General features: G+C 43.3%; 2 protein-coding genes across 3 annotated transcripts; both read right to left on the bottom strand.

Moving 5' to 3' along the window:
- Positions 1–35152: 35152 nt before the first annotated feature.
- Positions 35153–138829, bottom strand: LOC112252309 (zinc finger protein ZFPM1). 2 transcript variants are annotated; one of them, XM_024423428.2, is made up of 9 exons: positions 138383–138829; positions 89114–89260; positions 85423–85551; positions 68576–68709; positions 43341–43446; positions 42774–42998; positions 41666–41896; positions 41239–41481; positions 35153–40148 (listed from the first exon to the last, which is right to left on the bottom strand). In XM_024423428.2, the coding sequence occupies exons 1-9, from the start codon at positions 138420–138422 to the stop codon at positions 37690–37692; spliced, it is 3714 nt and encodes a 1237-aa protein (XP_024279196.1). In that variant the 5' UTR covers positions 138423–138829; the 3' UTR covers positions 35153–37689. The 2 variants fall into 2 exon arrangements, with proteins under 2 accessions (XP_024279196.1, XP_024279197.1); XM_024423429.2 differs by having other exon boundaries at positions 43341–43443; positions 138383–138828.
- Positions 138830–140211: 1382 nt separating this feature from the next.
- On the bottom strand, positions 140212–142314 carry LOC112253342 (beta-1,3-galactosyltransferase 2-like). The gene is made up of 2 exons (XM_024425334.1): positions 142219–142314; positions 140212–141993 (listed from the first exon to the last, which is right to left on the bottom strand). Exons 1-2 carry the CDS (start codon positions 142260–142262, stop codon positions 140943–140945), a joined length of 1095 nt encoding a protein of 364 aa, XP_024281102.1. The 5' UTR covers positions 142263–142314; the 3' UTR covers positions 140212–140942.
- Between the last annotated feature and the right edge of the window lie 1865 nt (positions 142315–144179).

Here is a 144179-nt window from a genome sequence, read left to right as displayed (position 1 = left end):
ATTTTCAAGCATGGTGGAGATTTCATCATGGTATCGGTAAAAATGGTGTAATTTATCACTGGGAGTCAAGAAGCAACTGCCGGTGGAAGTTAAATATAGCAAATAACATGGAACGGTACAACGTAGGAGTAGCGTCTAGACATGAACAGAAACAATACAGCCTTGGGAAGGCACCTAAGGGAGTCCCAGATAAATGGGGGGTTATGGAGTCCAGATGTGCTTAATGATGAAGCGCAGATGCTCACGTGATGCTTCCCAGGACCGGTGATTAGTAAACTGGCGACATCGAACACTGGAGGGGAGGAGCGGGAGTAGACGTAACAGTACCCGACTCACAGCTCCAGCCACAGGAACGACCCGAGGAGTGGGCCGGTCAGCAAAGATGAAAATCACAGATGATGTTGGGATCCAGAATGTCCTCCACCGGAACACATGGCTCCTCTGGGCCATACCCCTGCCAGTCCACCAGGTACTGGAGCCGACCCCATGACTTTGGGAGATCTGACGGCATAGGCGGGAGCTCCCTCGAGGTCCAGGGGGGGGACAGCATCAGCCAAGGGACCAGACACCACCGGCCTGAGAAGGGAGACATGAAAAGGTGAACTACGGTAGTCACTGGGAAGCTGTAACCTATGCCACATTTCTGCGCACCTGAACCACTCAACAACCGCAGGAGCGTCTGTCTAGCCCAGGGTCCACGAAGCCAGAGCTGCATGAAAACACAGAACACACTGGTAGGCAGTCAGCCCGGTGGAGGAGTGATGTAACACATTGGGCCCACTCTCCCTGCCAGTCCTGACAGTGACTCCTCAGGAACCTCCCCAGCTCCTGGTTCATCCTCTCCACCGGCCCGTTGGACTGAGGCCTATACGCGGAAGTGAGGCGGACCGTGACGCCGAGCTTCTCCATAAAGGCTCTCCATACCCGTGATGTGAATTGGGGCCCCAGGTTGGAGATGTCCTCCGCCATAATTCCAGAAGACCTGCTGGAATAGTGCCTCAGCAACCTGTAGAGCAGTAGGGAGACCAGAGAGGAATGAAACTGTCAGAGGGGAGATCAGTGACAAAGTCAATGGATAAGATGAGACCAGGGATACTGAGGCATGGGAAGGGGCATCGGTTTCCCTGCTGGCGCGTGCTGGGTGAGGTCCACTACCTGATGGACTCCACGGTGAGGGTGAGTGGTTTTGTGATGCGTGTGATGGTCTCTGAACCTAATGGCCGATTTATCCAGTGCGTCAACCGGGAGAAGAAAGCGGGTATGAGGACTGTTGAAAGTGGCGGCAAGGGTCTGGTCAATAAAGTTCCCCGCAGCACCGGAATCCACTAATGCTGTAGAAGCAGTACATGGACAGTCAACTAGTGCGAGCGACACCAAAAAGGGTTTGGCAGAAAGTGATGAAGATGGAATACTCACACCTGCCCCAGGAGGTGGAAGCTCACGTGACTGTCCCTCTGCTCTAGTGGATCCAGAGTTGGGACGTACCAGACATCACTGGAGCCGTCCTTGACCACAATAGAGACAGAGCTGTCTGCGTCGCAGGGAGGCGCGTGACCCCTAATGCCATGGGTTCAGGCTCAGAGCCAGTGTTCACAGAGGGAGAGAAGCAATGAGACTACCGACGCGCCCGAAGGTTATCCAGACAGATGACCAATGCGATGAGTGCGATGAGAGGTTGTCTCAACAGGCCAGTTCCATCTGAACCTCCTCACACAGTCCTCTTCTGAATAGAGTACGAAGCGCCGGCTCATTCCAGCCACTGGATGCTGCGACTGTCCGGAAGGTGAGCGCGTACTCAGCAGCCGCCTGGTCCTCCTGCCATAGCTGGAGTAGGCACTCACCCCTGGTGGATTTCTTAAATTCATCTAAACTTCAACTAGGTAAGTGAGTTAAGAACAAATTCTTATTTACAATGACGGCCAACCGGGGAACAGTTGGTTTACTGCCTTGTTCAGGGGCAGAACGACAGATTTTTACCTTGTCAGCTTGGGGATTCGAGCCAGCAACCTTTCGGTTACTGGCCCAACACTCTCTAGCCACCAGGCAACTAATGGGCAAATATTACACAATAGAGAAGTGCAAAGCTCTTGTGAAACTTACCCAATAAAACACACTTGTAATTGCTCCCAAAGGTGTTTCTAACATATTTTGACTCAGGAGTGAATGCTTATCTAAACAAGATATATTAGTGTTTATTTTTCATTAATCTTAAAAAAGACTTGTAACACATTAAAATGTGATGAAATACAAAGGGGTGAATACTTACGATAGGTATTGCACTCCCTAGAGTGCTTTTACAATACACAACCACTTACACACACACCACCAACAACAGCTTTTACCCTCGTAGAAGCACACGTGACACTATGTGTGTCCTGAGTCATCCCTTCTCCCATTGGTCTGGGGTTGATATATTTCAGTCTGCAATTCTGTTTCATTATGCGTGTACACTGAGTGTACTGTGACGACCCTCCCACTCTGTCTGCCGTATTCTCTCTCTGTTATTTCCTTATTAGGATGCCGGTGGGCGGAGTTGGGAGGGTCGTCAGCTACATGGGAAACACCTGGGCCCGGTGTCTCCCAGGATAAATACACCACTTCCCCATTCATGGAGGAGACTCTCTCCATGCAGACACCTTTATGGATTTTGTTGTGTTTCTTGGTGGTTTTTGGGTTGTTTGCGACAACATCTTTCAACACCCTGCATTATCACATTCATGCATGCAAAACACTCACTTACACTACTGATTACTGATTACACACACCATTGTATATTTTCCTTAGTTGCTTTAGTTAATAAATATATATTTTGTTTATGCCTTATCTCCACGTTGTCTCCCTTTTGTTACGGGCTTTGAGCCGGTTCGTGACAGTACAAAACATTAAGAACACCTGTTCTTTCCATGACATAGACTGACCAGGTTAATCTAGGTGAAAGCTATGATTCCTTATTGATGTCACTTGATAAAACCACTTCGATCAGTGTAGATGAAGGGGAAGAGACAGGTTAAAGAACGTTTTTTAAGCCTTGGCACAATTGAGACATGGATTGTGTATGTGTGCCATTCAGATGGTGAATGGGAAAGGAAAATATTTAAGTGCCTTTGAACGGGGTATGGTAGTAGGTGCCACACTGCTTTGTGACAAGAACTGCAACGCTGCTGGGTTTTTCAGGCTCAACAGTTTCCCATGTGTGTCAAGAATGGCCCACCACTCAAAGGACATCTAGCCAACTTAAATCAACAGTGGGATGCATTGGAGTCAACATCCCTGTGAAACGCTTTCAACACCTTGTTGAGTCTATTCCCAGTGAATTGAACTCAATACGAAGGTGTTCCTAATGTTTGCTATACTCAGTGTATGTTCCCTCAACATTCTTTCAGCTCTCTTTCATTTCATGTGTGAGTAGAGAACTTCTCAAATACTATGGTACTGTATCATTCATTAGGACTATGTCACGGGCCAAGAGGGCCATAGCAAATGTCCATACATGCCTCTCCTCTCTGTCTGCGTGGAGAGAGTGTCAAAGGTCAGTGAACACAGGTAGCAGGGAACATTCATTTGGCAGGAGACCCTCATCATCTCTCTCTCTCTCTCGCTAGCTCTAATGACTCTGTTCATTGCCAAAACCAAAGTATGACGATGCACAGGGCTCCACAAACAAAGAAGACTATGAATCACAGATGCACACACATGCGTCTGGACCACCTCCATCTGTACAAAGTATTTATATATATATATATATATATATATATATCTTCCTCCTCCTGTCCTTGGTGAATAATGAAGATGTCTAACACTGTTGAGGCAGAGAAATGATTCAAACCATAAATGCGTCAACTCAGGTTACTCAGACATGGGGGCGATGAGGTCTGTGAAGGTTACAGATATATGTGAATGCGCACTGGGCACACCACATCATTTCAACATGGATAATTGGGTAATATTTGGTTGAGATGTTGATCAATGAGATTACAACCTACTGTATATTCACCCTCTCAAAATGAGTTAGTTGAATTTCCAATGTCTTATCATTATGCTTTCAACCATTAAAAGCACAGACATTTTGTTTATTTTTTTCTTTCATTTTTCTTTCACCTTTATTTAACCAGGTAGGCTAGTTGAGAACAAGTTCTCATTTACAACTGCGACCTGGCCAAGATAAAGCAAAGCAGTGAGACACAAACAACAACACAGAGTTACACATGGAATAAACAAACATACAGTCAAATTACAATAGAAAAAATGATATATACAGTGTGTGCAAATGAGGTAGGATAAGGGAGGTAAGGCAATAAATAGGCCATAGTGGTGAAATAATTACAATAATTACAAAATCTATTCAACAGATGAATGTGTTATCACTGTGTGTCATCTAATAGCAGAACCAAATGGCCTGGATTGCAGTTTAGATTACATTAAAAAGACATGGTGCAAGTCAACAACCTAAAAATGTGGCCATGGGATTGTATAATAATTTTAAGGTTGAATGTTACATTGGTTCAGCATTCACTTTAGGCTATTTACTGTATGACAAAAGTAATATTGAATTGTGTTAGTGTAACAGTATAACTTTAGACAATCCCTTTGCCCATACCCGGGTGCGAACCAGGGACCCTCTGCACACATCAACAACAGTCACTCACGAAGCATCGTTACCCATCCCTCCACAAAAGCCCCGGCCCTTGCAGGGCAAGGGGAACCACTACTTCAAGGTCTCAGAGCAAGTGACTTCACCGATTGAAACGCTATTTAGCGCACACCACCGTTAACTAGCTAGCCGTTTCACATCCGTTACATTAGGTTGACAACACAACCAAATACCAACATTTAAAGGATCTTCTATAGTTCCATCTGAGCCACTGGCTGAAATCCCATTCTTTAACTTTTATTTTTGGTTGAGTTGGAGACGTGAATCCAACATATTATTTGTTAACTTATCGACAATTTAATAGGCTAAATGTATTATATTTCAAAAGGGATATTGAATTGTGTTTGGTTGTCAACGCAACCCAATATCAACATTTGAAGGAGATGTATCTTCTGCTTGGCTAAATATATCTGTGCCACTGATTTAGGGCTTTATTCAATCAGGTCCACTTTAGCCTAAATCTGCATAGTGGTTGTTTTGACAGTGTCAGAGTTGGAACTGTGTAAGAACTGTCAAGTCCACAAGCGGCTTGCCACTGCCTTCATGGAGTCGAATTAAGAGAATATCATGCAGCCTTGATTACAAATTCAAACACTGGAATGTAGACGACACATCAGTAGTAGGCCTGATTACCAACAATGAAGAAAGAGACAGCCTATAGGGAGGAGGTGAGGGCCCTTGGGAGGGGTGCCAGGAAAATAACCTCTCCCTCAACGTCAACAAAACTAAGGAGCTGATTTGATTTCATGTGAGATTTAATCTACACCTGGTTTAGACTGATGAAAATCTTCGTTATTCGTTTAATGATTTTCAGTTTGAGCATCACTATTTTTATATAGCCTACACTTTCTCGTTCTGAATTTATAACGCTAGTGGGATGGGTGTGGCTTTGAGACAATTATCATAGCATCTGCTCACCGATTTGACAGCTCCAACGCAGTTACACCTCCAACACCACCAAAACATCAGCTATGATGCGGGTTTCAGCTATCGACAGATTTAATCTGGGCCTTAGTCTGGCTTTAATTCCAGTTAATCTACAAATTAATAATCGATATGTTGGATTCACATCTCCATCTCAACCAAAAATAAAAATAAATGAATATGACTAAATCAAATCAAACTTTAAATGAACTTTAAAGATCAATTTGATTTAGTCCTATTCTTTTTAACTTAGATTTTTGGTTGAAATGGACATGTGAATCCAACAGATCAATTATTAATTTGTAGACAAACTGGAATTAAAGCCAGACTAAGTCAGTGGCACAGGTGGAACTAACCAAACAGAAGACACATTTCTTGTCTGTCCATCACGTACATAAACACAATTCAGTGTCACAAAATATAATTACATTTGAAACCTTAGGCCTATTTCTATTGTATATCTTTAGATGAATCCTGGGTTGAATTGAAACAATATACACTGACTGTACAAAACATTAAGAACGCCTTTCATAATATTGAGTTGCACCCCTCAGAGCAGCCTCAATTCGTCGGGGCATGGACTCTACAAGGTGCCGAAAGCTTTCCACAGGGATGCTGGCCCATGTTGACTTCAATGCTTCCCACAGTTGTGTCAGGTTGGCTGGATGTCCTTTGGGTGGTGGACTATTCTTGATACACAGGGGAAACTGTTGAGCGTGAAAACCCAGCAGCGTTCCTGTTCTTGACACAAACCGGTGCACCTGACACCTCCTACCATACCCTGTTCAAAGGCTCCTACTACCACACCCTGTTCAAAGGCACTTAAATATTTTATTTCCCATTCACCCTCTGAATGGCACACATACACAATCTATGTCTCAAGACCTTTTTTAACCTGTCTCCCTCCCCTACACTGATTGAATTGGATTTAACAAGTGACATCAATAAGGGATCGTAGCTTTCACCTCGATTCACTTGGTCAGTCTATGTCATGGAAAGTGCAGGTGTTCTTAATGTTTTGTACATAGCAACATTACATCTATTATAGTGGATATACCATTAAAGATGTGACTGTTTTAAAGGTACAAACTCAACATATTTTATACAAGGTTGGTCTATGTTGAAATGTGGTTACCATGCATAATCATGTGGTCGAAATTTCACTCTCAAAAAACAGATTACGTTGATGACAATTATTTTTTTTGGCAAATGATTTTGAAACAACATTGATTCAACCAGTTTGTGCCCAGTTGGTATGTTCTCTGTGCATTTCAGGAACAGAAACTGAACCGGGAACAAAAGTGATCCATACTCTTCTGGAACAGAACCATTATTTTAAAAGCATGGGAACCAGTTAATAATGTTATTTTATATTCCAGGCATTTTTCTAGCCCTACCAAAAAACTCAACAAAGCGCCTATGCAAAGCCCTCACTCTGTCACTCAGAAACTTATTCCAGTGTCGGCTTGCAAGCTGAAAATCTTTGCCAGTATGCGTGCGTTCCTGTTTAGACTACTACCCCTCCCCCCTCCAAAGCATAGTCTACTGTACTGACGTTACAAGCATAATTCAGACGATAGGGTCTGCAGTCCAAACACTTAAAAGACACACCCTATCCCCTCAGCCCTCAATTTAAGTGGACACTTCGGATGACGTATCATGACGTCTGACAAGTATACACCTGCAGGGCAAGGGGCAAGGGAGGAAGGAATGATTTTTAAATGGATCGTCCTTGACCGGAAATTTGTCATTCGTTCATCCCGCGATGCATGTCTACTAACATTAACTGTATAATTATTAATATAGGCCTACTGAATGATAGCTAGCAAATTAATTAACTAATGTTAGCCTGCCTAGCTGGAACTTCTGAAGAAGGAAAATACTTTATTTCTACAATTTCCAAAAGATAACCAAACAAAAACATATTTACTTTTTACGAGATGTGTTTATGCCATCATGTGCATTATTAGCACATTTTCTAACTTATTTGCATTCGTTTTCGCTTACACTTGAATGTTGACTTCTCCATTAATGTTGTTTTTAAGTTTTGGCTGACTTTTCGTAGCGGATGTACAATCATTGCGAATTGAATTATGGGGAGTTTCAGGCCATGGAGTGAACATATTTGTACATTCGCAAACTCTACTAAAAACAAGGGCTGAGGGGCTTACGTTGCAAACTTCCCTTTCTTGGCTAAACATTTGGACCACCTTCCAAGATGAGCCTCCTTCTATATCCTCTCTCGGGTCATGGCTAGAAGGGATCCTGCTTTTGTCAAATAAACATCAAAAGTTGGCATTTTAGCTAACCCTAACCCTTTTCCTAAAATTAAGTTAATTCTCCTAATATGCTACGTTAATTCTCCTAACCTGCTGTGTAAGTTCTCCTAACCTGCTACAAAAAGTCTGTCCATCATGTACGTAAACAACTAGCTTGTCTGCTCTATCCGCACTGATTGGTTTAGTAATTTAATGAGATAAATGTAAAAAATAAATAAATAAATAAAAAAGGGAACAGAAAGAAAGAAACAATATGAGCCATTACTTTTTGGAGGTTTGAACCAGTTTAGAACTTTATTTTGCTGGTTGGAACAGTGTAACAGAACAACAAAAAATAGTAGTTCTGTTGCAAAATAATTTATGTTCCAACCCCTGGTGTGTATGTCTCTTCACAGTCCGTGTTGTTCCATAAGGTGTCCAGACGGATTACCAGGACATGTACTCAAAGCATACGCGGACCAACTGGTAAGTGTCTTCACTGACATTTTCAACCTCTCCCTGACCGAGTCTGAAATACCTGCATGTTTCAACCAAACCACCATATTCTCTGTGTCCAAGAAAGCTAAGGTAACCTGCCAAAATTATTACCACACCGTAGCACTCACGTTGGTGTTTGAAAGGCTGATCATGGCTCACATCAACACCATGATGCCTGAAAGCCTAGACCCATTCCAATTTGTATATAGCCCCAACAGATCCACAATCACACTCCACACTGCCCTTTCCCACCTGGAGAAAAGGAATACCTATGTGAGAATGCTGTTCATTGACTATAGCTCAGCGTTCAACACCATAGTGCCCACAAAGCTCATCACTAAGCTAAGGACTCTGGGACTAAACACCTCCCTCTGCATCTGGATCCTGGACTTCCTGACGGGCTGCCCCCAGGTGGTAAGGGTAGGCAAAAACACATCTACCACGCTAATCCTTAACACTGGGGCCCCTCAGGGGTGCATGCTTTGTCCCCTCCTGTACTCCCTATTCACTCATGACTGCGTGACCAAGCACGACTCCAACACCATCATTAGGTTTGCTGACAACACAACAGTGGTAGCCCTGATCACTGACAATGACGAGACAGCCTATAGGGAGGTCGGAGACCTGGCAGTGTGGTGCCAGGACAACAACCTCTCCCTCAATGTGATCAAGACAAAGGAGCTGATCGTGGACTATAGGAAAAGGAGGGCTGAACAGGCTCCCATTAGCATTGATGGGGCTGAGGTGGAGCGGGTCAAGAGTTTCAAGTTCCTTGGTATCCACATCACCGGAGTGCTAAGTCTAGGACCAAAAGGCTTCAACATGTCAATACCTCTCACAAAAACAAGTATTGATGCAGTCAATCTCTCCTCTACTTTGAGCCAGGAGAGATTGACATGCATGTCATTGATGCCCTCCGTGTACATTGACGGGCCAGCCATGCTGCTCTGTTCTGGGCCAACTGTAATTTGCCTATGTACCTCTTTGTGGCACTTGACCATGTGACTGGGCAGTAGTCCAGTTATGATAAAACTAGGGCCTGTAGGACTTATTTTGTTGATAGCAAAGTCAAGAAAGCAGAGCAGACCTCTTCCCTTCTTAGTTACCATTTCATCAATATGTTTTGACCAAGACGGGTTATAATCCAGGGTTACACCAAACAGTTTAGGCTCCTAAACTTGCTCAATTTCCACATTTGTTTATAACAAGTGTTTAGTCTCAAACTGAACACAAACTGCTATATATAGGTTAGTCTGCACACAACATGGTCCAGGCTTAATCAACAATTATTTTCGGAAGAAGCTTTTGACTCTCCTCCTGAACTGCCACCTTAGGCCTACACAGCACAGCCATTGGTTACGCAGCATACAAAAGGGTACCTTTTTCAGTCACGTAAAACGCTCTGCAGGTGTGGCTACCTTGCGCGGTATGAATACATTTCATTCAACCACTGAAAACCCACCCATTTGCTGGCCAACAGATACAAATGTATGTGGACACCCCTTCAAATGAGTGGATTCGGCTATTTCAGCCACACCCGTTGCTGAGAGGTTTATAAAATCGAGCACACCGCCATGCAATCTCCATAGACAAACATTGGCAGTAAAATGGCCTTACTGAAAAGCTCAGTGACTTTCAATTTGGCACAGTCATAGGATGCCATCTTCCCATCAAGTCAGTTCAACAAATTTCTGCCCTGCTAGAGCTGCCCTGGTCAACAGTAAGTGCTGTTATTGTGAAGTGGAAACATCTAGGAGCAACAACGGCTCAGCCGCAAAGTGGTAGGCCACACAAGCTTGGTTGCAACACTCACCACCGAGTTCCAAACTGCCTCTGGAAGCAACTTCAGCGCAATAACAGTTCGCCAGGAGCTTCATGAAATGGGTTTCCATGGCCGAGCAGCCGAGCAGCCACACACAAGCCTAAGATCACCATACGCAATGCCAAGCGCCGGCTGGCGTGGTGTCCAGCTCGCCGCCATTGGACTCTGGAGCAGTCAAAACGCGTTCTCTGGAGTGATGAATCACACTTCACCATCTGGCAGTTTGATGGACGAATCTGGGTTTGGTGGACACCAGGAGAATGCTATCTGCCCGAATGCATAGTGCCAACTGTTAAGTTTGCTGGAGGAGGAATAATGGTCTGTGGCTGTTTTTCATGGTTTGGGCTAGGCCCCTTAGTTCCAGTGAAGGGAAATCTTAGCGCTACAGCGAACAATGACATTCTAGACGATTCTGTGCTTCCAACTTTGTGGCAACAGTTTGGGGAAGGCCCTTTCCTGTTTCAGCATGACAATACCCCTGTGCACAAAGCGAGGTCCATACAGAAATGGGTTGTCGAGATCGGTGTGGAAGAACTTGACTGGAGTGCACAGAGTCCTGACCTCAACCCCAACAAAAACCTTGGGATGAATTGGACCGCCGACTGTGAGCCAGGCCTAATCCCCCAACAACAGTGCCCTAATGTTGTTGTGGCTGAATGGAAGCAAGTCCCCGCAGTAATGTTCCAACATCTACTGGAAAGCCTTCCCAGAAGGGTGGAGGCTGTTATAGCAGCTAAGGGGGGACAAACTCCATATTAATACCCATGATTTTGGAATGAGATGTTTGGCCTGCAGGTGTCCACATTCATTTGGTCATGTAGTGTATCTTAAGCCATACATTTAAATACGGTGTACATTTTGTCGACAGACTCAACAGAATACACTGAGAGAACGTGGTCAGAACATAGGGATCAATGAAAGAAAGCCATCTATGCAAATTTATCTCAGTTTCTGCACCAACTGGTACTCTTATGTTGGATTATTTAGGCACATTTTAGGGTTAAGAAAGTATGAATGAATAATAAAAAACACCTGCTTGGAGAGACTTTACACACAAAATATATTGAATAAAATGTGGCACTTGACCATGTGACTGGGCAGGTGGTTTGATTCATATACGTAACTGTATGACAATGGTCCAGTTGTCGTGAACCCTGCACCAGACTCCAGGTTTAACCTGCAACATGTGGTCTGAGTTCCGCAATGATTCAAATAGGCAACGTGTCCCAAATTATTGCACAACGTTAGCCTAATATGATCCACTAACGCTAACGGCCCTCAGGAACAACGTACAAGGATGTGTCAGGAGAAAAAGGTAAAAGGAGTGGAATTTAATGATTCAAAAATATATGTACGTGAGTATTAGTAATGTTTAACATGATACAAATTGTAAAATAAAACAGAGAAAAGCCCTGGCATATAATAAAAACATTCTAAAGCACATAGGCTACATAAACCTGCAGGTTTAGTCCTACAGAAGCCAACAGCTTGTCTCACCAAATTTCATCCTCGAAAGATATGCAGGCACACAATTAAAATTCTGAGTAATGGCACAACTATTTACAGTCGATCCTATTTTACTGTGGAATATGATTTTCAATTTACCTCCATATGGTTGGTTTCACATTCGTCTCCAGGGGTCATAAGGAAAAATCATCTAAAACAATTGTGAATTTACAATCCCCTTCTCCAAACAGATTGCTCGTTTACCTAGCTATTATTGATGCTTCTTATCAATTTATAGATTACAGTGCATGGAGAATATTGGAAAAAATTAAGTAGATGCTTTTTCCACTTGGAACCAGCAGGTTCGCTCGACCTTATTCATGGTTTCCTCACCCATAAAGGTGGGGAATTATGGCATATCTGTAGAGGCACCTCTGCCACACCTACATTTATTCGAACTCCACCTCAAATGAATAGTGGGTGAATAGCAAGCTATTTTCATGCTTAAATTCAAGGTCAGAATAAGCATAGTGAGAAAAGCAATTATATTCCCGCTTGACTCGGGTCGGGAATCGGGGGCCTGTTCCAAGAGCATAGCAGGCCGGGCCTCAGGGTTGGAATATCCATTGCAGTGTGTAATGCAGCGTAGTTCTATTTACACCATCCCAGCAGCTATCTTAGAATTATGACTTTACTCTGTGCTTCTCAGAGCATGCACTTCGTAGCCTTTAGGGTATGAATCATTTGATTGAGACCACAATAAATAGCCTACAGGCACACTTGAAATTGCGGGCCCAGTGGAGAATCAGAGATGAGGGGCGGCATCCGGCACACGTCAATAAATAGCCTTATAAGCAACTCTTTAAAAAAAATTTTTACAGAGAAATATTTAAATTTCATCTATTATAAATGACATGACCTTCCCCTGGACTAGATTTAAAAAAAATAAAAATACTAAACCCTCCCCTGGAATGAAATTTCCTCCAGGTACCCATTATGTAAATTTCGATCCATCCCTAATTGTAATAAGCAATTTCATAAATGCGTCAAGTGGTTGCTCCTCACTACACATCACAGACCAGCAAATATTCTTCACATCTTCAACATAGGAATTAGTATAAAACCTCTTGTACAATATGATATCTTATAAAATGAGCAATATTAGGCCCAGCCTTTGGAACTTTGGTTTTCCCAGAAATGGCTTCTATATTATGATCACTACATTTGATGGATGTGGATACTGCTTTAGGGCAGATTTCTGCAGCATTAGATATGATCAATACATGTGGATGATTTCATTCCTGTGCTGTTTGTAAATACATTTCCGGTCACAACTTGCAGACTTGTTTACGTGTTGCTGTGTGTTTTGTTGCCACCTTACTTTGCTACCTGACAACTTTACGGTTTTTACTTTTAAATTACCGTTTATATTTTTTGTTTTTCCCTCACTCAACTTTTTTTTTCATTCAACTTTTTCACTCCGGACGCTTTATCTGGACATGGTTCGTCAGGACCTCCAACAGCCGAAGCTAAGTAGTACCATTAACATGATGCCTTCTAATTGCAGTCGCTGTACTCATAATATACAGGAGAACGATCGCCTTACGGCGAGGATAGCTGTGCTGCAAGGCCAGCTTCAGACGCAATCATTAGGCAAGGGTCATTTCAGTGTAGGAAAGGACGAAACAGTGTCTGTGCCACCAGTAAGTACAGATAGTAACGTTAGTACGAGTCCCCTCGCAAGGTCCCCGCAGCCGGACAACTTTCTCATGGCTTCTGGAAGGAAATGCTGTAGGAATGCTATAGGAATGCTGTAGGAATGCTGTAGGAATGCTCAACCGGTGTCGCTCATTCAGCCGAAATAAACTTTCAACCGGTTTTCCCCATTAAGTAGCAAGTCGGAGTCTGAGGCCGAGCCTTCTCTTGTCTCTACTCCTCCCATTACGGGGTCTGAGATGCCGAAGCCTCCCACCATTAGCCCTGACAAATTGAAAACCCTAGTCATTGGCGACTCCATTACCCGCAGTATTAGACTTCAAACGAATCATCCAGCGATCATACATTGTTTACCAGGGGGCAGGGCTACCGACGTTAAGGTTAATCTGAAGATGGTGCTGGCTAAAGCTAAAACTCGCGAGTGTAGAGAGTATAGAGATATTGTTATCGACGTCGACACAAACGATGTTAGGATGAAACAATCAGAGGTCACCAAGCGCAACATAGCATCAGCGTGTTAATCAGCTAGAAAGATGTGTCGGCATCGAGTAATTGTCTCTGGCCCCCTCCCAGTTAGGGGGAGTGATGAGCTCTACAGCAGAGTCTCACAACTCAATCGCTGGTTGAAAACTGTTTTCTGTCCCTCCCAAAAGATAGAATTTGTAGATAATTGGCCCTCTTTCTGGGACTCACCCACAAACAGGACAAAGCCTGGCCTGCTGAGGAGTGACGGACTCCATCATAGCTGGAGGGGTGCTCTCATCTTATCTACCAACATAGACAGGGCTCTAACTCCTCTAGCTTCACAATGAAATAGGGTGCAGGCCAGGCAGCAGGCTGTTAGCCAGCCTGCCAGTTTAGTGGAGTCTGCCACTAGCACAGTAAGTGCAGTCAGCTCAGCTATCCCCATTGAGACCGTGTCTGTGCCTCGAGCTAGGTTGGGCAAAACTAACATGGCGGTGTTCGCCTTAGCAATCTTACTAGAATAAAGACCTCCTCCATTCCTGCCATTATTGAAAGAGATCGTGATACTTCACATCGCAAAGTAGGGCTACTTAATGTTAGATCCCTTACTTCAAAGGCAGTTATAGTCAATGAACTAATCACTGATCATAATCTTGATGTGATTGGCCTGACTGAAACATGGCTTAAGCCTGATGAATTTACTGTGTTAAATGAGGCCTCACCTCCTGGTTACACTAGTGATCATATCCCCCGTGCATCCCGCAAAGGCGGAGGTGTTGCTAACATTTACGATAGAAAAAAATCAATTTACAAAAAAAAGAATGATGTTTTCATCCTTTGAGCTTCTAGTAATGAAATCTATGCAGCCTACTCAATCACTTTTTATAGCTACTGTTTACAGGCCTCCTGGGCCATATACAGCGTTCCTCACGGAGTTCCCTGAATTCCTATCGGACCTTGTAGTCATAGCAGATAATATTATAATTTTTGGTGATTTTAATATAAACATGGAAAAGTCCACAGACCCACTCCAAAAGGCTTTCGGAGCCATCATCAACTCAGTGGGTTTTGGCCAACATGTCTCTGGACCTACTCACTGTCACAGTCATACTCTGGACCTACAGTAGTTGTGTCCCATGGAATAAATGAAGTGGATCCTAATGTTTTTCCTCATAATCCTGGACTATCAGACCACCATTTTATTACGTTTGCAATCACAACAAATAATCTGCTCAGACTCCAACCAAGGAGCATCAAAAGTTGTGCTATAAACAATCCAAAGATTCCTTGATGCTCTTCCAGACTCCCTCTGCCTACCCAAGGACGTCAGAGGACAAAAATCAGTTAACCACCTAACTGAGGAACTCAATTTAACCTTGCGCAATACCCTAGATGCAGTTGCACACCTAAAAACAAAACACATTTGTCATAAGAAACTAGCTCCCTGGTATACAGAAAATACCCGAACTCTGAAGCAGGCTTCCAGAAAATTGGAACGGAAATGGCGCCACACCAAACTGGAAGTCTTCCGACTAGCTTGGAAAGACAGTACCGTGCAATATCGAAGAGCCCTTACTGCTGCTCGATCATCTTATTTTTCCAACTTAATTGAGGAAAATAAGAACAATCCAAAATTTATTTTTGATACTGCCACAAAGCTAACTAAAAAGCAGCATTCCCCAAGAGAAGATGGCTTTCACTTTAGCAGTAATAAATTCATGAACTTCTTTGAGGAAAAGATCATGATCATTAGAAAGCAAATTACGAACTCCTCTTTAAATCTGCGTATTCCTCCAAAACTCAGTTGTTCTGAGTCTGCACAACTCTGCCAGGACCTAGGATCAAGAGAGACACTCAAGTGTTTTAGTACTATATCTCTTGAATCAATGATGAAAATAATCATGGCCTCTAAAACTTAAAGCTGCATACTGGACCCTATTCCAACTAAACTACTGAAAGAGCTGCTTCCTGTGCTTGGCACTTCTTTGTTGAATATAATAAACGTCTCTCTATCCACTGGATGTGTACCAAACTCACTAAAAGTGGCAGTAATAAAGCCTCTCTTGAAAAAGCCAACCTTGACCCAGAAAATATTTAAAAATATCAGCCTATATCGAATCTTCCATTCCTCTCAAAAATTATAGAAAAGGCTGTTGCGCAGCAACTGACTGCCTTCCTGAAGACAAACAATGTATACGAAATGCTTCAGTCTGGTTTTAGACCCCATCATAGCACTGAGACTGCACATGTGAAGGTGGTAAATGGCATCAGACCGAGTGTCACACCATGACCATAGTTTGCTTTGTATGTTTCCATGTTTTGGTTGGTCAGGGTGTGATCTGAGTGGGCATTCTATGTTGGATGTCTTGTTTGTCTATTTCTATGTCTGGCCTGATATGGTTCTCAATCAGAGGCAGGTGTTAGTCATTGTCTCTGATTGGGAACCATATTTAGGTAGCCTGGGTTTCACTGTGTGTTTGTGGGTGATTGTTCCTGTCTCTGTGTTTTGCACCAGACAGGGCTGTTTTTTGGTTTTCCATGTTTATTGTTTTGTAGTGTTCGTGTTTATCTTTGTTTATTAAACATGAATCAATATAATCATGCTGCGTTTTGGTCCGCCTCTACTTCACCTAAAGAAAACCGTTACAGAATCAACAGAATCAGGGCAACAGCAGCGAAAAGAGGAATGGACATGGGAGGACGGTTTGGACGGCAAGAATATGGACTATACTACTTGGGAGGAAATAGACAGGTGGGCGGTCGACCCAGAGAGAGTGCTGGAGCCCGCCTGGGATTCGATGGAGCAGTGCGCGGAAGTTTACAGGAGAATGAGGTTGGCGAAGCAAGCACAGCGGCGCGGACGGAAGCCCGAGAGTCAGCCCCAAAAATGTATTGGGGGGGGGCACAGGGGGAGTGTGGCAGAGTCAGGAGTCAGACCTGAGCCAACTCCCCCCGTTTATCGTGAGGAGCCAAGGAGGAGCTCAGAACCAGAGCTGGTGTTGGAGGTGAGCGAAGCAGAGACTGTGAAGGAGTTAATGGGGAAATTGGAGGAGAGAGATATGAGGGAGTTGCTGGTTTGGTGCATGAGGCACGACATTCGCCCGACGGAGCATGTCAGGGATTTAATGGCACCTGGGTCAGCTCTCCATACTCATCCTGAGGTGCGTGCTAGGGGTCTGGTGAAGACTGTGCCAGCCTCACGCACCAGGCCTCCTGTGCATCTCCCTAGCCTTGCACGTCCTGTGCCATCTCAGCACTACAGTGCTCCTAGCAGTGCTAACCGTGGCGGGCGTGGTGCTGGTCAGGCACCGTGTTATGCGGTGGTTCGCACGGTGTCCCCAGTACACGTGCTTAGCCCGGTGCGCTACATCCCAGCTTCCCACATCTGCCGGGCTAGGGTGAAGATCCAGCCAGGGCGGTTGGTGCCAGCCCTGCTCTCAAGATCTCCAGTACGCCTTCACGGTCCGGTCCATTCAGTGCCACCTCCACACACCAGCCCTCCGGTGGCAGCTCCCCGCACCAGGCTTCCTGTGCGTGTCCTCGGCCCAGTACCACCAGTGCCAGCACCACGCATCAGGCCTACAGTGCGTCCCGCCTGTCCAGCGCTGCCGGGGCCTTCCTCCTCTCCAGCGCTGCCGGAGTCTCCCGCCTCTCCGGCGCTGCCAGAGCCTTCCTCCTCTACAGCGCTGCCAGAGCCTTCCTCCTCTCCAGCGCAGCCGGAGTCTCCCGCCTGTTCGGCGCTACCAGAGCTCCCGCCCCTCAGTCCAGAGGCGCCAGAGCTACTCAGTCCAGCGCTGCCAGAGCCTTCCTCTCCAGCGTTGTCGGAGATTCCTGTCTGCCCAGTGCTGCCAGTCAGCCAGGGGCCGCCAGTGCCGCCAGTCAGCCAGGGGCCGCCAGTGCCGCCAGTCAGCAAGGGGCCAACCAGTGCCGCCAGTCAGCCAGGGGCCGCCAGTGCCGCCAGTCAGCCAGGGGCCGCCAGTGCCGCCAGTCAGCCAGGGGCCGCCAGTCAGCCAGGGGCCGCCAGTGCCGCCAGTCAGCCAGGGGCCGCCAGTGCCGCCAGTCAGCCAGGGGCCGCCAGTGCCGCCAGTCAGCCAGGGGCCGCCAGTGCCGCCAGTCAGCCAGGGGCCGCCAGAGCCCCTCAGCCCAGAGCCGCCAGAGCCCCTCAGCCCAGAGCCGCCAGAGCCCCTCAGCCCAGAGCCGCCAGAGCCCCTCAGCCCAGAGCCGCCAGAGCCCCTCTGCCAAGAGCTGCCGCCCCTCTGTCCCGAGCTGCCGCCCCTCTGTCCCGAGCTGCCGCCCCTCTGTCCCGAGCTGCCGCCCCTCTGTCCCGAGCTGCCGCCCCTCTGTCCCGAGCTGCCCCTCAGTCCAGTGGGGTCATTAAGTAGGGTCGCCGTGGCTAGGAGGCCACGGAAGCGGACAAGGTGGGGGACTAAGACTACGGTGAAGTGGGGGCCACGTCCAGCACCAGAGCCGCCACCGCGGACAGATGCCCACCCAGACCCTCCCCAATAGGTTCAGGTTTTGCGGCCGGAGTCCGCACCTTGGGGGGGAGGTACTGTCACACCCTGACCATAGTTTGCTTTGTATGTTTCTATGTTTTGGTTGGTCAGGGTGTGATCTGAGTGGGCATTCTATGTTGGATGTCTTGTTTGTCTATTTCTATGTCTGGCCTGATATGGTTCTCAATCAGAGGCAGGTGTTAGTCATTGTCTCTGATTGGGAACCATATTTAGGTAGCCTGGGTTTCACTGTGTGTTTGTGGGTGATTGTTCCTGTCTCTGTGTTTTGCACCAGACAGGGCTGTTTTTTGGTTTTCCACGTTTATTGTTTTGTAGTGTTCGTGTTTATCTTTGTTTATTAAACATGAATCAATATAATCACGTTGCGTTTTGGTCCGCCTCTACTTCACCTAAAGAAAACCGTTACACCGAGGCTCTGCATCTGTCCTCGTGCTCCTAGACCTTAGTGCTGCTTTGATATCATCGATCACAACATTCTTTTGGAGAGATTGGAAATCCAAATTGGTCTACACGGACAAGTTCTGGCCTGGTTTAGATCTTATCTGTCAGAAAGATATCAGTTTGTCTCTGTGGATGGTTTGTCCTCTGACAAATCAACTGTAAATGACGGTGTTCCTGAAGGTTCCGTTTTAGGACCACTATTGTTTTCACTATATATTTTACCTCTTGGGGTAGTCATTCGAAAACATAATGTTAACTTTCACTGCTATGTGGATGACACACAGCTGTACATTTCAATTAAACATGGCGAAGCCCCAAAATTGCCCTCGCTAGAAGCCTGTGTTTCAGACATAAGGAAGTGGATGGCTGCAAATGTTCTACTTTTAAACTCGGACAAACAGAGATGCTTGTTCTAGGTCCCAAGAAACAAAGATATCTTCTGTTGAATCTGACAATAAATATTGATGGTTGTACAGTCATCTCAAATAAAAATGTGAAGGACCTCGGCCACAGGGTTCAATTCTCGGGCAGACTCTTTTCTCTGTATAAATCAATGATGTTGCTCTTGCTGCGGGCGATTCCCTGATCCACCTCTACGCAGACGACACCATTCTGTATACTTCCGACCCTTCCTTGGACACTGTGCCATCTAACCTCCAAACGAGCTTCAATGCCATACAACACTCCTTCCGTGGCCTCCAACTGCTCTTAAACGCTAGTAAAACCAAATGCATGCTTTTCAACCGTTCACTGCCTGCACCCGCACGCCCGACTAGCATCACAACCCTGGATGGTTCCGACCTAGAATATGTGGACATATATAAGTACCTAGGTGTCTGGCTAGACTATAAACTCTCCTTCCAGACTCGTATCAAACATCTCCAATCTAAAATCAAATCTAGAGACTGCTTTCTTTCCGCAACAAAGCCTCCTTCACTCACGCCGCCAAACTTACCCTAGTAAAACTGACTATCTTACCGATCCTCGACTTCGGCGATGTCATCTACAAAATAGCTTCCAATACTCTACTCAGCAAACTGGATGCAGTTTATCACAGTGCCATCCGTTTTGTTACTAAAGCACCTTATACCACCCACCACTGCGACCTGTATGCTCTAGTCGGCTGGCCCTTGCTACATATTCGTCACCAGACCCACTGGCTCCAGGTCATCTACAAGTCCATGGTAGGTAAAGCTCCGCCTTATCTCAGTTCACTGGTCACGATGGCAACACCCACCCGTAGCACACGCTCCAGCAGGTGTATCTCACTGATCATCCCTAAAGCCAACACCTAATTTGGCCGCCTTTCGTTCCAGTTCTCTGCTGCCTGTGACTGGAACGAATTGCAAAAATCGCTGAAGTTGGAGACTTTTATCTCCCTCACCAACTTCAAACATCTGCTATCTGAGCCGCTACCCGATCGCTGCAGCTGTACATAGTCTATCGGTAAATAGCCCACCCAATTTTACCTACCTCATCCCCATACTGTTTATATTTATTTACTTTTCTGCTATTTTGCACACCAGTATCTCTACCTGTACATGACCATCTGATCATTTATCACTCCAGTGTTAATCTGCAAAATTGTAATTATTCGCCTACCTCCTCATGCCTTTTGCACACAATGTATATAGACTCTCTTTTTTTCTACTGTGTTATTGACTTTGTAAACTCCAGTTTACTCCATGTGTAACTCTGTGTTGTCTGTTCACACTGCTATGCTTTATCTTGGCCAGGTCGCAGTTGTAAATGAGAACTTCTTCTCAACTAGCCTACCTGGTTAAATAAAGGTGAAATACTCTGGACCCTAATCTCTCTTTTGACGAACATATCAAGACTGTTTCAAGGACAGCTTTTTTTTCCCATCTACGTAACATTGCAAAAATCAGAAACTTTCTGCCCAAAAATGATGAAAATAAAAATAAAACATTATTTTGTTACATCAAGGTTAGACTACTGCAATGCTCTACTTTCCGGCTACCCGGATGACGCAATAAATAAACTTCAGTTAGTGCTAAATACGGCTTCTAGAATTATGACTAGAACCCAAAAATGTGATCATATTACTCCAGTGCTAGCCTCCCTACACTGGCTTCCTGTTAAGGCAAGGGCTGATTTCAAGGTTTTACTGCTAACCTACAAAGCATTACATGGGCTTGCTCCTGCCTATCTTTCTGATTTGGTCCTGCCGTACATATCTACACGTACGCTACGGTCACAAGACGCAGGCCTCCTAATTGTCCCTATAATTTCTAAGCAAACAGCTGGAGGCAGGGCTTTCTCCTATAGAGCTCCATTTTTATGGAATGGTCTGCCTATCCATGTGAGAGATGCAGACTCTGTCTCAACCTTTAAGTCTTTACTGAAGACTCATCTCTTCAATAGGTCATATGATTGAGTGTAGTCTGGCCCAGGAGTGTGAAGGTGAACGGAAAGGCTCTGGAGCAACAAACCGCCCTTGCTGTCTCTGCCTGGCCTCTAACCCTATTACAGGGGCTGAGTCCCTGGCTTACTGGTGCTCTTCCATGCTGTCCCTATGAGGGGTGCGTCACTTGAGTGGATTGAGTCACTGACGTGATCTTCCTGTCTGGGTTGGCGCCACCCCTTGGGTTGTGCCGTGGTGGAGATCTTTGTGGGCTATACTCGGCCTTGTCGCAGGATGGTAAGTTGGTGGTTGAAGATATCCCTCTAGTGGTGTGGGCGCTGTGCTTTGGCAAAGTGTGTGAGGTTATATCCTACCTGTTTGGTCCTGGGGTATCATCGGATGGTGCCACAGTGTCTCCTGACCGCTCCTGTCTCAGCCTCCAGTATTTATGCTGCAGTAGTTGCTGCAGTATTTATGCTGCAGGGGGCTAGGGTCAGCCTGTTATATCTGGAGTACTTCTCCTGTCTTATCCTGTGTCCTGTGTGATTTTAAGTATGCTCTCTCTAATTCTCTCTTTCTTTCTCTCTCTCTCTCGGAGGACCTGAGCCCTAGGGTCATGCCTCAGGATTACCTGGCATAATGACTCCTTGCTCTCCCCAGTCCACCTGGCCGTGCTGCTGCTCCAGTTTCAACTGTTCTGCCTGCGGCTATTGAACCCTGACCTGTTCAGCGGACGTGCTACCTGTCCCAGACCTGCTGTTTTCAACTCTCTAGAGACAGCAGGAGCGGTAGAGATACTCTTAATGATCGGCTATGAAAAGCCAACTGACATTTACTCCTGAGGTGCTGACTTGTTGCACCCTCAACAACTTCTGTGATCATTATTGTTTGACCATGCTGGTCATTTATAAACATTTGAACATCTTGGCCATGCATTGTTATAATCTCCACCCGGCACAGCCAGAAGAGGACTGGCCACCCCTCATAGCCTGGTTTCTCTCTAGGTTTCTTCTTAGGTTTTGACCTTTCTAGGGAGTTTTTCCTAGCCACCATGCTTTTACACATGGATTGCTTGCTGTTTGGGGTTTTAGGCTGGGTTTCTGTACAGCACTTTGAGATATCAGCTGATGTAACAAGCGCTATATAAATGAATTTGATTTGATAACCTGATAACCAGGTTGCAGGCACTGGTTACAATTTGAAGCTTTTTCTTGAGAGGACAGCCTGCTGAAAGCAAGTCAATATTTCAGTCAAGAATATGATTATGATTATAAACAGCAACACCTCCCCAATGACATTCCTGTCTCTTCTGTAGATGTTAGAACCATAGACAGTTGAAGTCGGAAGTTTACATACACTTAGGTTGGAGTCATTAAAACTCGTTTTTCAACCACTCCACAGATTTCTTGTTAACAAACTATAATTTTGGCAAGTCGGTTAGAACATCTACTTTGTGCATGACACAAGTTGTTGTTGTCCAACAATTGTTTACAGACAGATTATTTCACTTGTAATTTCACTGTATCACAATTCCAGTGGGTCAGACGTTTACATACCATAAGTTGACTGTGCCTTTAAACAGCTTGGAAAATTCCAGAAAATGTCATGGCTTAGAAGCTTCAGATAGGCTAATTGACATCATTTGAGACAATTGGAGGTGTACCTGTGGATGTATTTCAAGGCCTACCTTCAAACTCAGTGCCTCTTTGCTTGACATCTTGGGAAAATCAAAATAAATCAGCCAAGACCAGAAGGATAGCTAAATATTTTCCAGGACAAATTCTTCAGCAAATAACACAAGCATTAATTGAGAGCCAGGTGAACTACTGTTCTGTGGTCTGGGGAAATGCATCATCAAGTGAAGTTAGGATGCTGCAGAATGCATAGAACAAAGCAGCAAGGATTCTTTTAAGGTGGAGATGTGGTTCTTCTGTTGCAGTCATGCGCAATGTTCTTGGTTGGTCATCAATCGATAAGATAATTGAAAGGAACATGCTTATTTTATTTCATAATATACATAATTTAAAATGGCCAAGTTCTATTCACAACGGTATTCAGTTGGTAAGAGACAGACATTCCGTAAATAATAGGAATAGATTTCCACCATCTATGCGTTGTCCAGACAGAAAATATAAATAGGCAAAATAACATTTAGATTTAGAGCAATAAAGAAATAGAATAAATTAGTGAGCAATGAGCAAACCAGAAACCTTTCAATATATGAATTTAAACATTATTTTAACCCGATTTAAATATAATACATAGACATGTTGTGGGACTATAGTAGATGAAGAATCAATATTTTTTTAGATTGAGTATTTATTGGGTCATTATGTTAGTATATTATGTATGTTTGTAATAGTGTGTTATATGTGGAAATGTGTTCGTATTATAAATTGTATTTTAATGTTTAAGGACTCTTGGAAGATTAGTCCAAATGGGGACTAAAAGAGATCCAAATAAAATCAAACTCAATCAAATCAAGACCTCAGAAAACAATTGTAGACCTCCACAAGTCTGGTTCATCCTTGGGTGCAATTTCCAAATGCCTGAAAGTACTACGTTCATCTGTACAAACAATAGTATGCAAGTATAAACACCATGGGACCCCTCAGACATCATACCGCACAGGAAGGAGACACCTTCTGTCTCCTAGAGATTAACGTACTTTGGTGAAAAAAGTGCAAATCAATCCCAGAACAACAGCAGAGGACCTCGTGAAGATGCTGGAGGAAACCGGTACATAAGCATCAATATTCACAGTCAAATTAGTCCTATATCGACGTAACCTGAAAGACCTCTCAGCAAGGAAGAAGCCACTGTTCCAAGACCGCCATAAAAAAGCCAGACTACGGTTTGCAACTGCACATGGGGACAAAGATCGGACTTTTTGGAGAAATATCCTCTGGTCTGATGAAACAAATATAGAACTGTTTGGCCATAATGACCATCGTTATGTTTGGAGGGAAAAGGGAGAGGCTTGCAAGCCGAAGGACACCATCCCAACCATGAAGTACAGGGGTGGCAGCATCATGTTGTGGGGGTGCTTTGTTGCAGGAGGGACTGGTGCACTTCACAAAATAGATGGCTTCATGAGGTAGGACAATGATGTGGATATATTGAAGCAACATCTCAAGACATCAGTCAGGAAGTTAAAGCTTGGTCCCAAATGGATCTTCCAAATGGACAATGACCACAAGCATCCTTCCAAAGTTGTGGCAAAATGGCTTAAGGACAACACAGTCAAGGTATTGGAGTGGACATCACAAAGCCCTGACCTCAGTCCTATAGAAAATGTGTGGGCAGAACTGAAAAGCGTGTGTGAGCAAGGAGACCTACAAACCTGACTCAGTTACACCAGCTCTGTCAGGAGGAATGGGCCAAAATTCACCCAACTTATTGTGGGAAGCTTGTGGAAGGCTATCCGAAACATTTGATCCAAGTTAAACAATTTAAAGGCAATGCTACCAAATACTAATTCTCTCTACTTTTATTCAGACATTTCACATTCTTAAAATAAAATGGTGATCCTAACTGACCTAAGACAGGGAATTTTTACTAGGATTACATGTCAGGAATTGTGAAAAACTGAATTTAAATGTATTTGGCTCAGGTTTATGTAAACTTCCGACTTCAACTGTATTCCTACCACTGTATCATCAAATGAATTATCTAAGTGGTTTTCAGAGATAGTCAGTATATGAATGCTTTCTGTTTCTAGCAAGCTATCGATTTCTTGAACCCTATTTCTTACGCTACATATGTTAATGTGGGCTATTTTTGCACTTTTCTTGGTTCCTTAATAGTTTTTATTGCTTTATTGGGAGGTTTATCAGAGGTAGACATGACAGTGATATTTATACTTGAGTTAATAGTGCAGAGATGAACTGCTCAGTGGGCTTCCTAGTAGGGCAAACCGTCTCAGTGCTAACAGTATAATTCATGTTCAGAGGAACACTGCTGACAGTAGCTGTCGGATTGACAGAGGAACATAAATTGGGTTACTTACATTGACTGACAACCCCCCTGGGAAAATATACATTTGCAGCAGCACTACAACAGCTCAGCGGCACAATGGTATGGATTATCTGAGCAGGGCTTGGGTCACAGGTAAGTCATTGTCTCAATGCGGCCTTGAAATGCGAGGACAGGGTCCAGGCACCAAGATGATTTGGATGGACTATTATTCCTGTTGAGCATCTTCTGTTTCCAAAAGTTCTCAAAGTTAACTACAAAAGCTATGCCAACAGAACTACAGTAGTCTTTTAGCCAGATGCTTAATGCCAGTGACTGGGGAAACTGAATGACCCCAGTTACTCTTCACTTCAGCTCTAAGACAGCTTAAGATATCTCACTCAGCGGGAGCACTGACTGGAGCACCAGAGCATCATCATTAAAAATAACAATTCGAGGAGAAGGCATATTGATTGATGTTAACGTTTCAAACCCCTCAGCCCCCACCCTTCTTTCATCCTCATCCGCACCTCTTCACCTAACAGCAGAATCTTGGTGTGATTTGAACTTATTAAAGCTTTCTTCAGTGACCCTTATGACTCCAAATGTGAATCAAATGATCTATCCATGGCTTTTTTTTTTGTAACATTCCACTTCTCTCATGTCTCTCCATTTCTGCTCATCTTCCCTCCTCCAGCCAGTGGAGAGGAACATGCTGTTGTCTGGTCATTACTGATGATGTTCAGAGGTGACATCAGAGATGTGGGTACTTTTACTTTCACCCAGATTGAATTGCAAGATGGCAGAGTTATATAATGAGTTGTTCAATGGCCTCCTTTACAACTTGACCTCAGAAATGGTTTTCTTTTACATCTTGACTTCTGAGATATATACACAGCACATTGTGTCCACTGCCCACTCTCTGTCACACGGGAGATGGCTAGTATCCAAACATAGCAATGAGAGAATGAAGGATAGGTAACAATGCAGTACTGAATTGAGTCAATGTGAAACACCTTCAATCAGACACAGGTTCATTATCAACCTTTGGAGATCTGCCTTTCCATTGGACTTTGATTCTCCATCTATCACCCCAGATTCTCTGTGATTGAAAGCACAGTGGGAACATCCTTAGGAAATGATAGAGACACTGGCGCATTGAACACCCCCGCAGCCCCTGCAAGGCAGGGGGCCCACAAGCTCTGGGGGCCATTAGTCCATCATCAATGTCTATTTTTTTTTTTTAAATGTAATAAATCAGGTTGACAGTAACCCACCAAAAAGTAAGTACTTGGCAGCCTGGTGTTTGTTTCTTGGGTTTTATTGAATGTGACTGAAAAAGTGCCCCAAGTCTTGAAAAATAACAAATTAAACTGATTGAAAGTTTAAGGGGGATATCGGCAAACAAATGCCGTGGTCAAGGCTATGACGGCGCCAGTGCAATGAGTGGAGATTACTCAGGTATTCAAAAGGTTGTATCAGACCGAGAGCCTAATGCTTCTTACGTAGTTCTTTATGAAAACGATGTCTCCACAGAAGCGACAGTTACAGGGATGGTAAAAACAACTTGATTGCCGTAGCAACACCACGGAAACTGGGCAGAAGGGAGGAGTGCTTAAAATACAATAGTTCTACAACATCAACATCATTCTCCTTAATTGCCAGCTTCAACATGTTAAGGAAAGCGATTAACTCAGCAGGAAGTTCTGTGTAAAGGTCGTTTGGATACTGGACAGACAATATATTGGCAGATGAAAACAGATTTAGCAGTTCTTTAGGGCTTGAACAAAATGTTTGTTTTTTAAATATTTTTTTATTTAACTAGGCAAGTCAGATAAGAACAAATTCTTATTTACAATGACAGCCTACACCAGCCAAACCTATGGGACTCCCAATCACGGCCGGTTGTGATACAGCCTGGATTCGAACCAGGTTGTCTGTAGTGACGCCTCAAGCACTGAGATGCAGTGCCTTAGACCGCTGCGCCACTCGGGAGCTCAAATAAACAAAAAAAAGCGGTTAGTGATTTTTTTGTTCAAATCAAACTTTATTTGTCACATGCGCCAAATACAAGTGTAGACCTTACCATGTAATGCTTACTTACAAGCCCTTAACCAACAGAGCAGTTCAAGAATAGTTAAGAAAATATTTACCAAGTAGACTAAAATAAAAAAGTAAAAATAAAAAGTACACAATAAGAATAACAATAATGATGCTATATAGAGGGGGCACCGGTACCAAGTCAGTGTGCGGGGGTACAGGTTAGTTGAAGTAATCTGTACATGTAGGTGAGGGCCAGCATGAGGGCCTACAAGTGAATGTGCATAGATAACAAACAGCGAGTAGCAGCAGTGTACAAAAGGGAAGGGGTTCAATGTAAATTATCCGGTGGTGATTTTATTAATTGTTCAGCAGTCTTATGGATTGGGGGTAGAAGCTATCAAGGAACCTACATGGTACAACCCTAAATCCGTAACCATGGGCACCCTCTTAGATATAATTCAGATCAACTTTCCCTCTAAATACACCTCTGCTGAGCAATCACTGCCTTATTGCCTGCGTGCGTCCGCGGTCAAACGACCACTCGTCATCACTGTCAAACGCTCTCTAAAACACTTCACCGAGCAGGCCTTTCTAATCGACCTGGCCCAGGTATCCTGGAAGGTTATTGACCTCATCCTGTCAGTAGAGGATACCTGGTTGCTCTTCAAAAGTGCTTTCCTCTCCATCTTAAATAAGCATGCCCCCGCGATATGCATCTTTTCAGGGAAGTCAGAAACAAATTTACTCAGTCAGTTAGGAAAGCTAAGGCTAGAAATTTGCTTCCTGTAGCACTAATTACAAAATGTTTTGGGACACTGTAAAGTCCACAGAGAATAAGAGCACCTCCTCCCTGCTGCTCACTGCACTGAGGATAGGAAACACTGTCACCACCAATAAATCTACGATAATCGATAATCTCAATAAGCATTTCCACCTGGCTACCCCTACCCCGGTCAAAATCTCAGCACCTCTACGCAGACGACACCATTCTGTATACATCTGGCCCTTCTTTGGACACTGTGCTAACAAACCTCCAAACGAGCTTCAACGCCATACAACACTCCTTCAGTGGCCTCCAACTGCTTTTAAATGCTAGTAAAACTAAGTGCATGCTCTTCAACCGATTGCTGCCCGCACCCTCCCGCCCGACTAGCATCACTACTGTGGAAGGTTCTGACTTAGAATATGTGGACAACTTCATATACTTAGGTGTCTGGTTAGACTGTACACTCTCTTTCCAGACTCACATTAAGCATCTCCAATCCAAAATGAAATCTAGTATTGGCTTCCTATTTCGCAAACAAAGCCTCCTTCACTCATGCTGCCAAACATACCCTCGTAAAACTGACTATCGCACCGAACCTTGACATTGGCGATGTCATTTACAAAATAGCCCCCAACACTCTACACAGCAAACTGGATGTAGTATATCACAGTGCCATCCATTTTGTCACCAAAGCCACCGATACTACCCACCACTCTATTCTTGACATAGCTAATTCTAATAGTTCTACTACTAAAAAATTACATTTAAAAAAAAAAAAGTTATTTATTTTCTGGATTCTTGACATAGCTTACAGTGCATTTGGAAAGTATTCAGACCCCTTCCCTTTCGCCACATTTTGATATGTTACAGCCAGACTTATTCTAAAATGGATTAAATAATTTATTTTCTCATCAATCTACACACAATACCCCCTAATGACATTTTTTTTTATGTTTGCAAATGTATTAAACATAAACAGAAAGACCTTTACATAAGTATTCAGACCCTTTGCTATGAGACTTGAAATTGAGCTCAGGTGCATCCTGTTTCCATTGATCATCCTTGAGATGTTTCTACAACTTGATTGGAGTCCACCTGTGGTAAAACCCAATTGATTGGACATGATTTGGAAAGGCACACACCTGTCTATATAAGGTCCTACAGCTGACAGTGCATGTCTGAGCTAAAATCAAGCCATGAAGTCAAAGGAACTGTCCGTAGAGCTCAGAGACAAGATTGTGTCGAGGCACAGATCTGTGGAAGGGTACCAAAACATCTCTGCAGCATTGGAGGTCCCCAAGAACACAGTGGCCTTTATCATTCTTAAATGGAATAAGTTTGGAACCACCAATACTCTTGTTAGAGATGGCCGCCCAGCCAAACTGAGCTTTCGGGGGAGAAGGGCCTTGGTCAGGGCGGTAACCAAGAACCCAATTGTCATTCTGACATAGCTCCAGAGTTCCTCTGTGGAGAAGGGAGAACCTTCCAGAAGGACAACTATCTCTGCAGCACTCCACCAATCAGACATATCAGGCCTTTATGGTAGAGTGGCCAGATGGAAGCCTTCTCCTCAGTAAAAAGGCACATGACAACCCGCTTGGAGTTTGCCAAAAGGCATCAAAGGACCCTGCTCATGAGAAACACGATTCTCTGGTCTGATGAAACCAAGATTTAACTCTTTGGCCTGAATGCCAAGTGTCATGTCTGGAGGAAACCAGGCACCTTCCCTACTGTGAAACATGGTGGTGGTGGCAGCATCATGATGTGGGGATGTTTTTCAGCGGCAGGGACTGGGAGACTAGTCAGGATCGAGGGAAAGACGAACTAAGCAAAGCACAGAGAGATCCTTGATGAAAACCTGCTCCAGAGAGCTCAGGACCTCAGACTGGGGTGAAGGTTCACATTCCAACAGGACGACTCTAAGCACACAGCCAAGATAACGCAGGAGTGGCTTCGGAACAAGTCTCTGAATGTCCTTGAGTGGCGCAGCCAGAGCCCGGACTTAAATCCGATCAAACATCTCTGGAGAGACCTGGCAATAGATGTGCAGCAACGCTCCCCATCCAAACTGACAGAGCTTGAGAAGATCTGCAGAGAAGAATGGGAGAAACTCCCCAAATGCAGGCGTGCCAAGCTTGTAGCGTGATACCTAAGAAGACTCATTGCTGTAATCGCTGCCAAAGGTGCTTCAACAAAGTACTGAGTAAATGGTCTGAATACTTATGTAAATGTGATATTTAAGTTTTTCATTTTTAATACATTTGCAAAACATTTCTAAAAACCTGTTTTGTTTTGTCATTATGTGGTATTGTGTGTAGGTTGATGAGAAAATAATATGAATACATTTTAGAATAAGGCTGTAACAAAATTTGGAAAAAGTCAAGGTGTCTGAATACTTTCTGAATGCACTGTACATTTACAAATAAATAAATAAAACATATACTGCTGTACATATCATTTTTAATATATCTTGTGAACTGTAAATGAATCCAGTTGGTATAAGTATAGATGGCATTTGGATTACTGTTACAGTGCTATTTGGGTTGTTAATTGTTTGCATTCTGACATTTTTTTTTTTTTTTTGGGGGTGAGTCATTTGTGTACTTGTTTGACATTTTACTGCATTGTTAGGAGCTAGTAACATAAGCATTTCGCTGCACCCGCTATAACACCTACTAAACTGTGTACACAACCAATCAACTTTGATTTGAGCCAGAAGCAGAGGTAGCTACATTCCTCACAAGTCATAACAACATTTCTCCACAATACTACATCACTGAAATGTACAACATATTTAGCTTGCGGAGTCTATCAAACACGCAAAAGCAGATATTGACTAAATCATTTCCCCTGGATTCCACTTCGACGTCTACATAACTTTGTCCCAAGGCTACCTCTTATAGACAGAGAGAGAGAGGTTTGACAAAGAGAGGGAACGAGATTAACGTCTCCGTCACTTTACATCCACAGAAAAATCCACAATGGGTCTGTCTAATATCTGTCCTCTATCACAAGTGCCCAGAAGGGGGCAGTATAGAATTTGAGTCACATACCAGTCCCTTTCTTTTCAATGTTTTGTGAAAAAACAGTTTTAGTTTTATCCTGCCTGTCTTGACGTGGAGCTAGTCAGACAGCGATGTGAGGTGAGGATGTGGGCCAGGGCTGGAGGGGAGGCGACCTGTAAGCAAAAGGCTGAAACACTGGCTGAGGGGCGCTGAGGTGTGGACTGTGGGGTGTTAAAAGGACTTTGCGAAATAAAGGTCAGTAACCCTACCACCAAACCACTCAATCAGGATGAGACAAGCCAAGGGGAAGGAGTAGTGGGTCACTTTCCTCCACTGATGCTGCATTTCGACTAAGGACACCAGTGGGTCACCAGTGTTTTATGTTAATGTTAGCTCTAGTGCAATTGTGTTTCCATCAGGAGTGTGAAACTACAGACTTGGAGCGAGCAGAATCCACAAACTCTCCATCATCAAGAATGCTGCTTCTTGAGAAGATTTTAAAGTTCGTAGTTATCCATTTGTTATGTACATGCCAGTTGAAAAATAACAGTGTCCTCCCAGATGTCAATTCAATGCCTATTCCACATAGGTTCAACTTATTTGGAAACAACATTGATTCAACCAGTGTGCCTCGTGGGCTGGCTTTCGTCCCAAGTTAGACTTCAATACAAAATCTAGGAGGCTCATTCATGGTTCTCAACCCCTTCTATAGACTTAAACAGTAATTATAATGACTTCCGGAGGACATCCTCCAACCTAACAGAGCTCTTGCAGCATGAATTGACATGTAGTCCATCCAATCAAAGGATCAGACAATTCATCTAGTTGTCACACCCTGATCTGTTTCGCCTGTCTTTGTGCTTGTCTCCACCCCCCTTCAGGTGTCACCCATCTTCCCCAGTATATTTATACCTGTGCTCTCTGTTTGTCTGTTGCCAGTTCGTTTTGTTTGTCAAGCCTATAGAACCAGCAATTTTCCCCTTGCTCCTGTTGGTTTCTAGTTCCTGGTTTCCCGGTTTTGACCATTCTGCCTGCCCTGAGCCTACCTGCCGTTCTGTACCTATTGGACTCTGATCTGGATTACTGACCTCTGCCTGCCCTTGACCTGTCATTTTGCCTGCCCCCTGTTCTAGTAATAACCATTTGTTACTTTGACACCGTCTGCATCTGGGTCTTCCCTAAAACGTGATACTTGTATTGAAAGCATAAGCTACAGCTAACTAACATTGCAGTGCATAAAGTGTGGTGAGTAGTTGACTCAAAGAGAGAGAAAAACAATAGTTGAACAGTTTAACATATTCATTTCTTCAGAAATTAAGGAGAAGTAGCAGAGAGCGAGAGAGAACTAGGTATATATTTTTTATTCTTCTTAGTTTACCTTTCACTTACTTCAGCTAGCTAGCTAATTTAGCCTACTCAACAACCTGACTCAACAGGGAGGAATTAGATTTATGTTAGCTAGCTGGATAAGGCTATCCAACACGGCAACTGGGAAGGTTCGGTTTTATAAATGTATTACCACCAGGGCCCGCTGGTGTAACTGCTAAACTGTTTGCTGTGCACTCTACTGTGTGATTGTACACATGGATTGAATTGTGGGTTTACTAACACGATAATTCTAGAAGTTAGCTATGTTGACTAGCTATGATGTTAGCTAATATGGTGACGACGAACAATGTAGTGGTTAGCGGTTATGGTATGAAGGTTTGGCTTGGAGATTTTTTTTCCGCCTGGTCACAGACAGCTGTTGTGTTTTGAGGTGAGAGGAGGAGAGCACGTAGATGCAAGAAGGAATTATACAACGAGCAAAGTGACAATGCTGTATGCGGTTGCCATGAAAGTAAACTCTGTGTGCAGGTAATAAGGGAGTTTTCATTCCACCAATTGTTGCAAAACGTTTCTTAAACAGAAGCAATCAGCACTAAATGTGAATGGACCTACCTGCATTTGTTTTAGTTGCAAAACGGAATATTTTGCACCAGTTGGGACTAATGATTGTGCCCCAGATCAGCTACTGTAGATGCAGGCAAGAGTGTGCAAGGCGGTATTAAATGTATCACTGTCTGTCACCTTGATTACTCCAATTTGTCTCTCGACCTGTGCACCTACGTTATAAACGTTAATTTGTAGACTAGGTTGTAGCAACCTCATGATGGGTATCGGGAAAATTTTAGTATCATATAGTAGACTAAACCTCTCGGTGTTACATTGAGCTGGCTGACTGGAATATGAATAAAAGCAATCCAATATGCTGTAATAGAAATAAGGTCTTGCACATAAAAAAATAACATCCTCCCTAATCTTAAATGGCACCGACCGCCACTGACACACACACAAAATCACGTTCCACAAACACACTAACATGCACCCACAGAGTCATAGACTGGTGTCCACAGAAACACATGTGTATGCACGCACAAAAGAATGTGCTTCATAATGAATACTGTCATTTATATCATAACCATGCAAACAAAAATAGAACAAGTAGTCCAAATACAGAAATTACCATGGCAATAGTCCAGCCTGGTCTCATAGACTAGACGTAACATAGTCAATGTAAATCTGGGATGCTCAAATTAGTATGATATGTTACTGATATGATGATATGGTATGGTTACATAAGACAGAACAAAAGTAGACTGGTTGGTCAGGGTGGACGTTTTGGTTTTTGCTCTAGCACTACAAACCTTATTCAAATAGTCAACTAATCATCAAACTTTGAAAATTTGAATCAGCTGTGTAGTGTTAGGGCAAAAACCAAAACGTGCAGCACTTGGGCTCCTGAGGAGAGTTTGGGAAATGTTGCTTTAACCTAACTCCTAAACTTAACCCTAATCTTAACCCTTACCCGTAGCCTAGCTAATGTTAACCACCTAGCTAGAATTTGTAACATATCAAATTCGTAATATATTGTACATTTTTGCTAATTCTGAATATATTGTACGTTTTGAAAATTCGTAACATATATATATATATATATATATATATATATATATATTATCTTTATTTAACTAGCCAAGTCCATTAAGAACAAATTCTTATTTTCAATGACGGCCTAGGAACAGGGGCAGAACGACAGATTTTTACCATGTCAGCTCGGGGATTCGATCTTGCAACCTTTCGGTTACATATCAAACAAATTGTAATTCGTAACATATAATACGAAAAGGGTGATCGACATCCATAAATTAATACGTACCAAATGAAATGTGGCATATCATACTAAATTGAGATTCCCTGATTTACGTACAGAATAATACTTAATGCTGTGAGACCAGGTTGAATAGTCATGACAGTGTGTTAAGAACTTTCAAAGCAGTGAGCACAGGTGTAAACATTCAGTCTAAGAGCTTGATTATAGACCAATTCAGAGATACAGAACGACTTGGTCTGATTGCTTAGAATCAGTCAACAATATGAAGCAATCACTCTAAAGACTGTGTGTACTGTGATAAGTGGTCATTGCTCCACTCCATGGTATTGGGAACTGTCAAACAAGAGTTTTTACCCAGAAAAAATAACATAATAATACAGGCTCTGAGTGTGGCATTTGGCTTTAAAAGGTCAATAAGACAGAATTAGATTCACACAAGAGTGCCGCTCACCTAATAACACTGGTGATTCATGCTACTAACAATTGACTTGCACAATCTATCCATCTGATGTGACAATGTTTAGCAAATAGCCCATCTTGTTGCTTATAGGAGCTTTTTGCTGATTGGCCATCAATACTGACTGTAGTCAATACTGACCCCAGGAATCGACAAGCTTTCTGAAAAATTATATGGATGCTGCTCTGGATATTAATGTTCTTTTTCCATAATTTAGAGTAAACATTTGTCGTGGTGAAAATGTTCAATTTCAACACATTTCAAACTCACTGCGGGAAATGGATAAGTAGAGAGACAAATTCAATGAAAGATTTCAGTATGTCCACAACCTACGTTCTGTTAGTTATAAAAGAAGAATAGTAGAGCCTGAATGCATCGTTAGTACTAAATAGGCATAGCCTTGAGACTTTGGGGATAATACATTTCTTCAACAGGAAATATAATTAAATCATTCCATGAGAAAAAGCATGTCGGCACTGTGGAGATGATTCATCGAGTCCTGAGGCTCACATATTCACAGAAATGCACACAATAATTTATATAAAAAGATAAATGATTTGTGTGACCTGAAATCTATTGTGGAAAGCATTATAAAAGCCAAGAGAGATAAAAGGAGAAGAGGTAAATTGTGGGTGGACCAGGTCAATGTGAAAGACGATAGAAGTTTGAAACGGTTTAATGTCTCTCAGGACGTTTATTTCCCATGCATAGTTTGGACAAGTGTGTAGTGGAACTGACAAAAGAAAGAAGAAAAGTCTGACATTCATTATTACTTTCCATTATTGACATTTGTAATCATTCACAAAATGTTTTAATTCATTTTAGTTCATGTGAAAAGGTTGAAATTGATCAGCAAGTCCTTCAAGGGATTAGTTTAGAAGAGGAAAAGTGCTGTAAAAACATAAATACCTTACAAAAAAGCCTCTAAAACGAAAACATTCAGCACATTTGAACAACACAGTGCAATATAAATGGGATTCAAAATGGTTTTCAGCATTGATTTCCTCGATTTGTGACTTGTTGAAAATGCTAATCTCTTTGAGAAAAGAGGAAGCAATGCAATTGTAAACACTCTTGGGTAAGATATGACTGATACAGCACTGTTCAAAACCACAACAGAGCAAAAATACTCAACTTTCAATTTCACCACCATTTTGTTTTCCAGTTTTTAGAGCAGAGAAACATCTGCCTGTGTAACACAGGGAAGGAAAGGGGACATCACAAGTAACATACAGATCCATTCAAATCATCATTAGAGGTGAGGATAGTGGAGCACAGAACAAACTAACTCAGTCCTACGGTAAGGCTGTGCCAGTATAGCAAGTTCTGACAGAGGAAGGATTGCATTTCGCAGGTCTATTCAACACCACTTTGTAAACCAAGGATGCATGTGTGTTTGTGTTTTAAACATGACAGTTTTAGGAGCCATCTACTGTGTACGTCTCTCAACAATCTGTGAAATACGTCTGCTGTCCTTGTCTATCTCTCTCTTACACCTCCCGTTTTTAACTTTTTTAAAACTTCATTACTGGAAAAACAAAACAGAACGAGCACACACTCCAAGACAGTGTTATTCAGACTTTTTCAACAAGGTCCCAAATCTTTCTGCCAGAATTCTTGCGACCCCACCCCAAATCTAATGACACAGCCTTAAAATCTGGAAAATTGTATCTTTACATCAACAAACAACAACCTTCAATTCATTGCAATTTCATCTCTTATCAAAATGAAAAGGAACCAATAAAATACATTTAATCAACAGTTTTATTTTCCTAATTGTCGTTCTCAAAAATATTTGTATATTGTCCCATACAATACTCTTAATTCTTTGCCCCCCCAAAAAAGCCCAAAAAGCCAATTCCCCGACTTTGAATACCACTGCTCTAAGAGGTGTCAATAAATCCACGTTGATTTAAACTGATCCCATGTCTAATTCAAGCATCACATAAGCCAGATGGTGGTAAAGCAGCAGCTGCAGAGTAGGGATATAATGATACAGTAGGGGGTTGGTGGGTTAAGGGTCAGGTCTGATGGGAGAGGGGGCATAGAGGAAGAGGAAGTGCAGTGTCTTCATCCTGGTACTCAGGTCCAATCACCTTCCTTCTACCCAATAATAATACCAGTTTAAAACTTACATCAAATCATTTATCTGGAAAAATAGGCTTCTACCTAATGACCAAATACTGGAGGAAAACAGAAAAGTTTGAACCTTTCACGATGAATAAAGAGCAGAAGAAAGAAATGCTGACAATAAGGAAAATAAGGTTCAGTGTCATCCCAGTTATTACTGTGAAAGATATTACATATCTACACTTACAAAAACACCTTTACACGCCGAGATTGAAACAGTTCCTTTGAACAGTATGAAAAATATACAAATAAAAAATACAAATATTTTCAGACGCTAGGTAGATTTCCGTTGACATTAAATCAGTGAGGACTCAAAGATAAATAGTTCACATGTTTTCCTTCCATTAAGAGAATGTAATTGTGGGGTAATAAAACCAAATCTATCCATTTGCAAATATTTCCTCTGTAATTGGTAGGCTAACCATGTGATACTCATTTCTGTAATTCAGCTAAAATGCTTTAGCTTTCTAGTTAGCAAAACAGCCAGTGTTTAAACAAAAGCATAAAGAATTATTTTAAAACATCATACACTATGCACAGGTAAGTAGAAGTGGAGATAGTCAGCTCCACTAGAGGGCCCTGGGGGACAATAGTTGTCCCCACTCACTGACTGATCTAGAGCATCAACAGCTCAGGAAAAGCGAGTTTCATCATCAGCAAGAAATGCTCCAAACAATCATAATCAAATAAAGATGACTGTAATACAAACAATTCAATTAAACTTGCTCAGGAGACTAAATGTTGACTCTAAAGTCACATTTTCAACATTCTGTGGACCCTGGAGGTGAGAAAGAGGGCTGGGTTTCAGTTATTGAGGTGGGTGGGAAGGGATACGTGGGCACAACTGTGTGTGCAGGTAGCGCATCTCAGCTCTTAGTGTAATAGAAACTTTGACCCATAAGGAGAAATATGTTAACATAGTAACAATACCGGGAGCGAGAAGCGACCCAGTGCCTGGCGAGTAACAGTCACACTTTCAAACACATACAGTCCAGAGATGGTGCCATGCCTTGGTGGCACTGACAAGAATGGATAGCTGGGTTTGGGGCTTGGAGGGGACACAGACTGGGGCTCCATTCACTTGACGTGCTCAGCGCTGTGGGAGGAACAGTAGTACTTTTTGTGGGCTATGAACGTGGACAGGCTGCTGAACTTGATATTGCACAGCCGGCAGAAGCGGGTGTTACCGTTCTGCACAGGGGGGATCAGGAGGGTCTTGGGTGTAGGAGGGGCCGGAACAGGGAGTGGGAGACCCAGTGTAAGGGACGCCTTGTCTGGGAGCAGGGTGACAGCAACCTGGTGATTCAGAACCCCCACCTCTCTCAGCACCTCAGGCACAGGGGACACAGTCAGGGGGAGGGACCTGGTGGGAGACACAGCTGGAGGGGCTGCCTTAGGGGAGCTGCCACCCCCGGCATGGTGTCCCAGGGGGCTACCGTTCACCAGGGGAGAGGATGGGGAGACAGTGTCCCTTCTGATCCGGCCATTGATGCTGTCCCTGCAGGCTCGGAGGACCAGCTTGGGCGGGGTGGCAGGGGTCCCATCCCTAGGGCTCAGGCTGGGGCTGATGACGGCTGGCTGGCCCTCCAGGCTCAGGACCAGGCCATGCATGGATCTGAAGTGCTCCACCAGGTCACAGGTCACCGCCCTATTGGGAGGACAGTAGGGGCAGACCACAGAGGGAGAGCCTGGGCCTTTGGCTGCAGGGACACTGTAAGGTGATGTAGCCTCAGAGCCAGAGCCAGGTAAGGCAGAGAGGTGAGGGCTGAGCGAGGCCCCCCGAGGAGCTTTCTCTGTGAGCAGCCCTTTGGCCTCAGAGTGGACGTCTGATCGCTCCAGGGCCCTGCTCTTGGGGGAGATGGATGCTGGTCTCTTCAGCCTGTGGAGCGTCTCCAGAGTGTGGGGCTGCAGGGTGGTGGCTGGGCAGTAGTAGGTCTTGTGGGCCAGGTAGTTCTCAATGCTGTTGAAGCTAATGCTGCAGGCGGTACACTTGTGGTAGTCAGTGAGGGGCAGAGAAGGGATGCTGCTGCCCCGCGGGGCCTCCCTTAGACGGGGCCTCTTGCTCAGGTCAATGGGGCCGTCTCTGTCAGGGCTGGTACTACGGGAGGTGGCTGGACGCAGGCCCAGAGCTAGGGCTGGGACTGGGGACTCCAGGACCCTCTCCACTGAGGCAGCAGCCTCCTGCTTCACAGCCAGGCTCAGGCCAGGGGCAGAGAGAGAGGCAGCAGCAGCGTTGGCCAGGGCCTCAGTCCGAGCCATGTGGATCTCATACATCTTCTTCCTCTTGCGTGTTCGGATGGGCTGAGGCAGGAAGGTAGCTTTGCCGGCGGTTGACCGCTGGTTGGACGGATCGTGGCGTGATGCGCAGTAGAAGCGTTTGTGGACTGTGTAGTTCTCATGGCGACTAAAGTGGATGTTGCAGGCCTGACAGAAGGTTCTGGTGGGGTCGTCCTCCTGGTCCTCTGCTGAGCCGCTGGGACTCTGGCTGCACTCGCTGGCCCGGCCTCCTCCTCCTCCACCCTCCCCCTCAGAGGAAGAGGAGGACACAGCCTCCTTCACCCCAGGGTTCTCACTCTTTACCTCCACCAGCTTGCCCTGCGTGGCGGTGCTGCCTGGAACAGGATCTGAGTCACTGGGGGAGGCTGAGGCTGCCCGACTACCTGATCCAGCCTGAGGGGATGAACCGTGTCCAACTGAGGGGACTGTGGCCCCCGACGCCCCCTCCTTCACTGGGCCAGCCACATCTCCCTGCTGGTGCCTGCTGGAGCAGTACAGCCTCTTGTGAACATAGAAGTTGTTGATGTTGTTGAAGTTGATGTCACATTCGAAGCAGGTGGCCCCCTTCTGGACAGTGGTTGTAGTGCCAGCGGGGTAGAAGGCTGGCGCTGCCCCAGGGGGGATCTGGCCCTGCTTCAGCCGGCTGTGGACCATCTCAGACATCTTAGCCAGTATCTCTGAGGCCTGGGGTAGGATGGCTGGTTCCTGGCTGAACATGTACTGGGGTAGGAACACGTCTTCTCCAGGGAGCACTGAGCCAGCTCCTCCCAGGTGGGCAGGGCTGGAGCCAGGGGTCGGGCTGGTTGGCTCTGCCTTCACAGCCACAGCAGAGGGACTCATAGGGGAGGTGGAGGTCTGAGAGGAGCCTGTACCTCTGTGTCCACGGCTCTTCTCCACCCGCTCCTCCTCCATCTCCTCCTCCTGCCCCTCATTCTCAGAGTCCGAATGCGGCTCCTCTTTAATCCTGATGTCTGTGGGGAGCTGGTCAGGTGGGCTGCAGCCTCGCGGGGTGGCTGAGCTCCCATTGGCCCCGGGGCTGGAGGAGTCAGGGTGGGGTACGCAGGCGGGGGGCTCCCTGTCAAGGTGCTCAGGGTGGTCGGCCGAGGAGGGGGTGGTCTGGCGGGGTGTGGGGCTCCTCTCGGCCGGGACCCTCACCTCCAGGTGTGTGCGAACGTGCTGCTGGAGCTGAGCAGGCGAGTCTGTGATGTGGCCACATACCTGACATTTCAACACAACACCGGAGTCTCCAGGACTTAGACCTGCCACAGAGAGTGACAGAGACATATTATTAGAAATGTGTTTCCTACTATTAAACATGACATGAAATCACTGGTGGTTATACACTATAGCCTATAGGACCAAATCTTCATACACTCCCAAATGTATTTATTTGGACAGTGAAGCTACAACTTTTAATTTGGCTCTATACTCCAGCATTTTGAATTTGAGATCAAATCTTTTATAAGGTGACTGGTACAGAAAGTCACTTTTTATATGAGGGTATTTTCACATCTGTTTTACTTTTAGAAATGAATGCACTTTATGTATCTAGTCCCCCCATCTGAAGGTGTTATAAGTATTTGGACAAATTCACTTATAGCGTATTACATTTAGTTAAAAGTGTAGTATTTGGTCCCATATTCCTAGCACTCAGTGACAACATCTAGTGTGTGAGTCTACAAATGTGTTGGATGTAATAGAATAATAATGATATATGCCATTTAACAGACGCTTTTATCCAAAACGACTTAGTAATGTGTGCATACATCTTACAAATGGGTGCCCTCGGGAATCAAACCCACAACCCTGGGGGTGTAATCACCATGCTCTACCAAATGAATATATAGGCTATATAGAAGGCTATAGAAGGCTATATATATATATATATGATCCTACCATGAGTACAGAAAAAGAAAGTTACAGATTCACAAATATCATAACCCCAACACATGCTAACATCCCACCGTTACCAATAACAGGGGTGGTTAGCATTTTTTGGGGGGGGTATGAGCTTTGTGCATCTGTAACTTTCTCAATCATGATTTTTCACAATTAATTTTTGATTATCTGCAATCAAAGTGGGCACCCACATGTTCAGAAACTTATTCTATTTTTATTTACAATTAAAGTGACTCCAAACAGGCACAATACATTATTTACCATTCATTTCTATTGGGCACAAAATAATCTGAAACACAACTAAAACAACCTGCAAACGCATCCAACAAGCTTGTAGAGTCACAAGCTTGATGTAGTCCTCTATGTAGTTTCTGTTCTGAAGTAAAGGCAGGGCTATTATCCTCCCACTGGGATAGTAAACAACATGATCCAGTCTGTCTGTGTGTTTACCTGTGGACAGAGGCAGTTTGGGCAGGCCGGGGCCGGGGGAGTACACTTCACTGCATGAGCCGGGCTGACACACCATGTGACTGGTGACCAGGTGGCTGTAGAGAATGTCCCTCGTGGTGGAGACGAAGCCACAGCCGTGACAGACTCCGTTCTGCGTGTCCGTGTGTACCTTCAGGTGACGCTCACAGTTGGCTTTAGTGGTGAAGGCTGACAGGCAGATCAGACACACGAAAGGACGCTCACCTACAGGCACAGGACATATATATCTTTAATATTTTAACTAAATTGACTGTCTTCCCCTTATAACAGCAGAAGAAAGAGGTCTGTTACAAGCTATTATTAAAAGAGGAATATTCACGCATATTCTCACTCGATCCATGGTCTGCTATGAGAAAGAGCTAAAGGAATGTATTGTGACAGGTCTCACCACTGTGTGTCCGCATGTGGATCTCCAGGGAGCTGGCGCTCGGGCAGCTCTTGTTGCATTGTGGGAAGGGACAGACACGTTCGTTGGGGTAGGACTCCTTGGCTTTGTCCAGTGGGGGGGAGGAGGAGGCCTGCTGCTTCTGCCGGCTGGCACAGTAGTACATGAGGTGGGCCTGGAGGTTCCTCTCACTGCGGTACCAGATACCACAGTCCTTGCACGGGAAGATGTCCTCTGGACCAATCAAACATAAACACAACTGTAAACTCTATCCCTACAACAACCAATCATTTATCAAATCTGTCATACATAATTAAAAACAATGCAAGAAAGAGAGCAGCGTATGTTCATTCTTTTAAAAAATTGCATGTTTAACGTTTCACTGCTTACGCGTTAAAATGTTACATTCAGTACATACACTTTCATGTACACATGATGTTCATCCATGTGTATACACACATCACCACACACACCTGTTTCACACCAGTCACATGATCGATTCAGTGGCGGAACGAGCAAGCACTCGATATTGCTCCGGGGTCTCCAAGGCAACGAGAGCACAGAGGTTGTGGGAGCGAGCGCCCACCCGTTCGGGGTAATCATACTGATCTGGTGTCAGGGCTGGTGTTACAGGGCTATTTTTGATAACATCCATAATTACCAACAGTCCTCAGGAGAGTTCTCCTACAGCAGGAAGCGGGGATACGGATGATCATGTTTTACCCTTTAGCTTGATATGGTGATTAATCATGCACTCATCACAGAATGTCCATGCCTGCTCCTTCTGCCGACAACACTACACTGCCAATAAGGGACTTAATGAAGGAGCGTGAACGCAATTACCATGTAGTCTACCTCTGAGACAAGGCAGTGCAGAGGAGTTACACTGCCACCTTCTGGTGTACTGGGTGAATGAGGAAATGTGGCATGGTGAACTGTTGGTCTTCAGTGTCTGTTGTTTACATGGAAAGTGTATAACTGTACACGTGTAGGGTTTGTCTACGCATCTAATGACTAAACGGCACGAAGAACACAAATACATGCATACACATTCGCATGCAGTGCGCACACACATACACACCCACATTATTCTTGGCAAGCTGACACTCACTGTTGACAACTGCCGTGGCCAAGATGGCTGCCATCCCAGCCTGCTGGGGGAGGAGCTGTATCTCAGAGTGGAGAGAAGCTGGGTAGACACCTGTAGGCTCCTCCTTCACCACCACATCCTGGGTCTGAGATGAGGACAGCTGCTTCGCGGAGGAGAGAGACAGTGTGGCCAACAGACTGTCACCTGTGGAGATGTCCTGGGTCACCTTACAATACAGCTCCTCACCTGGAGAAAAGAGAGAGAGAGAGAGCCACACAACACAAATTAAACCTGGGGCCTGTACAAGAACTACACACATCACACCTGGGGCGTGTACTAGAACTACACACATGGTATCGCACAGTATGATATCTATGGAATGTATGTATACTAATCTATAGTAGGTGAAAAAGATCTCTGTAATGGTGTCTTTATGGGGTCACTGATAAGAGATCTCTGATTGTAAGTTGCTTCGTTTAAGAGTGTCTGCTAAATGACTAGAATGTAACAGTGTAAATGGTCCATTATATGTATGTGGGCTGTGTTGATTGTTTGGCATTTCTGGGATCAGGTCTGTTGGTTAACTACCTTGACTGTAGATGGTACAGTTGGCAGCTGTGGCATCGGATGTTAGCGGGACTCTACTGAGCCAGCCGTTATCGTCTTCACACACCAGCGTCAGCCTGGAGATCTGCTGACATACAAATAAACATACAGAGGCTGTCAGACTTGTTCTGGAAACACAGGGTCAAATGACAATTATCATCTAACATCACATATCTTCTGATTCTCACATACATTGCCAAGTCTATTCAGACAAACCTTTTATATATAGAAATATACTCCTCTTTACATTTGATGGCAAAGACCTACTGTACTGAAGAGTGAGGTTTAACAATGAATTAATCCTGACAACGACCTCTGAATTTAGTGTTTTAAAGCACATTGACCATAGCGTGCAATAAAAGGATATTTTTCAGTGGGAAGGGGAAGCCCCTTAACACGGGCAATCAGAAGCATAGAGGGACAGGAAGGGGCACAGGCTGAACAAAGACTCACAGAAAAGAGCTATAAATAGCAGCAGTGAGAAAGAGGGAAGGAACAGAGAGACCCCAGGAGAAAGGAGAAGAAAAGGTAAGGAAGGAGATCCGATGAGGTCGTAGTGCTCCTATTCACCCGGACGCCCTCTCAGGAACTTCTCTCAATACATGATGGGACAAAAGGATTGTGAATAGAGGGAGGTCATCATCTCGCGGTGTGTGTGTGTATGAGCGTGTGTGCTGAAGAATGTGTGTCAGTGGTTGCACATGTGTAAGTGAGGCTATAGCCAGAGTAGGGCAGACCAGAGAGAAACACACACCTGTGCCATCCTCTGCACAATCTTGTCTTTGTTCAGCTGAAGTTCACAGAGCATTCCACCTGACAATCACTCCCACAGACATCGTGTGTCTACATGAGACACTTACCCACACGCATCTACTTACTTCTGTGTGTTATGGCACAGATAAGCATTGTGCATTCATAACCAAATAACTTACAGCAGTCCCAGAAAAATGTAGTCTTTGTGAGGTTCTATAATACATGTATGAGAGTATGGAATAAAACACAGTAGCATTAGGTTGAGCTTCACAACTTCAGTATAGTTGCACAAGGCCTATAGGTGCTACCACTGCATGGAGGCCTGAGGACATACAGAACACTCTGGCTCCACTAGGTGGAAGCAGTCATGCATCAGCAGCAGCAGCCCTGACAGACTGCTTCAGGAGAACTACGGCCAGTTAGTCAGTCAGTCAATCTGCTTGCTACAGGGGTACACATATTCCAACATGGTACCACATTGACTGGAACATTTAGAGAGAATATGAGGGGAACGTTTTTGTGTAAAGGAAATGTTTTTGTGTAAAGGAGTGTATACTGTATGGGGCAAGTTGGGAGGCGAGGGAGGAAAGTGTAGATTATTTCTGAATCAGTCTGTTCTAGCCTAAAGACGCTGCGTATTGTATTTCATGGAGAACTTGCGCTGATGTAGAGATACGGCTTCTTTTGTTTTAATTTGGAACCCAATGCTGGAGCCGTCTGAGCTATAAGTGCTGCTAATTTGTTTCAGACTAATTTATCACAAATCTATCTATCATGATGCTTTGGTATTCACTGAAGAAAAGGCCAGTGTGGTCCGACTTTGAAGGAAAGTGTATGAGACAGAAAAATAGAGCCATACAACAGTTTGAAGAGGGTCTTTGGACAGTATGAACAAATGCACAAAAATAATAATAATAATATCTATCCAAGCATCTTTATCTACCTCTATCTCTCTCTGAGATATTCTCAGAGACGACCAGAGCGAAGATGAGGTGGAGATGATGATTTAGCTGACTCTGATCAGGCTTTGGGCCCTGGCTGCACTGGGACTTTAAATGCTGTCTGGAACCAACACAGATAATGAAAACTAAAAGGCATGCGGCAAGATTACAGTTTGATTAGGATGTGTAATTAACAAAGCCAACAGAGGCCATGGCCGCTAAAGATGGTTGAGTTAAGAGGAGCAGAGAAGCCTCTAGTATCACATTTCTCTGGCCTGGAGGACATTTTCAACAAGCACAGTATCAAATTAAACATCATCAAATGGCAAGTTCTTACCTCTGAACACAACACATCCACCTAGTAGGCAGCCCACTCCACCACTAATGCCGTAAATATCCCACAATTCATAGTGGCCAGCCCCACTGATTGAAACACATTTCCCAAGGAGCAGGGAGAGAGCGAGGGAGGGGTATTAGGAGGAGAACTAAAAGACTAAGAGGAGAAGTTAATGTTGCTCAGCACTGCCTGTGTTCACCCTGGCGGTCTCCCTAGGACCCAGGCACTTTGAGAGCGCTTTAAGCCCCTCAGTGAGGGAGTCTTTGAGGCGCAGTCTAAGCCCCCTCGTCCGGACCCTCGTCCCTCATGAATATTAATCAGCCCAGCCGGGCTTTAATCTGCCTGATCCCCGCACTGCTGCCGCCGAGACGATAGCGAATCTAATTATTTGGTCTGATATTAACCCACCCCCACACACACCCTCCAGCCTCCCCATATCCACCTTCAACACATACACACAAAGCCTACGTGCACATGCACCTCACCCCCCACCCCCAACGCAGTCTGCGACGCCCTCTCCTTATCACTCCCAAAAACGCCCTCCTCTCACGCCGATAAAACTTGAATGCAAATGATGCTCGACTGATTTCATTTCTCTATTCGTTCATTCCGTAGCCTGGTCATTGCTGAGTATAAAATGAAAATAGAATTTTCTCTCTCCCCAAACGCTCTCCTCTGGAGGTGGAAATGAAGGGAGAAACCTTTCCATGCACTAACCCCAAGTCTAACCCCGACTCAGATCAATTCAGCTTTATATACGGTTCAATTAAAGCAGAGGAAATAATAAAATGCCTACCCATCCTCCAGTAGATTTAGCCTTCATCCCACTATCAAACAGTGTGTGTACTACGTAGATTTTTACGGTTTACATACATACATACATACATACATACATACATACAAACATACATACAGTGGGGCTAAAAAGTATTTAGTCAGCCACCAATTGTGCAAGTTCTCCCACTTAAAAAGATGAGAGAGGCCTGTAATTTTCATCATAGGTACACTTCAACTATGACATACAAAATTAGAAATAAAAATCCAGAAAATCACATTGTAGGATTTTTTATGAATTTATTTGCAAATTATGGTGGAAAATAAGTATTTGGTCACCTACAAACTACAAAAGACTTCTGGCTCTCACAGACCTGTAACTTCTTCTTTACGAGGCTCCTCTGTCCTCCACTCGTTACCTGTATTAATGGCACCTGTTTGAACTTGTTATCAGTATAAAAGACACCTGTCCACAACCTCAAACAGTCACACTCCAAACTCCACTATGGCCAAGACCAAAGAGTTGTCAAAGGACACCAGAAACAAAATTGTAGATTTTGCACCAGGCTGGGAAGACTGAATCTGCAATAGGTAAGCAGCTTGGTTTGAAGAAATCAACTGTGGGAGCAATTATTAGGAAATGGAAGACATACAAGACCACTGATAATCTCCCTCGATCTGGGGCTCCATGCAAGATCTCACCCCGTGGGGTCAAAATGATCACAAGAACGGTGAGCAAAAATCCCAGAACCACACGAATGACCTGCAGAGAGCTGGGACCAAAGTAACAAAGCCTACCATCAGTAACATACTACGCCGCCAGGGACTCAAATCCTGCAGTGCCAGACGTGTCCCCCTGCTTAAGCCAGTACATGTCCAGGCCCGTCTGAAGTTTGCTAGAGAGCATTTGGATGATCCAGAAGAAGATTGGGAGAATGTCATATGGTCAGATGAAACCAAAATAGAACTTTTTGGTAAAAACTCAACTCGTCGTGTTTGGTGGACAAAGAATGCTGAGTTGCATCCAAACACCATGCCTACTGTGAAGCATGGGGGTGGAAACATCATGCTTTGGGGCTGTTTTTCTGCAAAGGGACCAGGACGACTGATCCGTGTAAAGGAAAGCCTGAACGGGGCCATGTATCGTGAGATTTTGAGTGAAAACCTCCTTCCATCAGCAAGGGCATTGAAGATGAAATGTGGCTGGGTCTTTCAGCATGACAATGATCCCAAACACACCGCCCGGGCAAAGAAGGAGTGGCTTTGTAAGAAGCATTTCAAGGTCCTGGAGTGGCCTAGCCAGTCTCCAGATCTCAACCCCATAGAAAATCTTTGGAGGGAGTTGAAAGTCTGTGTTGCCCAGCAACAGCCCCAAAACATCACTGCTGTAGAGGAGATCTGCATGGAGGAATGGGCCAAAATACCAGCAACAGTGAGTGAAAACCTTGTGAAGACTTACAGAAAACGTTTGACCTCTGTCATTGCCAACAAAGGCTATGTGACAAAGTATTGAGATAAACTTTTGTTATTGACCAAATACTTATTTTCCACCATAATTTGCAAATAAATTCATTAAAAATCCTACAATGTGATTTTCTGGATTTTTCTCATTTTGTCTGTCATAGTTGAAGTGTACCTATGATGAAAATTACAGGCCTCTCTCTTCTTTTTAAGTGGGAGAACTTGCACAATTGGTGGCTGACTAAATACTTTTTTGCCCCACTGTACATACATAAATATACATAGAAAAATACATACATACATACATACATACATACATACATACATCTTTGCTACCATAATTTGATTAATATTCCCTGTTGATTAAAGCAACTTTAGAATACTGTTCTCTGAGGAACCATGAGAAACTGAGAAAACCAATGGATTGATTGGTCAATCTTCAATTTCAATATGTGCATCCTGGATAATGATGTCATCCAAGGGTTTTTGAATGTACTGTATGAAGCAGAAACAGCTGGACAGACTGAGAAGAAAAGAACAGGAAGGTAGAATAGTGTCTCTTCTTTCCTGGCCTGTTCAATTGACTTCCACTGAGTTCCATCATAGGCCTTTTGACCATTGCGGTTGGCTTGGTCTTCATTCATACTCTTTCTTCCTCTCGCTCTCTTTCACCTCCTCCCATTTACCTCTTAATCTTCCCATCCTTCCCTCTCTACAGTACTGTATGGCTAATCAAGCTCTCTCTCATCCCTCTCTCTTTCTCATTCCTACCCCTCTGTCTGCCCTTCTCTGTCAATCTCTCCCTTACAGGAAATGTTTTCTTTCCCAAAAGGGGGGAATGGAGGGGGTACTCACTGTCCCAAACAAAGAGGTCACTGTGAATCCTCCAAAAATACAGAGAAGAAAAGGAAGAAAGATAAACATCAGAAACCTACTCTCATCCGCCTCTCACACACACTCTCTCTCAACACACACACGCACACTAATTAACACACACACGGGTACGAACACACACGCACCATACACTAGATTTCTCTACACAAATACACATGTGTATTAATACATGAGCTTAGTGTACTAAAAACATGTATCATATACAACAAGCTAACATAGAAAAACACACCGCTCACACAGCCACACATATCTGCAGACACCTCTAAGAAAAGGTTGATGAGCAGCATGCAAATGACATGTAAAAATATAAAACTTGCGATACTTAAAACGGGTGAGATAAGAGATTTGAAAATGAGGCACTCTTGGAAAGCGGGCTCCTGAACTGCCGGAGATAAGCCTCAGAGATAGAGGAAGGTTTTCCCTCTCTCCTCTCTCCTCTACTCTCCACCCCGCAGAAGCCAACGCAGATGACAGCGAGATGCAGATACCATCCCAGTCACAGGGACTGAGTGATGAGAATGAGCACCCCTCCCCATCACCTCCATCTCTCCATTCCCACCTCTTTCCATTCCCTCTCTCTTCCACTCTGGCACTGCCTTCTTTCTTTTGCTGGCTTTTTCCAATGCTCATTCCTATCCTTTCTCTTTCTCCCCTTTGCCTCTCCATTTGCCTCTATTCAGTCTATTTCTTTGGTCACCTGGTTCCTACCTCTCACTATTGCACAACTTCTCAGAGAATGTCAGAGGCAGGAAGACATAGGAACAGACATTTAGATTGGCGAGAAAGTGTCTGATGATGGGTTTAGTATCAAGTTTCCCTGGTCCTCCTGTGAGCTCTATGTGAACTCTCAGGCCTGTAGCACAACCTTAGGGCCTTGTTGAAATTTAAATCAAACATGGAAATGCTCTCAACAAGTCTGCCATCAAGAATCAAGATAGTTCAGTGCACTTTATTATCAGAGACATTCAGGAGCGATCAACAGGGCGACAAGTGCTAAATTACAGATTTTGGGTCTTCTGGAGCGATCGTTTTAATTCAGATCTAATTTGAGGGGGTGGAGTGCAGTAGGGTGCTGTAGACGGTCCTCTGTTGATCATTTCAGATCAACTGGAGAGATTTACCAAGAGGTAAACAAACACTGTTAGAGAGGGAGAAAGAGAGCGATTGAGAGGGTGGTCACCTTCACTTGTCCTTCCTATGGAATGACAGAGCAGTGAGGGGGAGATAGAGACTCCCCAAAAGTGTGTTTGAAAGCTGTGGGTGGCGCGCCTTATCGCTGGAGTTCTCCTGGAGAGATTATTGGGGGATTAGTGCGAACGCTTGTTTCTAAAACATGATGAAAAGACGTTCCACGCGTGATAACGCTTTGAACTCTACACTCCTTCTAGGATCCTGCCTCTAGGCTTCCTTTCCGCAAAAGACAGGAGGGGGAAGAGAGGGGAACGAAAGCAATATGTAAGTTAAGTTGCTCTTGCGGCAGCTGGTTTGGATGAGTATCAATCAAACTGAGGTTGAACTAAACTCTTTCCCTTGTTTAAGCATTGTTATTCTGAAGTTATTGTAACTTGTTTGCTACCAACAAATCATCACTACATAACGGGGGGCTTGTTATGCGTCTCATGATGTATCTTTTGCCTTCAGTCAGAATAAAAAAACGTCCTAATGTGATCGATTTGTGATCCAATCATAAGAAACTTATTATTATCAGATCTGTGTGTGATCCAATCAGGAGGGAGGTGACACATTTGACCTCAGTTGCCATGAGATGAGGACATGTTCACTGAACTAAAAACTCCCAGGAATCTAAAGCAACCTGATTAGATTCAGATCAACTTTATTATCCCATCAGGGGGAAATTAATTTGGTCATGTGCTTAAAAAAGGAAAACACAGAAACTACACAAAATAATTCAAAGTGCTATAGCTACACATTTAAAGTGAAAGTGCGATATGCTGTATACTCATGGGATCAACAGACTATCTTTTATACAGTCTAATGGCTGTTGGAATAAAAGAGTCCCCATATCGATCTGTTTGAATTTTATTTTGAAGAGATCTCTTTCCCCTTGTCTGGGTGCTGCTGTAACTGAATTTTGAGTGAAGTGGGTGAGTACTGTCCTCTAAAATGCTTTCAAGTTTTAGGAGGATGAGTTTTGTGTACAAGTTGGTGGCTGATTCTTGGTTTATACCAATTTTCCTTCCCGCCGTCTTGATAAAGTGCAGAAGATTGACTTGGTCCTGCACTCGCATGTTTCCAAAGGACAGCACACTCTACTGGACAGATTTATAGAACATTTGTAAGATATGGCGTTCAACATTAAAATGGTTCAGCTTGTGTAAAAAAACATTCTCTGTTGCAATTTCTTTATCTTTGCAAAGGCACAGTCATTGAATATCTGTTTATTGTCTCTTTCGATTCCCAGGTGCTTTTATGTGGTCACTCTATCGACTGATTCCCCATTGATCTTCGTAGGGTGTAGTGGAGTTTTGTTCCTTCTGAAATCAATTTCCATCTCTTTAGTTTTCTTAACATTTATTTCAAGAAAGTTATCTGCACACCACTGGCTAAATTCTGCAGTTTCTCTGTCAAAACCTTGAAGAGAGACTTGGTCTGGGTGGAGGAAACCCACAACAGCGGTGTCATCTGCATATTTAAAGAATTTGTGGGCTGAGTCAGAGGCTTGACAATCGTTTGTGTACAGTGTGTACAGTATCGGTGAAAGTACGCAACCTTGAGGGGCTCCTGTATTCACCATTCTAGATGTAGAGATGGCGGAGTTAAACTTCACTTGTTGAGTACGGTTCACAAGGAAACTATTTATTCACCTGATCAGTAGAGAGTTGACACCCAAATTCACCAGCTTATCCAACAGTAGGATCAGTAGAGAGTTGACAGCCAAATTCACCAGCTTATCCAACAGTAGGTGGGGTTGGATTGTGTTAAACGCGCTACTGAAGTCAATGAATACAATTTCCACTACGCTATTTTCTAAATGTTCGTCATCAACACCCCTGGAGGCACGGTAGGTGAACTGGTTTGAGTCTAATTGGGATGAGAGACCAGAGAGAATTTGTTTTTGAATATTTTTTTCTAAGCATTTCATAAATCAAATCAAATCAAATTTTATTTGTCACATACACATGGTTAGCAGATGTTAATGCGAGTGTAGCGAAATGCTTGTGCTTCTAGTTCCGACAATGCAGTAATAACGAGCAAGTAATCTAACTAACAATTCCAAAAAAAAACTACTGTCTTATACACAGTGTAAGGGGATAAAGAATATGTACATAAGGATATATGAATGAGTGATGGTACAGAGCAGCATAGGCAAGATACAGTAGATGATATCGAGTACAGTATATACATATGAGATAAGTATGTAAACCAAGTGGCATAGTTAAAGTGGCTAGTGATACATGTATTACATAAGGATGCAGTCGATGATATAGAGTACAGTATCAACGTATGCATATGAGATGAACAATGTAGGGTAAGTAACATTATATAAGGTAGCATTGTTTAAAGTGGCTAGTGATATATTTACATCATTTCCCATCAATTCCCATGATTAAAGTGGCTGGAGTAGAGTCAGTGTCATTGACAGTGTGTTGGTAGTAGCCACTCAATGTTAGTGGTGGCTGTTTAACAGTCTGATGGCCTTGAGATAGAAGCTGTTTTTCAGTCTCTCGGTCCCAGCTTTGATGCACCTGTACTGACCTCGCCTTCTGGATGACAGCGGGGTGAACAGGCAGTGGCTCGGGTGGTTGATGTCCTTGATGATCTTTATGGCCTTCCTGTAGCATCGGGTGGTGTAGGTGTCCTGGAGGGCAGGTAGTTTGCCCCGGTGATGCGTTGTGCAGACCTCACTACCCTCTGGAGAGCCTTACGGTTGAGGGCGGTGCAGTTGCCATACCAGGCGGTGATACAGCCCGCCAGGATGCTCTCGATTGTGCATCTGTAGAAGTTTGTGAGTGCTTTTGGTGACAAGCCGAATTTCTTCAGCCTCCTGAGGTTGAAGAGGCGCTGCTGCGCCTTCCTCACGATGCTGTCTGTGTGAGTGGACCAATTCAGTTTGTCTGTGATGTGTATGCCGAGGAACTTAAAACTTGCTACCCTCTCCACTACTGTTCCATCGATGTGGATGGGGGTGTTCCCTCTGCTGTTTCCTGAAGTCCACAATCATCTCCTTAGTTTTGTTGACGTTGAGTGTGAGGTTATTTTCCTGACACCACACTCCGAGGGCCCTCACCTCCTCCCTGTAGGCCGTCTCGTCGTTGTTGGTAATCAAGCCTACCACTGTTGTGTCGTCCGCAAACTTGATGATTGAGTTGGAGGCGTGCTTGGCCACGCAGTCGTGGGTGAACAGGGAGTACAGGAGAGGGCTCAGAACGCACCCTTGTGGGGCCCCAGTGTTGAGGATCAGCGGGGAGGAGATGTTGTTGCCTACCCTCACCACCTGGGGGCGGCCCGTCAGGAAGTCCAGTACCCAGTTGCACAGGGCGGGGTCGAGACCCATAGGTACAGATGTCATGGCTACAGGGCGTAAATCGTCAGTAAACATTATTATGCACCATACAAAAGTCAAACATCCATATCAGGCATGTTTTATGCCTCTTTCTCAAGAGTTGAAAAAAAAAGACTACATCAAGCATGAAATCTATATCGGATCAAAAAAGAACAGGCCTAATATTAGCTAGGATCTATGTTTGTTGTGTGAGAGTGCACTAGTGTTGCTTTGTGTGTTGGTGTTCAAAGTGAACACTTGTCTCCATGTGTTAAAGGGTATGCCCCGTATTAAACTGATAGCTTATCTGGCCAGACCAAATAAGAAGCAAATTTACTCAGAGAAGGCAGAGCAGAGCAGGCAGGTTTGGCATGGATCTGAAGGCCTGCAAGGACAGGCGAGGCCAAGCGGGTGGTGCCAAATCACCCTGTGATGTGATGAGAGGCAGAGCCCCAGGGCTCCAGACACACCACGGCCACCACCATGGCCGCCGCCGGCTGCATGACACCACCACTGGGACACGTCTGAGGTGGGAGGGGACAGGGAGGAGGTGACACTTTGAAATTGGTAACCCTTTGTTTAATTCCTTACACACAATGTTTCATACTATGGCTAACCAAGCAGATTGGTTGGTAACACATCTATTTCAATGACAGCAAAGGAAACCAAACGTTAGCTGTGTAAATTGGGTATTTTGAATTTTGTTCAGGTTGTCAATGTTGAATCTTCACACAGTAGATGGCAACAATCAGGCACAGACAGATTAATTGTGCCTCTACTACACATATAGAGGGAGAGAAGAGAACTCAGCAGAAAACAATCGTGGACGAGCAGATATAGAGATGAAAGGCTGCGTGGCGGTGGATCTACTGTACTGAGGGTAACCCTCACCCCTACTGAATCCTGAGTTGGCGGCCTGTCGGGGAACTGTGGGAGGAGGAGAGTGAAGTGACAGTGGGAGACACAGGAGGAATGTGAGATTAAACCCACTATCTCCTCCCGATACTGAGGGTCTGTCTCCTCACTCCTTAAACTCACAGATAGCAGGGGTGAGGAAGGTGAGACAGAGGGTGAGAACTCAAAAGAGATGGTCAAAGCCGAGAATCATCGAAAAACTCCATTGAGATGTAGTCTTCTTGAACATAATAGAATAGAGAAAATGAGAAAGAGATGAGCAGGGCAAGGGAGGAAGTGACAGATATATGTGATGGGTGTGTTTGGACTCAGCAATTCAGATAATAAACTAAATCTTAGAAATGAGAGCCTATCAACCAGAAATCAATCATTGGCGTTTGTTGTCCAGGAGGATGGCGCCATGCAGAGATAAAAGACAAGCGGACGTCTAGGGAGAAGAAAGGACAGGGGCTGGCTGGCTGGCTGGGCTGCAGCTGGGAGAGGAAAGGAGAAGCTGCAGGACCAATGCGTCAGTCAGGCTCATGGATACATGAGGATGAGACAAGGCAGGAGAGGAGAAGTCCCTCAGAGAATCATGAATGGTAATTCAGGTATAACAACATAGCAATAGTGATAGTAATGTCTTCCTATATTTATTAACCCTTTGAGGAGTACATACAGGACTGTGGATAGGTCTCCAACCACCAGTCCGTTTGTATGATAGTCACAAGCGATATCTCAGACAGCACTGGCCCGATTTTGTCGAAACTTGAGTGATTGATTGAATGTCATAGAGATCCGTCATTTACAAAATTACAATGATTGGTCCAAGGCGGGAGCTATAGTAATTAACTGAAAGCTGTGCGTCACATCAGAGAGGAAGAGGCAAATAAGAGGGATAACTGTCTTCTACAGCAGGTGGCGGTTTTTTCCCCTCACCAAGAGAGGAGATTTTATATGGAGGTCAATGAGTGTCGAATTTGGTTAACAAAATATTGAATGGCTTATTTGCTACGTGTGGCTTATTTGATCAATTATCATTTTCATAGCACGTTGGTTGTTACGAGTGTACTGATATGTAGGACACGTGATATCCTGCCAACTTTAAGAAAAAACACTTTATATCGGAGTTGTGCCTATTGTTCACACACAATACTGCCCTCTCATTGGCTAGAATGGTCCCACCTGATCTTGCTTCCTCCCGACTGCCATATAACGTGTAAATATTTGTATGAACATAACAAGATTCAACAACTAAGACATAAACTTAACAAGTTCCACAGACATGTGATTAACAGAAATGGAATAATGTTGTCCCTGAACAAAGGGGGGGGGATCAAAATCTAAAGTAACAGTCAGTATCTGGTGTGGCCACCAGCTGCATTAAGTACTACAGTGCATCTCCTCCTCATGGACTGAACCAGATTTGCCAGTTCTTGCTGTGAGATGTTACTGCACTCTCCACCAAGGCACCTGCAAGTTCCCAGACATTTCTGGGGGGAATGGCCCTAGCCCTCACCGTTCGATCCAACAGGTCCCAGACGTACTCAATGGGATTGAGATCCGGGCTCTTCGCTGGCCATGGCAGAACACTGCCATTCCTGTCTTGCAGGAAATCACGCACAGAACGAGCAGTATGGCTGGTGGCATTGTCATGCTGGAGGGTAATGTCAGTATGAGCCTGCAGGAAAGGTACCACATGAGGGAGGAGGATGTCTTCCCTGTAACGCAAAGCATTGAGATGGCCTCCAATGACAACAAGCTCAGTCCAATGATGCTGTGACACACTGCCCTAGACCATGATGGACCCTCTACCTCCAAAACGATCCCACTCCAGAGTACAGGCCTTGGCGTAAAGCTCATTCATTCGACGATAAATGCGAATCCGACCATCACCCCTGGTGAGACAAATCCAAAACTGGTCAGTGAAGAGCACTTTTTGCCAGTCCTGTCTGGTCCAGCGACAGTGGGTTTGTGCCCATAGGCGATGTTATTGCCGGTGATGTCTGGTGAAGACCCGTGGACCTGCCTTACAATTGGCTTACAAGCCCTCAGTCCAGCCTCCCTTAGCCTATTGTGGACAGTCTGAGCACTCATGGAGGGATTGTGCATTCCTGGTGTAACTCGGGCAGTTGTTGTTGCCATCCTGTGCCTGTCCCGCAGGTGTCAGTCCTGTCTCCCTGTAGCGCTGTCTTAGGCTTCTCGCAGTACGGACATTGCAATTTATTGCATCTGCAGTCCTCATGCCTCCTTGCAACATGCCTACGGCACGTTGACGCAGGCATCTTTTTTTGCTGTTTTTCAGAGTCAGTAGAAAGGCCTCTTTAGTGTTCTAAGTTTTCATAACTGTGACCTTAATTGCCTACCGTCGGTAAGCTATTAGTGTCTTAACGACCATTCCACAGATGCATGTTCATTAATTGTTTATGGTTCATTGAACATGCATGGGAAACAGTGTTTAAACCCTTTACAATTAAGATCTATGAAGTTATTTGGATTTTTATGAATTATCTTTGAAAGACAGTGTCCTGAAAAAGGGCTGTTTCTTTTTTTGCTGAGTTTATGTCTAAGTACCAGTCTCTTTAGCTAACATTCCACTCCTTGTCAGTGCCAGAGTGACTGGTTGTCACTAGTTACCACAGCCACAAAAGTGAGAAGGCCCGTCTACTCGACTAATCAGATGAGGGAGTGTGATGACGCGTATGCCGGCTCAGAAAGCCCGCCTACCCGACCAATCAGATGAGGGTGTGCCAACGCATATGCCGTCTTAACGTATATTTCGAGTTCAAGTTTGAGGACCAATGCCACGCCACGTTCAAAACAACTGGGAACTCGGAAATCTCAGACTTTCAAACGGTCAAGACAGCTGGAAAATCGGGAAAAACCAAGCTCCGACGAGGAAAAATAATTTTGAACAGTCATCCAACTCGAAATGCCAAGTCGGAAACTCTGGCATCTTTCTAGAACTCCGACTTTCCGACCTGAAGATCAGTTTAGTTTTTTGGAGTTTCCAGTTGTCTTGAAAGCACCAAAAATAACTAAATACATCCGGGAACAAGAATTGGCAACATCACTAAAGTTCATAACATTGAGAAAGGACAAAAGTCTTGGGCAAAAGTGTAAGTTGTCTTTTCTTTTTTAGGTAACTTGTACAGTAGCTAACTGTTGCTACTCTCATCTAAATTGAGCTAGCAAATTAGCATAACGAATTCCATTCCAAGCACAGAGGAGTTATTCTATTTGATAGAGCAACGTTGTTAGTTTCCCTAAAAGCCTTTCATCCTAATAGTAATATATCATATTATTGACCTTCAACAGATGCACAACCTTTGGCAGTAAAAACAACTCATCTGGGAGATTAAAAGTCCTTCATTCAAAAGTCCTTCATTCAATCCCTTTCAAATTGTGGGGACAGAGACATATCAATGACACCAGGGGAAAGACAGACAAACAAAAGCCAAATAGAAATGTGTTGCTGAAATGAACAAGAAGGTAGTAAGTTCAAAGATAGATAACTGTAATTTATACCATACACTTTTGCAACAATTTCATTTGAATAATGTTGAAGTACTAACTAACAATGGAATGTTCTTCAATAAAAATTTAAGAAGATGTGACTTTAAACAGGTGTCCCAACTCTGTGGTCACTAAAGATCCCATGGCATTTATTGCAAGAGTATGTAAGTGGGGTTATTGTGGTGAGTTTCCTCTTATACTGTAAAGAGCTTTGAGTGTCTAGAAAAATGCCATATAAGTCCAATCAATTATTATTATTATTTAAAAGATTGCCATCATCCATATTTGAAAACCATGCCTTCTTAAAGAGATGTAAACTGGTACAAAATACCAAAAAGGTGGACTGCAAGGCTATAATAAACATCACCTACGTTATCTGCTTTCCTGATTTTAAGTTAAACATGAAAAAGTATATCAATCTATCCTGTTGGTCAAAGTCTAAGGCTGTGTTTACTCAGGCAGCCCAATTCCAATTAAAATGTTTTCTCATCTCAATATTTTAAGTTAAATAAATAAATGACTATAGTAAGTGCCAAATAAACAAGTGAGACATGCAGTGAGAAGAGAAGTGTTCAGAAGTGTTCTTCTAAAATCAGCCAAAAATCTGCAAATTTAAAAAATAACAAAAATAATATCACAGAAAAATAATTTATGTGAACATTTCTGTGAAACTGTGCATTTTAAATCTAGATGTGTCCATTTGTTTGTCTGCATGCCATTTTAAAAACAATGCAGCTTTGGAGTAAACATATTTTGGGCTAAGACAAACTAGCCTAACTATGAGTAAGGGCAAATATCATACTAAGCTTGAAAGCTGAGTTTGAATAAGATATCTGATTATCATATTGCATTTAGAACAGTTGGTTTTATTATAGCTAATAATTAACCAAATCATTGATGGATCAATAGGCTAGATAAAATAAATGAATGTCTCTCGTCTGCCCCTGCAAGCCGGTCATTACGCTCCCACACATCTGATTGGTTGTTGCCTGCGAACTCTAAGCTGGCATACGTGTCATGACACTCCCTCATCTGATAGCTCGAGTAGCAGCCCTTCTGATTTTGTCACTTTGGTAACTAGTGACGACCAAAGAGACTGGCCTGTCGGCAATCTCAAAATGTAATATGCGCTGGATTTACAACGGAGATGCTAATTGGTTGTTGGAAATAACATAAATATTTAAAAAACAAGCATTTAGCTGTTTGCTAAGCAAGTTGTTGTATTTTTAGGAATAAAATAAAAAGTAACATGCTGATAATGGCAGCACTGGCCAACTGAAGAACCCCAGGGAGAGAGAGTTAAATCATCAGGGTGGCATGTCGCTTTTCTCCATTAAGTTGGGGGGGAAGAAGACAAAGATGAAAGAAAAACAGAAACACAGAAAAATACACACTATTGGTCTCAGAAACATTTTATTCTTCGACCACAGTGCATTAGTTTGGTGACAACATTCATGGACATTTAGCTAGCTAGCCTGCTGTTGCTAGCTAATTTGTCCTGGGATATAAATATTGGGTCGTTATTTTACCTGAAATGCACAAGGTCGTTCAGGATATTGGTAAAATGTTGACCCCTTTTGAGTCACACAAAATCGTGTGTTCTCTACTCCGAAAATGTATCCACAGATAAAAGAGGAAACCTAGTTAGTTTGTAGTAATCTGGGGCGAAAGGTAGCCTAGTGGTTAGAGCGTTGGACGCGTAACCTGAAAAGTTGCAAGATCGAATCCCCAAGCTGACAAGGTAACAATCTGTAATTTCCACCCTGAACAAGGCAGTTAACCCACTGTTGCTAGGCTGTCATTGAAAATAAGAATTTGTTCTGAACCTTCTTGCCTACTTAAATAAAGGAAAAATAAATAAAAACATCTCTCTGTCTTCTTCTGTGGACTTTATATGGTGGTTGGCAACCAACTTTAAGGTGCATTACCACCACCAACTGAACTGGAATGTGGATCTCAGTTCATCTTTCAATCACCCACGTGGGCATATACTCCTAAAAACCAATGAGGAGATGGAAGAGGCGGGACTTGCAGCACGTCAAGCATAAAAAAAATGAAACACCGTTTTATTTTCTCGTTGACGCGTGCAAGCAGTTTGGATGAAATGACTGAATAACATGTACAGTGTCTTCGGAAAGACCCCTTGACTTTTCCCACATTTGGTTACGTTACAGCCTTATTCTAAAATGAATACAAAGAAATACTCAGGAATCTACACACGATACCCCATAACGACAAAACAAAACGTTTTTTTTATACATTTTTGCTAATTTAAAAACAGAAATATAGTATTTACAAACTATTCAGACCCTTTGCTATGTGACTCGAAATTGATCTCAGGTGCATCCTGTTTCTATTGATCATCCTTGAGATGTTTCTACAACTTGATTGGAGTCCACCTGTGGTAAATTCAATTGATTGGACATGATTTAGAAAGGCACAAACCTGTCTATATAAGTTCTCACAGCTGACAGTGCATGTCAGAGTAAAAACCAAGGCATGAGTTCGAAGGAATTGTCCGTAGAGCTCCGAGACAGCATTGTGTTGAGGCACAGATCTGGAGAAAGGTACCAGCATTTCTGCAGCATTGAAGGTCCCAAAGAACACAGCGCCTCCATCATACTTAAATGGAAGAAGTTTGGAACCACCAAGACTCTTCCTATAGAGCTGGTCACCCGGCCAAACTGAGCAATCGGGGGAGAAGGGCCTTGGTCAGGGAGATGACCAAGAACCCGATAGTCACTCTGACAGAGCTCCAGAGTTCCTCTGTGGAGATGGGAGAACATTTCAGAAGGACAACCATCCCTGCAGCACTCCACAAATCAGGCCTTTATGGTAGAGTGGACATAGGGAAGCCACTTCTTCGTAAACGCACGACAACCCTTTTGGAGTCTGCCAAAAGGCACCTAAAGACTCTCAGACCATAAGAAACAAGATTCTCTACGGTCTGATGAAACCAATATTGGCCTGAATGCCAAGCGTCACATCTGGAGGAAACCTGGCACCATTCCTACGGTGAAGCATGGTGGTGGCAGCATCATGATGTGGGGATGTTTTTCAGCCGCAGGGACTGGGAGACAGGATCGAGGCAGGACAGAGGCAAAGATCAGAACAGAGCAAAGTACAGAGAGATCCTTAATGAAAACCTGCTCCAGAGCACTCAGGACCTCAGACTGGGGCGAAGATTCACCTTCCAACAGGACAACGACCCTAGGCACACACTGCCAAGACAATGCAGGAGTGGCTTTGGGACAAGTCTCTGAATGTCCTTGAGTGGCCCAGCCAGATCCCAAACTTGAACTTGATCGAACATCTCTGGAGAGACCTGAAAATAGCTTTGCAGCAACGTTCCCCATCCAACCTGACAGAGCTTGAGAAGATCTGCAGAGAAAGAATGGGAGAAACTCCCCAAATACAGGTGTGCCAAGCTCGTAGCGTCATACCCAATAAGACTCGAGGCTGTAATCGCTGCCAAAGGTGCTTCATCAAAGTACTGTAAAGGGTCTGAATACTTATGTAATATATTTCCGTTTTTCATTTTGAATAAATTAGCAAAAATGTCTAAAAACCTGTTTTCGCTTTGTCATTATGGGGTATTGTGTGTAGATTGACGAGAGAAAAATATGAATACATTTTAGAATAAGGCTGTAACAAAATTTGGAAAAAGTCAAGGGGTCTGTATACTTTCTGAATGCACTGTACATGTTAAATAAATAAATAAAACATATACTGCTGTACATATCATTTTTAATATATCTTGTGAACTGTAAATTATTCCGGTGTATATAAGTATAGATGGCATTTGGATTACTGTTACAGTGCTATTTGAGTTGTAATTGTTTTCATTCTGACATTTCTGGGGGTACTTGTCTGACATTTTACTGCATTGTTAGGAGCTAGTAACATAAGCATTTCACGCATTTTCATTTTTAATAAATTAGCAAAAATGTCTAAAAACCTGCTTTTGCCTTGTCATTATGTGTGTAGATTAATGAGGACATTTTTTTAAAAGTTCATTTTAGAATAAGGCTGTAACCTACCAAAATGTGGAAAAAGTCAAGGGGTCTGAATACTTTCCAAAGTGTACATTTATTTTGCAATGCTCACACACACAACGCGGTCTGTGTGGTCAGCATTGAAGATTTTGTGGTTGGAATTGCAGTATGTATTTAGTTTCAGAATTTAGACATGAGCTAGCAACTTTTGACAGATCGGTTACATCTGGACAAACAAACTGTTGCTTTACAACTAATGTGTTCTGTGGAGACCAAAAGTGAGAGTTCTAATATTTGCATAATCGCTGTGATTGGCAGTGTCTCACGTTAGATGTCGTCACTTCTCTGCGATGCTCTTAAGTATTAACACCCCATGGCTTTTCCACATTTTGTTGTATTACAGCCTGAATTTAAAATTGATTAAATATAGATTTTTTTTTGTCCATGGCCTACACACAATACCCAATAATGTCAAAGTGGAATTAATACAAAATGAAATGTCTTGAGTCAATAAGTATTCAACCCCTTTGTTATGGCAATCCTAAATAACAAAATGTGCTTAACAAGTCACATAATAAGTGGCATGGACAATAATAGTGTTTAACATGATTTTTGAATGACTACCTCATCTCTTTACCACACACATACAATTATCGGTAAGGTCACTCAGTCACGCAGTGAATTTCAAACACAGAATCAACCAGAAAGACTAGGGAGGTTTGCTAATGCCTCGCGAAGAAGGGCACCCATTGGTAGATTGGTATACATAAAAAAAGCAGACACTGAATATCCCTTTGAGGATGGTGAAGTTATTAATTACACTTTGGATGGTGTATCAATATACCCCGCCACTACAAAGATGCAGGCGTCCATCCTAACTCAGTGAGCAGAGAGGCAGGTGAAAACTGGGGATGGATCAACAACATTGTAGTTACTCCACAATACTAACCTAATTGAAAGAGTGAAAAGAAGGAAGCCTGTACAGAATACAAATATTCCAAAACATGTATTCTGTTTGCAACAAGGCACTGAAGTAATACTGCAAAAGAAATGTGGCAAAGCAATTAACATTTTGTCCTGAATACAACGTGTTTTGTTTGAGGCAAATCCAATACAAGCCATTACTGAGTACCACTCTCCATTTTCAATAGTGGTGGCTGCATCATGTTATGGGTATGCTTGTAATTGTTACGGACTGGGGAGTTTTTCAGGAAAAATAAGAAACGGAATGGAGCTAAGCGCATGCAAAATCTTAGAGGAAAACCTGATTCAGTCTGCTTTCCACCTGACACTGGGAGATCAATTAACCTTTCAGCAGGACAATAACCTAAAACACAAGGCTGCTGTTTACCAAGTAGACAGTGAATGTTCCTTTGTGGCCGAGTTACAGTTTTGAATTAAATCTACTTGAATATCTATGTCAAGACTTGAAAATGTCTGTCTAGCAATGACCAACAACCAACTTGAATAATGTGCAAATATTGTACAATCCAGGTGTGCAAAGCTCTTCAAGAAATATTCAGAAAAACTCACAGCTATAATCGCTGCTAAAGGTGATTCTTACATGTATTTGAGATATTTCTGTATTTCATTTTCAATAAATTTGCTACAAAATCTAAAAACATGTTTTCACTTTGTCATTATGGGGTATTGTGTGTAGATGGGTGAGAAAAATATATATTTAATACATTTTGAATTCAGGCTGTAACACAACAAAATGTGGAATAAGTCAAGGGTTATAAATACTTTCTGAAGGCAGCTAGTTTCATGCCCTGATCTGTTTCACCTGTCCTTGTGATCGTCTCCACCCCCTCCAGGTGTCACTTATTTTCCCTGGTGTATTTATCCCTGTGTTTCCTGTCTCTCTGTGCCAGTTCATCTTGTATGTTCAAGTCAACCCGCGTGGTTTTCCTGTGCCTCTACTTTTCTATTCTCGTTTACTAGTCCTCCCAGTTTTTACCTCCACCTGTTTTTCTGGACTCCATTCCTGCCTGCCTGACCATTCTGCCTGCGTTGACCTCAAGCCTGCCTGCCATTCTGTACCTCTGAACTGGTTTTAACCTTTTGCCTGTCCACGACCATTCTCTTGCCTCCCCCTTTTGGATTGTTAATAAACATCTTGGACTCTAACCATCTGTCTCCTGTGTCTGCATCTGGGTCTCGCCTTGTGGCCTTATAGTACGAACTGGCCTTGACAGACCCAGCAGACCTGGACCAGCTCCGCCACTCTGTCTCCCTGCAGGGAGCCACCATTCGGAGGCATGAGGAGCTACTTCAGGACCTTCTGGAAGGGCTTCGTTCCCTGACGGAACGCCACGACCAGGGGTTCAAGGCTGTTATGGAGCAAATCAGGGAGTTAGCTCATAGGCAGCCTACCACCTCTGAGAACCCCCAACCACTCAGAAACTTTTTCCCTGTGAGTGGTGAGGTTGTACAGCCTTCCCCGGGTCCCAGAGAACCCTGCTTACCTCCTCTGGAGTGATACTCTAGGGGTCCTGGTATCTGCTGGGGTTTTCTTTCTCAATGCTCCCTTATTTTTGAGCTACAGCCATCTTCGTTTCCTTCGGACCGATCTAAGATAGCATATATTATTACGCTAATGTCGGGAAGGGAGCTCTCCTGGGCGACGGCTGTTTGGGAGCAACAATCTGCCAATTGTCGTCATCTGGAGGATTTTATGGTAGAGGCGAGAAAGGCTTTTGTTTCTCCAGTATCTGGGAGCGAGGCGGCCCATAAACTGCTGAATTTACGTAAAAATTCTCAAAGTGTGGCAGACTACGCTGTTGACTTTCGCACGCTGGCCGCCGAGAGTACCTGCAATCCGGAGTCCCTTTTGGATACCTTCCTTCATGGACTATCTGAGGAGATAAAGGATGAGCTAGCTGCTCGGGAATTGCCAGTGGATCTCAATTCCCTCATCGCCCTCACCATTAAAATTGATGGGCAGCTAAGGGAACGCAGGAGAGAGAGGAGGTCTGACCTGGGTCACACTTGTTCATCTGCAGTTGCTCGCTCATCTTCGAAGTAATCCGGAAGTCCCCGAAGGCTATTTTTCAGAGAGGATCCGAAGCCACCTGAGCTCCCTCGAGAATCATCAGCGACGGGTGAGTCAGATACTCCAGAACCTATGCAACTGGGCAGAGCTAGATTATCGCCTAAGAAACGTTCACATAGGCTGAGTTCCAACAGTTGTCTGTACTGTGGGGCTGCACAACATTATATAGCCACCTGCCCAGTTAAGCTTTATTTTGATGTATGACACTTGTATTTTCATGAATGTTAAATATTTATATTTCTGTCATTTGAATTTCGCACTCTGCAATTTCACTGGATGTTGTCGAGGTGGGTCGCTAGCGAAATGCCTGCGCCAGAAAGGTTAAGAGACCCATCTCTATAGTAGGCACAAGTACTCTGGTGAGCCAGACTGGGAATCTTCTTAATCCCATTAACCGGACTCCCTCCTTTGTTATAGTGCTGTGGGGAGGCCAGTCTAAATCTCTACGGGTGCTCATTGACTCTGGGGCAGATGAGAGTTTTATGGATGCTACTCTAGTTTCTGAATTAGGTATTCCCACTCAACTTCTCTGTTTCCATGGACGCTAGAGCACTGGACGGACGCTCCATTGGCAGAGTTACCCACAGCACTGTTCCTGTTAATCTTCGGGTTTCAGGAAATCACAGTGAGGCTATACAGCTGCTTCTCATTGAGTCTCCCCATGTTCCAGTTGTTTTGGGATTTTCTTGGTTTAAAAAAACACAACCCCGTTATTGATTGGACCACATGTTCAATCTTGGGTTGGAGTCTGTTTTGCCATTCCCATTGCCTCAAAGCAGCACAGCCTTCCCCGAGACAGGCTCCTCAGGGCTTATGTCAAGTCTCAGATTTCTCTACCGGCCCACAGATTACCACAACCCCCTGGAAGTTTTCAGCAAGGCACGGGCTACTTCTCTTCTCCCGCATCGTCCTCATGATTGTGCCATTGATCTCCCCCCAGGCACCACACCACCTCGCGGTAGGCTACATTCTCTATCTGGGCCGGAGACCAAGGCCATGGGGGAGTACATAGAGGAGTCTCCGGCTACTGGGGCTGTCCGTCCGTCTGCTTCTCCTGCCGGCGCAGGGTTTTTCTTTGTGGAGAAGGACAAGCCCCTGCGTTCGTGCATTGACTACCGGGGTCTTAATGATATTACGAGTAAGAATTGTTACTCCCTACCACTCATCTCCTCAGCTTTTGAACCTCTCCAGGAAGCCACCATTTTTTTTACAAGCTGGATCTTTGGAATGCCTACCACCTGGTTCGGATACGCGAAGGAGATGAGTGGAAGACAGCATTCAGCACAGCCAAGCGCATTAATTCCAGGCAGGCCCGGTGGGCTCTGTTATTTACTAGGTTCAATTTCACCAACTCCTACCGCCCAGTGTCCAAAAACCTGAAGCAGGATGCTCTCTCCCGTCTATACAGTTCCACTGCCATTCCCTCTGAATCTGAGACCATCCTCCCTGCCTCTTGCTTGGCGGCTTCTGTTGTTTGGGGAATTGAGGCTCTGGTCCGCAAGGTTCAGTGTTCCCAATCGGACCCTGTGGGGGGCCCGGCTAACCGTCTGCTTGTGCCTGATGAGGTCTGGTCTCAGGTCCTAGAATGGGCTCACTCCTCCAGGCTTACCTGTCATCCTGGTACTCATCGGACCCTGGCTTTCCTCCGTCAACGCTTCTGCTGGCCTACCATGGTCCCTGAAGTATCGACCTTCTTCGCCGCATGCATGGAATGTGCGCAAAGCAAGACTCCGTGGCAAGCTCCATCTGGCTTCCTACAGCCACTTCCTGTCCCTCATCACCCCTGGTCCCATATTCCTCTGGAATTCGTCACTGGGCTTCCTCCGTCAGACGGCAACACCACCATTCTGACGGTGGTGGACAGAATCTCCAAGGCCTCCCATTTCATCCCTCTTCCTAAGTTACCTTCAGCCAAGGAGACGGCCCAGCTTATGGTGCAGCATGTCTTGCATATCCATGGACTCCTGGTTGACGTTGTCTCAGACCGGGGTCCTCGGTTCTCATCCCAATTCTGGAAGGCACTCTGGCTGGCGTTTTGCACCCAATAAGTCTGTCCTCTTGGTTTCATCCCCACTGTAACGGCCAGTCGCAGCGAGCCAATCAAGATATGGAGACGGCAATCCAGTGTCTGGTTGCCAGTAACCCCACCACCTGGAGACAGCAACTGGTCTGGGTGGAATATGCCAGGAACACTCTCCCTTGCTCGGCTACTGGACTATCCCCTTTTGAATGCTCCATGGGGTATTAGCCCCCGCTCTTCCCAGAGCAAGAAGTTGAGGTCAACGTACCTTCAGCCAAGATGTTCATCCACTGCTGTCGGCGTACCTGGAAAAGAGCTAGGGCGGCTCTTCTCAAGACCACCGCTTGTCGAGAACCGCCACCGGACTCTGGCTCCTCGCTGTCGGGCAGAGCGTATGGCTGTCCATTCGGGACCTACCCCTCCGTTTCATTGGTCCTTTCCCCATTTCTAGAGGCATTAGTCCCACTGCTGTCCGTCTGCTGTTGCCCTGTACCCTCCGTGTTCCCCCTACTTTTCATGTTTCCAGGATTAAACCCATGTCTCACTGCCCTCTGTCTCCTGCTTCTAGGCCCCTCCCTCCCCCGTGTCAATGATGGCCAGGCAGCGTGAAGGTGAGACGCCTCCTGAGGGTTCGACCACGGGGTGGGGTTTCCAGTACCTGTTTGACTGGGAGGGTTATGGCCCGGAGGAGAGGTGCTGGGTTCCGGCTAAAGTCATCCTGGACCCGACCCTCGTTGCTGATTTTCACCGCAGCCAGGTATGCACTCAGGTAGGACGCCAGGTGGCGTCCCTAGAGAGGGGGGGTACTGTCACGCCATGATCTGTTTCACCTGTCCTTGTGATTGTCTTCACCCCCTCCAGGTGTTGCTTATTTTCCCTGGTGTATTTATCCCGGTGTTTCCTGTCTCTCTGTGCCAGTTCGTCTTGTATGTTCAAGTCAACCAGCGCCTACTTTTCTATTCTCTTTTACTAGTCCTCCCAGTTTTGACCGTTGCCTGTTTTTCTGGACTCCATTCCTGTCTGCACTGACCTCGAGCCTGCCTGCCATTCTGTACCTCTGGAACTGGTTTTGACCTTTTGCCTGTCCACAACCATTTTTGTATTTTTAATAAACATCTTTGACTCTAACCATCTGCATCTGGGTCTCGCTTAAAGCCCTTATAGCTAGCCCTTCCTTCACTGACATAAAAAGCTTACTTAGCCTGTTTAAATTACACTGAAGCTGTAGACATGCAGCCCCACAATTAAGAGGAACTGGCTGTTTTTAGAAATCACACCGTAGATCAGCATGTTTCGCCAAGATCGTAATTGTTGGATCAGCTGAACACAGCAGCTGACTCAGGCTACTGCAATGACTCGTGGCTGTCACGCCCTGACCATAGAGAGCCCTCAGGGTTCTCTATGGTGTAATAGGTCAGAGCGTGACTAGGTTTTTTTCTAGTTATTTTAATTCTATGTTGGTGTGTGAGTATGGTTCCCAATTGGAGGCAGCTGAATATCGTTGCCTCTAATTGGGGATCATACTTAGTGTGTCCCTTTTTGGTTTGTTTAGTGCCTATGTGCGCTACGTACTGGACGTTCGTTAATTCTTTGTTGTTTTTTAAGTTTCACTGTAATAAATATGTGGAACTCTACACAACGCCTTGGTCCGATTATTTATATATATTTATATAACGATCGTGACAGTGGCAGAAGAACAGCTGCTTCATGAAAACTCATAAGTTAAGCATTAGTACTACAAGTTACAGTAGCTCGCTAGCTTTTGTTGAAAGATGAAACATTATGTGTGCAGCACTAAGTAGGTAGCTGGTTAGTTAACAACATTGTTACAGTCAAAGATGAACAACTTTATGCTAGCTTTTCATACCCATAGTCAAACTCCAGAAATACTGCTCATTGAAGCACACAAATCTACATAGTGATTGTTAATGTGGTAATAGAATCATGCACACATACACACACACTGCCGATCTATGGTTGATACGGCATTTTATTAATTTACTGATCCATTGACCAACCTCCTTCCCGACCCTTGACCTTTAACCTCTACCTCCATGCACTTTGAACCCTCACCTCTGGCACCTGGTCATCTCCAGTCTCTTCTGTTTGGACGATCCCAGTGTATGGTCCCCATAGTGTGTCAGTGGTGAGGTCTCTGCGGGCCAGAACCTTGGGGCCAGCAGTATCGTCACTTAGCTCCAGGTCATCTACAGAGAGAATGAGAGAAGAAAGAGAAGAGAGAGCGAATAAGTCTCCCAGGTCCCACAAGCAAACAAGATACAAAGCCATACAAAACCAACTCAGTTGTGTCTCAATTTACTGTTGATAGTTATAATAGTAGAATAGACAAGGTGCATCAGCAGTTTACTATTGTTATATCAGTTACTGACAGTTGTTCAATTAGCCATGTGCAGCTAACCATTTTTTAATTGGTAAGTTAGTCTAAACTTAAGTAATCACGGCCAAATACTGCCCAAGTATGCAGGGCAAGTGCCCAGGGACCCTGAACTCCAGGGAACCCCCATTCATTTTGTTAGTCACTTTCAGATATCATATGTGACTTGTTTCAGAAATCTAGGCGTATGTCACGCGTCACTACTTAACAGGAGAGCCATTTGAATGTAAACTTTTATTTTTTTATCAAAATGCGTTTTTTGGCAGAAATGCCTTCTGGAACATGTGAACTTTCATGTGCCTTAATAACAAACATGTATGTCATCTGTAAATATGAATATTAAATTATGAGCCTAGTTGGTTTAGCCACGTAAAATACAGCAACCTTCCCACAAGCCATGATTGGCTGAGATAATGAGTGGGCTGCACATGCCAAGAGATGAGTTCGGATTGGTCTGCCATGTAGCACGCAATCTGTCTATAATATGAGCTGGTCAGTATGTGTAGGTAACCCTTTCTAATGAGGATTTTTTTAAAGATATCACATAGTAGAACTGCATAAGTGTTACTCTCCACTTTCTGGAGGACCGAGTTTTGAAATCAGTGGAATGCACGGTGGAATTAGAGTATGACAGCTAAGGAGATGGAGAAAACTTTGGCATTTGATTGCAAATATGCAGACATAGTCAAAAAGAGAACACACAGAAGGCTGTGTTGTATAAAACGCCTGTCTCCGGATTACATCTTCAAACTAAGGGCAACCATGGCCTCCGTGATAGAGAGGGTGAAGCGTCCATCCATGTATATGGATAAGAGAATCTAGCTAGCTACATTTTCAGATATTACAAATTTCTAATTTTGTCAAGTTAAAGTGCACTGTTAGCTAGCTAGCTAACATTAGCTGGCTGGCTTGCTAGCTAACGTTACATGTATGATCTGTGTAGTAATATTATTCATATCTCAGAGCCATTTGCATTGCTAGTTATAGACTAATGTTAGCTAGCTAACATTGAACCTGGTTGGTTAGCTACCATCAGATTTACGCAGGCTAGTAATGTTATGAGTTTGGATTTAGGTTCATTGTTTAGCTAGCTAGCTACATGTCTAAACAAAAGACACTCCTATGCAAGTAGCCATTTCAATAGAATGTTCATGATGTCACTGCGACAACTGTCGATAGACGTAGCTGGTCGAGCGCAGACAAATTTACAAACGCTCAACACCCATTGAATATGGCCAGTGTCAGTAAACGTTGGCAAAAAAGCATAATTAAATTGTTGCCAGCAGCACAGCAGTCACCAATGTTTTGGATAACATAAAAACAGCCTAACCAGCTCTGCTGGGCGAGTAAACTGGTCAGAGTTAACTGTTCTCTCATTTGTGTCTGGAAGTAGCTAGCAAGCTAGCCAACTAGCGTGGGTGCTTGACTGCTGTTGTTAGAACAGAACGCTCGAATCAATCCTACTCCTCGGCCAGAGCACGCCCAGTGTGCTCTCTGAACGCTCCGAGAGTGAAACGCTCTCAATTTACGAACAGACAACGTGACAACGCTCTTGAGTTTACGAACGCCCAGAAAATGTCTCTACACCTTAAATGTGTACAATTACAGGAAATTAACTTTACATTTAAAAAAATATATATCTGCCGTCAAGACCGGGGCCAGTATAATGTTTTGCCCGCGAGGTGGGGGGAGTCCAAAACAAATCTCGCTTAGGGCCCCCAAAAGGTTACTGCCGGCCCTGACTACTGATATAATGCTTGTAGTTAAAGGACCAATGCAGACGTTTATGAGTGGTCTGAGTGGGGAGGAGAAAACTGAAAACTAGCTGTTATTGGCTGAGAGGTTTGGAACTCTTTCTTATTTGTCTATTAACTAAGCTTAATCCCACCAAAAAAGGCAAAAATTTCAGGAGATCTTTTCAAACAGCTCTTACACTAAAAGGGCATTATCAGCATTTCCACAATTTCACCCCCCCCCCCCTTACCCTCAGTACAGCCTCAATTCCCAAAGTTGTGTCAAGTTGGCTGCATGTCCTTTGGATGGTGGACCATTCTTAATACACATGGGAAACTGCTGAGCGTGAAAAAACTTTAAGTGGGTAAAGTAGTTTAACTGCAAAAAATTGATTGATTGCACAAATCAGTTGACTGCATGTGTGGGGATGGATGTGGGTACATAGACCTGCGAGGTACTGCGGCCCCCTCATAATGAGTACAGATTTTTTCGTGTCCCATCAAAGTTGCCCATCCCTAATCTATGTCATGTCATGGCCAGAGCTCTGATGATTCCAACACTAGGGGGGTGTGGTGTTGCCTTGAGCACAGAGTGGACTGAGCAGGAGTTGGCCAAAACCAAGCAAACTTTTGTACTTCCTCTTAGGAGATAACTAAGAAAAAGACATGGGAGTCAAGGCATTAGTGTGAGACTTGGACAGAGGGAGCCTTAGGCCACTGAGGAGGAGAGCCCTTCACTATCACACTCATATCCCTTACAATCCCACAGAGCAGAATCTCAAAAGTAGGATCGCAAAGGTAGGATCTCAAAAGCTTAAACAAAAACACATATCTCAAGAAGGAATGATTAGGAAAGGAATCTTGAAATTCACTTAGTCCAGTACCTACAGTAAGTCCTATGACACAGCCCCCATAGCCATGGTGCTCTACAGTGCAGTAACATTGGAACCTGCTGTTTACCACCACGTTCAGCTGTCCCTCTCCCTCCATGTTGATTCTGTTGCTCTGTGCCCCCCCCGTCGCCCCCTCCCTCCTCCTCCATGGTTCAGCTTCTCTTTCGGGGGTCGGGCTAAAGTGCCAGGCTGATAAGAGTGTTTGTCTAACACTCTCTATGTCAAAACACTCATCTATCTTCTCTGTATCTATCCCCACCAGAGAACAACAGACAGATGCTGATAAAAATGGCTTTCCCACAGCCAAGAGTGGGAGAAAGAGAGGGGGAGGAAAGGAGAGGGGGGAAGGGAGAGAGGGAGGGGTGGAGGAGAGAGAGGGGGAGATAGAGACAGCGGGAAGGAGGGGAAAAATGAAGGAGCAGTAGTGAGAAGGAGATTGGAACAAATCAAGCTTATGAGTTTGTTACTAAGTGGAGGCTGGTGGAAGGAGCTATAGGAGGACGGACTCAATGTAATGTGGGGAACTCATTGTAATGTGGGGAATGGAATTCATGGAACGGAGTCAAACATGTGGTTCCCATACGTTTGATGTGTTTGTGTAAGTCTCCTGTCCACATCAGCGAGGCTGAAGTCCAGTGTCCAGGCCTATCTCCCAGCACCCCTGGCCAGATCACACTCTGACCAACTAATCTCAACACTCCATCAATGTCCAGTCTGCTGCCCTGATATTGGCTGGCCTCGGTCACATGATGCCTTATCAGCATGAACACCACCATTAACCTAATTGTGAAATTGTCTGCTGGGATTTTACCTTTGTGAAAAAATAGAGAGACCACACTGAGTGTTGGTGTTTAGAACCTAAAAATATTCCATCATCCTTCCATGATCAACCAAGCCCCATTCCCCACTCTCTGCCAACTGTAACACAGGGAGGTAACCTGGATGGGAGGTCCCAGCTCTAAGTTGCCGACGCACGGTCAGCCGCGCGGGCACACCATCCAACAGGTGGCTTAAAAATCAAGATCAGTTTCATCCTCCCACTGAGGAGTGATCATGAGGCCCATTTTAATCACTGCACATGGGTAATCCCTACAGGTTAGCACGGTGCTACGCTACGCAGGGCCTCCTACCGTTCTAATCCCTGCTAATTACCACTACCGCACACCACAAACCCCCATAATGACCTGGGGTTCTTATCAATACTGCTCAATGCCCTGCGCTCGCCTCACAGCCTGATACTGGCCCCTCTGTAGAGGCTCTACACCATCTCTACAGCCCCACAGCCCTGTTCATTGCCCTGCTGCTTGGCCACTCCGCTTGATATGCTGGCCCCTCTCCTTGCCCCTAACCATCTCTATGCCCCCACACAGCAGACCTCAAGAATATCCACGGCCCGGACCACAGACAGTGCCCACAAAACACAGGCAGGACCAGGCTTAATCAATAGGGATCCTGCACCACAGTCCACACAGACCTATCAGCCAGCCTTATCAATAGAGCTCCACTCTGGCAGTGTCCACACAAAGCCTTATCAATATGGCTGCTTCACCAGCCACTGGGGTGTCCTGTCCGTTTTACAACAGCAGACAATAAAACAATCACCCTATCGTTAATGAAATGACTAATGCAATTACCCGATGAGTAGACAGAGGGGGATAGAGGGAGTTTAGGAGGAAGAGGGAGTACTGGAGGGAGAATACAGCAAAAGCGAGGCCATACATTTGTATAAAAAATCTATTTGTTTCACATGTTTAGATGTGTTATTTTCTTTAAGACCCTGAGGGATTGTGACCTCATGGCACATGGGCAATTTAACAGATTCACGCAAATCCACTTCCTCTCTGAATCCTTCAAGAGGAACAAAGAAACCTTCAGGTAATGCTGTGTTCGTAACCAAGCAAGAGGTGGGAATTTACCAGTTGTGAAGTCGTAAACACAAGTTGTATGCATTCACGTGCTTTGACCTCATTGAGAAATGCCAATTGGCTAATGGCCAGGAAGCTGCATAAACCATAAAGTAAAGGTACAGCTATCGTGATTGTAAACAAATTATAGTGTTCAAAACCCATATTAATAGATTGATTTTTCATAAATAACGTTTTGTTGTTGCATTTAACTGCCGAAAATGCTGTTATTGAGGTCAGCATGTGGGAGAAGTGGGAGATCAGGATGATAAGCAAGTTTCCCACTTGAATGACCAGTTTGAGGGCCGTTCAAGTGGATTTTTGTGGTAAATTCCAACTTTCGCAGCATAAACATCCCATTCAAGCTATGTAAAAGACATACGTGCTAACAGACACCTGAAAGTAGTTTTACAAGTCTGTCAGATTGACATGATGGCAGTGAACAGTGGGATTCTGCCCCTTACATGTCCCTATGAGTAAACCAACACCACCATGGATCATTCAAAGGGGTTGTTAGTTATACCATGTTAACATAATACCTACAACTGTAGTTTACAGTACAGTCCTGTAGGGGCACTGGAGCTCAGCCTTGATAACCCAAACAATGTTATGAGAAAGAGATACAGTAGCACTTCTTGGTCAAATACATAGCTTACACTTATCTATTCATTCTCAACATACTGGACACACCTGTCTTTGTGTAGTAGTTCATTGTCTATGAAATTGTTCAGGTAGATAAGAACTTTGAGGTATTGGGCAATTAATGACATCACCAACCTTACATCAACGTTACAACAGGCCAACCTAACCTAGCGTTGTGCTGGTCGTCACGTTTGCAAAACAACACGCATGATCATCGGCACCATCCTATGGGAGTCGAGCATGCTCAAAAGGACTCAGTCATCTGATTGGATCTCAATACGTAAAAAATAGTTACACAACCCTCTGTAGCAGGATCTCCCCTATTCCCCAACATCATCGTCTCCTCTATCAGGGCTAATTGATTTTTTTAAAGGCTATTGTTGATATCAAATTAGCACATCGCTGCGAAGCCATTGATTTTTTGACACAGTACAACAGGAAGTCTTTATCAGGGCCGCACTCCGACCCCACACTAATAGCTGGGGTTTAACCTCTGCTGAATGACAAATCCCTGAGCTTTCTCCCCTACTCACTCAGCATGGAGGCTCCCCCTCTCTGCTCTGCACCTCACAACTGAGGAAAAGAGATGGGCCGCTACCGGTACACAGCAGCCCTACGGTGCAGGCTTGGAGAGACCATCAGAGCTAACAGTCACAATATGAGTGTCTGTGAGAGAGTGAGAGAGAGATAGAGAGAAAGAAAGCAAACCCACTACTCCAGTCAGGATATAGAAACGTTATGGTCGAACACAGTCCCTTGGGTCCAGCAACTGTTCAGTTTAAAAAATACAAATTTCTCATGCTCAGGACGCAATAATTTCCATTTTACACTCTGTTGCACAGCAAAGATAAGACACCTGCGACGCCAAGCTAATCAGATGAGCTTCAACAGAACTTTATCATTGACATTTACAACTGTTTACCCAACTAATTTCTCTTAACTGCACTGCTGAACTTTTATCTGCAAAATACATACACTAGGAAAGAGCAGATGCCGAACATGCAAAATCCAAATATGTAAAATAAGATCAAGTAATTTAAAACAAAATGGGGAAAAATATGTGTAAGCCCAAAGTTGGCAAGGCAGTGTTGACAAAATGTACCCCTGAGAATACAGACAGAAATGTGAAGAATGCTGACATTCACATGCAAAACTTCATTTTGAGTTCAGAAGCCCAGTGGTTGAATACGTTTATTTGTGATAAGAGCCTGTGATAGAGATACACGACTAGTACTGTAGCGTTCTCTTATGCAGCGCTTATGCTTTAAGTATAGGCTACTTTATCACTCTAAAAACACAGCCAGCAGGGAGCCCAAGGTAATGTAAAGAATACCATGTCATCATAAATAGTGGCTCGGTTAAATGTTCTACTCTTAGAAAAAAAGGTGCTATCTAGATCCAAACAAATGGTCATTCAGCTGTCCCCATAGGATAACCCTTTGCAGAACCCTTTTTGGTTCCAGGTCCACCCTTTCCACAGAGGGTTCTACTTGGAAGCCAAAAGGGTTCTACCTGGAACCAAAAATGGTTCCCCCTGGAACCAAAAAGGGTTCTCCTATGGGGACAGGCAAATAAGTATTTTAAAACCCTTTATTTCTAAGTGTACCCATGCCTCTCTGTCTCCAGGAGGCTGTACTGTACCAACAGAGAGAGCTGTGAAACAGAGCAACATTGTTAGGGCCGAGGGCAGCAGTATGACTGGAGGGTCACAGACAGGGGAGAAGGGTTAGATCTGATCAAGACTCCACTGCTACCCCTGAGCTGTACCAAAACTCCCCTTTAAAGAGAGAGAGAGAAAGAGAGAATGTGTGTGCAATGGAGTGAGTGTGCGTGTGTGTGTGTGTTTGCCTCCATCTCTTCCAGCCTCCCCTAACTCCACTGCTACCCTTTCATAAATTGAAAGTGGAGACCTTCAAGAAACTCTCCTGATAATCACACATAAATTAATTAGAAAATGTTTCTCGACATTCTCTCCGCATAGATGGAGGAAAAAAAGACTCGGGCAAAGCCACAAAATTAATTGTACGGTATGTGACTTCGATAATTAATTCAATCATTAACTCTACTTCAACAACTCCTTCTGGCTTCATGAAGGACATTTCAATCATAGCTGTGTCAGGATGTAGACTTGGAAAGAAACCTGAAAAGTTGATATTAGAGAATGAAGCTTTACAGTCAGGGCCATGTTCAGATTCACTAGCTAAAGTTAGAAGGCCTAATGTGCTATATAATGATAGTGCAGGTTTGTGTCTGTCTAAAAACAGCCAACAATGTTTAAACATAATAGTGGCTTCCTGTAATATACAGTAATCATGGGTAAGCAAAAGGATGTACCAGTAACGGAGGAGAGACAATTGAGTCCTCTCCTGTTCCACTTCCTAAAATGGCTACTTTGCTCCTACAGTATTAACAGCCATGTAAGAGAAACCTACTGTATGAGGAAATTGAGCTTTTGTGAGAGGAGAACATGAAAAAAGTGTCAGAAATGCCCATATCCTGGTGCTAATTCATCGACTCACAGTGGAGGAGGTTCTGTATGGACATTCAGTCATTCCAGAGATACTTCCATTTGGGCACACCAAGCCAACAATCCATATCAGAACATACTGAGATGAGAAATAGCTACACCACAATCCAAGATGGCCAGTCAGTCACCCTCTCCAAGCTCACCACAGTACATGTGACAGGGTCACCACATACATCAGATCTAAAAACCTACACTACATAATGGAGCAGTGAGCTGGAGTGGGAAGCTGGTGTGAGTCTGGCAGGGGAGAGATAGAGGACAGGAGGGGGAAAGAACAAACTGAAACGCGTGGTACGAAGGACAGGATGTGGGCTAGCACTGCAGAGAAGCCAGGCGTCTGATAGGGTCGTAATCACCATGGCACTGTCTCGGGCAGCAGGCGCTAACACATCGGCGATGGGAGCAGCTGGGCTGATAGGGCCGGGACAGCAGTGAGAAATGTTCCTTTAGATTATACCCCTCGCCTATCAATCATCACGAGGGGAACAGAGTGACACAGAGACAAGGCAGAGAGAGAGAGAGAGAGAGAGAGAGAAGAGGGAACATAGATAGAGGGGGGAGTTGAGGATTAGCTAGCTCCTTCATTATAGATAAATAAACTAAAGCAGGTCCATCATTAAATAGTGAGCTCATTATACCACAGTGAGACATGTAATGGCTACCATATTTATTCACAGGAACAGATTAAAGAGGGAGCTCATTTGCCTTTGATGGCAGAGTGACAGTCAGCCTCACACAAACACAAGCAGCCTAGAATGGTTTATGTGACACACATTGGGTTGCCGTTGCAGTTTCTTTTCAACCACAGCAGTCCCACGGTCCACCGCACCAACCAAGGTTACAGTAGAGACAGAGCAGGTGTGGAACCTCTATAATATGTACACAGGCCTACAGGAGGCCAGGCAACCAACACAGTTACTGTACACTTCTACAGCATCAACAGGTCCAATTGGCATAGAGAAAGGGGACACAATCCTATGAGAATGTGAGCCAGTGATAATGAGTGAGAAAATCATCTACTACAATAGAAATGTTACAAGAAACAATAACCAAAATACAAGGAGTGATTAGCTTTCTGTACATCATTCTACTGTGGATGCTTGAGAACATATCAAGAGATCAATATTCTCCTCATATCTACATTCCTGAACTTACCCCATAGGGTGAAACACACTCCCTCACCCCATCCCCTCAAGCCTAGTCCAAAGCCCTACCCCTGGAGATCCAGTACAGACAAGCAGTAGAGACGGGAGTTAACCGTCTAATGCTGGGCACCTCTGCTCCCCCTCAGATAACAGGCTGTCTGTACACAACCACAGTCGCTGCCAACCAGATCAGAGGGAAAATAAAAAAGCCTATTTTCTTTCTTCAAAAAGTAAATATCATAGCCACACACCAAGTTAAAATGTACAGGATACGAACATTCCATTCCAGCTAAACAATGGATATATAAAGTTTTGCAAAAAAAAATATATATATATATTTCATACACATCTAAAATGTATTTAAGTCAGAATGCCCAAGAAGCCGGTGTTTGGAGGATATATTGGCACGGGTGTTGATAGGCCTGAGGTGAAGTCGAGGGCCAGCAAACCGTGCCAATATATCCTCCAAACACCAGCTTCGAGGGCATTATCACTTTTATACAATGGGTTAAACATATTCAAATAATGATTGACAAAAAAAAAACATTTTGTATCTATTCGTTCGTTTTAAATATTCCATTGCAATACTGGCTGGTAATGTTCTTATCCTTTGCTTGCTAGCTAGCCAACTACGGCTAACTTACAGTCACGTCAAACAGTGCAGCCAGAATAACAGCAAGTAGCTGCTTTTGTTTAAGCTGTTTTCTAGTGACATTTATTTGGATACACTCATTTCGCCTGGCATATGTGCTCTCTAGTCAGGACACTGTTGTTCAGAGGAGCTAGCCAACAACACAGCTACCACAATCACTTCAAACTGAAGCTGGAAAGACTGCAAACTAGATGCCTTTCGTTTAATTTTAACTGTTTTTTATTGACATTTCTTTGTACATATCCTTAAAAATGATGCTGATTTATGATTTCGACTGGCTGAAAAAAGCTGCCTGCCTGTCTGTCTCATCCCGACTGCTGACCCCACACATTCATTATTATGAGGCAGCTGGAGATTTAATTTCAATACTGAAACAATGTTGTAAATGTCAGAGTGAAAGACCGCAAGGTTTATATAATTCTCCGCTATTGAAAAACAATTGCTAGTTTAAAAGAAATGGGAGATAATGTAGATAATGTAGGAAATGCTTTTTGTAGTGGAAATCTAGTTTATAAATTGTCTGGCTGGGCTGAGGAGACAGTGGATTATGCAGTGAGTTGGAACAGAGTAAATAGGCATTTCAACGTCATAGCTTTTGCTGGTGGTAACTTGTGGAATAGACACCGGCTGGAATGCAGTTTTAATTGTCCAGGATTAGACCCACCCGTTGTACAAGAAGTAACAATCTGAGAACAGTAATATTTCACACACACACGAAGGTACCCATAAACAATCATTTCTGATGAAAAAACACAAATGTAAAAAATTGGTGAATATACAGTTTTGGAAATAAACTCTTCATATACACCCACACCTTTGCAGAAATGTGCAGAAATTCAAACTGTAGCACCACAATCAGTACTCTTCTTCCATGAAATAATCACTTTGATTGGTCCCGAAACAAACATGTGTTCTTGTTCTGAGAATCAGCCTCTAGATCAAAGACACAAAGTATTTATTGTCCTAAAAAATAATCGATATTGTGATTGGTATTTTTGTTGATGTCCATGAAGCAGACTGTCACGTTCTGACCTTAGTTCTTTTGTTATGTCTTTGTTTTAGTATGGTCAGGGCATGAGTTGGGTGTGTTGTCTATGTTAGCTTTTCTATGATTTGCTATTTCTGTGTTTGGCCTGGTATGGTTCTCAATCAGAGGCAGCTGTCAATCGTTGTCCCTGATTGAGAACCATATTTAGGTAGCCTGTTTTCTATTGTGTTTCATGGGTGATTGTTTTCTGTTTTGTGTCTACACCAGACAGGACTGTTTTGTTTCGTTCATTCGCTTTTGTTATTTTGTTTAGTGTTCTCGTGATAATAAATTATCAATATGGACACTTACCACGCTGCGCATTGGTCCTCCTCTTCTCCTTCATACGACGACCGTTACACAGACCATAAGGTTAAGTGCTATTAGTTTTATTCTTTTGAAAAACAATATGCAAATGTCTTATCACTACACTTGATACCTTCACTGCCTTCTGCAAGCAACAGTAAAACTGTTATTTACTGCAACCTGTTACACAAAACTCATTTGAATAAGATCCACTTTGATGAATATCTTTCCACAGAAAAAAAAGTCATGCAATGCAAATTTTCCAAATAACGTTACTGACTTTAATATTCTGAATGGTGATGGAAAAAGCTCTCTGTCACAGGAAAATATTGTCTCCAAAACTCTTACCTCCAAAACATAAGGCATGTTACAAACCTTCCTGTTAGGTACATGAATTTGCTTTATGATTCACATATTCACATCCAGATTAAAAAACAGACTTCATAATAATATTTGTCATAATTTTTAATGAAGTAACGATTAAAATGAGTCAACTATATTCAATACTTTGGTTTTGGTATACCTCTCAGGAGCCATCTGAGTTCAACCTCTGCCTTTTCCACGTCAGTTCAGCTCATCCCTCATCCCTCTTCTGTCTAATTCCCTCTGCAGAGATCTCCTATAGAGGGACATGCAGATTCAGCCCCTCTGCTGACAGAGAACCTAACCTACTATACACACCTTCCTATCAGAGCCCCACCTCCACCACCTGCTCCCTCAAATAAATTATCATCATTTTTATGCCATTGATGATATGCATATGCTATGCCTCTCCATGTTCCCCTATAATAAAAAATTATACCAAAAAAAATCCACCCTGTCTGATAATTATTAACAATCCTAATGTTTTATTGGTGGTCATTTGAATAACTCTGGAGGATAAGGATAGTGTAAAATGCTAGAATGGCAGGAATGCTTTTGCCAGTCTGCTAGTTTCTCCGGGTCTGATTCTGCAGCTCAGTGACACTCGGTCTGTTCTGTTCTGTATGTAGAGGATAGACAGGAGTGATGGTCCGGGAGCCACAAGGGATTACTGTGACGGCGATTTGCATATCAAGAATTTGAAGCAGAGAGGAAAATATCAAACCCTCCAGCCAGCAAGGTCATTGAAAATATATATATTTTTATCTTCATAATTTATTTTGCATATCATGCAGCGGGACATATTCTAGATGAAAAAGCAGCTTTACCGTATCACACTTTTCCTGCCTGACACTGGGTCCCAGCCACTGTCTTTTATTCTGCACCACCACACCCTCATCAAACTCCCTATATTGCACACACCAACTCCATTACACAGAAATAGCACCACACATGCCACACACACACACGCACACCTCATCTTCACGATTCCTTTCAGAATGAAGACAATGGTCTGCAAAATATAGCAAGAAGATCATTCATTAAAGAGATATTTGAGCTACACTCAGTTCCAAAAGGGTTCTGTCCTCATAGAATAACCCTTTTTGGTTCCAGAAAGAACCCTTTTGGGTTCCATGTAGAACCCCTTGGAACCCAAAATGGTACTAACTGCAACCAAGTTCTTCAAATGTTTCTTCTATGAGGACAGCCGAAGAACCCCAAGGTTCTAGAAAGCACCTTTTTTTTTTTAAATATAGCTTATAATCAAAGCATCTTTTTGATTTTCATGATTTTCACTATAAATAAATGCCACAAAGGCAATGTTTTGATAGATGACAGTGAACGTAAATAAGAAATTCAAAACACTTCTTGATAACTATTGTCTATACTCATATCAATCCGTTGGGTGAAAGTGTAGATTACAACCATACGATAACCACTTATCGTATGGTCATACCAGGATAAATAACACACTAATCACACTATATTTTACCAGGTAAGCTGACTGAGAACACATTCTCATTTACAGCAATGACCTGGGGAATAGTTACAGGGGAGAGGTGAGGGGATCAATGAGCCAATTGGAAGCTGGGGAATATTAGGTGGCCATGATGGAATGGGGCCAGGCTGAGAATTTAGCCAGGACACCGGGGTTAACACCCCTACTCTTAAGATAAGTGCCATGGGATCTTTAATGACCACAGAGTCAGGAAACCCGTTCAACGTCCCATCCGAAAGACGGCACCCTACACAGGGCAATGTCCCATCCGAAAGACGGCACCCTACACAGGGCAATGTCCCATCCGAAAGACGGCACCCTACACAGGGCAATGTCCCATCCGAAAGACGGCACCCTACACAGGGCAATGTCCCATCCGAAAGACGGCACCCTACACAGGGCAATGTCCCATCCGAAAGACGGCACCCTACACAGGGCAATGTCCCTTCCGAAAGACGGCACCCTACACAGGGCAATGTCCCATCCGAAAGACGGCACCCTACACAGGGCAATGTCCCATCCGAAAGACGGCACCCTACACAGGGCAATGTCCCATCCGAAAGACGGCACCCTACACAGGGCAATGTCCCCAAACATATACTGGCTCCAGAAAAAAAGTTGGATACTGATTGAATTCTGGTGGGAATTGTCTAATTCTATTTTCAAATAACAGGAAACGAATGTGGTCGACAAACATAGGCATGAGAAGAATTACAATCTTTTCCTTTTCTGGTCTGTCTTATTTTCAGCCAATACAATGAATCTTTCTTCTGTTAGTCTGAAATGTAGTGTCCGGGCAGTAGAAATGACACAGACACAATGCAATATAATATAAAGCAGCTAAATAGGTTTAAGAAAATAGAAATACAATTTCTATAAAGAATTGCTGAAATAATCATGTGTAAACAGATACATTCTAATTCACACTCTAATTCTAATTCACACTAATTCTAATTCACATTCTAATTTTGGCCAGGATTGGAAATTACATGGAAAATATTTCTACACTGTAAATGTATGAAAAATATGAATGATTGTGTTCATCACTGACTCATTATGACAGAGAGGGAGAGAGATGAGATGAGAGGGTCTGAAGACAGAATATATCAAATTTCCCACATGAGGCGTGGCTGCCATGACATAAACATCTAGAAAGCAGATCAATTGAGGGCAAGCACCAATCTCTGGCAGACATGAGCATGACAGTCTGCATTTGTGAGGAGGAAAATTGTTAAGTTGGACAGCTTGGGGGAGCAAGAGAGAGAGAGAGATGCAGAGAGGGAGGAAGAAAGAGCGAGTAAGAAGGAGAGGGAGATGGGTGTGATGAAGCTTGGGATGTCTGTGGTGAGGACCTGACCAGACCCTGCTCTCTAGTCTAAACCACCTGAAACCCCTGTACCCAGATGGACAGACAGATAGACAGACAGATGGACAGCCAGGGGACAAAAACAGATATCAGTCTGAACCAAAAACAGGGCTAAACTAAGTAACAGTAAGGAATGAGCGGAATGCTAAGACTCATAAAGAAGACGGAGATAAAAGCCTTTTCCATACAAGAAAATGTTCCTCTCCCAGAGGCTTGTGGGAAATAGCTGATAGAGCCTAAACGAATGTATGAACAAGACCACGTTCACCATGACTCCACTCCTAACATTCAGAAAAAAAGAGAGGGAGAGAAAAAAACAAGAGGGAATGAGTGCATGTCTGTGTTGGGGGGTTGTTAGTGGTGATGGAGAGACCAGTGGTGGGGGTGGATGGAAGAGAGAGGTTGGGGGGGGTTCTTAACGATAAGAGAAAAATTCAGACCGGTCAAAGTTTCCCTTTTGCCAATCGTGCTCCTGATAAAGACAGCGCCTGCTTCAGTACTGATAGAAGGGCTATCTCTCACTCGCTCCCCCTCTCTCGCTCTCCCGGCAGTTAGTTTGTGAGGAAAAAGCCTATCACACTAACATCACTGTGCTGCCATCAACCAGCAACCACACAGCAATTAATATCGCTTCAATTACTGTTAAAGGGACAGGCTGGGACATGACGATAATGAAAACATCCTCAACTAGAAGAATTGAAACACGGGCACACGCACACTGATGGGCACACACAAGCACACATGCACAGCTTGAAAAGAAATATGAAAGATAGATCCTGTGGATCCTTACATTATTGAACCCATTGTAGACAACACAAGAGAAGAAAAATAAATAACAAAACAGCTATGATAAGAGAGAGGAAAAAAATAAAATTATGGCAATTGCTTGTTATCTTCTCTGGTCCATGTTTGTGCTCTAAGACATGTTTTTGTTACAAGTTGAATAAAATCCCATTGTCACGTTAATGGCTGCTTCTCCCAAACAACAGCCTGGACACAACACACCATCTACACAATAACACAGCAGCTTAAACACACTCACACTTACTTTACAAAACAGTAAAGTGTTGGGGGGTGCAACGGTACACGCATTCGTACTGAACCGTTCGGTACGGGGACCTCGCGTTTTGTCTGCACTGTGAACCCGAATGAATACATCAAAAATAAACAAATAAAAAGCACTAGGCATATAGGCTATGCCTTCGGATGCGCTGCATGCCTCTTGAGTAAATCTGAGCAGACATTTTTTTCAGGCTCTTCCATTAAAACAACTAGAGCCTATGCACACGCTGTAATCAAAATTCTCATCTTAATTGCCGCATTTCAAACTGTCCTTTTGTAAGGCGCAGCCGGGAACCAGCTCTGTACGATGGAGAGTGGTGGGGTCGATAAACCTGGAGGAAGATTCTCCATCATCATTTAAATCTTCCGTTTGGGAACATTTTGTCTTCCCAGTAGATTACAAAGGGGATGGACAGAGAGTATGTCACCACTGCTCAACGAGAATAGCCTATACAGCTGCCAACACCTCAAACATGCTGACGAATTTACGCCGACATCACCCCAGTATTCCTACCTGCGGAGCAAGACAGAAACTCAAAGAAACAACACGACTTCGTCTCCCCTCTGCATTCAAGCAGCCCTTCGCAGCTGACTGGGCCAGAGAAATGACTAGAGCGATAGGTATGTTCATAGCCATGGATATGCACCCATTCTCGGTGGTTGAGAAGAATAGGGAGTTTCAGCACCTCATGAAAGTGCTCGACCCACATTACAAACTTCCCCCTTACACCCATTTCAGCAAACAGCGAGTACCCGCTCTATATAAGCAAAGCTGAAGTTTTCAAAGAATTGGCTAACGCACCGCACCCTGTGTTGTGCTTACTACAGATGGATGAACCTCCAGGGCTACAGAGCTACTTCACAGTGACAGCCCATCACATTACCCTGGAGTGGGAAATGACAAGTACCATGCTACAGACACGCCCCCTTTATGAGTCACAAGTGCTCATATTTTTCTCTTTGTAAGAAAACGTAGCATAGGCCTATACAATGTCTGAGCCATGTTTACATATTGATTTCACACGCATATTGCACTTTATTCTATTGTTGTTGTTGATGAGTAATCGTGTGTTTTCATTTAAGGCCTTTCATCAGGCATTATGACTCATGATCATATATGGAATCAGGAATACCAATATTTTTCTCTATAAATGAAAATGAACTACAGTAACTGCTGGCATTTCATTTTCCCACTGTATAGAAACCCAACACAACCGTAACCCCAAAACAGCCAGGTACCGAACCACGGGTTGGTGAACCGTTACACCTCTAACCCTTAGTTAAGACGATATTATGACACAAAAACACATAACACATGCTCTAAACAACAAACAAGACAAAATAGTGAGCAAAACTAGACATGGATTCAGTCTCAGACCAGTCAGACAGACAGACAAACTGACTCACCTGGACCTCTCCAATGTAGCCCGTCTTCCTCCTCTTCCATCTCCTCCCCCTCTTCTTCAGTGTGAGTTGGACCTTTCTGTTCCTCATCCTCATCATCAGGTGCACCAAGGCAGTCATGTGTCCTTGGCTCTGTTTAAAGAAGAAGTCATTAGAATAATGAGACATCCACACAAACAACAGGGTTGGTGTATAATATCATACTAGAGACATTATAAAAATAAAGACAATTCATAAGAGGCTAGATGTCCATCCAGAGGCTACAGTATTTATACATTTTCCTCTTCATTGATTTCATCTGTGTGTGTGTGTGTGTGTGTGTGTGTGTGTGTGTGTGTGTATGAAATGTCACTTCAAAACAAGTGAGTGTGTGCGTGTGTACATTGCATCTACCCCATACAGACTTTCCTCGTCAGTAGCGGTTCCTGTCTGTTGATCAAAGCCCTCAGAATAAAGCTTCCATAGCTGTGTAACACAACACCTCAGTATGGAGATGGACCACAGAGAGAAAACCTCATTAGACACCATGTCTAGTGATCTCTCCCTCTCTTTCTCTGTTTCTCTCTGTCTCATAAAGGCAAATCACCTTCAACAAAGACACAGACAGACACAATATACACTCTAATCACTGCCATCAATATCCCTGTCTGTCTTTGATGAAGGTGACTACTGAATCGCTCCCTCTGATCGAAGTGATCACTGTATGGGGAGAACTCAACCTCCTCTTTGACTTTGGTATCATACACTTTACTTCCAGAGTGTTCCTACCTGGCCAAATGGGTTGATTATTAGCCAACAGCTTAATCAGAGGGACTCTCCCTCCCGCCCCTGCCCCCTCCCCATCACCCCACCCCGATAACACCTCAGTCGTGTGCACAAAGGGTATGTTTACCATTGCATTCCCGCTCAGATAAACAGCGATAGCTCTCGATCGATACCAGCCATAAACGTCAGCCCACGTGACGCCGAGATGCTGTTATTAATGTAACAGTTGGAGATTAGATCTGCATCGTCAAATAAATCAACCATCAACACCCACCACGTCCACCTCTCCATTCCACCCCATATATTCACACACACTCAGCCTTTCCCAGCATATCAGACCCCCCTCCCCCACACACACACACACACTACCAATCCTCCCACCCTGCCTAAACAGTCCCGTTATTTTCAGCTATAAATCACATTGAATGGCACATTGATTTTATCCTGCAGCGCTCAGCTGGGGGAGAGGAGCTGGAACCACAGTTATTGCGTTTAATATTATCTCCCATATCATCTGAGTCGAGGAGGAGTCAACAGAGACTTTTCTGCCGCCCCCTCTCTCCCTCACTCTCTACCACTACCCCCCTCCCTTCTCTGCCCCCCACCCCATCTCCTCTCCTCTACCCCCACCCAACCGAGACAGCCTCCATCAATCTGATAAGCAGAACTTCCCGTCACACCTGCAGGGCAAAGTCACCCAACAACCTGAACTTCTACACACAGACTCCTCTTTGTCCTCCCCAACTTCTTATTCATTCTGCATCTCCCTCCCTACTGCGTTGTTGTCTGCTCTGAACTCCACCAGTTCCCTTAGAGACAAAAACAGGGATGCTACTTGAGCGCAAAGGCCCTAAGAAAAGAGACAGATATTTGGAGCAGTAGTGTTGGCCTCTCACTCACCAGTTTTTGACTACTATATTTTGATAAGCCTAATGTCTCAGACAAGGGTTCTTGTTTCAGTTAGTTTCTGCATTCACCTGTAGACCATAGACCACATCAGACGCAGAGATTAAAGGAACATTGAAAGGAAGCAAAGTCACACCATGACAGAGAGAGATGGATTGAGCAGATGAGTGGTGTGTGTGTGTGTGTGTGTGTTCATTTTACTGTGTGAATTAATATATTTGTTTTCTGGCTAGAAGATGAACACAGAACGGGTCCTGTTACTGGTAGAATGTGTTTTTCTCTCAAAGTTATCAGGTGGTTATCGCCTCTGTTTCTCTCTCCCAGATGGTAGATAAGGGACCTTGCCTTTATTAGCCAGTGCTGGCCTGATAAAGACCTGGTATTGATCCCAGGTTGAAAGAGCAGGTTCGTCAAACACGGTTGATTTACAGAGAGATGATAATGGCAGCACTGGGCAACTGAGGAACCCCAGGGAGAGAGAGTTAAATCAACAAGGTGACGTGTCGCTTTTCTCCATTCAGTTGCGGGGAAGAAGACAAAGACGAGAGAAAAACAGAAAACACACAAAATTACACACTATTTGCCTCTGAAATGTAATCAACATTTTATTCTTAGCCCACACACACAATCACATTTAATTCTCTCATCCTCACCTGAAGTATACAAGCTGAAGGCGACACACACACACACACACACACACACACACACACACACACACACACACACACACACACACACACACACACACACACAAAATGGGTAATCTCCAATGTAGTCTTGATTAACACCTGACAGAATGTACATGGGTTTATCAAACCAAGCCAACGAACAGACGCTTATCACTCCAGCCCCAAATTTCACAAGAGCAGGAATTTTTATGATTGAAATAAGAAATACAGAAATATTGAATAACTCAAAATAATATTTCTCCAAACTCCACTATCACAGGATAAGTGGAAAATCTGAGGAAAAGATGTGGGGCCAAGCAGTGATGCCAAGATCTGGTCAAAAGGAAACCTTGGTCGATGCTTTCGACATATGGTCATGTGAAATTATATTTTTAAACATTCATTTATGGTGTGTACCTATTCTGTACAGTTTAAGTTAACAATTAACAAGTAGTGAGATATTGAGATATGATGAATTTATGAGTTTAGTGGTTACATAGGACTGGCAGTTGATTTGAGAGCGTTTATAACTTATAACCCAGGAACCACAGAATGTATATTTTAACGTACAACTAATCAAGAAATTATAAATAGGGTGAATCATTGAAATCATCAATCCAAATATGAAATAATCCTTGAGTCAACATAACAATTAGGCCTTAGTCTTACCTACAGTAGTGAAGAAAGACAAGTATAAAATGAATTACTAGTACAAAATGACTGACAACGAGACTGAGACGATGCTATCAATCTCCAAGATCATGGTGCCATAACAGAAGTCTAACTGTTGTATTAACCAACTGACATGACGAGCTCACCACAGAAAGCTTCACAGAATGAAACAGGACACTTTCCAAAAAGTGTTGATGCCCTGGAGGAGAATGGAAAGCGGTATTTAAGAGGGGAACCAGGGAGCTGGCACTGGCACTAGAATTTGAGGGGCATATGTTTGGGAACACTGGCACAGAGCCATGACGTTCACAGCATCTGAGCTTACCAGCTCAGAGATATGAGCTAAGACGACACCAGGCAGTCCCTGAGTTCTGTTGCATGGTTAGGCCATCATTGTAAATAAGAATGTGTTCTTAACTGACTAGCCTAGCTAAATAAAGGTAAATAAATGTAAAAAATTCAAATGAATTAGGGTATGGATTCCTTCACCTGATGTTATTGGGCTGTGGGTTAGTGGTTGATGCCTTCACATAAATGAGTAAAGATTTTCAAGAGAACAACTGTATGTTTCTCAGTGCTACCCCAGGCTGAGAGAGCGCATATTCATTGTACAGGGGGGTAAACATAGATGGGAGAGCTCACCTTCATTGAACAGGGGGGTGAACAGAGGTGGGAGAGCTCACCTTCAATGTACAGGGGGGTATATGGTGGTGGACTGGAGCTGTCACATTCTGCTGAGTCCTCTGGGTCCGAGGCTCCACACTCATCGCCTGATAGGCTGACGTCATCAGGTGTGTTGTCCTCGTCACCTTCCAGGTCCCCAGTAGAACCTTCCAGAAGAAACAAGAGGGAGCATTTAATTAAATTGAACATTTTTACTCATTTATGTGAAGGCATCAACCACTAACCCACAGCATAATAACATCAGGTGAAGAAATCCATACCCTAATTCATTTTTTAATTTTTAATTTAACCTTTATTTAACTACGCTAGTCAGTTAAGAACAAATTCTTATTTACAATGATGGCCTACCCCAGCCAATGCTGGGCCAATTGTGCGCTACCCTATGGGACTCCCAATCACGGCCGGATGTGATACAGCCTGGATTCAAACCAGGGACTGTAGTGACGCCTCTTGCACTGAGATGCAGTGCCTTAGACCGCTGTGCCACTCAGGAGCCCGAAATTCATGACGATAGATTTATCAATTTGAATTGAATAAAATGACAATAGAATATTGTGCTGTCACTATCCAGTAGAGATTACTGAACAGAAAGCTCTGAAGTTATTTCATTTTACATTTCATGTCCCTTGTAAAATTGGTCTCGTAGAATTAGGTGTGGCCCCAGAAAATTAAGGATATCAAATTCTGCGCAATAGATTGAATGTGTGGGGAAAATGTTGCCATTCCCTGAACACAACACTGATAATACATTTTATATTTGGTACATTAAAGGGGTTTTAATACTGTCATAAAATGATTAACTCACATCACACCTGACATTGCATTTCTATAATCCCTGCTGACTACTCACGATTACACTGCTGGGCTATTTTAGACCGGTGAGGATAGCCTAAATTAACGCTATGATAATAGAGATTTTGAATATTATGTTTTTAAATAATTAAAATGAATTCATATGCATTATATTAATTGTCATTCAGACTAAATAAAACAAAGGATGAAAACACAAAACCTCAGACCCTGTCCCCTTCATCACTTTGCTGCTCTTCATTGTCTCGTTCTATTGGTACGGGTCGGGAATATACATAGAAAGACGTTCTCATTCTTATTTCTAATGGGTGCAGCTCTCTCCTCAGTGTTTGAGAAACACACAGAAAAGGTTCTACATGAGACCCCTCTAATATAAAAAAAGCCCACCAGTATTTCAAATCACATTGGATGACACAACTCTCTGTAGACATAACTTCACAGCCTATTCCCATGAGAACACTGACAGATTATAAATTAATCCACGGACCTATTCCATAAAGAGGATTAGGAACTGTCAAGTCAGTGTAAATGGTTAACATTCTACTGATTACCATGGGAGAAAAAACCAAACAAATGCATACACAAGGCATTACAATTAAGTATTGGGGCACAACGCATCATTTTAAACAAGTACATTTTAGTCAAATTAATGCTGCATATTAAAATGGGATTTTACCCCATAGTTTGTAAATTAATTTCCATGAGGTTGTGATGAGCGAAGTGGGATTGTTCCAAGCTAAAGCCGTGACCGGGGGCGTATATATTTACACTCATAGAACAAAGAGCCCTATAATCTATACAAAGCACACAACAATATCCGTGAATAAAGAGTCTTGTAGAAAAAGGAAAAAGCTATTTTTCTAATTCTGTTAATTTCACTTCCAAGCAATTAAAACGAGGCGGAGATAATGCTTGGAAACAATTGCTGCCTGACAAAAGTGTTTCTGTCTTTGTAAATTAAACATCTTTAGGCTAATTTCACTGTAATGGTTCACTGTAATTTCAGATAAAATTAACACAGTTAGATTTGAACATTAACAAAATAAATAGAGGAAAGGAAAAAAGATGGATCCCGAACACAATATTTTTTGAATTATGTGGCTCGAGCTTTGGTTGATATAATTTTCAGTATCTGTGAGAACATTTTCATACAATTAATTTTCCTTTAATCATAATTGTACAAAGAGACTTCTCTGTATAAAATTCCAATTATATTTCGTGTTTAAAATGTAAGTTTGAATTATGATTTCTTTCCTCATTACTGTTCTGGTTTAATGAATCAATCGCCGCATCACTGCTTTCAGACATCAAATGGTGTGGAAAAAGTTTTAACTTTGGCCTCTTTTATCTACTAAGAAATACTATATTTTTCTCTCTTCAGGATAGTTGGAAGAAAGGATAGTACAGGCTACTTGATAAGCATTGTACCATCCAACTTTATTTGCACTTTTCAAAGTTATAACCACTAATTATAACTTTAAAACTCATTAAATAAATGGATATCAGAATTTGACTGAACAAATCAAAGAATGGGATAAATAAATGACTTTGCTAAACAATCTAATTAGGTACATTACCTAACTGAAAAACAACCCAGGAATGTATCACACAGAGTTGTTCACAGAGTTGTAGCTTAGTATGATTTGAGGAGCAAGTGTCCGGAATATCAATCCAAAAAGTATTGAACCACTGAATACCTGCATGTGAGAGACAGGTAGTATGACCTGCACTGATGCCATAAGCCAGATTCTGAAATAAGTCTCAAGCCAGTCATGTGTTCTTTCTCACAGAGACACACACAAATACTAGCCTGCATGCATCTGTGACACAGAAGTTGGTAATCTTAAGGACATGAGTGAAAAAGAGAGCGAGAAGGGGAAAGAACTCAGAGCAGCCTCTAACTCTATCTGCCACTCTAAGGCAGCACAGAACAAAGTGTTGAGCTGATGAAGGCAGAGGAGATACTGCTTTATTAACTCGCCGTCCACATCAAACCAGTGTGCTCAGCAGCGGTGATTAAACACAGAGACAACACATCAAACCTGCATGCTCAACAAGCCTGATTAAACAGCCGCCACCCCTCGCCAGCTCTTACATTAATAACCATCTTACAAAACAGTAAAACTAGAAGAGAAGCGCTACTTGTATCAGACAATCAGAGATTTGTGAGAAAGAAGAAAACCTTAAAGGAGGATATTTAGAGTAAGAGAGGCCCCTTTGGTATGTACTCTTGAGGAGGGAACTGGGCTACCTGACTGACTCACATGCTGAAGAGGAGCCTCTTATTGATCAGATTAAAGGGAATAACGAACCAAACATTATGTGAACTTCTGTTCTATGTCTTCCCAGCTTGAACCCCTAGAGGGTTCAAAGCCCATTTCAATGATCAGAATTCAGCTTTTGTTATACTGTGCAAAGAATTCAGTCCATGCGATCAGATTGATTTCTCTAATTTGATGTCTAGCATCAACAACAAAAAATGGTCTATGATCCGAGGCAATGATGACTTCATTGATTTCTCCGAAAATGTTCAAAAATCTAGCAAAACATATAAATTTTTCAACACCTGTGAAATCCTGGTGACGTTATTGATTCCTCTGCAGATCTCCAAATATCCTGCAATGATGGTTAAGTACTCTACTGACCGACAGATGACAGACCAGGGTGCAGTGAAGTGACGGGTGCCAGAGGTGCCACGTGACTGATGTCACCACAGTCCCTGACATAGCCGATAAGCCTGAGGACTCTCACTGCCCTGCCAGCTGATGAGTGGCAGGGACTCACTGTGGTCTGGCTGCAGACAGACAGGTGTAGAGAGTTAGAGCAATGGATAGGGGCCGGCACACCACTCTAACTGGGTTCAGAATGATCATACCACTCCTTGGCTCCCTCAACAGCCAGTGGGCAGTCACACACTCTACAATGCTTGTACATGGGCATACATGGGAAATAAGTATGGTTGGTACACTACCTACCTTTCTTTCATAAACACACATTTTATGTAGAATGTTGGGGTTGTGGAACAGAAAATAAGTCATCCACATTTTAGTGGCTGAATCTCATGTCATAGAAGACATAGCTGCTAGACTAATAAAGTAAATATGAAAAGAACAGAAAGGCCCGCACACTGAATATGCTAGTGGGCATAGTGGGTGTGAATACAATACAAAACATGGCTATACAAAAGCACTTTAAGGCATATTCGATCATCAGAGGTACATGTAGGTATCAAGGATTAAATATACAAATCGGGCCGAGTTGTAACCTAGACAACAGTAAGATAACATTACATTGAAAACTGTTAGAATATCCGCCCACAAGACCATCACGCGCAGGACGTGTGGTGTCGTAGATACAATTACACATGACCTACTTCAAAACAACTTGTGTACCTCTGATATTCTGGTATCCATGATTAGGGCACATAGCCATTATAGAAAATATATAAAAAGTGTACTGATATACAATATGACCAGACCTGGATGGCAAGACATATCACAACACAATATATTTATGTAAGAATTGGTCTGATGTTGTGACGAGCCTCATTTTATTCCCTCACTTTATAAATCAGTAGCATATCTGTGAGCAGTACTCTGTCACACAACTGTTAAATACAACCAGACTAAAAACAGCCAGACAGTCGTAAAATATATGCAGACAGATATGAGAGTTATAGCCTGCAACTAAGTAGAAAAATATATCTGCATAAAACGTCTCAACACCATCAGTGAAATCATATGAATGAGCGATTACAATATTTATGATAATGAGTGTGATTATAATATGATGATAATGTGTGGTAATGATATTTATATGCACAGGGCATTGGAGCACTTCAAACAGGCCCCGCCTGATCCCGAATGTGGACGTGACAGCAGGACGTCAAACATCAAACAGTCAAATCCCCGGACAGAGCAATGAGGTACAGAAGCTTTGACAAACACTCCCCCATTTTCCTTTACACCTCCCTAAACTAAATCTCTCTCCCACTTTCTCTCTATCCCTCACTCTCTTTTCCCTTTACTACATCCCTCTCTTCGTCCTATAATCATCATCCCTCTATTTATCCCCTTTTCACCCTGCCATCTCCCTTTTATAGTCGTGCTCTCCCTCTTTCTTCCTCTCCCTTCCTCCCTCTCTACCCCCCCCTTCCCTCTCGCTCTGAAAAAAACGCTGTGACTGGGAGCGTCACTCTGTGCGGATAGCTGGGAGCCGTTCTCGGTTATCGGCTCCTGCAGACTCTCTCTGCTGGTCTGATCTGTCTCCTCTTCATTAAGCAAATACGCCGACGTGGAAATGAAAACATAATAGCTATTTGATTTCCAGCGAGATATTTTGCATATTGGTTCGGAGCTGATAGTGGAATTTCATCAAGTCTGTTTTTTTTTCATGCTTTAAAAACTGAATTACTGAGCTGGGCGGCTTCAGCAGGATTTCTTTACATTGCTGGGAAGAGCAAAAAAAAAAGAGTCCCCAGGAAGACTACTTAAACGATTAAATATCCCCCATTCCCCTTTTGATAACACAGAAGAAATTTAAAGAATTCACAGTGCTTTAGGTTCACTATACAAATCAGAGATAGGACAGAGAAAATTAACTCCTTAATGAGTAGGAGCTGTCTCCCTGATAATGGTCCAGGGGAGATGACAGGGTGGGACACGATGGGAAGACTGAACCCACAGAAAGAGAAGGGGAAGAGGGAAGGAAAATAGGAAGTAGTCAATAACATGGAGGAGGGGGGGATCAGCTTCCCCCTGCCTGGAAATTGCTCTGTGGGCCATGAGAGGGCAGGTGTGATGGTAGATAGCGATAGCACCATAGTTACCCACTGCCCAGCATCGCCATAGTGATGGATGGTCCAGTGCAGGTGTATCCTTCATAGGCCCATGAGAGAAAAACTACCCTTGCAAGGGGAGATCAGCAAAACCTCTTCACACCAATCTATCAGATAACCCCACCTCTCAAGAGGATATTTCTGCTGGACAAAAATATATCTTCCTCTTGTTTTCCATGTTGGAACATGGTGTTTTTAGCCCTGATAGAGTCAAACTGTCTATGAACTTAACACAGACACTGATACACACTATACAGCATTACATTCACAATGGCATTCTGACTTTTTCATCGAGCTACACTACACACTAACACAGAATTTTCGGCAAGATTCTTTTGAGTCGATATTGTGTGACACTTTATGGGCAGCAGGGGGGAAGCAAGTTGTTTAAGACACTCATTATACCAACTACCCCTTATACCTTGAGATATATTCCCCCACATCAATGGCATCAAACTGGCATTGTGTGCACCAAGGCACAATGACGAAATATCCTGTGATGGCAAGGAAATTACATAAGATTTGATCACCTATGTTTGGGTGTAGAATACAGATCATTATCAGAGGATTTGCATTTGTCAATCAACTTCACACGGCTTCAATTCAACAGGTTCCTGGTATGTAACATATTCAAGAACATAGCAACATCTAGCTTTGTGACCTAGCAATGACCTGGTGACATCTCAACTAGAGGTCAACCGATTAATCGGAATGGCCGATTAATTGGGGCCGATTTCAAGTTTTCATAACAATCGGAAATCAGTGTTTTTGGACACCGTTTAACCCCAAAAATTTTTTACACCTTTATTTAATCTTTATTTAACTAGGCAAGTCAGTTAAGAACACATTCTTATTTTCAATGACGGCTTAGGAACGGTGGGTTAACTGCCTTGTTCAGGGGCAGAACGACAGATTTTCACCTTGTCAGCTCGGGGGACCCAATCACGCTAGTCCAACACAATAACGACCTGTCTCTCTCTCGTTGCACTCCACAAGGAGTTACGTAAATGCAGTAAACCAAGGTAAGTTGCTAGCTAGCATTAAACTTATCTTATAAAAAAAACTATCAATCATAATCACTAGTTAACTACACATGGTTGATGATATTACTAGATATTATCTAGCGTGTCCTGCGTTGCATATAATCTGACTGAGCATACAAGTATCTGACTGAGCGGTGGTAGGCAGAAGCAGGCGCGTAAACATTCATTCAAACAGCACTTTCGTGCGTTTTGCCAGCAGCTCTTCATGGTGCGTCAAGCATTGCGCTGTTTATGACTTCAAGCCTATCAACTCCCGAGATGAGGCTTGTGTAACTGAAGAGAAATGGCTAGCTAGTTAGCGCGCGCTAATTGCCATTGTGTTGCTGGTTCGAGCCCAGGGAGGAGCGAGGAGAGGGACAGAAGCTACACTGTTACACTGGCAATACTAAAGTGCCTATAAGAACATCCAATAGTCAAAGGTTAATGAAATACAAATGGTATAGAGGGAAATAGTCCTATAATTCCTATAATAACTACAACCTAAAACTTCTTACCTGGGAATATTGAAGACTCATGTTAAAAGGAACCACCATATGTTCTCATGTTCTGAGCAAGGAATTTAAAAGTGGCACATATTGCACTTTTACTTTCTTCTCCAACACTTTGCTTTTGCATTATTTAAACCAAATTGAACACGTTTCATTATTTACTTGAGGCTAAATTGATTTTATTGATGTATTATATTAAGTTAAAATAAGTGTTCATTCAGTATTGTTGTAATTGTCATTATTACAAATAAATAAATAAATACAAATTTATGGTCCTCCAATAATCGGTATCGGTATTGAAAAATCATAATCGGTCGATCTCTAATCTCAACCATACAGGGTTTTCATTTCTTTGACTGTCCTTGTTCATCTACTTATAATAACAATAACTGGTGAAACATTAACAGTCATCAAAACAGCAACATCTAACAGTAATGTTCAACAGGTTTAAATGTGGATTAGAAATTACATTGTATTGTCATAATGAGGTTTTTATATTGCCAGTGCAGCATATGCTCCCTCTCTAGGACATGTTGAATAATGTCCCTTCCCTCCCTAGACACACATCACAACGGTTCCTACTTGGCACCTCATCAAACACTCTCCTGGTGAAAGATGGTCATTATTATCAAGACCATGATCAAACCAAATTAAATGTATTTGTCACATGCGCCGAATACAACAGGTGTAGACTTTACCGTGAAATGCTTACATACGAGCCCTTTCCCAACAATGTTGGGACTCTCTGAGGTCATTAAAGATTCCATGGCACTTATCGTAAGAGTAGGGGTGTTAACCCCGGTGTCCTGGCTAAATTCCCAATCTGGACCTCAAACCATCACGGTCACCTAATAATCCCCAGTTTACAATTGGCCCCAGTTTACAACACCCTCCTCTCCCCTGTAACTATTCCCCAGGTCGTTGCCGCAAAGGAGAACGTGTTCTCAGTCAACTTACCTGGTAAAATAAAGGATAAATAAATGTAGAGTTAAAAAGTCATAAAAAATGTGCTAATTAAAAAGGAAATAGTAACACAATCAAAAAACAATAACGAGGCTATATACAAGGAGTATAGGTACCAAGTCAATGTGCAGGGGTACAAGGGAGTTGAGGCAATATGTACATGTAGGTAGGGGTAAAAGTGACTGGGCAATCAGTATAGATAATAAACAGAGTAGCAGCAGCGTATGTGAAGAGTGTGAAAGAGTGTGTGTGTGTGTGTGTGTGTGTGTGTGTGTGTGTGTGTGTGTGTGTGTGTGTGTGTGATACTATCCCATAAAGGTTATATGCGCAGGACCCTATAGGTCTGAGCCTATTGTTCACTCATTATCAGATGTACATTGTGTCAGAATGTGTGTGTTGTCAAAAGGAGACATCCTCAATGTACTATATGTGCGCCTATTTTCTTGTGTTTAAAATGTAATTGCATTTTAAGAGACGGTTTTGCGTCATTTTGTCTGTATGTGGGAGGGCTATTTTAGATACCTATCTCTCCCAATAATACATAGACACACACACCCACACACACAAACGCAATACACACGGAGACATAAACACAACCACCATTAACAACATTGACAATAATTTCACCTAACGAGGAAAAAAGGCAGCTGCAACTGTGTGCCAGTCCATCTCCTCTTCATGGTCGTATTTGCTCTTGGGCGGAGAGTAAAGCCGGAGCAGAGCACATGAGGGGAGAACCAGTGGGAGTTGAGTTGCCAGGCGGCTAGAGCCGAGACCCTGGACTATTGAAGCCAGGCAGGCAGACAAGAGCCAGGCGATAGGCACCCTGATAAAAGATAGAAAATAGCAACAAATCTTAACTTTTCAACCGTCCCAAGATCCATGGGGAGGTGGGTTGAATCAACTACATATTGCATCGCTCTCTATCCATCTCTTCCCCCCTGACAAACTCAAACACACATCCCTCCAATTCAATTTTTTCACAATTGAGTGTGTGTATACAGAAACTGGATAGTGGGACCTTATGCAATAACATTCTCTGTATGCAAATCAAATCAAATACAATGTTATTGGTGGCATACACATGTTTAGCAGATGTTATTGCGGGTATAGCGAAATGCTTGTCTTCCTATAGAAATACTAGGACGAGCAATGTTGGAGTCCAGAGTACATAAAAAATATACACTGCTCCAAAAAATAAAGGGAACACTTAAACAACACAATGTAACTCCAAGTCAATCACACTTCCGTGAAATCAAACTCTCCACTTAGGAAGCAACACTGATTGACAATACATTTCACATGCTGTTGTGCAAATGGAATAGAAAACAGGTTGAAATTATAGGCAATTAGCAAGACACCCCCAATAAAGGAGTGGTTCTGCAGGTGGTGACCACAGACCACTTCTCAGTTCCTATGCTTCCTGGCTGATGTTTTGGTCACTTTTGAATGCTGGCGGTGCTTTCACTCTAGTGGTAGCATGAGACGGAGTCTACAACCCACACAAGTGGCTCAGGTAGTGCAGCTCATCCAGGATGGCACATCAATGCAAGCTGTGGCAAGAAGGTTTGCTGTGTCTGTCAGCGTAGTGTCCAGAGCATGGAGGCGCTACCAGGAGACAGGCCAGTACAAAAGGAGACGTGGAGGAGGCCGTAGGAGGGCAACAACCCAGCAGCAGGACCGCTACCTCCGCCTTTGTGCAAGGAGGAGCAGGAGGAGCACTGCCAGAGCCCTGCAAAATGACCTCCAGCAGGTCACAAATGTGTATGTGTCTGCTCAAACGGTCAGAAACAGACTCCATGAGGGTGGTATGAGGGCCCGACGTCCACAGGTGGGGGTTGTGCTTACAGCCCAACACCGTGCAGGACGTTTGGCATTTCCCAGAGAACACCAAGATTGGCAAATTCGCCACTGGCTCCCTGTGCTCTTCACAGATGAAAGCAGGTTCACACTGAGCACATGTGACAGACGTGACAGAGTCTGGAGACGCCGTGGAGAACGTTCTGCTGCCTGCAACATCCTCCAGCATGACCGGTTTGGCGGTGGGTCAGTCATGGTGTGGGGTGGCATTTCTTGGGGGGCCGCACAGCCCTCCATGTGCTCGCCAGAGGTAGCCTGACTGCCATTAGGTTCCGAGATGAGATCCTCAGACCCCTTGTGAGACCATATGCTGGTGCGGTTGGCCCTGGGTTCCTCCTAATGCAAGACAATGCTAGACCTCATGTGGCTGGAGTGTGTCAACAGTTCCTGCAAGAGGAAGGCATTGATGCTATGGACTGGCCCGCCCGTTCCCCAGACCTGAATCCAATTGAGCACATCTGGGACATCATGTCTCACTCCATCCACTAACGCCACGTTGCACCACAGACTGTCCAGGAGTTGGCGGATGCTTTAGTCCAGGTCTGGGAGGAGATCCCTCAGGAGACCATCCGCCACCTCATCAGGAGCATGCCCAGGCGTTGTAGGGAGGTCATACAGGCACGTGGAGGCCACACACACTACTGAGCCTCATTTTTGACTTGTTTTAAGGACATTACATCAAAGTTGGATCAGCCTGTAGTGTGGTTTTCCACTTTAATTTTGAGTGTGACTCCAAATCTAGACCTCCATGGGTTGATAAATTTGATTTCCATTGATAATTTTTGTGTGATTTTGTTGTCAGCACATTCAACAATGTAAAGAAAAAGTATTTAAGAATATTTCATTCATTCAGATCTAGGATGTGTTATTTTAGTGTTCCCTTTATTTTTGTGAGCAGTGTATATACACAGTACCAGTCAAAAGTTTTAGAACACCTACTCATTCAAGGGTTTTGCTTTATTTTTTACTATTTTATACATTGTAGAATAATAGTGAAGCAATAACACATATGGAATCGTGTAGTAACCAAAAAAGTGTTAAACAAATCAAAATATATTTGAGATTCTTCAACCAGCTTCATGAGGTTGTCACCTGTAATGCATTTCAATTAACAGGTGTGCCTTGTTAAAAAGTTAATTTGTGGAATTTCTTTCCTTCTTCATGCATTTGAGCCAATCAGTTGTGTTGTGACAAGGTAGGGGAGGTATACGAAAGATATCCCTATTTAATAAATCCATATTATGGCAAGAACAGCTCAAATAAGCAAAGAGAAATGGTAGTCCATCACTACTTTAAGAAATGAAGGTCAGTCAACGCGGAACGTTTCAAGAACTTTGAAAGTTTCTTCAAGTGCAGTCGCAAAAACCAACAAGCACTGTGATGAAACTGACTCTCATGAGCACCGCCACAGGAAAGGAAGACCCAGAGTTACCTCTGATGCAGAGGATAAGTTCATTAGAGTTACCAGCCTTAGAAACTGCAGCCCAAATAAATGCAACAGACACATCTCAACATCAACTGTTCAGACAAAACTGTGTGAATCAGGAATTGCTGCAAAGAAACCAGTACTAAAGGACACCAATAATAAGAAGAGACTTGCTTGAGCCATAAAACACAAGCAATGGACATTAGACCGGTGGAAATCTGTCCTTTGAGATTTTTGGTCAAAATCACTGTGTCTTTGTGAGACGCAGAGTAGGTGAACAGATGATCTCTGCGTGTTTGGTTCCCACAGTGAAGCATGGAGGAGGAGGTGTGATGGTGCTTTGCTGGTGACACTGTCTGTGATTTGTTTAGAATTCAAGGCAAACTTAACCAGCATGGCTACTACAACATTCTGCAGTGATATACCATCTCATCTAGTTTGCGCTTCGTGGGACTATTATTTGTTTTTCAACAGGACAATGTCCCAACACACCTCCAGGCTGTGTAAGGGCTATTTGACCAAGAAGGAGAGTGATGATGTGCTGCATCAGATGACCTGGCCTCCATAATCACCCGACCTCAACCCAATTGAGATGGTTTTGGACGAGTTGGACCGCAGACTGTAGGAAAAGCAGCCAACAAGTGCTCAGCATATGTGGGAACTCCTTCAAGACTGTTGGAAAAGCATTCCAGGTGAAGCTTGTTGAGAAACTGCGAAGGCAAAGGGTGGCTACTTTGAAGAATCTCAAATATAAAATATATTTAGATTTGTTTAACACATATAGAATTACTACATGACTCCATATGTGTTATTTCATAGTTTCGATGTCTTCAGTATTCTACAATGTAGAAAACAGTCAAAATAAAGAAAAACCCTTGAATGAGTAGGTGTGTCCAATAGATATGTGATGGGATATATAGACATTATGGACATAAATCTAATGTCAGCTTCCAACATACACACCTACAGTACAATAGGTTTGAGAAAATGGTTCAACTTGTTAGTGAGGTAGGTAGTGTTTCTGGTGTCTATAGTGTCCAGCTGAGGGTCTGTATGTTGAAGCCAAGATAACAGCTTGCTGAGCCGTGAGCAAAGAGCAAAGAGCAAAGAGATGTGTATATTAGAATCAGAATGGGCATTATTATTGGCATAACTTGGGGGTTGTATAGGGGTCCCTATCCTCTCACTCACACACAAGGTCAGTGGATCTCAAGTTTGACTGTTATTTTCCAAAACCGAAACTACATTACAACAATCTTACACTAGGCTTGAAGGATAAATATCCTGACATTGTTGCATATTCTTTATCAGACTCTCACATGATATATAGGAAGTGTCCTTGAGCACTGATGAGAATTTTCACACACATTTTCATAGAATTTTGTGTCAAGTGTTTGTAAAGGGAATTTATTCACAAAGGGATGTACGATCTTAGGACCAAATTCCTAACTTGGATCCTAAAATGGCCTTTTACACTAATTACGCACATGCTTAGGTGAATCTACACAGGTCTGAGTGGTTCATATCCTAACTTTTAGCTTGGTGCCAGTCTTTCTCTGTGAGATTTACAGTGCAACACCACTACAAGCATGGAACTTTTGACTGATTAGATTTTTCTTCTTCTTTTGTTTATTTAGTAAATATTTTATTAACTCTATTTCTTGAACTGAATTGTTGGTTAAGGGCTTGTAAGTAAGCATTTCACGGTAAGGTCTACACCTGTTGCATTCAGCGCATATGACAAATACAATTTAATTTGATTTGATTAGGAGGTGCAAACAATGAAATACATCAGAGTGAGTCAAGTAGGGTTGAGAATGCCACTATAATATTTTAAATAAACACAAATGGCACAGTCTGGAATGGTTTAGTCATTAATGGTGCAAAATTATTCTAATGGGTACTGTGATATTTGGAGTAGCATATCGTAGAAGAAGTCTCCCCAAATATGGCCCAATCCTAGAGTCAAGTTAGAATCATCCCCTAAGCATGTGAGAGATTTGATAAAAGGAGGATGATTACAATCCCTTCACTGCTCTCCTCCTTGATCTTAAGCCTGAATGAAGATGGGAGGAGGAGTGATTATGATGGTATGCAGAGAGGAAAAGAGAGGAGAGAAGCCTCAACCCCTCCCCCCTTTTCTCTTCCAACACCAAGGCTCTCAGAACGCTGACAGAAACCAGCAGGAGATCCAGGCACCTACTCCTCCTCCTGAGTCTCTCTCTCCTCCTCTCTCTTTGTCTGAAGTGCTGCGGCCTTCGGTCGGGCCGTCTTATCCGAGCGTTGACCCTGAGGCCTCAGCTTAACTCTCCAACCAGAGGGCCCTACAACCACCGCCACTGCTCCGATAGACAAACACTTCCACAGATGTTTCTGCTAGCGCAAGAGACTAAACACATCCCCCCATTCAGAGAAAACAGACAACACAGCCCAGATCTGGATCACCAAAACAAGTAAAAATGCAGTGGCTGCTGTGAAGCTAGAGAGAAAGTGACCCCCAGTGAACGTGGTGGGGGATAGGGTTTAGACTAGACTGATACAGCCCTGATAGGAGATGATTAGAGGCCTCGACTCATGGCCTAGCTGCTTATACCTTATAACTGCTTATACCAATATCTCTCTCTTCATCACTCAATACCTAGGTTTACCTCCACTGTATTCACATCCTACCATACATTTGTCTGTACATTATACCTTGATGCTATTTTATCGCCCCCAGAAACCTCCTTTTACTCTATGTTCCAGACGTTCTAGACGACCAATTCTCATAGCTTTTAGCCGTACCCTTATTCTACTCCTCCTATGTTCCTCTGGCGATGTAGAGGTGAATCCAGGCCCTGCAGTGCCTAGCTCCACTCCTATTCCCCAGGCGCTCTCTTTTGATGACTTCTGTGACCGTAATAGCCTTGGTTTCATGCATGTTAACATTAGAAGCCTCCTCCCTAAGTTTGTTCTATTCACTGCTTTAGCATACTCAGCCAACCCGGATGTTCTAGCTGTGTCTGAATCCTGGCTTAGGAAGACCACCAAAAATTCAGAAATTTTAATTCCAAACTACAACATTTTCAGACAAGATAGAACTGCCAAAGGGGGCGGTGTTGCAATCTACTGCAAAGATAGCCTGCAGAGTTCTGTCCTACTATCCAGGTCTGTACCCAAACAATTTGAACTTCTACTTTTAAAAATCCACCTCTCTAAAAACAAGTCTCTCACCGTTGCCACCTGCTATAGACCACCCTCTGCCCCCAGCTGTGCTCTGGACACCATATGTGAACTGATTGCCCCCCATCTATCTTCAGAGTTCGTGCTGCTAGGTGACCTAAACTGGAACATGCTTAACACCCCAGCCATCCTACAATCTAAACTTGATGCCCTCAATCTCACACAAATTATCAATGAACCTACCAGGTACCTCCCCAAAGCCTTAAACACGGGCACCCTCATAGATATCATCCTAACCAACTTCCCCTCTAAATACACCTCTGCTGTCTTCAACCAAGATCTCAGCGATCACTGCCTCATTGCCTGCATCCGTAATGGGTCAGCGGTCAAACGACCTCCACTCATCACTGTAAAACGCTCCCTGAAACACTTCTGCGAGCAGGCCTTTCTAATCGACCTGGCCGGGGTATCCTGGAAGGATATTGATCTCATCCCGTCAGTAGAGGATGCCTGGATATTTTTAAAAATGCCTTCCTAACCATCTTAAATAAACATGCCCCATTCAAGAAATTTAGAACCAGGAACAGATATAGCCCTTGGTTCTCCCCAGACCTGACTGCCCTTAACCAACACAAAAACATCCTATGGCGTTCTGCATTAGCATCGAACAGCCCCGTGATATGCAGCTGTTCAGGGAAGCTAGAAACCATTATACACAGGCAGTTAGAAAAGCCAAGGCTAGCTTTTTCAAGCAGAAATTTGCTTCCTGCAACACTAACTCAAAAAGTTCTGGGACACTGTAAAGTCCATGGAGAATAAGAACACCTCCTCCCAGCTGCCCACTGCACTGAAGATAGGAAACACTGTCACCAATGATAAATCCACCATAATTGAGAATTTCAATAAGCATTTTTCTACGGCTGGCCATGCTTTCCACCTGGCTACTCCTACCCCGGACAACAGCACTGCACCCCCAACAGCAACTCGCCCAAGCCTTCCCCATTTCTCCTTCTCCCAAATCCATTCAGCTGATGTTCTGAAAGAGCTGCAAAATCTGGACCCCTACAAATCAGCCGGGCTAGACAATCTGGACCCTTTCTTTCTAAAATTATCTGCCGAAATTGTTGCCACCCCTATTACTAGCCTGTTCAACCTCTCTTTCGTGTCGTCTGAGACTCCCAAAGATTGGAAAGCAGCTGCGGTCATCCCCCTCTTCAAAGGGGGACAATCTTGACCCAAACTGCTACAGACCTATATCTATCCTACCGTGCCTTTCTAAGGTCTTCGAAAGCCAAGTCAACAAACAGATTACCGACCATTTCGAATCTCACCATACCTTCTCTGCTATGCAATCTGGTTTCAGAGCTGGTCATGGGTGCACCTCAGCCACGCTCAAGGTCCTAAACGATATCTTAACCGCCATCGATAAGAAACATTACTGTGCAGCCGTATTCATTGATCTGGCCAAGGCTTTCGACTCTGTCAATCACCACATCCTCATCGGCAGACTCGACAGCCTTGGTTTCTCAAATAATTCCCTCGCCTGGTTCACCAACTACTTCTCTGATAGAGTTCAGTGTGTCAAATCGGAGGGTCTGCTGTCCGGACCTCTGGCAGTCTCTATGGTGGTGCCACAGGGTTCAATTCTTGGACCGACTCTCTTCTCTGTATACATCAATGAGGTCGCTCTTGCTGCTGGTGAATCCCTGATCCACCTCTACGCAGACGACACCATTCTGTATACTTCCGGCCCTTCTTTGGACACTGTGTTAACAACCCTCCAGGCAAGCTTCAATGCCATACAACTCTCCTTCCGTGGCCTCCAATTGCTCTTAAATACAAGTAAAACTAAATGCATGCTCTTCAACCGATCGCTACCTGCACCTACCAGCCTGTCCAACATCACTACTCTGGACGGCTCTGACTTAGAATACGTGGACAACTACAAATACTTAGGTGTCTGGTTAGACTGTAAACTCTCCTTCCAGACCCATATCAAACATCTCCAATCCAAAGTTAAATCTAGAATTGGCTTCCTATTTCGCAACAAAGCATCCTTCACTCATGCTGCCAAACATACCCTTGTAAAACTGACCATCCTACCAGTCCTCGACTTTGGCGATGTCATTTACAAAATAGCCTCCAATACCCTACTCAACAAATTGGATGCAGTCTATCACAGTGCAATCCGTTTTATCACCAAAGCCCCATATACTACCCACCATTGCGACCTGTACGCTCTCGTTGGCTGGCCCTCGCTTCATACTCGTCGCCAAACCCACTGGCTCCATGTCATCTACAAGACCCTGCTAGGTAAAGTCCCCCTTATCTCAGCTCGCTGGTCACCATAGCATCTCCCACCTGTAGCACACGCTCCAGCAGGTATATCTCTCTAGTCACCCCCAAAACCAATTCTTTCTTTGGCCGCCTCTCCTTCCAGTTCTCTGCTGCCAATGACTGGAACGAACTACAAAAATCTCTGAAACTGGAAACACTTATCTCCCTCACTAGCTTTAAGCACCAACTGTCAGAGCAGCTCACAGATTACTGCACCTGTACATAGCCCACCTATAATTTAGCCCAAACAACTACCTCTTTCCCAACTGTATTTAATTTTTATTTATTTATTTATTTTGCTCCTTTGCACCCCATTATTTTTATTTCTACTTTGCACATTCTTCCATTGCAAAACTACCATTCCAGTGTTTTACTTGCTATATTGTATTTACTTTGCCACCATGGCCTTTTTTGCCTTTACCTCCCTTCTCACCTCATTTGCTCACATTGTATATAGACTTGTTTATACTGTATTATTGACTGTATGTTTGTTTTACTCCATGTGTAACTCGGTGTCGTTGTATCTGTCGAACTGCTTTGCTTTATCTTGGCCAGGTCGCAATTGTAAATGAGAACTTGTTCTCAACTTGCCTACCTGGTTAAATAAAGGTAAAATAAATAAAAATAAAATATACCCACTAAACACTTTACCCAAGCCATTGGATCACTGTGATCTATCTATACTTGGATATCCAAATGGTTCGGGCTTGTATCTACAGTGTTTGTGTAGTATTCTCAATGTACTTGCTTAAAAACCACCATAGTACCACAGCATAGTGTTGCTGAGAAATCCCCCTACTTTATAACCCAATCCATATGTAGAAGTCATAACTCTGTATTTCTGAGATGTCTGTTATATATCTTTTTTTTTTTTTTTTTAACCTTTATTTAACTAGGCAAGTCAGTTAAGAACAATTTCTCATTTACAATGGTGGCCTACCCAGGCCAAATCCCAACCCTCCCAACCACAGCCTGGAATCGAACCAGGGTCTGTAGTGACACCTCTAGCACTGAGATTCAGTGCCTTAGACCGCTGCGCCACTTAGGCACCCCGAGTGTTAATCCACAACACTCATTTATGGCTCTCCTGTAATTGTTATGACTTAATTGTGCATCCTAAAAGGACATAAAGCACTGGACACAGTGGCAATACTGCTAGCTACACAACTGAAGAAAACCCTGGAAATAGAGGTGCTGCATATAACAAGGATATACAGTAACACTAGTATTCACACCCCTAAATCCAACTGTAACTTGATCCTAGGACCATGTCAGTATATATCTGACTAACAACAATTTCCGATTTAGAGATCAACAAAAAAGAAATTGAAAGGGCAACAAAAAGAAGGTAAGAGAGAGAGGGGGAAATGGAAAGAGAGAGTAAAAGAATGGGAGCAGAGGGGCAGATGGCAGTTGAAATGTTATCTATCAATTCTGTCACATGGCTTAAAATAAAATGAAAATCAACTGAGATCCTGTAAGTGTGAGTGTGATAACTCTGTGGAGCATGTAGAGGAGATGTAGAGGAGATAGCATGGGGTTAGCTTGTTAAATACAACCCACTGCATGGCTGGCAGCAGCAAAGAAAGGGGGTCTTTTCAAGAGGCAGGGCATCACTGTAACCCTCACTGCTCTGATAACATCCATGTTAAGAGAGGGAAGGGGGAGAGGGAATGCAGCCCAGAGAAGATGGACTCACATCTATGCATCTTCCCTGGTTGTGAAAGGAAGTATCAGCACCCCTCAAACGCAAAAAGTCACAACGGGATTTCTGATGGAGAAAATGTGTTCTTCTCAGATGATGGGAAGATAGGGGGGAGTACAGCCAAATGTCAAAGATGATAAATGGAAGAGTGCAGAGAAACACAAGCATACATACAGAGTACACACACACACACGCAACCAGAAACACATGACATTTGAATATATTTTATATGATTTACTAAATAACCTCAATGGATAACTAGCTGTGGAAACTAGCTGTATAATAGGCTCACACCTGGTGGTTCCAACACATGTTAATTACACAAATGTTTCTTACATACAGATGTGGTTATTAGTACAAAATACAATAAAGCTAAATACTACACATTTAAAAATAACAAGGCAGGTTATTATTAGCTTACAGCTAAAACAAAAATACTATTAGAGTGTTTTATTTTCTCTAGCTATATAAATTCCTCTCTAATATAGCAATATGATTGGTGGCCTTTCAGAAAGCTAGGTTTCATCATTAATTATGGGCACTATGACTCCTCTATTGTTGCAATTAGTCATAAATATACTTTTACATTTTAATAGGATAGACATCACCCTTAGCTGAGAGCATAACCTAGAAAAAGGCATGTTTCATCAGTCACGGGCTGAGCTGAGTACCTCAGCTCATTAAACAGGGCTTTTTCATTAGTTTGGAGTATTAGTTAGCGCTGATAAAGTCTGGTTCTGTCTTGTCTGGTCTGCCGTGGTGTGCAGTGCCAGGGCGAGGTGTGTCTGTATGGATGACTGTAGATCATTTTAATATCAGGCCGGTGTGGATTGCTGATAGTGTTTTAAGGCAGGGCCCAGTGGACTGAATACTGGTAGTACCTATCTGTAATTAGTAACCATTCTCTATCACTGATAAGATAAACTCACCCTGACCTTTTCCATTTGGTCGCCATGACAACGGGCCCTCTAACCCCCCATATTATTTTAGTGATTAAACAGCAAATAAATGGGAGATGTGAGAGACTGATACGGATGATTAATAATACTGTGTGATGTGTGTGTGTGTGTGTGTGTGTGTGTGTGTGTGTGTGTGTGTGTGTGTAGAGGAGGGGCTGTCAGTGTCACAGAGTCATATGAATAGACTTGGCTTGTCTTTTTGTGGTGAATAATGGAAATTTAAGATGAACTGAACGGGAAATAAAAGCACGGGGATGAGAGCGATAGATGTCTCCTTTTTTTTGAGAAGCGCTCTCAGAGGAAAGGGAATATTAACGTTCCCTCCCCCTTCCTTCTCCCAGCCAAGCCCATTGCTCACCACTCTCCAGGTTCATCACTGTAAGTGTTATCTTTTGATTAATAATAAATGCTGGATTCCAGTATTACACTCACTTAAACAGTGTGGTTTTAGAGTGGGGAAAAACACCTTAACCTGAGAAGCTGCGGGAAATTCAGAATATAAAACTTTACCCTGGTGAAGCTCGCTTATAAATGTATACATTTATACTACTATCATACCGCTATAACCAAGTTACAGCCCCAAGAGTTTTGACATGTAGAGTCAGCACATACCTAAACCTATACCTTCCCGTATGTGCAATATTGTAGAGAATAGTTTAATCTAATGGGACTGAGGGGTAAAAGTAACCCAAAGATGTCAAGACCTTACTGTACAAACCATGACCCTAGCCCATCCACGTTCTAGCCAGCACAGTCAACTCAAACTATCAACCAGCCCCATCCTCTAATATCGGCAGGCAGACCACCACCCCATAAACTGCATCTGGGCCCCAAAATCTCCCTTTATTTATACCAGTGAGGCCATAAGTCCCACTCCCTGGAACCCATCTGTCCCCATTTGCATGAAAAGGAAATAGCGGCAATACATGCAAAGTCTGACCAGTTGACTGTAAGGTCACTGTGGCTTTGTACAGCACGAGGGCAAACAAGCCCAGGCCCTGACAGTGTTTATCGGTTAGATCGCTGCATTGATACAGGGAGAGACTCCTTCCCTAAACTAAGGGGTGATCTCCATGTATCTCTACAACTGCCGTCTCCATTTTGCCGCTATTGGGCAGGAGGGTCAGTGAAATGAGGTATCATGAAGGATTTGGCCAATCAGATAAACGTCAATCATTCTGAGATATTTTTGAGATAAACCATTCCACAATATCTCTAGAAACATGCCAGGCCTTCCAGTGGACTAGATAATGGATCACATATGGTGGTGAGTGACGTGATCACAGGGAGGATCAGACACAAACACACCTACTGAACAGTCTACATACACTATTTTGGAAACCATTTTTGGGATAACACAGTGCTGGGATAAGCGCTTACAGTAACACTTAGAAGACCAAGGGGCTGTGGGACACACACACACTGAGAGAAAGTCAGGGCATGTCCACACGATTGCTTGAGTAAGCAAATTAACCAGAGTGATGGCTGAGACGGCAATTAGGCGACAGAAAATCTTTCACCCTGCCAAATTATTTCTTAAAGTCTGTATCACTTCCCTGACAGTTGATGTTCCACTTTCTTTTTCATTATTTATCTATTTTTGCTTCGTGTAAATTCAGCTAAAATACTTCTGAAGTGCTTAATGGTGTTATCGAGAGCCCAGATCTGCTTCCACATGCTGCCTGGTGGTTTCATTTGAGATATTCACGGGCCGGCCCCAAAGAACCGCCGCATTATCAAACGTCTAACGAGACTGACACGGCCAATTATTGACAAATGATTCCTTTAGAGCGCACCCGGCTCCCTTGATGAGCACAGAGTTCCTTGATGAGCACATAGTCCCCCCTTCGTCCTCTGGGCCCGAGGACTCGTGTCTATCAGATTCTATTAAACGCTCAACACTTTGGGAACAAAGCTGCCCGCGCCTTGCATCGCATTAACTGCTATTATATGCTCATGAACTTTGTTACAATCATTATGGTTCCCCCTTTTATGCTCTTAACAACTCCAACCATTTTTTTGCCACTTGTTATAGGCAGATGAAGGTAAAAAGATGGCTTCGAACCCTCAGAGAACAATATATGTTAAGAAGACAGTTTTCTGAATGTGTCAGAAGACTGAAGGGACACCAATTGTGCTGGTTTTACACATATCCTTATCAAATATCACAGCTCTAGGAATTATAAGTTAAATAATGGGACCCATTTTAATACCAAGAAGCTAATATCTGTAAAGGAACTCGTGCTTTATCGGCAATTTGTACTGTACACTTTTGAGTCTCCAGTCTCCTTATCAATTGCATTGTAATCGGGGGACGTTGAGACATGACACGATGGCTCAGGTGATAGATAGAAGCTGATGATGAGCTCAGGTGGACAGAGAGGACAAAGGGATCAGGGGATTGAGGGCAAAAGCATGTCTGAGACACAAGAGATGAGAACTTTGATACAGATGCAACCGAATAAGAAAACTGGGGAATAGGCCATAAGGGAAAAGGATAGATTTAAAGAGTGAGGGGGGTAAGAGAGAGGGGGGGATAGGAACGTGAGCCCTGTGTAGAAAAAACTGTAAATGAGGACAGGAGTGAGGAAAGGGTCAGGACAGAGTGTGTTTCTGGAAAAACAAGGGCTTGACCCACAACCCATGGCTAGTGTCAAGGCTTTTTGTTTTCCAGCCCAGGTCCCTTACTCCCTCTACCAAGTCCACATCCTCTCTAACTAGGGTGTAGTTTCTTAACATTCATCATCGCTGAACTCTGAAACTTTATCAGCTCGGGAGCACGGCGCCACGGACCCGGCCCCGGCTTTCTCAGCTCTCAGATAGGCCTGATAAACACACTGATAGATTACAGTAGATTGTTTTACTTCAGGGGACACTGCTGCTGCTGCTAATACTTAGACAAGACTCACTGGGGAGGGGACCTATGGTGTGTGGGGGGGGCAAGAGGACAAAGAGGAAAGGGCAAAGAAACAAGACGAGTTGGAGAAAGGGAAAGTGTGTGTGACTTTATTTTGTTTTACCATTTAAAATACCACACAATGCAACAAATACATGTACCAAAATTGTTGAGGATTATATACACAAAATGTCAAAAGACATGTTTCCATTGTGTGTGTGTGTGTGTGTGTGTGTGTGGTGTGTGTGTGTGTGTGTGTGTGTGTGTGTGTGTGTGTGTGTGTGTGTGTGTGTGTGTGTGTGTGTGTGTGTGTGTGTGTGTGTTTGTGCGTGTCAGGATTTCCATAAGGAAAAGTGGACATTTGACCAAAATTGTTGAGGATTATATACACAAAATGTCAAAAGACATGTTTCCATTGTGGTCCTGTGTGTGTGTGTGTGTGTGTGTGTGTGTGCGAGTCAGGATTTCCATAAGGAAAAGTGGACATTTGACCGCCAGTATTTTAATTTACTGGACATTTGAGAAATTTACCAGACCCATATGCATTGGGTGTGTAACCTGATTAGGGAATCCACCCACGGAGCTCAGAATAACAGAAATCACATTTAGATTTTGGTAATTCATCTTAACGGAACATGCAACGAGGCTGCAACAGTACGCGTCCTTCTTACCGAATTCCGATGCGGACGTTGAAGATGTTGAATAACTCTCCACATGTACTTCTCCTCAGCCAACAAGACGAGTAACAAACAGCTAAATCACTAGCCTATCTCAATCTATTCTCCCCCATAGTACAAAAGTTGACCTATTCTATCGGTCAGTTTGTCGTTCTGTGCGAGAAAGAAATAGCCTATTCCAAAGCAATGAGGCTGATGCAACAGATCAGGACGTTTAGCTTAAAATTTTAAATAAACTATTATTTATTCACATTATAAGCGCAGCAATGCGCACACGGCAATAAGGCTACGCACGGCAATAAGGCTACGCACGGCAATAAGGCTACGCACGGCAATAAGGCTACGCTCGGCAATAAGGCTATGCACGGCAATAAGGCTACACACGGCAATAAGGCTACACACGGCAATAAGGCTACACACGGCAATAAGGATACACACGGCAATAAGGCTACACACGGCAATAAGGCTACGCACGGCAATAAGGCTACGCACGGCAATAAGGCTACACACGGCAATAAGGCTACGCACGGTAATAAGGCTACGCACAAATGTTTGTTCAATAATGCAATTGGTGAGAAAACACAGTTGTCAAAAGCGCACTGCACATGCTAGAAGTTCCATGTGACAGAGATGAAAACATCAGTTCGAAATGTAAAAAGACGGGAGATCTAAAGATGCAACAACTAGCATGGGTTGCTAACATGACTAGGATTGTGCCTTTCACTAGTGGCAATTAAATAAAGTTGATTTTAAAACCAATAGAACATGAGATAAAGGCTAATGGTTTCAGTGGCATTAAAATTAAATTTTGGAGACATGCCTCATAATATGAAGTAAAACTTTTACTTCATATTTACTTCATAGTAAAGGTTTCACACAATTAAGCATATGTTTTCAAACTGCTTACTGCTTCCATCTCACATTGTTAAGTGTGATGTGCTTCAGCCTGCCTACCATTGCACTTGAATGGTGAATGGGAACCGTGCTTCAATTACCAGTTTAGAAATAAACAGGGATGGGGAGTTTAATTAATTAATTTAACCTTTATTTAAGGCTAGAGAGTAACGGATTACAAAAGAAATCCGTTACGTTACAAGAAAAATATTGTAATCAGATTACAGACACTTTTGAAAAACTAGATTACTTTGTGGATTACTTTTAAATTTAGAAAGGATGTTTGATAGAAAAAACATCTTTGACACTTCTCTGTTTTCTCAATGACATTCAGCATTGAAAAAAGGTGTAAATTTAAGTTTGTTCAACCTGAGTGAGTCTGACTACAAGTCAGAGACAACTATGATGACACACCAAATGTGTTTGATGGATTGTGGGAAAAGAGCAGGAATAGGCTTTTGTAGGCTACAGTCCAAGCTATGTCTTCCAATGGTGCGACTGCTGTTGGCATCCAAAGATTATCCAACTTGAATAAACACTTGGAGGTAAGGATGACAGCAGTGGTGTAGTTTACAGCGATACGGATATCACTTATTATTGATATCTACAAATGCATTGATGTGAATCACACTGCTGCTCTCTCAGTTAGCTATTTGCGCCTTACGGATTGGCTGTTCACAAATCTAAATGTGTATTTGAACCCAATAATAGTTGAATTCAAGAAGTTTAAGCTGCCTATCATTAATTGTTTTTGAAACCAGTGAACAGCCAGTGAAAATGTGCTCTAGCAACAGCTGCACAGTGCGGATCCCAGTCTATGGAGAAAAAAGTTGGGCTTTTATTGCTCAATCTAATTCATGCTAAAAAAATCCATAAATCCATAGGCCTAATGGACACATGCCCAAACTCGCACACTTTTGATATACTTAAAGGGGCAATCTGTAGTTGTATTTTTGGATTTATAAATTATATATATCCATTGATTCTTGCAGAATATAACTTATAAATGAGCTTAGTTTAATCAACTGTCACACTCCATGAGAACCCAAAACATATACTTGTTTTTCTCCAATGTTTGTAAACATTGTAAACGTAAACAAATGCTGTATAGACTCATAATATGGTTAAAAGAATAATGTTGATATCATGGAAGGCTAGTCCTTGCATCCATAGCTCTGTCTATTAATCTGAGAGTGGTTACATTTCTCCAGGCCCATCCCTCAGCTTTTTACCAAGAGAGGCGTGGCGACCATTTTGTTATTGTTATTGTTTCATCTGTGGATTTGCCCTTTAAACAGCTGCATATTATCAAGATATTGAAGTGTCACCAAAAAAAAGGTAAACAATAGACCTATAGCAAATGCAGCATATGGCATTCATTTTCACATGTAAATAGCACTTTTCAGTAGTGCTCAAAGCATGCCATTCCATGAGCAGAGCATTTATTTCTCAACTCAAATCAATGAGCCCCATCAGTCCTCCATGACAACAAAATCATTAACAACAGAATAGGGCTGGCTGATAAGTCCTTAGTTTTTGGGGTCATGCTCAGGTAAAACAATTTAGCGAATCTGTACTTCCATATGTCCTAGTCCTATTCTTGAAGATCAAGGGGTATAACATTTATTGGAATGACTAGAATTCTGACAGACTTTGATATTTAATGTAAAGATATCATTTAATAGTATTATTATATGTAGTAAAAAGCGATGGGTTAGAAGAAGCCTATTTAACCAACCCATAAATTACAATTTAACATCCATTTATGGCCAGCTATGTAAACTTTAAAAATGAATTATCCTGCAATAGATGTCGTTCAATTGGTAACATACATTTTTGTCTTCTTCTAATGTCTCTTAATGAGAAGGTAATCTAAAAGTAATTGAATGTAATCAGATTACGTTACTGAGTTAGGGTAATCCAGAAGGTATGTTACGGATTACAATTTTGGACAGGTAACTAGTAACTGTAATGGATTACATTTAGAAAGTAACCTACCCAACCATGGAAATAAATAGAGGAGCTCTTTTTAATTGCAGCCATCAAAACTGTTTTTTAACATGCAATTTAATTTAAAATTGTCGCGCAATGATTGGGTTTATAAAAGCACATTTCACTCCAGCAGCAACTGGAGCTATAGCAGCAGTTTTTGCACTTTCCAACAGATTTTCCACATAAACTAGACTCTGTATGCTATGCGCGTGTGATAAATAAGAATCATATGGCTAACAAAAATACACACCAAACAATTTAATTCCACTAAATTATGGAAATTAACCCCATAGACCGATAAGAATGACCGGTCAAATGTATTTGTATCAACTGGTATTTTCATCAATGGGATTTTTTTCTTCTCCGGGACAATTGACCGGCACCAATTTTGTTTATCGGCCGAAAGCCGGCTGTTACCGGCTAATGGAAACACTGGTGTGTCCGTGTGTGTGTGGGGATAACGTTCTCTGGGCTTAGTATTGATGACGGAGAAACAAACCAAAGGCAAAGAATAAGGAGGTATATCTTACTCAGAAATATCGTATTCCATGAACTAGTACAGGGATGGGCAACTGGCGGCACGCCGGCCACCCTCCTTTTGTAGGTACCAGAGCGCCAAGCCTGATACCAAAAGGCTCCTTAACAGCTTCTACCCCCAAGCCATAACACTGCTGAATAGTTAATAAAATGGATACCCTACTTTTTGCATTGACTCCCTTATTTTATTATTATTTATTATTATTTTTTGCTCTGACTCTCTTGCACAGGCTTGATGTACACTCACTGGACTCTAACCACAAATCCACACATACTACACTGACACTCAAAAAACACACACACACACACACACACACACACACACACACACACACACACACACACACACACACACACACACATATATATATACACACACATTGACGCCACACACACATTCACATTCCTTCACACACGCTGCTGCTACTCTCTGTTTACTATCTATGCATAGTCACTTTACCAGTACCAACATGTACAGTTGAAGTCGGAAGATAACATACACTTTAGCCAAATACATTTAATCTCAGTTTATCCACAATTCCTGACAGTTAATCCAAGTAAAAAAATCCCTGTTTAAATCAGTTAGGACCACCACTTTATTTTATGACTGTGAAATGTCAGAATAATAGCAGAGAGAATGATTTATTTCAGCTTTTATTTATTTCCTCACATTCCCAGTGGGTCAGACGTTTACATACACTCAATTAGTATTTGGTAGCATTGCCTTTAAATTCTTTAACTTGGGTCAAACGTTTCAGGTAGCCTTCCACAAGCTTCCTACAATAAATTGGGTGAATTTTGGCCCATTCCTCCTGACAGAGCTGGTGTAGGCCTCAGGTTTGTAGGCCTCCTTGCTCGCACACGCTTCGTCAGTTCTGCCCACAAATTTTCTATAGGATTGAGGTCAGGGCTTTGTGATGGTCACTACAATACCTTGACTTTTATGTCCTTAAGCCATTTTGCGACCCATTTGCGACCAAGCTTTAACTTCCTGACTGATGTCTAGAGATGTTGCTTCAATATATCCACATCATTTTCCATCCTCATGCCATCTTTTTTGTGAAGTGCACCAGTCCCTCTTGCAGCAAAGCACCCCCACAACATGATGCTGCCACCCCCATGCTTCATGGTTGGGATGGTGTTCTTCGGTTGCAAGCCTCCCCGTTTTTCCTCCAAACATAACGATGGCCATTATGGCCAAACAGTTCTATTTTTGTTTCATCAGACCAGAGGACATTTCTCCAACAAGTACGATCTTTGTCCCCATGTGCAGTAGCAAACCGCAGTCTGGCTTTTTATGGCAGTGGCATCTTCCTTGCTGAGCGGCCTTTCAGGTTATGTCGATATAGGACTTGTTTTACTGTGGATATAGATACGTTTGTACCTGTTTCCTCCAGCATCTTCACAAGGTCCTTTGCTGTTGTTCTGGGATTTATTTGCACTTTTCACACCAAAGTACGTTCACCTAGGAGACAGAACGCATCTCCTTCCTGAGAGGTATGACGGCTGCGTGGTCCCACGGTGTTTATACTTGCGTACTATTGTTTCTACAGATGAACGTGGTACCTTCCGGCGTTTGGAAATTGCTCCCAAGGCTGAACCAGACTTGTGGAGGTCCACAATTTGTTTTCTGAGGTCTTGCTGAGGTCAATTAGCCTATCAGAAGCTTCTAAAGCCATGACGTAATTTTCTGGAACGTTCCAAGCTGTTTAAAGGCACAGTCAACTTAGTGTATGTAAACTTCTGACCCACTGGAATTGAGATACAGTGAATTATAAGTGAAATAATCGGTCTGTAAACAATTGTTGGTAAAATGTATTGCGTCATGCACAAAGTAGATGTCCTAACTGACTTGCCAAAACTATAGTTTGTTAACAAGAAATTTGTGGAAAGGTTGAAAAACAAGTTTTAATGACTCCAACCCAATTTCCGACTTCAACTGTACATTTTACCTCAATAACCTAGACTACCGCGTAGCCCTGCACATTGACTTGGTACCCGGTACCCCTTGTATATATCCTCATTATTGTTATTTTTATTGTGTTGCTATTTTTCCTTTTGTTTATTTAGCAAATTTTTCTTACTTACTTTTTTAAAAACTCTGCATTGTTGGTTAAGGGCTCGTGAGTAAGTATTTCATGGTACGGTCTACTACACCTGTTGTATTCTGTGCTTGTGACAAATACAATTTGATTTCATTTGAGAAACACTTCCACCCCACCTCCTGCCTCCCCAACTGGCCTGAAACAGAGCCTGTCTGCCCCAGGACTCGGCCACCATCACCTGCCTGCAAAGACACACACACTGATGCACAGACACACACACAGACCAGAAGCACAAAGAGCAGAGGAAACCTGACCCTGCCACAGGGGTGGGGGATGGAGCACCAAGTGACCTACGGTTTAAAACAGGGTCAAGTGTGAAACACAAGGACTCCACACAAAGACTTGTCTACCTACTGTAGCAATCTACACCAAGACAGAGATCAAGACAGAGCTAAACCAAGACAGAGACTGCTCTCTTCCATTTTCTTATCTGTTGAAATTCATTTTAAATTCATCTATTTGTTTCTTTGCTCTTCTGGATGTCACATCACCTGGTTATTCAGGTTGATATCAAACTAGAGTGAATGATTACACGGAGGCCATTTAGAGACCGGAAGAGAAACCAGAGAAGATTGGTTAAATACCAGGAAAACACTACTGAGAATAAGAACCAGGGAAACAGTACTGAGAATTAGAGCTATTGTATTACAACATGGGTGACAGGTAGCCTAGTTGTTAAGAGCGTTGGGCCAGTAACTGAAAGAATGCTGGTTCGAACCCCCAAGCTGATTAGGTGAAAAATCTGTCATTGTGCCCTTGAGCAAGGCACTTAACCCTAATTGCTCCTGTAAGTAGCTCTGGATAAGAGTGTCTGGTAAATGACTAAAATGTCAAATGTGCAATTAGTGATTAGGGTGTAAAGCAGTGTCGGGGGATGGCCTCCCCCTCTTTGTTGTGAGGGGAGAGGAGGAATAGCTCCTCAGCAGAAACCTAACAATAACCAGACCTGCTGTCGTCTACGGCAACGCCAACCTGTCGTCTACGGCAACACAGGCCTGTCCACTGTGTTCCTGCCTCTCTATTAGTGTCAGCCTTATCTAAGCCAAGCAGCTCTCTATGTCTCTGTGGATCATAAGGAGGCGGGGCTTTGGTCTGAGCAGAAAGACATTTAGGGGGAAAGGGTTAAACAAGGTCCAATATCCTAACACAACAACTACCACACCAACTAAGCTCTCACACAATGCTAATCCTTTAATATATGAAAAATAAATAAACAATCACTGAGGGGAAGAAAAACAAATAGCTCCCTATATTCTTCTTAATTTTTGCATCAACATTTTATCACCCTCCCCATTAATAATCTGGGGGGTAATTTATTTATTTCTCCTTTTTGTTCCTGCCATTTTGGTGGAGCGAGATAAAGGGGTAAAAAAACAACAGAAGGGCTAGGAGAGTGAAAAATAGAGATATATAACATTGATATCAACTCCTACACAACACAGTCATTCCCTTATCTAGGCTTTTTATCACAGTTTCGGGTTTTTTCGCATCCACTCCCCGTTCTTTGTGGCCTAACTGAAAAAGGACTACTGCCCTTAAAAATTAAGTCAGGTTTTGGTATAAACTTAACCTTATGCACACTTTTTTACAGGCCTGTTAATGTGAATAATTCAGCAGCAGGGTTAACTATTGTGAAATGGTCACAGAGGAGTGTGGGAAAAATTCAAAGACAGTTCCTTTGAACCAGTGGGAGAGTAGTACACACTTGGCAGCAGATACAGTCTCACACTATCCTACACCAAAGTCATGTTTCAAAGAAAAGGAAAAAAACTATTTCACATGAACTTATCATTTCTTTCTCTCAGACACACACAGGAAAAAAAACCTCTGTAATCTATCAAGGTCAGTTACTGTGTCTTGAACAAACAGCACGTTGTTCCAGGCCGGTGTTCTCCCAATGGCTACAGGTAAGCCTATGTCTGTCTGTCTGTCTGTCAGGAAGGAGCCTTTTTCTCCCCCTCGGGTCCGGGTCGGGTCCAGTTTGATTGTCATCGGTTCTCAGTTCTACGACACTACAGCTGATAGACCCGAGTGGACCCAAATGGACCCGACAACAGCTCTGCATAGCCTATAGCGTATTTATTTTATGCTAATAAGGTGAATTTATTGACTTATAGCCAACATATAAAAGACCTATTCGTTAACTAGAAGAGCAACTTGCCTGATTAACATTTTTTCATTTATTATCAGGTCCAATCGGGTCGGGTATAGGTCTGGTTGTTGTCGGGTCCATTTGGGTTCGGGAGTGATTGTTCTTGGGTCCCACTTTTTTTTAATGACTAGGTCCGTCCAGGTCAGATTGTCCTCGGTTCCATTCAACTTTTTGGACCCGAGAAGACCTCTTCTCTTCACCCCTAAAGGAGACAACCACTCACTTCCTGTTCTGAGGCTCTAACTAGGCCCAAACTTGTGGGTTCAGGTTCCACTGTGATTGTGAGAGAGGGGTGGGACTTTTTACTAGAGGGATAGGCCAGTGAGTTGTTGCCATGTGCAGTCTATGAACTCTTGTCTAGCTCTTGTCTATGTGAGTTACAGGCTACGTGAACAGGTTGTCTGACTCAAAGCTACCACACAAATACAACAGAGAGACTGTAAACAGGAAGAGGGACATCATCATATTACAATACAGGAAGAGGAAGCATGGGGAGAATTTCACTCCTAATGGAACACAAATAATGAGCGAAGGAGAGCAGAGAAGAGGGTGGAGGAGAGAGGACAGGAGTAATGATAGACAGACGAAGTAAGGGGAGAGAGAAAGACATCAGGAGGGACAGGGAATGTGGACAAAAAGCAAATGGGGTTAAAGGATTTGGATGCTGGAAGTCAATCCATCAGTGATCATCAGTGATCATCCTGTTATCATACTGGAGCAGTGATAGAAACTCAACCTGGAAAAGCCTGTAAATTTGATGGGAGTTCATTGGGTCGTAGATAGGACTGCTGCCCACGCTCTGCACTGCTTCCTATGGCCTCGCTGGTAATAGAGGGCTCGGACATCTAACACAGCATGACCCTATTATGTGTACATATGCAACCTAGATGTATAATGGGCCTCCACACTACATTACATTCAAACTTTCACAATTATACTACCATCATTCTCTATATCCCATCCCTATCTCTATCCCTCCCTATTATTCCTCTGCTTCCTACCCTGCTCTCTCTCAAAAAGGCCAGCATAGAAAGAGAAATTAAAAGAGGAGAGGTTTTTCTCCCTTTCAAGATAGAGGGAGAAAGAGAGAGGGAGAGAGCGAGAGAGAGATAGAAAGAGGGAGAAAAAAAACAATTTATCTGTGTATTATCAAGAAAGGCAGACACTTTAATCAGTCAGCTATGAAGTCAGTATTTCCATTCTTATCTGTCGCAGGAGTGGAAATGGAGAGCAGATAGCGCTCTGGGAGCCCATCGGTGGGCAGGAATGATAATGGGGGAGAGAGGGCTGGCTATTGGACCGCTGTGTCAGCGCTATCTGCACCCATTATCAACAGCCTTATCAACACTACCATCAGCCAAGCTGTAATGGGGCCAGTTCAACTTTCCACATTATCATACCGCCAAGACCTGGTTCAGTGAGGCTAGAGGTCTGACTGGAGACAGAGAGAGAGACAGAGACAGGGAGAAAGAGAAGGAGGGAGAGATAGAATGAGAAAGGGGGTGATAGCAAGGGGGGCTGCTGCAAGAGAATGAGGGATAAAGATAGAGTGAATAAAAAATAACAACTGGTGGATCGAGAAGAAAAGAGAGCAATGAGGAGAATAAAGGGTAGGGACATTTTGAAAAACAGAGACCAAGAACCAATGTATATAAACCCTGGACTGCTGATGCTATGCATTGGCCATTGAAAGGCTTTGAAGCCACCGGTCGGCCATATTGGCAATCCCCAAAAGGAGAAGTCCTCCATTCCGGCCCAGTTCTAAATTGGTTTAAGAGCTATTTAACCGATCAATAGTTTTTTTGTCACCATTGGTGAACATACAGTTGAAGTAAGAAGTTTACATACACTTAGGTTGCAGTCATTAAAACTTGCTTTTCAACCACTCCACAAATTTCTTGTTAACAAACTACAGTTTTGGCAAGTCGGTTAGGACATCTACTCTCTGCATGACACAAGTCATTTTTCCAACAATTGTTCACAGACAGATTATTTCACTTATAATTCACTGTATCACAATTCCGGTGGGTCAGAGGTTTACGTACACTAAGTTGACTGTGCCTTTAAACAGCTTGGAAAATTCCCGAAAATGACGTCATGGCTTTAGAAGCTTCTGATAGGCTAATTGACCTCAGAAAGACTGTCACTTCCTGACCTTAGAGAGCCTTTTTATGTCTCTATTTTGTTTGGTCAGGGTGTGATTTGGGTGAGCATTCTATGTTCTGCTTTCAATGTTTTGTGTTTCTCTGTTTTGGCCGGGTATGGTTCTCAATCAGGGACAGCTGTCTATCGTTGTCTTTGATTGGGAATCATACTTAGGCAGCCTTTTTCCCTTTTGTTATTGTGGGAAGTTATCTTTGTTAGTGGCACTATAGCCCTTGTAAGCTTCACGGTCGTTTCTTTGTTTCTTGTTTTGTTGGCGTCATTGATATAAATAAAGTAATGTACGCTCACCACGCTGCACTTTGGTCCACTTCTTCTTCAGACGATCGTGACAGAACATCCAACCACAAACGGACCAAGCAGCGTGGTAAGGATCCTGGACGTGGGAGATCCTGGCCGGAAGGGATCGCGGGCAGCGTGGTACTGGTCATGCACCGTGTTATGCGGCGGAGCGCACGGTGTCTCCAGTGCGCGTTCACAGCCCGGTGCGCTATATCCCAGCTCCCCACATCGGCCAGGCTAGAGTGGGCATCCAGCCAGGACGGATGGTGCCGGCTCAGCACTCCTGGCCTCCGGTGCGTCTCCACAGCCCAGTACATCCTGTGCCAGCACCCCGCAGGTGCCGGGCTAGGGTGAGCATCCAGCCAGGATGGGTTGTGCCAACTCTGCGCTCCAGACCTCCGGTGCGGCTCCATGGCCCAGTATATCCTGCGCCTGCTCCACACACCAGGCATCTAGTGTGTCTCCCCAGCCTGGTGAGTCCTGTGCCTGCTCCATGGATCGATCCAAGCCTCCAGTGATGATCCATGGCACGAAGCCTCCAGCGATGATCTATGGCACGAAGCCCCTGTGATGATCCATGGCACGAAGCCTCCAGTGATGATCCATGACACGGAGCCTCCAGTGATGATCCATGGCACGGAGCCTCCAGTGATGATCCAGGGCCCAGAGTCTTCAGTGAGGACCCATGGCAGGAAGCCTCCAGCGACGGCCTCCAATCCGGAGCCTCCTGCTGTGGTCCCCAGTCCGGAGCCTCCAGCGACGGTCCCCAGTCCGGAGCCTCCAGCGACGGCCTCCAGTCCGGAGCCACCAGCGACGGTCCCCAGTCCGAGACCCGCAGCGGGGGTACCCAGTCCGGGGCCCGCAGCGAGGGTCCCCAGTCCGGGGCCCGCAACGAGGGTCCCCAGTCCGGGGCCCGCAACGAAGTTCCCCAGTCCGGGGCCCGCAACGAGGGTCCCCAGTCCGGGGCCCGCAACGAGGGTCCCCAATCCGGGGCCCGCAACGAGGGTCCCCAGTCCCGGCCAAAACATGGAAACACAAAACATAGAAATCAGAACATAGAATGCCCACCCAAATCACACCCTGACCAAACAAAATAGAGACTTAAAACGGTTCTCTAAGGTCAGGGCGTAACAGAACCCCCCCAAAGGTGCAGACTCCGGTCGCAAAACCTGAACCTATAGGGGAGGGTCTGGGTGGGCATCTACCCAGAGGGTCCCCGCACCAGAGGCGCCACCAAAGTGGGGTGAGCCAGAGGTGGAGCGGGGTCTACTCAATTTCGAATCATACATTATGAACGTGACCAAAATAGCTTTTTACCACCTGAGGAACATTGCCACGGTGTGGCCGTTTCTCTCTCAGGCTGATACTGAGAGACTCATCCATGATTTTATTACAAGCAGACTTGACTACTGTAATGCCCTACTGTCTGGTCTACCCAAGAAAGCCATTGGTCATCTGCAAAACATATAGAATGCTGCATCACAGGTACTGACCAAGACCAGACCAAGAACATATTACACCGGTTTTAAAGTATCTGCACTGGCTGCCTGTGAGTTTTACAATACAGTTTAAGAATCTTCTATTGGTTTTTAAATCAACCCACAATTGTGCACCCCAATACATGTGTCGTTAAGACAATAACAGCTTACAGACGAGAGGCAATTAAGGTCACAGTTATGAAAACGTAGGACACTAAAGAGGCCTTTCTACTGACTCTGAAAAACAGCAAAAGAAAGATGCCCAGGGTCCCTGCTCATCTGCGTGAACATGACTTAGGCATGTTGCAAGGAGGCATGAGGACTGCAGATGTGGCCAGGGCAATAAATTGCAATGTCCGTACTGTGAGACGCCTAAGACAGCGCTACAGGTAGACAGGACGGACAGCTGATTGTCCTCGCAGTGGCAGACCATGTGTAACAGCACCTGCACAGGATCGGTACATCCAAACATCACACCGGTGGGACAGGTACAGGATGGCAACAACAACTGCCCGAGTTACACCAGGAACGCATAATTCCTTCATCAGTGCACAGACTGTCCGCAATAGGCTGAGAGAGGCTGGACTGAGGTCTTGTAGGCCAGTTATAAGGCAGTTCCTCACCAGACATCACTGGCAACAACGTTACCTATGGGCACAAACCCACCGTAGCTGGACCAGACAGGACTGGCAAAAAGTGCTCTTCTCTGACGAGTTGCGGTTTAGGCTGAGAGAGGCTGGGCTGAGGTCTTGTAGGCCAGTTATAAGGCAGTTCCTCACCGGACTTGCATTTATCGTTGAAAGAATGAGCGTTACACCGAGGTTTGTATTCTTGAGCGAGATCGATTTGGAGGTGGAGGGTCCGTCATGGTCTGGGGCGGTGTGTCACAGTATCATTGGACTGAGCTTGTTGTTGCACTCTCAACGCTGTGCGTTACAGGGAAGACATCCTCCCCTCCCTCATGTGGTACCCTTCCTGTAGGCTCAACCTGACATGACCCTCCAGCATGACAATGCCTCCAACAATACTGCTCGTTCTGTGCGTGATTTCCTGCAAGACAGGAATGGCAGTGTTCTGCCATGGCCAGCGAAGAGCCCAGATCTTCGGGGGGTGAGGGCTAGGGCCATTCCCTCCAGAAATGTCCGGGAACTTGCAGGTGCCTTGGTGGAAGAGTGCGGTAACATCTCACAGCAAGACTTGGCAAATCTGGCGCAGTCCATGAGAAGGAGATGCACTGTAGTACTTAATGCAGCTGGTGGCCACACCAGATACTGACTGTTACTTTTGATTTTGACCCCCCCTTTGTTCAGGGACACATTATCATGTTAAATTTGCTGAAAATAAACGCAGTTGACAGTGAGAGAATGTTTAGTTTTTGCTGAGTTTATTTGTGACACGTGACCAGCTGCAAGTCCCACCTCTCCCATCTCCTCATTGGTTTTTAGGAGCATATACCCACGTAGGTGATTGAAAGATGAACTGAGTGAACCACACTCCAGTCCAGTTAGTGGGTCGCTGGCCGCACCTTAAAGTTGGTTGCCAACCACCATATAAAGTCCAAAGAAGAAGAAGACTGAAGGAGGAGAGATTACACAAAACTAACTAGGTTGACCCTTTTATCTGTGGATTATTTGTCGGATTAGAGGACTTTGTGTATTTCAGGTAAAATAACAACCCAATGTTTATATCCCAGGACAAATTAGCTAGCTAAATTACCATGAATGTTTCATGCGTTTCGACCTGTCACCAAATATAGTTGGTTCAGAGTTTGTTTTGATATTTCAACCTGCGTGTCCTGATCAACATGCACGCTATGGAGCACCAGGACGCGCGCGGTCTAGTCAGCATGTAAAGGTGCTTTTGAGTTGTTCTGTTTTTTTAATCCTCTTATGTTTGTTGTGTTGTAAGCAACAACATAAAATGAAATATTTGTTTCTTCTTTTTTTTCTGTGAAGCACATTGCATTCCATATCTGAAATGTACTGTATAAATAAAGCTTGATTTGATTTGATTTCTCAAACTCGATCCTGCCAATGCACCCTTGTCCCAACCAAGCAAAATCAAATCAAATCAAATTGTATTTGTCACATGCGCCGAATACAACAGATGTAGACTTTACAGTGAAATGCTTACTTACAAGTCCAAACAATGCAGTTTTAAGAAAAAAAATGTTAAAGTATTTCCTAAAATAAACTGAAGTAAAAAATAACACATAATTAAGGAGCAGCAATAAAATAACAGTAGCAAGGCTATATACAGGGGGTACCGGTCCAGAGTCAATGTGCGGGGGCTTTCTAGCTAGCTACTTCTAGACACAAATGAGAGAACACCTCACTCTGACCATTTTACTCACCATAGCAGAGCTGGTTAGGCTGTTTACATGTTATCTAGAGCGTTCTTGACTAGCTATTACTTTTTTTGTCTATGTTTGCTGACATTAGTCATATTCAGCGGGTGTTGCACTTTCGTAAATTAATTTGTTATTCTGCGCTCTGGCACACTCAGACGAGAGTGCTCTGAAATCGGAGTAGATAGCATATCTCTTGAGTTCGCAAATTCACTCTGGCTAACTGGATAACAGTCGTTCAAGTTCTTGCTAGCTAACCAAATGACACCTGCATCTCTAGCTGTGTATAGCCACAGAAAAACGATATGAGAGGTAAAAGTCAGTCACTCACCCACTCCTCCAGTAGCATGACATGACTTAGGCTTCGTGTTTTTTTTAGCTACATAGATAGATACACTAGCCTATTAGCCATGTTATGACTGACTTGTGGTCATTGCCCTTGCTAGTTTGATTGTATTGACATTCCCAGACTTAGTTGCATTTGTCCATTTACTTCCAAAATATTGAGTCATTGAAACTGAAACACTGAATCCCGAATGGAGGCAGCAAACAAAAGCTATGATTTACAACCTGATAGCAATATTTGTTGGACTACCAAGCATTGAACTGCATCCATCTATTCTGCCAATAATGCCTTAGTGTACGTCATGGAATATTGAGTCAAATATAATCTATTTTTAAAGCCTTATATATAGTTGGTATTGTAGCATAAACTGGGAATGTTATACTTTTGTCTGTTTGTTTCATATCTGCAGAAAAGTGAAAACGCTGTCTGTTCCACTTTAAGGTGTCTGCAATAGAATAAACGTGGCAAAAATGTATGTGGACATTAATATATGCATTTCTATAGCATTAAAATATTTTTTACAATGGTGGGGGAGTGCCAAGATGGAAGCACGGTGGCTTCATAGTCTACAGAGTTTGAACTGGCTGCGAACAGACACTAGGTTAGTCCATGTCCTAAAAGGATGGCAATGATGTTAGACATCTGATTGCCAACGGATGTCATTAAACCACCCGATTGCTCTTCCCTCTCTTCCTCTTCCCCATTTGTACTCTCTTGTCGTTCATTGACTGTCAAGAAGGAAACTTCTTCATTTACACACTATTTAAAGGAAAGGAGTTCCAGTTGTGGTCATACTCTCTTGACTCAATCTGCCATGTTGTTCCCTCATCTCATCTGGGCACAATTATGTATTTCATTATGTGCACGTACAGTATCAATAAGATACTAAGAGAGGGAAGATATAAGAAGGTTTGTCATGTCTGCCTATTGGAAGATAACAAAGGGAGTGGTGTGTAACATGATGTCTGGAGTACATCATCTCTCTCCTCACAACAGAATGATTTCCCAATGAGAAGGGGTGACAAGAAGTGATGAGACACTGGACTTGAAGAAGCCTAGTAATGAGTGGGGTGGACAAAGACACCATCTAACCCATCATCACTATTTCTCATTTTTAAGTTTTTACTTATTTCTCTTATCTTTGCTCACTCAACCGTTCCCATTTCTTACTGTACATTAGAAACCTGAACACCGAAAAGTACATTTCTATGATGTGTTAGTCCTGTGTGGCTCAGCTGGTAGAGCATGGCACTTGCAACACTCTGTTCGATTCGCACAGGGGACTAGTAAAAAAAAAAATGAAAATGTATGCATTCACTACTGTAAGTCACTCTGGATAAGAGCGTCTGCTAAATATGTTAAATGTGTTATGTCCCATCTGTGGCCCCTACCACAAGTATCTAAATTAGAGGTCGACCGATTAATCGGAATGGCCGATTAATTATGGCCAATTTCAAGTTCTCATAACAATCGGAAATCGGTATTTCTGGACACTGATTTGGCCGATTTTTGTATTATTTTTTCATCTTTATTTAATCTTTATTTAACTAGGCAAGTCAGTTAAGAACACATTCTTATTTTCAATGACGGCCTAGGAACGGTGGGTTTACTGCCTTGTTCAGGGGCAGAACGACAGATTTTTACCTTGTCAGCTCGGGGATTCAATCTTGCAACCTTACAGTGAAGTAGTCCAACGCTCTAACCACCTGATTACATTGCATTCCACGAGGAGCCTGCCTGTTACGCAAATGCAGTAAGCCAAGGTAAGTTGCAAACTAGCATTAAACTTATCTTGTAAAAAACAATCAATCAATCAATCATAATCACTAGTTAACTACACCTGGTTGATGACAATACTAGTTTATCTAGTGTGTCCTGCGTTGCATATAATCGATGCGGTGCGTATGCGTGAAAAAGGACTGTCGTTGCTCCAATGTGTACCTAACCATAAACATCAATGCCTTTCTTAAAATCAAAATCAATACACAGAAGTATATATTTTTAAACCTGCATATTTAGCTAAAAGAAATCCAGGTTAGCAGGCAATATTAACCAGGTGAAATTGTGTCACTTCTCTTGCGTTCATTGCACGCAGAGTCAGTGTATATGCAACAGTTTGGGCTGCCTAATTTGCCAGAATTTTATGTAATTATGACATAACATTGAAGGTTGTGCATTGTAACAGGAATATTTAGACTTATGGATGCCACCCGGAACGGTTCTGTATTTCACTGAAATAATAAAGGTCTTGTTTTCGAGATGATAGTTTCCGGATTCGACCATATTAATGACCTAAGGCTCGTATTTCTGTGTGTTATTATGTTATAACTAAGTCTATGATTTGATAGAGCAGTCTGACTGAGCGGCAGTAGGCACCAGCAGGCTCGTTAGCATTCATTCCTACAGCACTTTAGTGCGTTTTGCCAGCAGCTCTTCGTTGTGCTTCAAGCATTACGCTGTTTATGACTTCAAGCCTATCAACTCCCGAGATTAGGCTGGTGTAACCGATGTGAAATGGCTAGCTAGTTAGCTAATAGCGTTTCAAATGCCACTGAGAGTCTGGAGTGGTTGTTCCCCTTGCTCTGCATGGGTAACGCTGCTTCCAGGGTGGCTGTTGTCGATGTGTTCGAGCCCAGGTAGGAGCGAGGAGAGGGACAGAAGCTATACTGTTACACTGGCAATACTAAAGTGCCTATAAGAACATCCAATAGTCAAAGGTTAATGAAATACAAATGGTATAGAGATTTTAATACGATTAATACGATTTAAATGTAGATGTTTTTTGCATTGGACATATTTACCATACGGAGACAGAAACAGAAACCTTTTACCTTATCATAAGTAGACAATTGCAAATTATGAAATCCTTCCAATAGAAATAAACAAAACTATTTAGTTACGAATTGAATTTTAATTAAATGAGTTGACTCTTCACATGGGATGATTTCACTGAACAACAAAAGAAAGGGAATATTGAATGATCCCCAATGATCCGTCGTGTCTCACAAAAACATTTTCAACATACATCTGTAAAATGAAAGAAACTAAAGTCTAGAAACTAAAGATTTGGTTGTCTTCCTCACAGGCTTCCATGTCTTCTCCCTGGACCTCCTCAATGTCCACCTCTTGAACATCAGACTCTGAGGCCTCATCTTCACTGTCACTTTCCAACCTTGTTGAGGATGGCTCGTTGTCAGGCTCAAAAAGCCTCAAATTTGCCCGGATGGCCACCAATTTTTCAACCCTTGATGATTGCAATACAGTCTGCTTTCTCTATGATTTGCTTGATCTTCACTTGAACTCTGTTGAACTCTGCATCCATCAAATCATCAAATGACTAGATAAAGCATGTCTGGTTGGAGGGGTGTATGCTGGTCGAAGAACATTCAGAAATCTCTTCCAATACACATTGCCTGTGAGCATCAGCGGTGAACCAGTTGCATACACAGCAACTGCGTACAGCTCAAGCAAGACATTCATCAGCATTTCTCTGACTGCGTTCCTCCATTTAGTCAAAAAAATGGATTCCAGGAGGACCATGAGCTGTTGCTATAAATAAGGTGTCTGATTCCTCATTTTCACCTCAAATAGAAGGGACTTTTGTCAGAGGTTGCTTGTTGTGAGCGCTGAGGGAACTTTATGCACTTGGCCAGATGATTCTGCATCTTTGTTGCATTCTTCACAGTATTTGAAAATGTACACAGCTTTTCATTCTACATTAGCTGCAGTGAAATGTATCACACATCAGGTGGTGCCCGTGGCATTTTCCTGTAAAGATTAGATTTTTAAAATAAAAAAACCCTAATACAATTCCATGTACAGATAAATAGTTAAGCAGTTAGATTAAACAACTCCTTTGTAAGATAAATGTGTTAAAATGAAACATGTATGGAAACAGGTGAATTAACACTCCTCAGTGCAAGCTAAAACTCACATGGTAGCAAAAACTAATTAGCAAAAATTGTTAACAAGTTAGAAATTATTTAAACTCACTTTGCTGTAGGCTACTATTTACTAGTTAACAAAAAATCATGTATGTCCTATAAAATATATTCACCCCACTCAGTATTGTAATCAAAACTTACCAGAAAGCATGTAGTCCTTGGCTCAAACAATGATGGAAGAATGCACTGTGCATGCAGAGGGTTGCAATTCCATTGAATTGGGGGTAGTTTAACCACAATATGCCACAAGACCTAGAATTGCCTTATGTGTATCCCACCAAAAAAAAGGTTCACTGTTATAAGCTAACTTTTTTGATGAATTTAAGCAAAATTCCCGGGCTTAATTTCCCATGGAAAATTTCCTGAAAAATTACGGAAATTTACTGGAAAGTTTCCGACCCTTTGCAACCCTAGGGGACGGCCCAAAACAACTTTTGGAACCTTTTTTTCTAAGAGTGCATGGTGCCATTTGGGATGTACAGTGGGGCAAAAATATATTTTGTCAGCCACCAATTGTGCAAGTTCTCCCACTTAAAAAGATGAGAGAGGCCTGTAATTTTCACCATAGGTACACTTCAACTATGACAGACAAAATGAGAAAAAAAATCCAGAAAATCACATTGTAGGATTTTTCATGAATTTATTTGCAAATTATGGTGGAAAATAAGTATTTGGTCAATAACAAAAGTTTATCTCAATACTTTGTTATATACCCTTTGTTGGCAATGACAGAGGCCAACGTTTTCTGTAAGTCTTCACAAGGTTTTCACACACTGTTGCTGGTATTTTGGCCCATTCCTCCATGCAGATCTCCTCTAGAGCAGTGATGTTTTGGGACTGTTGCTGGGCAACACGGACTTTCAACTCCCTCCAAAGATTTTCTATGGGGTTGAGATCTGGAGACTGGCTAGGCCACTCCAGGACCTTGAAATGCTTCTTACGAAGCCACTCCTTCATTGCCCGGGCGGTGTGTTTGGGATCATTGTCATGCTGAAAGTCCAGCCACATTTCATCTTCAATGCCCTTGCTGATGGAAGGAGGTTTTCACTCAAAATCTCACGATACATGGCCCCATTCATTCTTTCCTTTACACGGATCAGTCGTCCTGGTCCCTTTGCAGAAAAACAGCCCCAAAGCATGATGTTTCCACCCCCATACCAGTAGGTATGGTGTTCTTTGGATGCAACTCAGCATTCTTTGTCCTCCAAACACGACGAGTTGAGTTTTTACCAAAAAGTTCTATTTTGGTTTCATCTGACCATATGACATTCTCCCAATCTTCTTCTGGATCATCCAAATGCTCTCTAGCAAACTTCAGACCGGCGTGGACATGTACTGGCTTAAGCAGGGGGACACGTCTGGCACTGCAGGATTTGGCGTCCCTGGCGGCGTAGTGTGTTACTGATGGTAGGCTTTGTTACTTTGGTCCCAGCTCTCTGCAGATCATTCACTAGGTCCCCCCGTGTGGTTCTGGGATTTTTGCTCACTGTTCTTGTGATAATTTTGACCCCACGGGGTGAGATCTTGCGTGGAGCCCCAGATCGAGGGAGATTATCCATGGTCTTGTATGTCTTCCATTTCCTAATAATTGCTCCCACAGTCAATTTCTTCAAACCAAGCTGCTTACCTATTGCAGATTCAGTCTTCCCAGCCTGGTGCAGGTCTACAATTTTGTTTCTGGTGTCCTTTGACAGCTCTTTGGTCTTGGCCATAGTGGAGTTTGGAGTGTGACTGTTTGTGGACAGGTGTCTTTTATTTTGATAACAAGTTCAAACAGATGTCATTAATACAGGTAACGAGTGGAGGACAGAGGAGCCTCTTAAAGAAGAAGTTACAGGTCTGTGAGAGCCAGAAATCTTGCTTGTTTGTAGGTGACCAAATACTTATTTTCCACCATAATTTGCAAATAAATTCATTAAAAATCCTACAATGTGATTTTCTGTATTTTGTTTTCTCATTTTGTCGGTCATAGTTGAAGTGTACCTATGATGAAAATTACAGGCCTCTCTCATCTTTTTAAGTGGGAGAACTTGCACAATTGGTGGCTGACTAAATACTTTTTTGCCCCACTGTATCCTAACTGGCCAGAGTGTAGTGTATGAGAGCAGACAGTGGAGGGGCCGCTGGTCTCGACAACCTCTGTTAAGGTGGCTCCCCAGGGCCAGTCTAACATCTCCTCTTTCTGGGCTTTTGTCCCTGATGCCCAGTAGTTCTTATCACCACTTTTGCTCCTCATACACCCTGCCCATTGCTCACTGAAAAGATTTCACATGCTGCTCCTTAATGTAGCCCAATCAAGCACTATGGACAAAGCACATTTTCTTGCAGTGTGTGTGTGTGTGTGTGTGTGTGTGTGTGTGTGTGTGTGTGTGTGTGTGTGTGTGTGTGTGTGTGTGTGTGTGTGTGTGTGTGTGTGTGTGTGTGTGTGTGTGTGTGTGTGTGTGTGTTTGTCTGTGTGTCTGTGTGTCAGCTGACAGAGCATGGTGCTTGCAACGCCAAGTTCCCACGGGGGACCAGTACGGGAAAAAGTATGAAAATGTATTCACTCACTAGTGTAAGTCGCTCTGGATAAGAGGTGGAGGTGCAGAGTCATAATTTCGTGTGACATACAGATATCATATTCTACAGGTCAAGAATACATGCTTCCATGTCCAATATCACAGTAACGGTTGTGGGCAGAGTCATTCCCGTGGTGCTCCGCTCCCTCCGCCTGCCAGCTTTAAAACCAGGTCAGTCTGGATTGTTTACCAAGGCATTTTTACACCCCGGAACAGTACAGAGCGCTGAACACAGTAGGAGCAAATGGCCTCTCTTATCGGCAGTGCTGGGGGGGGCTTGTCATAACACACTGTCCCCCGGCCAGCGGCCTGGCTGCCGACTGCCTGACCACTGCCACGTGGCCCATGGCTATCCAGGACACACATCGATACACCAGCTCTATACAAACCTCTACATCAAGACCCCAATGTAAACATACTACAACAACACCCACAACCTCAGCCCATCAATCAAATTATACAGTCTATAAATATCCATCATCAACTGCACAGTGAACACTAAAGAATCATTGGTCGCATTGTGCAATGTGTCCCTATTAATACCTATATATTTATATGGCTGCTACATAGGCAGGTACAGTGCAATTACAGTGTAAGTGCACATTGTCACATAGTCCCTACATCACAAAGCAGCACCAGCAGTATTAGAATGGAAGGTGGGACACGGCTGTTATGTACTTGAGGAAAAGGCTCTTTGCTTTACGTTGCTGGGGTAAAAGTCCACCTACAGTACAGGACCGTATGTGCAAACCCCACACCAAAGACAAAACACAGCAGGGCATTTCCATGTAAAAGAACCAATGAGCACCAACGTGAAGTTCATAGAACCATTTGGGTGTCAAATGAAAGCTAAGAGTCTATGTTTTGTGGAAATGAAGGAAACCATTTTCCATCTTAAAAACTGGGCATAAGTGAAGGCTTTGATTTCTTGATAAGCAGATGAAAAACTTTGAAATCAAGGGTTTTTGTTTGGAATATATTTTTTTAAGTGAAAAAAATGAGTCAAAGCATAATTATGTTACCGTGGAATTGCCCAGTATCAATTACTGCAAAAGTAAATAGTTTGACAAATATTAGGCTACTGTAAGTAGGTGGCAAGTATTCCCTCTTTAACAAGGTCCTTGCTTCAGAGGTCAGAGGTGAAACCATTTACAACTGCTCCAGGGGGCCAAGGAGCAGAGCATCATAATTCACACTACAGTCCCCAGAGTAAATAACAGGAAGGTGTAATAACTCATCCACACACCAAACAGGCAGTGTTTCCTCTGTAACCCTGCCAACTTCCCCCCACAGGCAGCCCATTCACCCACTAACACTGTTCAACATTATATCTATAGGATATAACCTAACGACAAAAGAAACCGATACACACAGGAATCCACCAACAAAATGAGCAAATCCCCCAAAATATGATCTAATATAGGGATGTATTGTATTGCACAGTACTCCACTGTGCTCTGCTATATATCCATAATTATGCATCTCTGTGTAGTACAGATCAGGGACCCATGATGTCATTCTGGAGATTGGGCCCCAGAGCTTAACAAAAGTTCACATCGAGCTAAAAGTAGAACAAAGAAGGAAAAACACACAAGAGAAAGCCACCAAGGCGCTGTGTGTGTATATATGGGCGTATGGTTTTATGAGTGTGTGTCTGTCTGAGACTCTGTGTGCGTGAGCCATGTATGTTCATTATTATTACTGACTTGGGAAGATTGGATTCATCTTTCAATTGTAAAGAAAAAAAAACAGTCATATGGCCTATAGAGGTAAATGTAGTCATTAAATGTTCGCAAACTGAACAGACTATTTAAAAGCATCACAATTCTGGCGTAATCCGTCATCATCTAATATCTCGTAGTAAAATCAACAACTTTTAGCGTTATGCTGATGCTGGATTTTTTTCCTTTTAGCGGCATAGACGTGCTCTTCATTTTTTGCCAAAAAAGCACTCAAGATAATCATCAACGAACACAACATTTCAATGATATCTTACATGGAATCTACACTGAGTAATACGTGGTATTAGTTTTAATTAAATTAATCAACTACAATGCTTGTTAGGGAAAAAAACAGGGGGCGGGGAAAAGGGTGAGGTTGAAGAAGAGGGAAAGAAATGCATTCACACCTATCATCTAATTATACAACATTAATCACATTAACGGTGGAACTGATTGCCAGGGTCCAGGCCTTGCTGCTCCTCCGTGTGGCTTTGTTATTGCAGTGGAGTCTTAGCCTGCCTGCTCTGTGCTGATAACAACTCTAATCGCACTTGGCAATCTCTATCTGCACTGGAGATCGGGCCCCAGGGCTTATCAAAAGTTCACATCGAGCTAAAAGCAGAACAAAGAAGGAAAAACACACAAGAGAAAGCCACTAAGGCGCTGTGTGTGTATATATGGGCGTATGGGTTTACGAGTGTGTGTATGAGACTGTGTGTGTGTGATCCATCTATTATTATAATGTTTTACTGGCCTGGGAAGATTGGATTCATCTTTCAATAGTACAACAAAATGTAATATGACCTATAGAGGTAAAAGTGTATGTAAGACCTCCATTCAAAATAGAACAGGGTTACATCCAAACTGTTTAATTTATTTTATATAAAATCTCAATTCAAAAACCCCCTAGATGCATAAATACACTTTCAGAGCAACTGCCATTGTCTAAAGAGATGAGGTCAATGTTAATTCAGAGATGTCTGAACCTACAGACGTGACTTCGTGGTTTCTATAGGCGGCCATGCATTATTCATGGTGACCTCTGAGCTTTATCAGTGATGTCATGAGGGCAGAGCTGCAGAGAATGCTGCTGTATCTGTGGATCTGACTGAGCTTATCTATCAGTGATCAGCAGGCAGCCTTATCAGCCCTGCACATCTCAGAGAGGGCGAGCTGTCTGCTTTCAAACCTACAATCTATCATTTCTGTATTCCTGGATTTTTTCCACTATGCCTTATCAGGCCTGCTATCCTTATTTCTGGCCTTATCTGCTTCTCCCGTTTTTTTATTTTTTTTATCAAAAGATACACCCAGCTAGTCCCAAACAACAACACAAACACGACAAAGATGAGAATGCAGCAGCCAAATGTAATTATAATGCAAGCTCAATCCCAATCGCCTCCATCTGTCTCACACTATCGGGGGAGCGATCACCGCCCTGCTTATCCTGTCTCCATCTCAACTGCCAAAATATAAGCCCTGAGATCCGGACCCAGTGCCCCATTCATATCTTTCCATCGAGGAGGAATGGATAATCAGTTTGAGAGATCTTCACCATCGGGAGAATTACGCACAAAAGACGTAGACAAATATCTACCCTGAGTTGAGGCTTCCATAATGCTGGACACATCTGTTTTTGGTCCAGCATTCCAAATGCCACCACCACCCAGTAAGTGTGCTATAACCACAACACAGTAATGAATTAAAATAAGGGCAAGTACAGAGAAGCAAGCTTGTGATGCTTATGGAACAATATGGTAGACGTAATCAAACTCCAAGTCCTTATCACTACTCCTCCTACATTAAAATGTCTGCCAAGGCACAAGAGAATCATGGGACTTCTGTGTCACATCAAGAAGCCAGGAAGCATGATGGTGTAAGCACTGATAAAGACAAAGGCCATGACACCCCTGATATGCTTACAGCTAAGATTGATCCTCTCCAGTGTCTGGACTATATCCACAGTCCATGTGAGACTGATGGGTGATCAATTGGAAGACCACTATGGGAAAATATTAAGTAAAGGAAATAACTTTTTTATATTATTATTATTTACATTACTGCTAGCCAACAGAACAATCATCCTCTTCATTAATAACATGTGAAGAGGATTTTTCTTTTTCATAATAATAACATAATAACACTAGCCTACAAAAATGCTTCCATACTTCGTCAAATACTTTTTAAAACCTATATCTCTCATGTAGCCTTTTCAAGTGGCTGCTTTGAAGATGGCATGTTGCAGAGAGTCCATTTGGGAAGTTGGAGAGTCCATTTGGGTAGATAGCATGACCGCCCAATGGTGTGTCTTTTACTAGAAGCATCGTTATGGGCACTTTATGCATAACCTTATCATGTGATTTCTCTTTCGTTTTAAAAGTGACTTTCTGCTTTATTTTTTAGCAACCCTTTCAAACTCAACCTCCAAGATATTGCTACTGTGCTTATCGGACCAAGGCATCTCTTCTGCATGAAGAACTGAAAGAGGGCCTGGCACCAGAGCAAAACGCAGTAGGCAGCCAGGGAGTGAGTGTGTGTTTGAGAGAGACCTTTTAAATGGACGCCTATGCATTAAAGAGTTAAAAGGATAGATGAAAAAAGATCCAATTGTAACCCACTATCAGAATGCGAGATCAGCAAGCGCGCTATCTGACGCCCCATCTCTGGAAAGAGAACTGAAAAGCCGGGGGAAATGCAACGCCAGCCTCAGTGCAGCTTCAGACAGAAAACAAATAAAAAAAGATCCAATTTTAATCTTTATCTCGGTTGCGATCGGATCGCAGTTTATCTGCGTTCACATCGCCTTTTTCAGAGAACAGTGACGTTTCCACAACATAATTAAACAGGAAACCACTGTTACAGTTCAGTTGCCAATGGACAAAACGTTTTTAAAAGAGCAAGCAAATTCAACGTTTTATTAAGCCTAGGGGCCTATATTGCAACTAAATAAAGTTGGGTAGAGACTGCAAGTTAGGCTACATGGCCCTAACTAAGTAACCCAATGTTAAAACCCACTGTGACAAACTGCATAAACCATTTATTTTTAATTTTTGCCTAACCTACACATAAAACAATTATTGCTTTCACATGATGTTCACATTGTTACTTCAAAACAATATTTGATTGCACACTCACTGTGGACAGTGGAGCAGTTTACAGCAGAGCAGAGTACTTTACATCACATTTAAAATGATAGATTATTTTGAATACATGTGCTCTAGTAGGCCTACTAAGCATTTATAACAGTAGCATTTAAAACAGTAGCATTTATAACATGTGCTCGATATTAGGCTAGTTGACTAGCCTATATTTTAAATGTATTTGAGTCAGTATGCTATAAATTGAAACTGTTGGCTACCCTACATCAAATGTAGGCTAAAAAGAATGCACATTTCCATAAAATTATTATAAACATAGTCGCATAGCCTAATCGCATTTTTATATTAGTTTGGCATGTCATTTATAGAAATATTATTTTGGTCACTGCTAAATGTCACTAACCTATTCCACCTGTCAAAGTATATACAGTATGTTCGCAATGAACCACCTTTAATAAAGATCAATGTGAACTTATTATTTTCCTTACGTTTGATCTGCCGGGGTTTGCTCTGCTTTCTTCGGGACATGTCTCTCTCCTGCTCTTGGTCCGCTGAAGGTAAGTGATCTTCCTAGGAAGAACTAGCACTGAAACACTGATCGATCTCCAGCCGGAGATATCCGCATGACCTGCACTTTGATATTCTTTGACGCACGAGGGCTACCTGTGGCCAAGTAAGCTTTAGTTACTTTTCAATATCTTCCCAGATGTGCGGTCTTCTCTTTTCCCTTCCTCCTCTTCCTTGTGAGGTCTTAACTGTCACCTACGGGATGCCAGTGACTGCAGTTGTATCGCTATAAGTATTCTATAAAATGTTGCCGCTATAGAGGTCAATGTAGCCTATAACTGTTTTCGTTTTCCCTTTGTTTTTCCCTAGTCCGCCCAACACTCGAGTACTGCCGGGCACTTTTCAATGGAGCGCGAGCGTTACATTAAACATTACAGCTGATATGCAGAGCCGACACGCCCCTCTAACGCCCCCTGCGTCTGACGTAGGGCTAACGTGTCCGTTATGGGTGGGTTTTTTCTGTGAATTGTAGGCCCCAAAATTCTTCAATCAACCTACTTTAATTGTATTAATTGATAACGTTTGTTTTGACTCGAAACTTTTCTAAAATGGTCGAAATTCAGCATAATACAGTATTGGTATGCTGTATTAGATCTGTATAATGTGCAAACTATAAGGTAGCCTGATAGTTCATCTTTTGGAATTAACCCACACTTACTTGACTCCTGAAAACGTCACGTTTAAAGATGACAGGCAGCTATGATATAATTAGAAAGACAAATTGATGAGAAAATGAAGACATGGAAATCTTGCATAAGGAAATCTTTGGTGCACGTAAATGCAATATCATAGGTAATGTGCAACATTTTTCATTTTATGCAATTCAATTCAAAGTCAATTCAAAGTTTTACCTGGAAAACCTAGAACATTGTTCAAGCTTCCTGCCATCGAGGACCTCTATTCCAGGTGGTGTCAGAGGACGGCCCTAAAAATGGTCAGACTCCAGCCACCCTTGTCATAGACTGTTCTCTCTGCTACCGCACGGCAAGCGGTACCGGAGCGCCAAGTCTAGGTCCAAAAGACTTCTTAACAGCTTCTACCCCCAAGCCATAAGACTCCTGAACAGCTAATCCAAAGGCTACCCAGACTATTTGCATTGACCCCCCCCAACTCTTTTACGCTGCCGCTACTCTCTGTTTATTATCTATGCATAGTCACTTTAACTCTACCTACATGTACATATTACCTCAATTACCTCGACTAACCGGTACCCCCCCCAAACACACATTAACTCTGTACCGGTACCCCCTGTATATAGCCTCACTACTGTTATTTTACTGCTGCTCTCTGATTTTTTACTTATCTATTCTTTACTTAACACTTCTTATTAAAACTGCATTGTTGGTTAAGGGCTTGTAAGTAAGCATTTCACTGTAAGGTCTACAACTACACCTGTTATATTCAGCGCATGTGACAAATACAATTTGATTTGATTAGATTTATGTTGTCATTAGAAAATATAGCTTCAAATAATGTATGTTGCTCTATTCTGGTATATCATTAATTGAGAACATATGTATCCGACTGTATATATCAAGTAGCCTACTATTTGTATAGGAAAATGTTATGGGATGCATTTGCTCCATTGTTTACATTTTTGTTGTTAGCTCAGTCTTTTAGGTATGCACAAACTGAGGAGTGTGGCTTTAAAATAGTCACATCACTATTTATACTACCAAAATGAAACCAAGTGATAGATTGTTGGTGTGCAAAGTATATTCTCAATACTTAAAAAATAGTTTGTGTTTTTATTCAGTTTAACATTTTTACAAACATTCCAGGAATTTGTAACAATATCAATCTTAAATAGGCATCAACTGAGTGTACAAATCACAAGCAAGCAAAACAATAGCACACAAGACAAATGTTTAAGTCAAATTCACTGCTGCCATCTAGTGACAGTGAAAATCTTGTGCAGTAGAAAAAGGCTGGTGTGAAACAGCACGGTAGCTGTTATGTTGTGTCCATATATGAGTTTGTCTTGATGATGTACAGAAATTGAGACTATACTGTCACATGTGATAATGTGATACACACAGATCATGCTCGTCTTTGAACATCATTTGATACTTACTTCATAGATACACACAAGATCCCACGTTGCCATTTGAATTTAAGACAGTCATGGGAAATTATACTTGCAAGACCGAGCAGTAACACTACACAATACGTAGCTCTACTTGTGTAGTAATGCTGTTATTGTAACAACATTATCTGGTCATATCATGTGGTAATTACCATGTAATAACATGTTACTACTTTAGAATGACATGAAAAAGCTGTTTGAGAGTGAGTGAATTATACTATGATACCATGATGCCTGTGTGTGTGTGTGTGTGCATGTGCCTACCTATTTGTTTAGTACTTGTATGCATGTGCTTACATAGTGTGTTTAATACTTATAAGGATTCAAAGCTTTAAGAGGTGTTCATTGTCCTTAGCAGGGTAAGGATTCAAAGCTTTAAGAGGTATTCATTGTCCTTAGCAGGGGGTGCCAGGTCTCTGTAAGTCCTCCCAGACTTGCAGCAGGTCACTCACATGGTCCATTTCGGTAGTGATGACAGTAGAGTAGTAACAGCGATTATGAGTGTAGGGCATGGAAAGCTTGAAGAGGGAAGAGTTAGGTGGGTAACTGGCTGCAATCCCTAAATGGCTCAGACACATACCCAGGTAGGCATCCTCTAAAAATATGGCACGGACTTGTTTGGATGCTTCCACTATCTTCTCAGGAAGATCTATGGAAAAGACATAACCATTTCCCAAAAGGTAGGGAGGGAATTTGGTACTGGGGTAAACCTTATTGGGAATGTACCACTTTGAGGTGCGGTCTCTCACCACTTGTGTGTTTTGGCTGAACTTCCCAGTGATGTAGTTGTGCTTTGGTGTAGTTGGGTCTATCAGCATGTTGACCAGGTTGTGCACATTGAGGAACATGTCAGAGTCGATCTTCATGGCGAAGGAGGCGCCGGGGCAGCGAGAGGCCAGCCACTCCAGCATCACCATGGTCTTGATGGTCAGGTTGAAGTAGCTGTCCTGGAAGTCACTCTGCAGCATGTCATGGTACTGCTGGTTCTCAAGCAGCACCTCCTCCTGCATCCTCTCTGCCTCCGCTCCACTGGGCAGGCCCAACAGGAAGAACAGACGCACAGCCCGTCCCAGAACCAGGCTCTCCTTACCCCAAGTCTTCCGGATATCCTCCCGGGCTACCAGATTACCAGGAGCTACTGGCACCATCAGAAGCAGGAAGGGGCTGCGGTCCTGGCACTCATGAGGCTCATCCAGGACAAACTTATATTTCTGTGGGTATGCTACATTGTATGGTGGAAAAAACTCCCCCTCATTTCCATTGATATAAGAGAGAGGAGTTAGATCCTGGCCTCCTAGCAGCCAGAGTGGAGTCTGGCTTATATGAAGAGTGAAGAGGGTGGTTACGTAGAAGATCACCAGGATCCCCACAGCCAGGAGAAGCACAAAACACCTCCGATGGAGAAACCTCATGCATTGACATGTTCCACTGTCTTCTGTTTTTTTACTGAAAGTAATGGGGAGATTTTAAAAGAGAGGAACAGGTTAAGGTGCTAAATTATTTTACTTTTATTGTTTAATTTATTTGAACAACATAATATAAAAAATAATAATATTAATAGAAGACCATGTTCAATATATCACTAAGTCCACTATAAATACATTACTTGTAAGACAGTCTTGTGAAGACTTAAGAACACAAAGCCAATGATATAAATCAGAATGCATTTACCTGTTACCACTTGTTCCACTGATATTCAAGTGTTGAAGTTCCATGGATAACAGCTTTCTTTGACCTGGTCAGCCAGACACGGCCTGCCCTTCAAACTTGTTGCGATTTATACTGGTCATACAGTATGTTGCAGCAGTCTCTGACAAAATCCTAATCCAGACAGCATTACGTGTGATGTTATATATATAGTGGCACGGCAGCATGCATGAAGTGGCGCTGGGTATAGTTAAGAGCCTTATACTTAAATCATGGTGCCAATAAACTATACAACTAAAAATAGCACTATCTGGTCTCGTAACATTTCCAACAGAGAACACTAGAAAAAGACAGTCAAAGTCATTCAGGATTAGTGCACTACCCCAAAGGATATTGAGCATTGCTATGAACACCAGCTGGTCAAAAAACTGACATAAGGTTATAAGGACAAAGCTGGCTTATACTGCAAATCTACAGTGAGATACAGGTCAGTGTTTCACTAAAGGACAAAACCCAAGTAAGGAGGTGTATTATTGTCAAAAGAGTCAGAGAAATAAATACAATCTACTGTAATGTAACTTATTTGTCCCTTCATGTATCACTGGACATTATCACCTTGAAATACAGTTGCCAACTCTGACCAAGCTCACTCCAGCAAACATATGTTCTTATTTGTTTTTACATCCTTTTAAAGCCCTTTTAAAGCTCTTGACAACTTAGGTATCCCTGAATAGCCTTACTAAGCGTGTTGTTCAAAGACCGTTGTTTTGTGAGTTGGGCTGTAGGCTGTTAGTGTCACGTTCTTGGAATAATTATCGGACCAAGCTGCAGCGCGATATGATTTCCACATATTATTTATTAGAAACGCACAAAACATCAAAGAAAGAACGAAACAAACAACGAACCGTAACTAAGAGGTGTAACATACAACTCAAACAATATCCCATAAAACACAGGTCGAAAAAATGCTACTTAAATATGATCTCCAATTGGGAATCAAACCAAACACCAACATAGAAACAGAAAAACTAAACTACAACCCCCCTGGACTGGGCATCGGTGCAGGGGAAGGCTCCCGCCATGGAGCGGGACTGGACGCTGTGCCTGGACTGGGCACCAACACACAAGAAGACTCTGGCCTTGGAGCTGGACTGGACGCCGTGGGCAACAGCGCAGGGGAAGGCTCCGGCCATGGAGTTGGAGATTCCGGACCGTTGACTGTCGCAGGAGGTTCCAGACCGGGGACCGTCGCCGGAAGCTCTGGACCGGGGAGGCGCACTGGAGGCCTGATGCGTGGGGCCGGCACAGGTGGCACCGGACTGGTGACACGCACCTCAGGGAGAGTGCGAGGAGCAGGCACAGGACGCACCGGACTGGAGGCATAGTGCTTGGAGCCGGCACAGGTGGTGCCAGACTGGTGACACGCTTTTCAGGGCGAGTGCGCGGAGCAGGCACAGGACCTACCTGACTGGGGACACGCACTTCAGGCAGAGTGCGAGGAGCAGGCACAGGACGTACCTGACTGGGAAGGCGCACTTGAGGGAGGGTGCGAGGAGCGGGCACAGGACGTACTGGGCTGTGCCGGAATCAATTGTATCGGAACTTTAACACACTTCGCACGGCAAGAGCGAGGAGCAGAGGCACATGACGTACCGGACTGAAGAGGTGCACTGGAGACCAGAAGCGTGGAACCGGCACAGGTTGCACCAGACTGCTAACTGGATCCTCTGGTTGGATGTTGAGCAGAACACACTTGTACAACATCTCTCTCATCTCACTCTCTCCCAACTTCGCCATTGCCTCCCTGACAGTCTCTGGCTCTTCCCTCTGCTCAGCCGCCAGCTCCATGTGCTCCCCCCCCCCCAAAAAACTTGGGGTTGTCCTTGGGCTTTCTGTAGCCGCGAACCCTGTCATCGTTGCTGTCCTCCATAATATCCTTCCGTCTGTCGCCAAGGAAGGGTTTCGCATCTCCCCATCACTTCTTC

The sequence above is a fragment of the Oncorhynchus tshawytscha genome, linkage group LG06 (assembly GCF_018296145.1).
Source record: "Oncorhynchus tshawytscha isolate Ot180627B linkage group LG06, Otsh_v2.0, whole genome shotgun sequence".
Classification (NCBI taxonomy): Eukaryota; Metazoa; Chordata; class Actinopteri; order Salmoniformes; family Salmonidae; genus Oncorhynchus; species Oncorhynchus tshawytscha.
The sequence above is the reverse complement of the archived record's forward strand: the minus strand, read 5'-3'. Positions and strand labels throughout refer to the sequence as shown.

Bases quoted from the DNA above. Each gene is read 5' to 3' on its own strand.
- LOC112252309 (XM_024423428.2), bottom strand. From the start codon at position 138,422: ATGTCCCGAAGAAAGCAGAGCAAACCCCGGCAGATCAAAC. The intron at 89,261-138,382 runs GTAAGGAAAATA...TTCTTCTGGAAG, and splicing joins CAAACCCCGGCAGATCAAAC to GTTCTACTGGGGACCTGGAA. The intron at 85,552-89,113 runs GTGAGCTCTCCC...TTCTTTAAACAG, and splicing joins TACCCCCCTGTACATTGAAG to AGCCAAGGACACATGACTGC.
- LOC112253342 (XM_024425334.1), bottom strand. From the start codon at position 142,262: ATGGAACTTCAACACTTGAATATCAGTGGAACAAGTGGTAACAG. The intron at 141,994-142,218 runs GTAAATGCATTC...CATTACTTTCAG, and splicing joins AGTGGAACAAGTGGTAACAG to TAAAAAAACAGAAGACAGTG.